The sequence below is a fragment of the Haliotis cracherodii genome, unplaced genomic scaffold (genome assembly GCF_022045235.1).
Source record: "Haliotis cracherodii isolate W230 unplaced genomic scaffold, xgHalCrac1.p SCAF_16, whole genome shotgun sequence".
In the NCBI taxonomy this organism is placed as follows: Eukaryota; Metazoa; Mollusca; class Gastropoda; order Lepetellida; family Haliotidae; genus Haliotis; species Haliotis cracherodii.
The window spans coordinates 9,375,121-9,483,024 of record NW_027266271.1 but is presented as its reverse complement, the minus strand read 5'-3'; the positions used below and the strand labels follow the sequence as shown (position 1 = coordinate 9,483,024).

The 107,904-nt window shown below is 40.9% G+C and overlaps 6 protein-coding genes across 9 annotated transcripts; 1 reads left to right on the top strand and 5 right to left on the bottom strand.

Annotated features, from left to right (window-relative positions):
* Window positions 1-6,201: 6,201 nt before the first annotated feature.
* On the bottom strand, window positions 6,202-15,700 carry LOC139463370 (serum paraoxonase/arylesterase 2-like). 4 transcript variants are annotated; one of them, XM_071244626.1, is made up of 10 exons: window positions 15,560-15,700; window positions 13,965-14,039; window positions 13,379-13,449; window positions 12,884-12,939; window positions 12,217-12,415; window positions 11,528-11,657; window positions 10,808-11,020; window positions 8,907-8,988; window positions 7,956-8,090; window positions 6,202-7,697 (listed from the first exon to the last, which is right to left on the bottom strand). In XM_071244626.1, exons 1-10 carry the CDS (start codon window positions 15,565-15,567, stop codon window positions 7,527-7,529), a joined length of 1,140 nt encoding a protein of 379 aa, XP_071100727.1. In that variant the 5' UTR covers window positions 15,568-15,700; the 3' UTR covers window positions 6,202-7,526. The 4 variants fall into 4 exon arrangements, with proteins under 4 accessions (XP_071100727.1, XP_071100728.1, XP_071100729.1 ...); XM_071244627.1 differs by having other exon boundaries at window positions 10,808-11,008; XM_071244628.1 differs by lacking the exon at window positions 15,560-15,700 and adding an exon at window positions 15,283-15,337.
* A 6,018-nt stretch (window positions 15,701-21,718) lies between these two features.
* Window positions 21,719-28,508, bottom strand: LOC139463369 (serum paraoxonase/arylesterase 1-like). The gene is made up of 9 exons (XM_071244625.1): window positions 28,441-28,508; window positions 27,604-27,674; window positions 27,133-27,188; window positions 26,225-26,420; window positions 25,454-25,583; window positions 24,377-24,577; window positions 23,672-23,753; window positions 23,263-23,397; window positions 21,719-22,526 (listed from the first exon to the last, which is right to left on the bottom strand). Exons 1-9 carry the CDS (start codon window positions 28,506-28,508, stop codon window positions 22,356-22,358), a joined length of 1,110 nt encoding a protein of 369 aa, XP_071100726.1. The 3' UTR covers window positions 21,719-22,355.
* An 8,299-nt stretch (window positions 28,509-36,807) lies between these two features.
* LOC139463799 (uncharacterized) lies at window positions 36,808-50,661 on the bottom strand. The gene is made up of 5 exons (XM_071245114.1): window positions 50,590-50,661; window positions 47,942-48,776; window positions 47,395-47,721; window positions 44,862-45,020; window positions 36,808-42,170 (listed from the first exon to the last, which is right to left on the bottom strand). The coding sequence occupies exons 2-5, from the start codon at window positions 48,741-48,743 to the stop codon at window positions 37,894-37,896; spliced, it is 5,565 nt and encodes a 1,854-aa protein (XP_071101215.1). The 5' UTR covers window positions 48,744-48,776; window positions 50,590-50,661; the 3' UTR covers window positions 36,808-37,893.
* A 3,019-nt stretch (window positions 50,662-53,680) lies between these two features.
* On the bottom strand, window positions 53,681-56,836 carry LOC139463368 (small ribosomal subunit protein eS26). The gene is made up of 4 exons (XM_071244624.1): window positions 56,760-56,836; window positions 54,843-55,020; window positions 54,340-54,473; window positions 53,681-53,782 (listed from the first exon to the last, which is right to left on the bottom strand). Exons 1-4 carry the CDS (start codon window positions 56,760-56,762, stop codon window positions 53,741-53,743), a joined length of 357 nt encoding a protein of 118 aa, XP_071100725.1. The 5' UTR covers window positions 56,763-56,836; the 3' UTR covers window positions 53,681-53,740.
* Window positions 56,837-59,537: 2,701 nt separating this feature from the next.
* LOC139463367 (cell division control protein 6 homolog) lies at window positions 59,538-74,908 on the bottom strand. Its single transcript, XM_071244623.1, has 12 exons — window positions 74,815-74,908; window positions 73,736-73,888; window positions 72,875-73,027; window positions 71,186-71,830; window positions 69,004-69,203; window positions 67,923-68,086; window positions 67,132-67,238; window positions 66,753-66,892; window positions 66,321-66,483; window positions 65,100-65,305; window positions 64,182-64,322; window positions 59,538-63,072 (listed from the first exon to the last, which is right to left on the bottom strand). Exons 2-12 carry the CDS (start codon window positions 73,878-73,880, stop codon window positions 62,980-62,982), a joined length of 2,157 nt encoding a protein of 718 aa, XP_071100724.1. The 5' UTR covers window positions 73,881-73,888; window positions 74,815-74,908; the 3' UTR covers window positions 59,538-62,979.
* Window positions 74,909-77,268: 2,360 nt separating this feature from the next.
* LOC139463798 (pre-mRNA-splicing factor CWC22 homolog) lies at window positions 77,269-107,172 on the top strand. The gene is made up of 20 exons (XM_071245113.1): window positions 77,269-77,357; window positions 78,466-79,783; window positions 81,299-81,330; window positions 82,858-84,525; window positions 84,749-84,937; window positions 85,836-85,964; window positions 86,741-86,834; window positions 87,459-87,587; window positions 88,853-88,988; window positions 89,329-89,432; window positions 90,450-90,552; window positions 91,309-91,371; window positions 91,951-92,034; window positions 94,670-94,818; window positions 95,233-95,310; window positions 95,979-96,131; window positions 97,432-97,559; window positions 98,721-98,822; window positions 99,105-99,256; window positions 100,059-107,172. The coding sequence occupies exons 1-20, from the start codon at window positions 77,347-77,349 to the stop codon at window positions 100,682-100,684; spliced, it is 5,448 nt and encodes a 1,815-aa protein (XP_071101214.1). The 5' UTR covers window positions 77,269-77,346; the 3' UTR covers window positions 100,685-107,172.
* Window positions 107,173-107,904: the final 732 nt, after the last annotated feature.

Sequence of the window (107,904 nt, the reverse complement as noted above, 5' to 3'; positions counted from 1 at the left end):
CAATTTAAGTTCATTTTAGTAAAACTTCAACTTTTAATTTGATTCATTAACAAACTATTCCACACATTTATAAGGCAAATGTTGATTCTGTTAATATGGGACATAGCACATAATACATTGTAAAAATGCATAATTTTCTGACTGAAATGTTAACTATTCCTTCTTTTTCAATACTATTACAGTTTATTATACACCAAATGAAGTTAACTCCTTCAAAATATGTCTTTTGTCGCGATTATTCACGAGTAGTACGTGAAACATGATTCAAATTTCTTTAAGTACACCATTTAGTGATATATTTCATTTCTTTCATCATTGATATCACTGTTCATCATGCACACAACAACTTACAGTATGCCGCCGTGATATTGCTGGAATATTTCTAAAATAATACTGCCCTGTGTATTTGTGTCTCATGAAGATATGAATCTGTAGGGTTTACTTCCTGTTGTGATTCTATACATATGTGTACAGAAATATTTATATTGACACCAATTTGCGTAGATATGCAAGTTTTTTTTCAGTAATAAGAATTATTTAACATATAAAATAATCATCTGTGAGCAAATGAGCTGAACTTGAAAAGACTTATTTATTGAATGTTTAACACTGTGACCATGCACTGTTTGAGTGGTCCAATACCGATGTGTGCTCATGTCTCTCACTGAATGTCCGTGTCACAGTTCTCGTTATCTGTGTCGCAAGACAATGCAGGTCTTGCACTACGATCTTTCTGTCAGATGGACAACACATAGTGAACCCTGTGGAGATTTTGCAGCATTACACTCTTGGAAGGGGAGAAGAAACATGGATCACCTCCGTTTAATTTTTTCGGAGGTCCTGATTTAGATCGAGGTGCACATTTGTCCTTAAAGAAACAAAATCAGACCTTGTTGACATCTGAAAGGACACCTAGTGCTCCATAATATTGACAACCTCAGTGAACATATACTTTCAATGACATTTTCCTTTTCTGGCCCATAGATACAACTCATGAATGCATGGAGAGATGGAAGAGCATCACAGATATCCTCACAACTAGCCTAAACTGTTGCACTAACATCAATGTTGGGTCTGGTGTTTTTACTACTATTTCCTGTGTCGATCCTTACCTGTGGACCATTCATTTCAGGTGGAACAATAGATGGACCAGCATATCAGTTTTAGATGATCTGACTGAAATCCTTGGCGATCCCAAGTCACTCCCGTTTTTGCATGTATGAAATATCAATCTTGTATCTGCCTCTTCATGGCCAGCCCGCGGCAACATACAGTTCATGTCCTGACAAATTGAATTATATGCATCTTTTGCATTCTTCTACTAGAAACCTCAGGAGCGTTTATTTGAACATTGGAGACCTAAATACTTGATGGAATTAGTTCGGTCTGGAGAGATTCTTCCGCCATGGCATCAGGCCAAGCATCTGCCTCTTAGTATCCTTAATAGATGGACTCTTGTATGTATGACACACCCAACACGTCTGGCCCTTCGACATAGTCCAATAAGCATTGTTTGAGCAATACCCTTGTTCAAAAGCGGCACATTCGTGAAATATTGAACAAAGAACATCCAATCAATGATGCATATATCAAGAGTGACAGTTTGTTCGTAATACTCGACCTTCTTTTTGAAATAGTGCGGACGCCTTGATTTGTCAGTCTTGTTGAGATGGCCAACCATGTGGACAAAGCAGATAGGTTCTGGAGTCTTGGGATATGAAAGACATCTTGCAGGTTGATATTTGAGAATCAGCAGTCTTCCCAACCGATCGCATGTGCATTTAAGCCCACTGACCTTCTTATCTTTGTCTGTGCATGAATGTTTCACAGTTACAACAGCAAAATGTTTGACTTTACATCTTGGATAGGCTTTCCAAACCGAAGAGGATCACTGAAACAAATTGTTCGACCACTCTTCTCCTTCCTGTTGCACAGAAAGAAGGTAACTGACTATTCCATCTGGTAACGTGTTTCCAGAACTGAAACACTAGAGGTTGGAGTTGAGACATGCTTCACTGAATGGATTCAAACTATTTTCTAGTGCATTGAGAGGTTTCTCAACATTCTATCAATATCCCACAACATGAGATAGCCTTTGCTCCTATGAAGTTTCATACTTCTGTCAAGACAAGCCATCTCAAGAAGACCTGACACAACTGCACTTCTTAAAGAACGAGTTATCACCCATCTTGTGTGGGCAGATATGAACGTGATTGTATGAACGAAGAAATTCCAGTCATCCTTGAAGCTGCATCGACATTAACAGTAAGCTCAAGTGCTAGTTCAGCTCGTACTCTGGATAAGGGGACACGGGTGGCCCAAGCGTCTAAGGCGCCGCGATTCGCTGTGCAGAGTTGCGTCCCTTGGGCACGCCAGAAACCTATGATTGTGGGTTCGAATCCCGGTTCGCCCCGATTATGTTTCTAGGTTTGTCAGTACCATACCCGTGCTTGTGGGTTTCACCGAAGTGGTAAACGTCTGAGACCTGCATCAGTTCGGGCTTTCCTCCCACATTAAGCTGACACGCCGCGATATAACTGTAATACTGTTAAAAGCGGCGTTAAACCCAACTCACTCACTCACTCACTCACTCTGGATAAAGAACTTGTGGTTCTCTTAATTGATAGTCCTCTATTTTCTAACATCTCTGTTGTTCCCAGGTGTGTGATATATATGTTCAGAAGATTGAAGTGACACAAGGTCGTCCACCTTGAATACTTTGGACCACTCATAGGAAAGAAAATTGGAAAGGTTCGATGTCACATGGCCTGCAGACCTTGCGAAACATCAGATACAGGTTGACATGATGATCGATATATACAAACGGAAAAAAGAAACTGAGCTTTACACTGAGTTCAATAAAACATACATATATTCTGAAACTAAATAATGCACCTTTCAACACATATTCATGAAGACATCTCCTTGACTTCAAGGTCCTGATTCATATTTTGCATGGTAATGCACAGTGCACTAATGGATGTTTGAGTGTTTGTTGGGAGCACGGTGCTCACACTCGTGGTTTTAGAATATGAACAGCACACGGTGACTGTTCAGCTATCAGGTGCTCATAAAAAACATTTTAGTCTAACAGTAAATAATGCTTACACGAATTGCTGAAAAGTATATGTGACCTGGGTATGCTGGAAATAGGAGTGGGGCAAAACAAAGTTGCCAGACATATTGATGTTCATCGGAACACAATATCATCTCTTGAGACGTTACCTACAGCACTGAAACACTCATGACTTGCCACGAACCTGTCGTCAACATGTGACGTCATGGGAACAAGACAACCATATTTGGTTGATGCATCTACGCAATCGATACCTAACTGCCACATTAACAGCTTTGGATAGTTACACCCGGACAGCTCTTATGGTTGTGCAAGGGTCTCCAGGCGAACAGAACAGTTTGGGGGTGGAAGAGTAATGGTTCAGGGTGGCATCACAACTCATGGGAGAACATAACCCATCATTGATAATGGTAACTTGAATGGCGCTACCGGGACGACATCGTTCGAGATCGTGTTCTACCCTCTGTGCAAATGCAGGGACGGAACGTCACGTTACAGCAGGAGAATAATGCCCGCCCACATGTTGCACGTGTTGTAACGTGTTGACATTTTGCGGCAGCCTAACATTGCTGTATTGCCATCGCAAGCTGTTTCTCAAGACCTCTCCCCTATAGAACATGTATTGGATGAAATGGACACTGGCCATCTGGAAACTGAGTTGTCACACTACCCTTCTGGTAACTGGGTTGTCACACCATCCTTCTGGTAACTGAGTTGTCACCCTATCCTTCTGGTAACTGAGTTGTCACACCATCCTTCTGGTAACTGAGTTGTCACCCTATCCTTCTGGTAACTGAGTTGTCACACTACCCTTCTGGTAACTGAGTTGTCACACCATCTTTCTGGTAACTGAGTTGTCACACCATCCTTCTGGTAACTGAGTTGTCACACCACCCTTCTGGTAACTGAGTTGTCACACCATCTTTCTGGTAACTGGGTTGTCACACCATCCTTCTGGTAACTGAGTTGTCACACCACCATTCTGTTAACTGAGTTGTCACACCATCCTTCTGGTAACTGAGTTGTCACACCATCCTTCTGGTAACTGAGTTGTCACACCACCATTCTGTTAACTGAGTTGTCACACCATCCTTCTGGTAACTGAGTTGTCACACCACCATTCTGTTAACTGAGTTGTCACACCATCCTTCTGGTAACTGAGTTGTCACACCATCCTTCTGGTAACTGAGTTGTCACACCACCATTCTGTTAACTGAGTTGTCACACCATCCTTCCGGTAACTGAGTTCTCACACCATCCATCTAGTAACTCAGTTGTCACACCACCAATCTGGTAACTGAGTTGTCACACTACCCTTCTGGTAACTGAGTTGTCACACCACCCTTCTGGTAACTGAGTTGTCACACCATCCGCCTGGTAACTGAGTTGTCACACCACCCTTCTGGTAACTGAGTTGTCACACCACCCTTCTGGTAACTGAGTTGTCACACCACCCTTCTGGTAACTGAGTTGTCACACCATCCTTCTTTTGTGACGTGTCGCTCTGTCTCTGTCAATGTGTTTTTTAAACAATCACATATAAGACACTGTGATGTACGAGGTGTAATATTAGAATATAGAATAAATAAATTATAATATATCGAATATGTTCACATTCACTTCTATACCAAAGTAATTTAAATCATTCTCAATTAATAGAGAGCTCTCATTTTTCCTTTATCACCCCGGCGCTGCCTGTTATGCCATACTCTGAGGAAATGGTCAAGATACAATTTGTAAGAAATTGCTTTTTAGAAAATATTACCGATCTTCTTCATGATCCAGCTTTCAAACATTTTGCACCTCTGGGGTAAATAAATTCCATGCTATCTCTAGGACTGGATTGTAGGTTTTTGCTGCACATTGAATGTGCCCCACTATATTCATGTAAAAAGGGGTGGGCACTTTTATGCATTTGGTGTGCAAGTTTGTTAAAGTCGAATCTGACTGTAAATTTTAAAATAAATGTGTTAGTGTCGACCCCTACCCTTAATGACAGTTGATTTTTTTAAACACTATCTCAAACATCGGTAAGCCACAATCAATCTTCTTTGAAGAAATGATGTGGCTACACTGTGCATGAGCCATAGAGTGAGTGAGTGAGTTGGGTTTAACGCCGCTTTTAACAGTATTCCAGTTATATCACCGCGTGTCAGCTTAATGTGGGAGGAAAGCCCGAACTGATGCAGGTCTCAGACGTTTACCACTTCGGTGAAACCCACGAGCACGGGTATGGTGCTGACAAACCTAGAAACATAATTGGGGCGAACCGGGATTCGAACCCACAATCATAGGTTTCTGGCGTGCCCAAGGGACGCGACTCTGCACAGCGAATCGCGGCGCCTTAGACGACTGGGCCACCCGTGCCCCCGCATGAGCCATAGAAGGCTGTGTTGCCGTAGCACCGTGCGGAAATACCTAAAGTCTAAATCTGTCATAATAAAGTCTTCATGGCTTGGTCATCAGCTGGTCATGAATGATTCAGTCTCAACATTGAGAAGAATTTGATGTTTCTTTCGAATACAGCTGTACCAACAGATGTGACAGACGAATCAATATAAATTACACATAACAGTCAGTAAACTAAGGCAGCGTTCTTGTGTAATACAAGATGGACATCTCTCCACTTTTTTCAGAACCAAAGAGGATGCCGGCAAGGTGACCCACTTTCACTCTACCTATTTTGGCTTGTAGCTGAGATACTAGGAATAGTGATTAGGAATAATAAAGGCATAAAAGGAATAACAATAAATGATATGGAGTATAAATTAGGTCAATATGCAGATGATACACAGTTATCTTTAGATGGATCTGAAGAGTGTCTTAAGATCTGCAAATTGATACTTTGAATAAATTTTATAAAAAATCCGGTCTTAAGGTAAATATTGACAAAACTAAAGCTATATGGATAGGTTCAATGGCAGGAAGCACCATCAAACTCTGTGAAGACATAATACTAGAGTGGCATGAGGGAAACTTTGAAATCTTGGGAATAATATTTAATCCCCAATTACATGATCTATGGGTAATAAATACGAGAAAAAGACTCTAACATATTAATAGATTACTGGGAAGCTGGAAAAAAAGATATCTAACATTAATAGTTAAAATCACATTTATTAAGACTCTGCCTCTTTCAACATTAGTATATATATTTTCAGCACAAGGACAAGTTTACAAAAACCGACTTCGTCAACATTAAAGAACTTCCAATCAAAACAGTATTATTCCTTTTGGGGGCAAATATTGATACGTTTATTACTTTGATAATATTCCAGCTATATGACGGCGGTCTGGAAATAATCGAGTCTGGACCAGACAATCCAGTGATTAATATCATGAGCATCGATCCACGCAATTGGGATCGATGACATGCATCAACCAAGTCAGCGAGCCTGACCACCCGATCCCGTTAGTCGCCTTTTACGTCAAGCATAGTCACTTTTTTACGGCAAGCATGGGTTGCTGAAGACCTATTCTACCCCGGAATCTTCACGGGTCGGGGATATATTGAATATTTGGGGTAATTACTACAGAAAACATAAAGTTGACAAACAAAGTATTGACGAAATTTTATCAGAACCATTATGGTTCAATCACCACTTTAGAAATCATTTCATTCTAAAACATTGGTTTAATAAGGGTATTCATAGTTTAAAAGATTTATGTAGCAACAAGAGATTTTTAACATTTGAAGAATTACAAAAACAATTTCAAATTAAATGGCAGATCTTCTATCACAGCTAACTTATACATAAATAACATTTTGAGAGACATGTTGATAAGAACAAAGAATATTTTATGATAAACTTATAGCTACAACTAACTTTCCTTTGATTTATGATAAATCGGAAAATGAACTTAATCAAAGCATTTTATGGAATAATGTTTTCTCTAATTGTAGATTGTGTACCAATGATGTTAAACTAACAGATTTCCAGTACAGATTCATAAATAGAGCGCTATATACCAAAGAGGAAATATGGAAAGTGAAGTTTTTTTAAATGCTCCTTTTGTGTCTCTGAATCTGAAAACTTATACTATGTGTATGTAGAATGTGTTTTTGTGAAGGAATTTTGGTTGGAATTTGAAATTTACCTAAACTCGAAACTTGCATATGATATTCAAATTACCATTCTGGATAAGTTATTTTGCTACAACAAAAACAACTACCTATTCAATCACACATTCAAAAAAATACATTCACCAGTCAAGCATTAAGAAAACTGCATTATGATTTCCTTTTTTCATAAAAATATTGAAAACCTCTTTATGTTTTAAAAAATAATCCACAAGACTGTATGACAAGAGGGGTTACATTCCAAACGCATGCTTATGATATAGTCGGAATCGTACCGAGGAAAAATTGCTTTGCTTTGCTTTGCTGTTGCTTTGACTATTACGATATGAAAACTGCAAAACTCTAAGAATGTTTAAAACCCTCTACATTTTACAGAGGTACAGTTACGTCACAATACACAAGTTTGTTCAACACGGAGCCAATCAGCATCTTCTTCTTGTACACAACTGCAACGGAGGATCCTGACAACAGGTGTCCGTCATCAACAAATAGTTCCGTCACTGAGGACACCGTGCCTTCCTTTAGTTTCACCTGCAGGATCTGAAACACACCACAGCCAAGTCCAAGCTTAAGTCCAAGTCCAATATGTAAGCGTCATAAATGTGAATGAAGGAGCAAAAACATTATTTTGGAACCACAATAAAACTATTCCACCATGTCGAGTGAACAATTGTTCTTTTACGAAAACAAACTACGTCATAATTTCTTTTTCAGCAGATATTTTTCAAAACATCCACAGCCACAGTTTGATTTCACAGAAATGAGTACGTTTATAAACACCAATGACTTCATTCATACCTGAGACGGCGATTCTAAAGATGGATCTGTCAGGTGTTGAACCATAAGGTGTCCGATTGGATGGAAGGCTACATACAAATCCCCGGATACTGGGTCCTCCATGATATTGTCAGGCATCGTGTGGAAGGCGTATGACTAGAAAAGAAGTAGTACGTAGCATATTGCTTGATACGAGACATCATTACGTTGTCTTCGTCTTAAGTTGTCACTGGGGAGCAATTATTTTCAAGACATGATCAACCGTCTTTTTTTTAAAAACAACAATTAAAATTATTTCCACTGTCAAGTATGTTTTGCGGATATGATGTTTCTTACTTTTAACATAACCCGCTAAACTAGTGACTACGTTGTAATGCATGAGAGGTGTGGCGGTGAGATTAAGGGTGTGTGTGTGTTGGGGGAGGGGGGGGGGGGGGGGGGTATAGGAATAAGGGGGACACAGGGAAGGGGGTGCTACCAAAATGTATCACACCTATAAGGCATGTGTCGGAGGGGGGGGGGGGTTGAAAGGTGGCTCAGACAAATAAAAAAAGTATACATTTGAACATTGTTTGGGGACTGATTACATCTTATTGGGGATTGGTTGTCATGAGAAAATGTTAAATGTGTATGGGGCGAGGGGCATGAATAACTGTTACATAAAATGGGGGTGGGGTGTTCCCTGATATTTCAATCCCATTGGCCCCCATTCTCCTCCTCCAGAAAGTGAGTGTGGTTTTACGCCGCTTTTAACAGTATTCCAACAATATCAAGGCGGGGACACCAGAAATGGGCTTCACACATTGTACCCATGTAGGGAATCGAACCGGGTCTTCGGCATTACGAGCGAACGCCTGAACCACTAGGCTACCCCACCGTCCCTCTTGCTCCTTTAAACAAGTGATTCCGTTGTTTTTCACGCGAGTGCTTGGCGAATATATTCAGTCACAATAAAGTCTTTCATTTGCATACCTGCTTTAAGTTCAAGGAATTATCGTTCCTTCTCTCGTATATCTTCATCTCTTGACCGAAGAAGCTCGCGACGAAGACATATCTGAAGCACAACACTTTCATGGTTACAGTGACTAGGAGCCGTCTAGTTGTATTACAGCAATATACTGACCTCAGAAAGACACACAAGACACGTTTTTGTGTATATGCTATAACGTCACCTAAGCTGGTTCCCGGCTCTCTATGCGCGTCGTTAACTTGCGCCAAGCTAGGACCCGGTATTGGCCAACATTGAAAACGCTCAGCTCGTTTATCATTCGTCACCACTCGCCCCTTTCCGTCACCTGCAAGAAGACTCGTCCCCCTATCGATGAATGTTATGTGCGAAAATACGACAAACCAATCAGGATGCGCGTATGATTTCAAGTTCTTTGTCAAAGAATCCCTCAGAAATAATTTTTGATTTTACATATGTCTTGTATCTAAAAATATACCCTAAGCACAGTTAAATGTGTTCAATCATACTGTATAATTCCGCACGTCCCGATGTGCTTTAAATTGCTTCTGAAATATATATAATATATGGGGAAAATGTGTGAACCATTTCGCAACGAGTTGACAATTGTTTTAGGTATGCCCGTTTGCGCAAAGACGGAACCTGGTCGCCAAGATGGCAACGAGAGGGGCACGAGTCGCTATTCGGCTTGTCCCGGAATAACACGAGTTGGTCACGAATGCTCGTTTATTTGACGTCACATCCGGCGCCGTTTAGCTGGACTCCGTCCCTACATTGACGTCAAGCTGAAAGAACCGGGAACTAGTCATGCAAGTCATTTCCTGATTAGATAGGTAAAAAAATATCGAATTGTTCATTACTGTACAGTCGTTACCCGTAAGGTGAATTCGAATACAGACAGAATAATCTAAAAAAATATATTCCTGAAATTCGATCATTTTGTTTGCGTTTGTATATTCCCATAAACCTAAAACAATTAGATCATGCCCTGTAAATGGATAAAATGTCAGCAAAGTTATTGTTGTTGACATATTTATTTACAAGAATTCACTTCGCTATTCTACTTCCTTCGTTTGCAAATACCTCCATATACTAAATTATTGAATTCATCCTAACGTGCGATGACGTCATGATCCAATGGATGACAACTAAATCGAAGTTGTTCTGATAAATATTTATGAAACTCAGTATTAAATTAACGCGTTATTTATTTCGTGTAGCCGAATGGAAAATGTTGGTTTGTGAAGAAAAAATACTTATGAAAAAAGTATCCATACGCCGTGAATAGTGATTTCCGGGCTTCGAATCCCATTTCACACTCGGGAACAATGGTGACAGCACAGCAGGGAACTCTGGGTAGGAGAGTGATCCCATTTATCACGGTTTTCAACAAATCAGATTGCAGTACAGTGTCAGATGTTAAAGGAAACGGTTTTGCATTGCGAGTTCTGGCGCCTGACACCAATGGGATACCGAAACTATTCATTTAGAACAAGCAGTTAATAAAACAAATATTTACCAAAAAAATATTTGACAACTATTTAGAAAAATATTCCACAGGCAAATATATTTAGAAAATCAGTACTGTTCCTTGTGTTGGTTGGTTGGTTGGTTTGTTGTTTAACGCCGCACTAAGCAATATTCCAGCTATATGACGGCGGTCTGTTAATAATCGAGTCTGGACCAGACAATCCAGTGATTAATATCATGAGCATCGATCCACGCAATTGGGATCGATGACATGCATCAACCAAGTCAGCGAGCCTGACCACCCGATCCCGTTAGTCGCCTTTTACGACAAGCAAAGTCGCCTTTTACGGCAAGCATGGGTTGCTGAAGACCTATTCTACCCCGGATCTTCACGGGTAACTGTTCCCTGTGTGTAGAGGGTAGAGGATGAGCTCACTTTCCGTCCCGGGACATCTGTATACCGTTGGCCAAGATGATTCCATCTGCTACTATGCGATATCCTTTGCCATCATAGTAGCCTACGTTGGTCCAAGCCATGAAGGACAACATTTCCAGCAAACGACCAATATAGCTGGATGATACGCAGGAGTTGCTGAAGTAGAAGCTATCATCCCCGGTGGCACTGATGTCGTTCATTCTGGAACGAAACCTTTACAGTGTTGATAATACGATCATTTCGGGGGAATATCTTTAATTTCATGAACTTTTGGGGCTACGGGTGGCCCTGTCGTCTGCGTGGCCGCCATTTGCTGTTGCGCAGTGTGTTTCTTACAAATAAATGATCATGGTTTCGAATACCAGACGAGCTCATGGGTTCCACGAGAATAGTGCGTGTCCCCACCTAGATCACTCCAGGCTTTCCTCCGACAGGAGCCTGACACGCAGTATTACTATTGAAATACTGTTCTAACCGACGATAATTCAAACTCAATCACTAACTCACGAACACATTTTCATCATGTTCGTTTTCTCCCAAATGACAGTATTTGATTCTTTTCTAGGTTATGCTTCGCGTCAGGTGGATTCTTCAGAACGTATAAAGGGGGAGATTTAACAATTGCAAGAGGGCTCTTTTGACAAAGTGAAAACAAAGAAAGACAGGTAGTTGTAAATTTAAGATTGGTTACGTCTACTGCAAGGCCCTCTTCGTGCTTACTCTATTATTGTTGGATCTCCATAGTAGGATTTCAGATGCTGAAGAGAACGCTTGTCGACGGACACCAGGAATTTCTCTATTCTCTCCTCTCCGTCTCGCTCGTGATTTATAGCATACAGGTACAATTTGCCTGAAAGCAAAATACTCTACATAAGGCGATATTCATACCTTGGCAGATCATTTCTCACAAGCCCGGCAGACCTTCACCCAATACACATTGTGTGTCTTGCATACATTGCCATATCAAAACTGGACACCTCATACGACCTAACCTTACACATGTGGACCCCATGGCCAACAGTACATCCTTCTACAATCAAATATCCCAGCTCACAAATTCCCAGCATAAAATACCCACTCCGTAAGCCACACATCAGCAGAACACACCTGACACTGGTCTCCCAAAATCTTTCTTACCCATCAAAGGACAGTAAGAAATGAGAGTTTCTCTGGAAGACAGACTCAATGAGAAATGAAAGTGTCTCTGAATGACTCTTAAGAAACGAAGATGTCTCTGAAGGGCTGGGAAGAACAAAAGGCGTCTCTGAAGAACTGATAGCAACTGAAAATGTCTCTGAAGGACACATAGAAACTTAAAGTGTCTTTGAAGAACTAATAAAAGAAGAACCGAAAGCATCACTGATGCCCTAACTACACCCAATACAGCATACTAAACCCTGTCAGCCCACCTGCTTTCTTGTCCTCCCACACACTGATACCATGGGGCTGAAACCTGTCCTTGTCGAACTCCTTGGTGGAGGTCAGGTTCATCTCCTGGACGTTCTTCTTGGGGTCGTTCATGTCGAACAGATAGATCGTGCCCTTGCCCTTGTTTTCGGAGTAGAACTTGTCATAGGCTGCTGAGTTCCCGTTCTTAATCCGAAATCCCTGGAAACAGTCACCTCGCTCATTTTAGGCATCAACAGAGCACTGCTCACTCCTTGCAACTGCCGCCTCATTCACGCCAGAACAGTATGTCACCTTCTGTAATTGTGACATCTTCCATTCCAACCCTAATCTTACTAACCTGACCATGGTCGGTATTAGACAACTGTGGAAATCGCGTAATGTTGCTGGCGTTTGACGTTCGACGTTCGACGTTTGACGTTTATCACAGATATATTACTTTTCCATAACATGACCACGTTCTGAACTGGTTGTAACGCAATACACTTTTAGTATATCGGCATATTTGTTAAAATGGAGTACTGTAGATCGCCAAAAGATACTGCAATACTTGTTTGAGTTAATGATTATCGCATAGAGGAAATAAGTAAAGGTTTAGTAATTTTAGTGAATACTTCAATATGTCTATAAAAAACCTGCTTATAAATATATAGTTTGCCTGACACTTACCGATGAAATGAAAACGATACCATTGTCCATCAAGTGCATGTCTTCAGAGCCAATACCTGATAATCATAATAATCATAAATAATCAAAACACATGGATATAAATTGAATGATGCAGTGCATGAATCGTTTCGCGTTTCAAACAACCCCGGTGTCCTGGGTATCATTAGGTGCTAGCCCTCTAGTGCTTCTTGTTAACGGTGACTATATTAGGTCGGGTGGTCGGGTTCGGTGGCTTTGTTGATTGCAACTCATCGTATCCCGACGGCGTTGGATGTTGCAAACTAGTTTGTCTGAATAATAATAAAATTTACTCCCAGCCGTGATATATCAGGAATATTGCTTATTGAAAACAAAACATGATAAACGTGTAGTTGTTTCTAATGACAAGCATTACATGAGGGGATCATTGTCGGTTCCGCAGGACGATGAACTTTGGTATGTACCACGAATTGCCGAGAGCTAGGTTTAAGGAGTGTAAGTACAAAAGCAGCTGACCCATTCCTTGCACCTGGTGGCAGGGGCCGGGGGAGTGGTTGAACATATGTTTGCTGAAACCCATCTTGAAACTGAAATAAATATGAGTTAATATCGCTTCTTTGGTCTTTGAATGGAAATATTTATTCGCAATACTCTTTAGGGAGTGATTGTGTGGGGCTTTGGGGAGTATATTTTCCACTGATATAATATACCAGTGAAACTACATGAAAGAAGCCATGCACCACTTAATGCGATCTTAACTCGGCGACTGCCGTAAATCTGTAATGACAGATGATTACGTGAAATTACAACATGTTAGATTCAAGTTCTGTGTTCGAATTTGGCGTTGAACAATGTCCTCTTGGGTCTGATTTTTGTCACGAAGTATAAATAATATCATAGTGGTAATGCTGAGATCGATTTGTGGAACGGTGCCCAGGTCGTATAAAACGTTGGTGATGCTTCAATCATGTGGACAGTTCACATGTGCCAAAATTAGCGACCATGGACAATATCATAATAGGGACATCATTAATGGACTTCACAGTTGTACCCAGGTTGGCAATCGATTTGATTTGATATGGACAGTCTGTGGATTACTTACTAGAACTTTACGGCGTATTGAAGCACCAGCAGCACCAGTACGCTGATCACTATGGTCTTTGCATACATCTTGAACCTGGACGAAAACACATTTGTGTTAAACCACATGTACAGTGCCATTGTTACCGGTGTCTCTGCCCCTTGTATACGGTCTCGTAAACGAAAACCGGAAGCGGTTTCATTGGGGTCGCCATCTTGTTTTCCAAAACCGCAACCAGTTTTATTTCGATCCAGATCGAGTTTACTTTACTTTCAAAGTGTAGAATTTCGGGATAAGAGTTTTATAACAATATGTTATTCTTTGTTGCCTTTCAGAGATATAGAAGTGCGTGGTACATTTGCAGATGTTCTACAGGGGTCGCTAATTATCCCCTTAGTTTTATCAGAGACCATATAATAGATTATTATATGGTCTCTGGTTTTATATAGAACAACTGGTACTAAATTATGAACAAACGAACGGATGCGGGAACAGAAAATGCGAGTAATCATAACAAGATGTTCAGTGAACTCTATGATGTCAGTCACTGATTCGTCTGTTGCATATTTGATCATTTACAGGCCGCCTTCATTCAGCTCGAATATTGCCGAGTGCGGCGTTAAAACTTTTTTGTTACAATAAATTTATTGTACTTTTGTATATACATGATTATTCTAACATGGCCGTTTGATAAAGGTAAAAAATAGCAAGCTGAGTTCGAAGTACATTGAACTGATTTCACTCGACACGACACGTCTATCAAATTAGATACTCGCCGCTGTGCTTGATGCATAAAATTATGAATAATTATTTTTACTTGACAACACAATTCATATAAGGCAAGAATAAACTAAGATATTTGTATTTCCATTACAGGTGAACACAGCAGAGAACAACCTTGGCTGTTGATCCCGAGTGGCACCGTCCATTACGTTACACGGGTATAGTTTAGTACATTGGACACAATTTTTAAGTTAGTTTTACGTGTAATTTTACGCGCATTAATTAGTATCAAATACTCAATGCACTGAATACCGTTCGATATTCAGTTGGAATATCATGATACTGTGCAGCAATTTTCGTGTATTAGTGACTGATATTCACAGAAGCGGATCGAGGTGCTCCGGGTCAAAATTCCAACCAACTCCGCTTTTTTAATTGAAAAAAGCCTTAGCATGAGTTACATTTTCCCGAAGTTATATTTCTTCGGGATTATATTTTAGATGGACTAACGAGTCTATGCATAGCCAGATCCAAATCATGTATCAAAAACGACATCCGGTTCGTAAAGAACATGCAGATTTCAATCGATTGCAGGATTTGAAAAAAACATGTGTACCGTCAAATCGGCGTCGACAGTTATATCCCAAATCTTTTCGCCTTCATAATCAAGATACTCATGTGATATGATGCACTTCGCGAGGTAAGGCCCGTTTTAATGCAATATAGATCTTAATTATAGATCAGATCGCCTTGACGGGGTGCCGCCATTTTGTTTCAGAAAATGCAATTGATATGAGAGGTGAAAGCTGATTGGTCACAATTACACAACAAATAGTTCCTGTCTCAAACAACTATCCGTGCAACTGCTCACACACCCCTCACACACATATTACCTGAGCATAGAACTTCCTCCCTGCTATAAATCCAAGAGACACGTGTGTATTTCGTTATGTATAAGGCGGAGGCGACGCAACCGTACCATGGGCCCTAAATATAGATTAAGTGTTCAAGGCCACACACACAACGAGTCAAAAAGAGACATCAAGCTTGGGCTGACTCGACAAAAACGCCACTGAGAAAACATCCCGCTATAGATTACGCTACAGATTACAGGTCACATCCCGTCCACTTGGTTATCTGGAGTATGGTTAGTGTTAGAACAGAAAACCATCTCGTTATTTTGTCGACCACGTGTAGTCCGGGGCTGAACTAGGCCCATGACACTCTATTGTTTGCCGTAAGCGACGATTAATTTGACCGGGTGGTCGGGCTCTCTGACTTAGTGGATTACCCTGATGTCGTCATTGGTTTACTTGAACCAGACTCGATTATTGGCAGACCTCTGAAATATGGCTCGACTATTGTGAGTGTGACGTTAAACAACATTCATTCACACCCATTTTCTCGGGTCGCTGGTTACAGAGAGGGGTTGTGGTCTATATTGGATGTATTTATTGTTGATTTAAAACAGTGTCGCAGCACCAACAGAGTATTCGCCCATGTCCAAAAGTATTTGTACAACTAAAAGTACTTGATGAGCCAAGCCTGGGAGACGTTTAGGTTCCGATCAGGGGCTTTGGAATTTGTTTGAAAATATATTTTGTTTCAGAATAAAATATAGAATTACCCTCCGCATTATGATGACCTGAAAAAAATGTACTCTGAAAATAATTTCTTAGGCTCCTCCATCCAGAGAATGATTTTGGTTTAACGCCCCTTCCAACAGTATTTCAGTTATTTGTGACTGTTTATTTCACTGTGTGTCGGCATGATGTGGGAAGAGAAATGGAAGCGTGCGTGCGTGCCTGCGTGCATGCATGCGTGCATGCGTGTGTTAGTCCGGACTAATGTCTATTAGCGCTAGCCCACCGAGATACCATACAGCAGTTTAATAAAGATATCCCATGCAGGCTCATTATACTGACTCCAAGCGTCTGATCCTTGTTTTCATGTTTTACGTCTTATGAAGGTAATCGAACCACCAGCTTTCCACTCTCCAGGCAGACGCTCTCTATCCTAGACCACGGAGGCGGTCCCATATACTCTCGGTTTATACCAATATTTGCAAACCACACGAAGTCACCTGGATGACAAATCAACTTTTACAGCACGTGTTACCCCTATATCAGCACGTCTCATTTTTGATACCCTGTTTATCTCCTAAACCCGGTATAGTCTGCGGCCTGCTCTCGTCGTAGTCCCAGTAATGCTGACTCACTACTGTACACATATCAATTGTGGTAGTTGCTTTCTGAAAGGTCGAGGTGACCGCGTTTGCTCTGAACAAACACAGAGCGGTTATACCCCATGCATATTCCTCCTACGCCGGCAAAGAGGGGATTTCGGGTTAGAGTTGGTCCCCAACAACCGTTGCTGTCCCAATCACTGTCAGTTAGTTAGGAATAATGCCCAATGATGACACAACGAGGTATTGAATCAATGTGTATATTCTGTTGTATTCAAGTACAGACATGTGCAACTTAACGTCACATTGGACTATGCACAGGCTCGTTAGTCCAACCAAAATGTAACTGCCAAATTCCGGCCTGTTTCGGCAAGGGTGGAAACTAGATTTTAATAGTCAGTTTACTCCCTTGCCTCGGGAAGATGGCAAGTGATGTGAGAGGTGGAATCTGAGTGGGCAATAGAAGGGACAAAGGGGTGAATTTCATAACTCGTAATAGCCACTGGTGGCGCTACGACCGAGCGACAAAATTGCAGCCCAGTTCGACAAGGGAGGAAACTTGACTCTTATAGCCAGTTGACTCCCTTACCCCGAGACGATGGAAATGAAAGGGCTCATACAGTCATTTGTGAACAAAACAAATAAAATAGGCGAGATGACACAACCTTGAGGGTCCCCTGTAGTGACTGTGTGTACGTGAGTGAGTATGTTTTAAGCCACTATCACCCGAGAAATGGGCTTTATAAATTGTACCCATGTGTGGAATCGAACGCTTTAACCACTAGCCTACCCATCCTGAAGAAGTACGAACAAGAGAGGGTGCCTTTAACGGTGAGGGACTGAGGCCTGTTAACAATCAAGGGTTTGTCCCATTTGTCAATATTTGAGTTAACACCCATGTTATCAAGCTTTTGCAAGTGAGGCTGTATATTATTGCAATCGGTTGAAAAATCGACGAAACAATATTCTTACAATTTACCGTTATCGAGGTGGTTATAAAGCTTATTCAGGGGAATCTGTGTTGCGTCCTCAACACCTGTTTGGTCTATATGCAAATTGCAAAGGGTCAAGAATATGCTGAAAATTAGCAATCTCTTCATAATGCGTTCAAGGCATTTCACAACTATTGAAGTTAAAGCCACATGGCGATGGTCAGTGTGTACAGTCAGGTTTTGCTTTTGGGGAACAGGTACAATGTCAGAACCTTCCCATAATATTATAGTAATGTGATGGCAATCTAATGAAGCTTGAAAATATGCTGCACAACTGCACACTGCCTTTTATAAATACTAAACCATATACTAGACTTAGTATATTATCCGGGCGCACGCCTTGTTTATTGCCCATGAAGATTTAAGCATATCATCATCAGATATGGCTACGTTATCATCATCCTGAACTTAGGGACTGAAACACATTTTTAACTCTTTGAGGAACAATCACAAGTATCAAAACGAGCATGAAAATAGTTCAACTCAATGGCGCAAGACCCACCATCCTTTGCATTTTTGCGTTTGTGGTTTTTGTTAGTCCCAATGATAGTCTTTATGCTATGCCAAGCAGAACGTAGATTTTGTACCGAAAGTGATTGGCATTTCCTTGTCGAATCCATGATGTCCTTTGAAATGGATTTTACTTTTGTCATCTCGCCTGCAAGAAAAGCTCGCTTCTTTTCGTTGAGCACAGAGCTTAGCTCTTTTGATACCCAGGGCTTCAACGCGGCTGTTCGGGTACACGTTGATTAATTTATCCGGCACAATAAAGTCTACACAGAAATTTATGAAATCAGTAATTACATCAACTAGTTCTTTTAAGTCAGCACTTGATTCCTCGAACACTTCCCAAGTGGTACAATGAAAACACTCTCTTAATTGATCCAGTGAAACTGTTGTCCACGATTTGACAGATTTTACAATAAGTTTGTCACTTCTGGGCTCTTGTCTGTATGTTGGAATAAAACTGATCACACTATCATCCGATGTTCCAATGAGGGGTTTCCTGAACATTGTAGGCGTCCTTTGCATTCCCGTAACATAGATGAATGGTTTTATCATCTCTTGTAGGGCAGTCATAATGGTAGTCATTAGGAAGAACTCTGTTCAGCTAACAGGAAATAAACTCTCCCAAAATTGTTTGGTTTGTTTGTTGTTTAATGCCACACTCAGCAATATTCCAGCTATATGACGGCGGTCTGTAAATAATCGAGTCTGGACCAGACAATCCAGTGACTGACATCATGATCATCGATCCCCTCTCCCAAAATGAACTTTCTCTTAGGTGCCTCTGTTGATAAACCTTCCAGTTGTTGATCTGAACGTGAATGATAGTATAAATTCTGTCAGTATTAGTATTGGGGGGAATGTAAAAAAAAATGTAAAACAAATAATTTTTCCAATTTCTCAAGGTAGATATTGTGGTTTCAGTGAAACACTCAACATCTCGATGTCATCTGTGCACGCTGTATCCCCCACATCCCTGAACCGTTAAGTTTACAAACATGTGATGACTCTTACCCCAGCTAGATTATCTTCTTTGTTTGTCAATTTGAATTTCTATTTCATTTTCAAGTTTCATCTGACAAGTAATTAGTTTAATGATAATGCAAAAGGGAAATTGGGTTCTTCACATTAATATAAATGTCACTAGATTTGGGGTTGGAGGGCAAATTTCAAAATTCTTGAAAGGCCGCTTCGCTTCCCCACTGGTGGGAGCAAGGACACCTGGAGTATAACGACCGCGTCACAAGCAGGGAAGGAGCTTGGGTAATGCCTGAATTCAAGAAATGTCGGCCCGAGCTGAGCCAGAGGGTTGGAATCCACTATTGCCAGCAACGCTTTATGTTTTTACTTTTGTAGGTTTTTTTTATAATGCCGGCTGATTTACGTGTGAATTATGCATTTTCTTTCATTTAGAAAGACTAACACAAATAGCAATAAATATCGCAGAGAGTTTTATTATTGCGTGTGCTTGAATTGCAATCATGACAGGCCGCTCCAGCCTGCAAATGGCAACTGATCCATGGAGTGTCTGTACTGTAGACATTTTTATTACATTAAAAATGTAACCCTTTAATGTATTTTATGTGTTCTTGGTTTGGGGCAGTCGGGTAGCCTAGTGGTTAAAGCGTTCGGTCATCAAGCCGAATACCCTGGTTCGTTTCCCGACATGGCTACAAAGTGTGAAGCCCATTTCTGGTGTCCCCCGCTGGATATTGCTGGAATATTGCTAAAAGCGGCGTAAAACCATACTCACTCGCTCTTTCGTCTTGGTTTGCCTATAGATACGTTTGTTTGTTGGTTAACACCACACTCCAACTAAATGATGGCGATCTGTAAATAATCCAAGTGATTGATATTGTGAGCAACGCCCAACGCCGTGTAAGTACGATGACAAACAATCAACTAAGTCTCCGAGCCTGGCCACCCGATCTATTAAGTGACCTCTCACGACCAGCATTGGTTGCTGGGGACCTGTCTACCCTGGAATCCCCATTTGGTCAGTTCTAGTTAGTTCGATTCAAGTCCTTCACCGCCTCCATGGTCTAGTGGATAGAGCGTTTAGTATAGCGTCTTCCCAGAGATCCGAAGGTTGTTGGTTCAACCAAGTGTCATACCAAACTGATGCCTGTTTCTCCGCCTTAAGGGGATAAAACAAGGACGGGTCGGATCAGAGTCAGAGTAGGGAAACCATGCTAAACATAAGTGCAAATTGAACGGGACATCAAACCCCATTTCAACCTACCTCTGTTGGACGACATTGGCAGCTAATGCTTTCCATATCAGATGCAATTAATGTTTGTTTGGTATTTGTTTGTTTTTTAAGGCACACTCAGTAATATGCCAGCTATATGACGGCGGTCAGTAAATAATCGAGTCTGGACCAGACAATCCACTGATTGATATCAGGAGCATAGATCCATGAAATTGGGTAGCACTCAGATGCATCAACCAAGTCAGCGAATCTGACCAACCGGTCCCGTTAGTCGCCCCCTACGACAAATAGTAGTCGTCTCTTACGACAAATATCGGGTCGATACAATTTATATCATTCTCTGGCACAGCCATATGAATAACCCTGAACACAGTGTCCAAAACCTCGATCTATGTAGCATCTATGTTGATCAATTCCTCCATAAAAACACTTAAGGATGTATTAAACAAACTTTATCTGTCTGTATGTTTTCACAAAATCTGAAAACTAAGATATTTGAATATGACATATGTTATGTTGGTGATAATGTACAGTGTATTTAAATTTTAACTCCAGTCAAGTCCCGTTAATCCGACATGGTTGGTTGCATTTGATTATTGCATTGATTAGTTCACAGCAGCGATCACATATAGGTATAATTATAGGTATGGTGTCTCTGGAAAAAGAGACCATTTGTGGGTGGTTGCTGCACAATAACTGCGAGCCGCAATATGCATATAAAAAGGAGTGGGAAATATTAAGCATTTGGTATGCACGAATATGAAAGTCGATTCACGCTGTAAAGTTTAAATAAATGTGTTAGAGTCCATACCTAACCTAAAATGAAGGTACCAACCTTTGAACTCTAAAACCACTATCTCATTAATCGGTAAACCACAACCAATTTTCTCTGAAGACATGAGTGAGTGAGTGAGTTGGGTTTAACGCCGTTTTTAACAGTATTCCAGTTATATCGCGGCGTGTCAGCTTCATGTGGGAGGAAAGCACGAAGTGATGCAGGTCTCAGACGTTTACCACTTCGGTGAAACCCACGAGCACAGGTATGGTGCTGACAAACCTAGAAACATAATCGGGGCGAACCGGGATTCGAACCCACAATCATAGGTTTCTGGCGTGCCAAAGGGACGCAACTCTGCACAGCGAATTGAGGCGCCTTAGACGACTGGGCCACCCGTGCCCCCTTGAAGAAATGATGAGGCGACAATGACACATAAAACTTACAAAGCTGTATGTCGTTGCACCGTGTGGCGCTTAACCAACAGATTGGAACGACGCTTCAATGTTGATTACACATATAATGTTAATCGATATGTCAGTACAGACGTGGCCGATACACATTGAAAAATCGTGGGTATATTTAGAAGTTACTATATGTCAGTTTTTATATTATACCCCATATCAAGCCGAGACCCCCTATCCGCCTGATTGTCTTGAGGTTTGATAGAGGGTATGATATGAAAACTGACGTATAATAACCGTTTTATCATACATCATAACATCAAATTGTAAATGTATGATTTGCATGTGAATGCAATACATTTTCACCTTGTTTGGAAGACATTGTCAGGGGAAAGCTAGCTGAGCAGACGAGACACCACCCGGCTGATATCTATCGCCGATTCCAAATGTATTGAAATGCCATATCGACCGGCAGCGGGTGTAATACAGGTCTGGTTATTACACTCCTGTGATATGACCGTCTCTATGTTGGCTCTATCGCACATGCAAAATGCCTCATATCATTAATGGATATCTGATAACACATGTTATTATGTAGATATTCCGAAGACATGCTACAGAGGTACAGTTACGTCACAATACACAAGTTTGTTAATCAAGGAGCCAATCAGCATCTTCTTCTTGTACACAACTGCAACGGAGGATCCTGACACCAGGTGTCCGTCATCAACAAATAGCTCCGTCACTGAGGACACCGTGCCTTCCTTCAGTTTCACCTGCAGGATCTGAATTTAAATTTAAAATTCAAGTCCATGTCAACGTTTATGTGCTTATTATATGTAAAGTCCAAGTCCAAGTTGTATTTAAAATCCAAGTCCAAGTCCAAGTCCATGTCCATGTCCATGTCCAAGTCCATGTCCATGTCCAAGTCCAAGTCCAAGTCCAAGTCCAAGTCCAAGTCCAAGTTTGTTAAGTCCAAGTCCATGTCCATGTCCATTAAGTCCATGTCCATGTCCATGTCCATGTCCATGTCCAAATCCAAGTCCATGCCATGTCCATGTCAAAATCAATGTACAGGGCAAAATGGTTGTATCTGAGAAAATTTATTTGTTTTATGATTTTTGTGTTTTGGTACAGGATGGAAGGAAATATACATAGCAACCGATGATGTTCAAATTTTGAACCATCCGCGCATCTTATACTAAACAGCACCCTTACATATATTGTCACATGACGTTTATCGACAGTGTTAATCTGTATTTTCTTTTGCATTCTCTTTCTAGACGTAGTCGTAACAGGTGTCAACGAAGGAGCAAAAATATTGTTTTGGGAACCACAACAAAAAACATACAAGCATGTCCAGTGAAAAACATGAGTCATAAATATGCTTACTAGCAACTTCCTGAAAAACTTCAGCCACTATCTGATCACGCCGAAACACCAATATAAAGATTGCAATATTTACAAACGACGAGTTTAGCTATCTGACAAACTCCGGCGTCTGAATGACTTCATTCATACCTGAGACGGCGCTTCTAAAGATGGATCTGTCACGTGTTGTGCCATAAGGTGTCCGATTGGATGGAAAGCTACATACAAATCCCCGGATACTGGGTCCTCCATGATATTGTCAGGAAACGTGTGGAAGGCGTATGACTGGAAAAGAAGTACGTTGCATATTGCTTGATACGAAACATCACTACAACGTTGTCTTCCTGTTTTGTTGTCATTGGAGGCAATTATTTGAAAGGCAATCAACCCTCTTTTTTCTTAAGAATGAAATTGTCTAATTGTGTCCCTTTGTGCTTGTGTTTCGTACATAAAATCTTTCTTACTTTTATCTTAACCGCTGAAGAGGTGATTCCCTTGTTATTCAAGCGAGGTGTTTGGCGAATATATCCAGTCACAATAAAGTCATTCATTTGCATACCTGCTTTAAGTTCAAGGAATTATCGTTTCTTCTTTCGTATATCTTTATCTCATGACCCATGCTGGTAGCGACAAAGACGTATCTGAAACACAACACTTTCATTAGAGTGACTAGATGTAGGCCAGATAGCAATATGATGACTCCAGAAAAAAACACAAATTCCATATTCTATGACGTCACCCTGGCATACGATGACGTCAGGATAACGGAACCCGAGTGGTTAGCAGAACTTAGGGGTGTGTCGGGGGTGGGGTGAAATTGTTCTGATATATAGTGATCAAACTTAATATTTATTTAACTTGGTATCCATTTCGCCAAGTCGAATGGCACGTTTTTTTCAAATTTGGAATGAGAAATTAAAAGATAAAACATGTTTTTTTGTAGTACCAGTAAGACTAGGTAGAATAGGTCTTCAGCTTTCCATGCGACTATGCTTGTCGTAAGAGGCGACTAACGGGATCGGTTGGTCAGGCTCGCTGACTTGGTTGATGTAAGTCATCGTAACCCAATTTAGTGGATCGATGCTCATGAGGTCAATGACTGAATTGTCTGGTCCAGACTCGATTATTTACAGACCGCCGTCATATAGCTGGAATATTGCTGAGTGCGGCGTTAAATGACAAACAAACAAACTAAAATATATAACAACTATTTAAATATATGTGGAATTAGAAAAAATCAGTACTGTGTAGAATATGATCTCACTTTCCATCCCGGGACATCTGTATACCGTTAGCCATGATGATTCCATCGGCTACTGTGCGATATCCTTTGCCATCATAGTAGCCTACGTTGGTCCAAGCCATGAAGGACATCATCTCCAGCATACGCCCAATATAACTGGACGACGAGAAGAAGTTGCTGTAGTAGAAGCTGTCGTCGCCGGTGGCAATGACGTCGTTCAGTCTGGAAATGAACCCTGACAGCGTTGATAAGTAAGTTCCGTGTGGGCAGTGTCATTGATTTCATGAACGTTTGGGGGTCAGGGTGGCCCAAACCGTTGTGCAGAGCTACGTCCCTTGGGTACGCCAGAAACCTCCGATGTTGTTTCGAATCCCGGTTCGACCCGATTATGTTTCTAGATTTCACCAAAGAGGAAAACATCTGAGACCTGCATTACTTCGGACTTTCCCCATCATTAAGCTGACACGCCGTGATATAACTGGAACTCACTGTTCACAATGGCGTAACACCCCACTCAATCAATAACTCATGAACCGTTTGTTACGGGTTCATTTTTCTAAACTGGCAATAGAAGAGTTTTTAATTCGATTCTCGCATTGGTTCAACCCACGCGTCGACCGCCTCCGTGTCTAGTGAATAGAGCGTCCCCCGGGAGCGGAAGGTCGGGAATTGGATGGTACTTGTTTTCTCGGAGTCAACATACTGTGTCTGGGTTGGGTATTCATGTTAAACTGCAGCATGGTATCTCTCCCTCTCTCTCTCTCTCTCTCTCTCTCTCTCTCTCTAGCTCTCTCTCTCTCTCTCTCATTCTCTCTCTCTCACACAAACACACGTACGTATATAAGTGCAATAATCTTGGACGTGACGTAATCCCTGTTTCACTTTCCCTCACCCCAGACAATATTGCTACTATTTGCACTCCGCACCCAATTTTATCCTGTAAGCTTTCAGCGTTGTATTTTGACTATTTCACATCCCTTAAACGAAGAAAGAAAGTTTGGACAGGATTAATGGTGGACGGCAAGTTACTCCAATATTTCAAACGCGACTTAAATAGAAGATTGCGTGCGTCCACAGCAAACCTCACTTCGCGCTTACTGTTTAATAGTTGGATCTCCGTAGTAGGATTTCAGGTGCTGAAGAGAACGCTTGGCGACAGACACCAGGAATTTCTCTATTCTCTCCTCTCCATCTCGCTCGTGATTAGTAGCATACAGGTACAATTTACCTGAAAGCAAAATACTTTACATAAGAAGATATCCATACCTTTGCAGATCATTCTTCACACATTCGAGCATACATTCACCTAACACACATTGTGTGTCATGCATAGCACTGTCACATCTAAACTGGACACCTCACCTGTAGGACTGATAACAGCAAGAAGTGTCCCTGAAGCACTGAGTACACATTCTAAGTGTCCCTGAAAAACTGATAACAGATCTAAGTGTCTCTGGAGGACTGATAACACCAATAAGTGTCTCTGAAGGACTGATGACAGCTCTACATGTTCCGTAAATAAATTATAACAGCTCTCAGAGTCACTGAAAGACTGATAACAGCTCCGAGTGTCTCTGAAGGAATGGTAACAGCTCAAAATGTTCCATGAATAAAGGATAACAACTTTCAGTGTCCCTGAAAGACTGATGACATCTTTAAGTGTCCCCGAAGGACTGATAATAGCTCTAAGTGTGCCTGGAGAACTTATAACAGCTCTCAGTGTCTCTCAAGGACTGATGACAGCTCTTAGTGTCCCCGAAGGACACATGGAAACTTAAGTGTCTTTGAAGAACTAATAAAACAGTAACTGAAAGCATCACTGATACCCCCGCTACACCCAATACAGCATACTAAACCCTGTCAGCCCACCTGCTTTCTTGTCCTCCCACACGCTGATACCATGGGGCTGAAACCTGTCCTTGTCGAACTCCTTGGTGGAGGTCAGACTCATCTCTTGGACGTTCTTCTTGGGGTCGTTCATGTCGAACAGATAGATCGTGCCCTTGCCCTTGTTCTCTGAGTAGAACTTGTCAAAGGCTGCTGAGTTTGCTTTCATCCTAAACCCCTGGAAGCAATCAGCTCGCTTTTATTACGCATCAGCAGAGCTATGCTCGCACATTCCTACTGCCTCCTCATTCCTACGAGGTCAACTTTATTGGATTGAGTTCATTCGCTCCACACTAATTTGCTTCATGACTGGTTATTTAATCAAAATTAATTAATTTGATTGTTAATAAAGAATATATTTTCCTTTGGAAATAATCAAAATTTGTTCCATAATCAAACTGCAATCATAACGACATCTCCTGTTATTGTGGCATATTCCCTTCAAACCCTAATCTTAGTAAAGTAAACTACGGTTATAACGAACTCAAAGGGACCACAAATTTTAGTTCGTAATAACCATAGTGCGTTATAAGCATATATACAGCATTAAGTATATTAAGTTCGTTATCTCGGTCAGTTCGTTATAATCGTGTTCGTTATAAACGTAGTGTACTGTAACCAGACAATCGTGGGTATTTGTGGACATGGTGATGATGTTGATGGCTTTGGCGTATATCACTGGTATCTTACATCTCCATATCGGGACCACGTTCTGAATTGTTTGTAAAGCAATTCAATTTCAGTTTATTGGTATGAATGTTACATGGAGTGCTGACGTTCGCCAAAAGATATCATAATATGTGTTTAAGAAAAGGATAATCCCATAGGCAATATGAAAAGGTTACTTCTTTAAAAACTTGCTTATAATATATAGTTTGCCTGACACTTACCGATGAAATGAAAACGATACCATTGTCCATCAAGTGCATGTCTTCAGAGCCAATACCTGATAATCATAATAATCATAAATAATCAAAACACATGGACATAAAATGAATGATGCAGTGCATGAATCGTTTCGCGTTTCACACAACCCCGGTGACCTGGGGTTGCTAGCCCTCTAGTGCTTCTTGTTAACGGTGACTATATTAGGTCGGGTGGTCAGGTTCGGTGGCTTTGTTGATTGCAACTCATCGTATCCCGACGGCGTTGGATGTTGCTCATAATATCAACCACTAGTTTGTCTGACCCAGGCTCGACTATTTACGAGCAGCAGTGATATTGTGCGAATACTGCTGATTGCAAACAAAACAAGCATCATGTAAAGGGGCATTAGCTGCTCCGCATGACGATGAACTTTTGTATGTACCACAAATTGCCGAGAGCTAGGTTTAAGGAGAGTAAGTACAAAAGCAGCTGACCCATTCCTTGCACCTGGTGGCACGGGCCGGGGTAATGGTTGAAGATATGTTTGCTGTAACCCATCTTGAAACTGAAATAATATAAAAAGACAAAAAGTTATAAAACATATTGCTCAAGTTTTCTTTAGTATTCGAATGGGACTGTTTATTCGGCATTGTCGGTGGGGAGTGATTGTGTGTGGGTTCGTCATTTTTGGCTGTTACTGATTGTCAGATTTATGTGCCAAGAAAACTTCGTTTTAACGGGGCCAATCAACACTTTCTGTGATCTTAGCTCTCACACCGTCATAACTCCCATTCTTTATCATCGACACTTAATTCATGCACATTGTGTGGTGGTGGGGGCTACCGGTAGAACAGGACAATCAGCATGCTTACCCTTTACGCGAACACCTGGTGTCATCACTGATTTCCAGTGACCAATTTATATAATATCTACCACAGGTTCGGCAAGGGTAGAATCTGGACGTTTCAAATCAGTTAACTCCCTTGCCTCGGAGTGAGTAGGGGACGTCATTAATGGGCTTCACCTCTGTACCCAGGTTGGCCATCGGCCCGAGATGTGATTGACTAAAACCCCAAAGGCAACACGAGTATGACCCTAATCTAAATGTTCTGAGGATGTGTTTGCGTTTTGTAGGATATGTGAGTGCATTGTTAACTACGGGTTTAACCCTCATGCCTATGATTATGTTATAAGGTAAAACTGCAGCCCTTGATGTCTCAGACACGTAAAGGCAATACGCATTGATCGCTTCTAGCGGATCTCGTTGGGAACCCCCAATCCAACGATAACGTGGAGGAAGATTTGGTATGGACAGACTGAGGAATACTTACTAGAACTTGACGGCGTATTGAAGCACCAACAGCACCAGTACACTTATCACTATGGTCTTTGCGTACATCTTGAACCTGGACGAAAATACAGTTGTGTTAAACCATGTATACACTGCCATTAATACCAGTGTCCATGTAAACGGTTTCGTAAACGGTTTCGCTGGGACCTCCATCTCGTTTTCCAAAACGCAACCAGTTTTCATTTTGGATACAGATACATTTATTTAACATTTGTGTATTTAACATTACATCTATTTAACTGAATTTATTGCGGTTATATCTACAGGCAACCTAGCTCTACATTGAAAACCTCCTAAATGAACAAACAAGGGGATACCGAAACAGCAGTAATCATAACACGATGTTGTTCAGCAAACCTTATGCTATCAATCATTGATTGGTGATGCATGTTATTGTATGCCAATTGCGTAGATTGATGCTCATGATATCAATCACTGGATTGTCTTGTCCAGACTCGATTATTTACAGACCGCCGTCATATAGCAGGAATACTGCTGAGTGTGTCCGTAAATCATTTTTGTTTCACACAATAGTTTTTTTCTTCTTTTTTTTTAAGATTATTTTTACAGGCTCCGTTGATAAAAGTGAGTCGGGCGTTAATCATTTTTGTTGCATACAATAATATTATTTGTTATACATATGATATTAAATTGAAATTCCTTCAATCTGCCACAACACATCGTCCAAATTAAATCCAGCATAAAGTAAGTCATTGTTATGCTTATAGTATGACATTATAAACAATATTTTCACTTGACAAGAACATTCAAATAAGGAAAGTTTAAACTATAAAATAAACATTTATATACAAGTTAGTTTACGTAAAAGTTGACGCGCATTAATTAGTATGAAACACTCTCGGGTATGAGTAACTGACATTCATGCGCAGACGTGGATGATGTTGTTGCGTGATCTGCGTGCATACTCCAACTGACTCCACATTCTGAACTCCGAGTTACAAGTTAAAATTCGTTAAACCCGTGTTCACAGGCGTCTGTGCTGTCAGTGGTAAATACAGTTAAAAAGCACTGAACAGAACCAAGCTACTGCCAGTTTTAAAAAGCTACATGAAGAAGCAAGTCCGCCTACAGATGCGAAAAAGGCGTAAGGATGTAGGGGTTGGGTTGGGTTGGGTTGGGTTGGGTGTGGGGGTGGATTGTAGGGAGGAGGGAGTTTGAGATCACTGAGGTTTTGTCAAATTGAAATTGCGTTTGGTAGATTTTAGTCTAACTTCTAGCCTCTGAAATGATACAATTTACAGAAAAAACTGTTGTTCAATACTAGTTATAAAATATAATTAAAGGGAGCAATGAGACTTTCTTCATTTTCAGATACTGCAGTAATCTGGGCTTGGCAATTATTATAGACTTGTATGGGCTATATGACAGACTAGGCAGATACGTTTATGCTTTGTGGACAATAATTTAGTTTTTTGAGTGATGTAACAATATTTGATTGCGGTGGTTACAATATCATTGACATGGCATATTTCGGGGAACAGTTACATACGATGAAGAATAACGAATGTCAAAACATCCTTGATATCAATTGATGCATGTTCATGGTATTCTTAAGAGACTACTTGTGTCTCTCCAAAATATGACTGCCTTTTTCACGAGTCTTGCACTGTCAACAGTACATCAGCCATCTTCCCGAGGCAAGTGAGTTAACTGACTGTAAAAGTCCAGTTTCCACCCTTGCGAACTAGGCTGGTATTGTGGAGAAATCCGGTTCGTAAACTGTCATGCATAGCTCGGTCGACTGCAGGATTTGCAAAGCTTGTGCACCGCAAACTCGTTGTTAACTAAATATTTTCTATATCTTTTCATGTTTTTAATCAAGGTGCTCACGTGATTTGATGCACTTCGCGATGTAAGACTCGTTTGATCACAATATAGATCTTGATTATCGATCAGATCGTCTTGACTGGGCGCCACCGTTTTGTTTGAAGCAAATGCTAGTGATTGGTCAATCGGAGAGGCATAGGAAGGACATTATTCGTAATAGCCACTGGTGGCGCTACGATCGAGCCAAGGAATTCCAGCCTAGTTCGGCAAGGGTGGAAACTGGACTTTTAAAGTCAGTTAACTCTCTTGCCTCGGGGAGATCTACATCAGCGGACTTAACATTTTGATGCTGTTAATGATGATTGTTTGGTTTCCTCGAGTAGATGGACACAAAATGGAGACGTGGAGCTCCGTCTCGAACTGCATGATATACAAGCAAACCCACCACCCCCGAACATTAAATGGTTTGTCCCTAGTGCCTGTCTCCCAAATAACTCACACACATGCACATGCACATACACACACGCGCGCACACTCATGGACACACAGACGCACACACACACACACACACACAAAGACACATGCACATACACACGCGCACACACACACACACATAGACACACAGACGCACACACACACCTCCCTAACTACTATAAGTACTTGAAGCACCTACCAGTGGGAGAAGGGTCCTCCTTGCTATAAATCAAAGAGACAAATGCGGTTTTCTTTATATAGCCCTACAAACAGCAAATCACCAAGCGACATCAAGTCCCTTGCTCTGACTCGACAAAAAACACTTTGGAAACACCCCCTGACATTGCGTGAACAGATTAACCCACGCTACAGGTTACAAACACGACCCTTTCATTGGTGTTATCTACGTTTTGGGTAGTGGCGCAGTAAACACAACCCTCTCCTCTATTTGTCGACCACGTATAGTCCCGTGCTGAACTAGATCCATGACACTCTATTGCTTGCAGTAAGAGACGATGGACAGATGGGTGGTCGGGCCTCCCTGATGACGTGAATCGTTGCTCATAGTTTCAGCCACTGGTTTAATTGATCCACATTGGAGGACCCCTCCCCCTTTTGAAAACTTAATGTAGTATGTTATAGGCGATAAAATTGACTGAGAGAGGAGTTCGATATTTTGGACCCCTTTCTTTTCAAAATGCTGGATCCATTCTTGATCCAGATTCTGTTACTGACTATTGCGAGTTTGACGTTAAGTATTCACTTACTCACATTTCTTTAGACCATATAGTGTTCCCGGTTACATGGTTGGTTTGTGATGACTGACCCTGCCCCCTTGCCATCCAGATCTGCACTACCACACTTAATCCTATCCCCACCCTGCTCAAATACCCCACCCCAAAACGAGAGTACAAACCATGGTTTCAAACGCTCGAATTTCGAATGATCATGCGCTATCAGTGAGGAAAAAAAAGGAGCTTAACGTCGCGTTGAAGATCATGGCACTTATATACATCGATTCGTGCTTGTGTGTGCCTGCTTGCTAGACCGAACTAGTTGGTTTTATCGTGGTAGCCCACTGATATACCATACGGTAGTTTAACATGAATACCCTACACATTATGTCGACTCCGAGGTACTAATCCTTGTTTTATTCCTTAATGCAGTGCGCCAGGCAGGGTAAGCTTCTTTTGTTATGACGCGGCCGGGGCATTTTGGCATCGGACCCCTGATCTTCCGCTCTCCAAGCCTGGACAACGGAAACGTCCCACGCACTGTCGGTTTATACTAATATTTGCAGACCACACGAAGTCACATGGATGACAAATCAAATTTGACATCAACGTTTACCCAAATATCAGCACATGTTTTCATGTTTTCGATAACCTGTTTATCTCCTATTCCCGGTACAGTCTTCGACCTGTCTTCGTGGTAGTCCCAGTCATTCCGATTCACTTCTGTATACACAGCAATTATCTGACTTGCTTTTGAACGGGTGGGGTTGGCCGAGTTTGCTCTAAACAAACAAAGAGCAACTATACACTCCATGTTCTTCCTACGCAGGCAAAGAGGGGATTCCGTTTTAGAATGGGTCCCCAACAATCTGTGCTGTGCTATGGGAGGCCTCCTGCTTGTACACATGGGCCTCACTTGTGTCATCTTCCCGAGGCAAGGGAATTAACTGACTGTAAAAGTTCAGTTTCAACCCTTGCCGAACTAGGGTGGAGTTTAGGAGTTATGCTTTGACTGGACTAACGAGTCTGTGCATAGTCCAATCAAAATCGGTTAACGAAATCGATTTCCGGTTCTTTAAATGTTGTACTGAATTTGTACCGTCAATTTAGCGTCAACATATATAGTCCAATATTTTCATGTTTTTAATCAAGGTGCGCATGTGATTTGATGCACTTCGCGAAGTAAGACCCGTTTTATTTCAATATAGATCGTGATTTTGTTTGAAGCAAGCGATGAGAAGTCGAATCTGATTGGTCAATAGGAGGTACGTAGAAGGGACATAATCGTTATAGCCACTGGTGGCGCTTCGATCGACCGCCAGCTGGAGTTATTGCTCTTATCCAAGGGAGCTACACACCAACCCATGCAGCGATACAAAGCAAGGTAGGAATGCAGTTTTCTGGACACCTTTCGCCATTTTGGACTCGTCTAGGTAAGGGATGTGATGTAAATTTGAGCGTTAATTAATTTTCAAAACTTCAGTCCCGGTTCATGTTATCGTTCGTTCCGCTTTTATGTGCTTCAACTTATTGCATCTGGCCTCTTTTGCATCTGTCTTAGATTTAACAGTGATTTTTGAAACCCACTGTAAGCTTATACATAATTGTGCATTATGCTGTGCACCCTCTCATAGAGCGGCAAAACACAGGTCACCTTTGGGACAAAGTGAAATTTGCCCAGTCAAAGGTCATAGGACACAAGAGTAGTCCCCTGACCTTTAATGCATGGACAAATACTGTGATAGAGTTTCTTTTACATGGCGTTATGTAGATAGCTTTTCTATGATGTGAGGACACTAGTCATAAAAAACATCGTTCTACATGCGAGTGTCTGGACACGGTGGAAAAGCAATTGTGGGAGGAGATCCTGCACGGCGGTACATTTGCAAAAGGCCTGTTAAGCCCTTGACTTCAGGCATTTTTGACTTTTATTTTGACAATTTAATGCGTTTATTTATTTATTTTCTTATTTTGTGTGTGTGCGTGTGTTTGCGTGTGCTCGTGCGCGTGTGTGTGTGTGTGTGTGCATTTACATCAACAGGAATGAATACCTGGTTAATAAAAGCAGAAACGTTTACTTTCGACAATAGGAGCAACATGTATTATATGCTTGGTTCCTTGGATCAGCTTAAAGTATCACAAAGGGATAAAAAGTTTGTAATGTCCTTGAATGCTGTTTATGAAAGAACTAAATAAACAAAATACAGCCCAAACAGTATCTTCTTTGTGCTGACTTAAAACTGTTGTCATGAATGTTTGTGTTGTGCGAGTGAAGAACGGGGCATGTATTAAACATTATTATACCACCAACCCCTGTCATTCCAGCTCTGTGAATGAAATGACCAGGTTTGTTTCTCCAGACAGTCATTTAACATGGAGAGCCAACCCGCTCAAACTTTGCACGGTCCACGGTGAGGTTTCCTGGTTACTTGCATGTGCGAATTACAACCACGTTTTTCATTGATCGGGTACAACGAAGGAAAATGCTTCCCAAAGTGTACAAAACAGAAAATGAAAGAAATCGCGCAACAGACCTGATTGAAGCTGGACAATCACAGATGTTTTTGCCAGATACTTTGGTAATCTGAAAAAGTGTCATACCCTGACTAATGGAACGATATCGGCACAATTAGGGTGGGTAGGGGAATGCCTAGAGTGAGTGAGTATGGTTTTACGCCGCTTTTAGCAATATTCCAGCAATATCACTGCATGGGACACCAGAAATGGGCTTCACACATTGTACCCATGTCGGGTCTTCGGCGTGACGAGCGAACGCTTTAATCACAAGGCTACGCGACCGCCCCGGGAATGCCTAGAAAGACTACTCTTGGGCAGGATCGATATGCACGCACCGCAGCCTTGATGAACATATTCATTCCTGCACCAGAACTGTGGGACAACTTCGGGGTTGCCAAAGGAACCCGACTTTCGACGTCAACAATACGATACAGGTTGAAAACGTCGGGTCTGAAATCAAGACGTACTTTCAAAGGAATGCGTCTGACTGTGGCACATGGGCGCCTCAGAAGACAATGGTCACTACAGTTTGGGGGTCGTGAACAGCGCCATTGGAGATACACTATGTCTTCTGATGAATCCAGGTTCTGTTTACCCTTTACAGATGATAGACAATGTGTTTGAAGACGGTGTGGAGAGAGGTACTGTCCGGCAGCAGTCCAAGAGCAGGATGTGTATGGTGGTAGTAGCATTATGGTCTGGATTGGTATCACATACGACAGCAGGACGGGAACATGACCAATCAACGTTATGTGCACCAAATTTTACGTCCAGTGGTCTTTTAATTTGCCCAGTGCGTAGGTCAGAACTTTGAGTTCCAGGATGACAACGCACGTCCTCCGAGCTCGTTTTTGCAAGGTGTCGCAACATTGCCCTGACCAGCCAAATTTCCAGACATGTCGCCGATTGAACATCTTTGGGATGTTCTGGCCCGAGGGGTTCACAATCGGTCTCAGCAGACGATGTATCTGTCTTAAAACAATCCAAATAGAGGTAAAATTAATAAGGTCTAATAGTCTAGACTTTTTGTTAAACATTACTGAGACACCGAGACACAACGAGTGTTTTCCGTGTAAATTACAACTTAGTTTTGCAAAGTTCTTTATCATAAAATAAATAAAACATGTATTATACAACCCTCAGATCATATTCACAATACAAAATGGAAAACAACCGTCTGGTACTGCATTATTACATATAGTTCTGAAACAAACAAAATGTGACACGCTCTCATTAACCTTTATTAACTGAAAATGGGGGTATTCATACAGCAGTTTAAAGAGGGACTTCAGTGGAAGTGTTCATTCAGAATATTTGAGCACTAATGACTCGCCTGGAGAAGGGAATATCGAGTTTAGGGCTTTTCTAAGCATAACTAGATGACTGGGCAGTACTCATTCGTCTGATGAGGGCCTCTGGTGTTAATGACCACATCTCCCCCAGGGAGGAATAACCCCGCCCCCTCTCGATAAGTGTTCAAAAATTGAGCATGAAAGTCAAGGGGTCCTTGTCAAAACCCTAACATTTAAAATAAGAGATTGATGGGGTCCCCAGATTGAAGTACTGATGGAGCAAAACTCCTTGAGATTCGCGCTTTCCCCCAACTTCACAGCACCCACACAATACGATGCTTGCAGGACAGAAAAATGTAACTCCCAGGACTCAGAATGTCGGCGTAAGAGCCCTTTCAACGTGACCATTGTTGTTGATTTATCTCTGCGAGCCTGTTCCCGCGAGATGATTCAACGAGATTGTAGGAGCGCCTCGGTGTAACACCTCGACCAGTGACGGGTGTTTGCGAGCCATCGGTGCTACTCAAAGCATGATTATAAGTTCATAATTCTTCACATTTATGTAGGATATATTTGCATGATGATGTTATGAATGAAGGTGACTGACATAAATCGTGAAAGTGTCACCTTATAGTGTTGACCTACAGCATAGGGGTACGGGTGGCCCAGTCGTCTGAGGCGCCGCGATTCGCTGTGCAGAGTTGCGTCCCTTGGGCACGCCAGAAACCTATGATTTTGGGTTCGAATCCCGGTTCGCCTCGATTATGTTTCTAGGTTTGTCAGCACCAGACCCGCGCTCGTGGGTTCACCAAAGTGGTAAACGTCTGAGACCTGCATCACTTGGGGCTTTTCTCCCACATTAAGCTGGCACGCTATGATATAACTGGAATAATGTTAAAAGCAGCGTTAAACCCAACTCACTCACTCCTACAGACTCACCATAGTGATATCCAACAGTGATGTCCTACAGTATCAGATTACCATGATGTCCTACAATTATGTTGTTAGCTTACTGTGACTTCCTACTGTGCTTTCGCGCGTCACGCCGAAGACCCGGGTTCGATTCCCGACATGGGTACAATGTGTGAAGCCCATTTCTGGTGTTCCCCGCCGTGATATTGCTGGGATATTGCTAAAAGCGGCGTAAAACCATACTCACTCACTCACTCCTACAGTGCTGACATACAGTGTTAACTTAATGTAATAATTTGTAGCTGCTCTATGAAGTGGTGTGTCACTAGCGTTATTTTGTATATTCACATCAGCTCCAAGCTTCACAAACTCATTCACACACCCTTTTGACAAATTTTAGCTGCTCCATGAAGTGGTGTGACACCATTCACATCAGCTCCAAGCTTCACCAACTCATCCATACACCCTTTTGACAAATTTGTAGCTGCTCTATGAAGTGGTGTGACACCATTCACATCAGCTCCAAGCTTCAAAAACACAACAATCTGTTTCAACTCTATTTCTACTGCTCCATGAAGTGGTGTGTCACTGTTTCTATTCTGTACATTCACATCTACTCCAGCCTTCAGGAACACATCACCATTCCTTAGACAAGCTTGTTGCTTCTGTGTCATCTGTCTTGTTGTAGGAGGCGACTAACAGGATCGGGTGGTCAGGCTTACTGACTTGGTTGATGCATGTCATTGTACCCCAATTGTGTAGATCATTGCTCATGATGTCAATCACTGCATTGTCTGGTCCAGACTCAAGTTTTTACAGACCGCCGTCATATAGCTGGAATATTACTGAGTGCGACAAACAAACTCATTCTGCCACTTTTTTTAAATTTTACAATATATTGTATCTTTATAATACTATCCTATCTCATACTATGCATTTCTCTTCCTAAATGGAAACCTGTCCAGGAAAAAGGTTTCCAACTTCTTAAAAGACAATTTACTCAAACACTCCCACCATCACCATGGCCACCCCCCAGCAATCTCGGTCATGCAAGCTTTTCTTGTCAGTTGAAGCATGCGCGCTGAACACATTTCCCAAACAAACTCATTCACTTTCTTATCAGCATGTTTCCATTTAAGAATAAAAGAAGAAAAGGAAATGCATAGTGTGAAAAAGGATAAAAATAATTATTTTGATGTTTCATTACATCTTTGCATATTGAACTGAGAACAATTCTTTTTCTGAACACTAAATCAGTTCAAGCTTTCAACAACACATCAAAACATTTCTTCTTATTCCCCCTCATTTCTGCTCTATGGAAAGGTGTGTTGTAGTCATGTCACCACTATTCAATATAGTGGACTGTGGACTGTGGATTGGTCGAACACAATAGATCATACAACACTGTACCTTATTAGTTAGACAAAATAAACCTTCTGCAACTTGGTTTACATGGTAAATGTATTCATTGTCCTGATGGAGTGACCTGAACATTCAAGGTCGTTTGATATTGTCTTGTTCTAGACATTGGTAGATCAAAGTAATATATCACCTGTATAACTGATACATTGCATTTAAAATTAAATATTATTCAAGAAATCCAAGTAGTATATGTTGAACTAGACAAAATAAGGAGTAATATAACAATAAGAATTTGCAACCTGACAAGTCATGAGGTGGTTGGTTGATGAAAACAGTTATTGTCAATGTAATATCTTACATGACAACACATTTTTGTTTTCTTCTTCTTCTTCTAAAGAGCAAATCAGCCTGAGCCTTCACCAACTCATCATCCCACTCTTCAGGCCAACATGTTGCTCCTGAAGGAAGTGGTGTGTCACCGGCGTCATTCTGCACATTCACATCAGCTCCAGCCTTCACCAACTCTTCCACACACCCTTTTGACCGACTTGCAGCTGCTGTATGAAGTGGTGTGTCACCGGCATTATTCTGCACATTCACATCAGCTCCAGCCTTGACCAACTGATCCACACGCCCTTTTGACCGACTTGTTGCTGCTCTATGAAGTGGTGTGTCCCCTGTTGTATTTTGTGCATTTACATCAGCTCCAGTCTTCACCAACACCTCGACCCCCTCTGCAGACAAATGTGCTGCTGATATGTGAAGTGGTGTGTCACCTGCATTATTCTGTACATTTACATCACCACCAGCCTTCAGCAAGTCACCAACACACTTAATAGACTGATGTAGCATTGCTATGTGAAGTGGTGTGTTACCTGCATTATTCTGTACTTTCACATCAGCTCCAGCCTTCATCAACACTTCAAAACACTCTTTAGACTGACTTATGATTGCTCCTCGAAGTGGTGTGTCACCTGTTTTATTCTGTACATTCACATCAGCTCCAGCCTTCACCAACACATCAACACTCTCTTTTGACCGACTTGCAGCTGCCATATGAAGTGGTGTGTCACCTGTAGCATTCTGAATATTCACATCAGCTCCACTATTCAACAGCACATCAACACATTCTTTGATCTGACTAATGATTGCTCTTTGAAGTGGTGTGTCACCTTCTATATTCTGTGCATTCACATCTGCACCAGCTTTCACCAACATATCAACACACTTATAAGAAGGACGTAGGGTTGCTATGTGAAGTGGTGTATCACCTTCTTTATTCTGTACAGTTACATCACCACCAGCCTTCAGCAACACACCAACACACTTAATAGACCGATGCAGTGTTGCTATGTGAAGTGGTGTGTCACCTGTTTCATTCTGTGCATTCACATCAGCTCCAGCCTTCACCAACACATCAACACTCTCATCTGACAAATGTGCTGCTGCTCTGTGTAGTGGTGTGTCACCTGTAGTATTCTGAATATTCACATCAGCTCCAGTATTCAACAGCACATCCACACTTTCTTTAGACTGACTAATGATTGCTTCATGAAGTGGTGTGTCACCTTCTTTATTCTGTGCATTCACATCAGCTCCAGCCTTCACCAACACATCAACACTCTCATCTGACAAATGTGCTGCTGCTCTGTGTAGTGGTGTGTCACCTGTAGTATTCTGAATATTCACATCAGCTCCAGTATTCAACAGCACATCCACACTTTCTTTAGACTGACTAATGATTGCTTCATGAAGTGGTGTGTCACCTTCTTTATTCTGTGCATTCACATCAGCTCCAGCCTTCACCAACACATCAACACACTCTTTAGGCCAATGTGCTGAGGCTGTATGAAGTGGTGTGTCACCTGTTTCATTCAGTTTATTCACATCAGCTCTGACCTCTCGTAACATGCAATCACACACCTTAGACATAGGTTTAGCTACTAAATGAAGTGATGTGTTACCTGCAGTATTCTTTGCATTCACATCAGCTCCAGCCTTCAGCAACACATTAATACACTTAGTAGAGCAACGTAATGTTGCTGTGTGAAGTGGTGTGTCACCTTCTTTATTCTGTGCATTCACATCAGCTCCAGCCTTCACCAACACATCAACACACTTAATAGAAGGAGGTAGGGTTGCTATGTGAAGTGGTGTGTCACCTTTTTCATTCTGTGCATTCACATCAGCTCCAGCCTTCACCAACACATCAACACTCTCATCTGACAAATGTGCTGCTGCTCTGTGTAGTGGTGTGTCACCTGTAGTATTCTGAATATTCACATCAGCTCCAGTATTCAACAGCACATCAACACTTTCTTTAGACTGACTAATGATTGCTTCATGAAGTGGTGTGTTACCTTCTTTATTCTGTGCATTCACATCAGCTCCAGCCTTTAGCAACTCATCAACAAACTGTTTAAACTGACTTATCACTGCTCTATGAAGTGGTGTGTCACCTGCAGTATTCTGAACATTCACATCAGCTCCAGCTGTTAGAAGAACATCAGCACACTCAAAGAATCCTAAATTTGCTGCTGTATGAAGTGGTTTGTCACCTGCCTGGTTCTGTACGTTTGCATCAACTCCTGCCTTCAGCAACACATCAACACGTTGCTTGTATCCCCATTCTACTGCCTTATGAAGAAATGTGTGTCTATCAAATGATTTCTTGTTCCTTGTTGCACTCTTTTCAAACAACTTCTTGACAACGTCAGGGTTTCCCCTTTCACATGCTACAAAAATATCATTTCTTTCAACATGAGCACCTCTGTCTAAGAACAATGTCACCATGTCAATCATGTCGCTTCCAATTGCACAAAGCAGGCCCTTCTGATTGTCACTGTCACATCCTCTTTTCAAGAGAAGTTTCACTACCTCCGTGTGTCCATTTTGTATTGCCAAATACAGGGGCATTTGCTGAAATGCCATCTGCACATTCAATTCAACACCCTTGTCAATGACATACTCTACAGCAGATGTTAGGCCATTTTCACAAATATAATGAAGGACAGACTTATCCCGTCTGTCTGCAGCATTTAGATCAGGATTCAAAGACAGAATCTGCTCAACAAAACTGCTGTTTTTTGTTCCTGCTGCAATCATTATTGGTGTTTGATGATCTAACCCATACCGAGTGTCTATATCACAGTGCATGTGTTCATTCATATATGTCAACACCTTGCCAGCAGCATTCCTGCACACCCCAAGTAAAATTTCTTTAATTCCATTCTCAGTAAATTGTATGTTTTCTTTCATCATAATGTATTTGAGAAAATGTTGTGACTTGTTGCTGGAAAGTAGTTCACAAAATGACTGTTGAGACGATTTATCAGTTAGACTCAACATATCGGGAACAGAAGCATGACAGTGTGTCTTTAGGATGGCCATTAGTTTATCAATGAACTCGGCATCACAACATGCCTGGTGTGATAGGACATGCAACAGATTCCTTCTTTCAATTTCAGCAGCAAATCTCACAGCTAGTTGTACGGCAAAGGACTGTGGAATATATGCCACAAGGTCTGTGTCAACAGAAGCATCATTAGCTGATCTTGTGGAAGGAGTCAGACGAAGACGCTGGTGGATAAATGACAAAGTGCAGTTTTCAATGACAAAGCATGTGTGGTTTCTGATGAGAATAAGAGCAACACTGTCATAGATAGATGGATGGTCAAATGTGTATATATCATCTTCCTTCTTGAGATAAGATCCAACTAAATCATTGGCAGCTGACTTGCAGTCATAACCTGGATTACCTTCTTCCATCTCCTGCTCACTAATCTGTCCATCTCTTTGAGCCATAGCTTTGAACAAGTCACACTTAATGCTATCTGCCAGAAATTTGTGCAAAGTTTGGTTGAGAAACCCAAGAGGTTTATTGAAGAAAGACTCAACTGGAATCAGATTCTTTTCCTTTTCATATTCTGTCACAAACATTTTACACACATGAGGAAACCCATGCGGGCAGTCAGCCTGCAATATTTTAGAGACAATTGTTTCATTAAAGTCTATTTTCTTCCTTTGGGCATTAACATTCCAAATCTTTCTCTTTTCTTCTGTGTTTCTTTGAGTAGAAATTTCAACCACGTGTCGTGTATTAGTGATATAATCTGCCATTCTTCCCAAGTCTGTCAATGAGGATTTCAGAACATAATCACGGCCTACAAGTATAATAATAGGTCCCTTTTTGGGGGGTCCAGTTTTCTTAGGTTGTTTTGGCTCACCTCTTATCCCCTCTGATGTTCCTGCAACTTCAAGGACATTGACTGTTGAATGTAGGTTATCCATGTCTTTCACATCCAGAATAGGCCGTAGACTTGGTCTCCATTTCGCCCATTCTGCTCCATCAAATTCCAGATCACCAAATATGTCGTCCAACATGATGACAGGGTGGGGGCAGGCCATGATAACCTCATTGAACTCGTCTGGTGACACCACCTGAAATACTTGTCTCCCTTTGCTGTGCAGATCTTTGAGGGCCATGTAGGCTACTGTAGACTTCCCCTCGCCTGGTCTTCCCTTTACGGTCACCCATGTTGCTCCTCTCTGAATCCGATCAATCACCTGCTGCAAACCTTCTGTCTCCACCATGTTCTGAGTCCATGACTGTATCCTCGATGATGTTCTTTCTGTAGGAACAATGAACTCTTCATGAAACCACACATTCTTTCAGATTGGGCTCAACCAAAGTGTATAGAGATATTTGCAGCATTTGAAATTAGAAACTTTCAAGCAGAAAGTCACAGCTTCTTCAAATGAAAGTTCTAGAATAATGGCCCTGGACCTCAATTTCAGCCAACCACACAATTTATTATTTCTTGTTGAAAATATGGTATAAACTTTTACCAACAAGTCACCAGTGGCTATTACGAGTTACGTCCCTTCTAAACCTCTCCTATGGACAAATCAGATTCAACCTCTCGTATCACTTGCATTTGCTTCAAACATAATGGCGGTGCCCAGTCAAGGCAATCTGATCGATTATCATGATCTTTATTGTGATAAAACAGGTCTTACATCATGAAGCGCATAAGATTTAAAACATCTATTTCCCAACACAACCTTAAGTACCAGGACCAAAACATCATGTGGGAAGCCATCCAAATCCTGTCTACCAACAACAACTGGTTACAATGAAAACTACAAGAAGCCATTGACATCAGGAGACACCAGCCAGCCATGAACCGTGACCAGGGAACCTATCTGCCCAATGCTTTGGACTAACTGTTTGAATATCGTCTGTGCTAATTATCCAGCTGGTCCATTGTCTATTGCTAATCAGTGATAATGTCAGTCCTGGCTTCCAGTTGTCCATGGCTATCACCTACAAGTGCTAATTAACTGTTTAGTGTCGGCTTCCAGATGTCCATGGCTATCACCTACAAGTGCTAATTAACAGTTTAGTGTCGGCTTCCAATTGTCCATGGCTATCACCTACAAGTGCTAATTAACTGTTAAGTGTGGACTTCCAGTTGTCCATGGCTATCACCTACAAGTGCTAATTAACTGTTAAGTGTCTGCTTCCAGTTGTCCATGGCTATCACCTACAAGTGCTAATTAACTGTTTAGTGTCAGCTTCCAATTGTCCATGGCTATCACCTACAAGTGCTAATTAACTGTTAAGTGTGGACTTCCAGTTGTCCATGGCTATCACCTACAAGTGCTAATTAGCTGTTAAGTGTCGACTTCCAATTGTCCATGGCTATCACCTGCAAGTGCTAATTAACTGTTAAGTGTCGGCTTCCAGTTGTCCATGGCTATCACCTACAAGTGCTAATTAGCTGTTAAGTGTCGACTTCCAATTGTCCATGGCTATCACCTGCAAGTGCTAATTAACTGTTAAGTGTCGGCTTCCAGTTGTCCATGGCTATCACCTACAAGTGCTAATTAACAGTTTAGTGTCGGCTTCCATTTGTCCATGGCTATCACCTACAAGTGCTAATTAACAGTTTAGTGTCGGCTTCCATTTGTCAATGGCTATCACCTGCAAGTGCTAATTAACAGTTTAGTGTCGGCTTCCAGTTGTCCATGGCTATCACCTACAAGTGCTAATTAGCTGTTAAGTGTGGACTTCCAATTGTCCATGGCTATCACCTACAAGTGCTAATTAGCTGTTAAGTGTCGGCTTCCAGTTGTCCATGGCTATCATCTACAAGTGCTAATTAACTGTTAAGTGTCGGCTTCCATTTGTCCATGGCTATCATCTACAAGTGCTAATTAACTGTTAAGTGTCGGCTTCCATTTGTCCATGGCTATCATCTACAAGTGCTAATTAGCTGTTAAGTGTGGACTTCCAATTGTCCATGGCTATCATCTACAAGTGCTAATTAGCTGTTAAGTGTGGACTTCCAATTGTCCATGGCTAGTCACCTATCAGCGCCAATTAACTGTTGGCTTCCCTTGGCAAGTTTCCACCTTTGTTATCTCATTACTTTTGTTGTTCTACAAGGTACATATATGTTCTCTGCTTCATAGCCAATGGCTGAAGCGGTCGTAAAATCCCTAACTATCTATCATATCATTTATTCACCTGATGAAGGAGTAAGTACATACTCTGAAATGTTGTGTTCCACATAACAAAGAAGTTGACATCCATATTCTCTTCATTATGTGTATCACTTCTAAATGCCTTTCAAAGACTTGAAATTAAAGTAGCTTATCAATACAAATACAGAAATTATATCGATTCTAAATACCATTATTGATATATGTACCCTACTGACACTTGATTCTCAATGAGAGGCAGGTCAGCTGAAATTGCTTAGGCAGAAGGGGACCTCTTAAAGCTCTAAATACTACAAAACAGCTTTCCAAATTTCAAAACTGTAAGTAGTTTATGTACCTCAAAAAAAAAATACCGTACCTTTCGGTTTAATTAGTTTTAAACAAAATCAATCTGAACCGTTCTATCATCGTATGGATGAAACAGACACGATCATGGCAACAGCGGTAGACACAACACGCATTGTGATCCTGAAAAAACTATTACAATCCTTTTGTTGTATTGAACTTGATTTTCTAGAATTATTTACATAGATAACATAAATGATTTTAAATTTTAGTTATGATAATAAACACATTTAAATTGTATATACTGGAGATGTTAATATAAAAATCTTATGGTTTATGAAAAAGTTATTCTGTTTTAATCATTCAGTGTTTTTGTATTTGTATGTTGTAAGACTAGTCCACTTTGGGATAAAGGGAAGAGGCAGGGGATTAGCTGCTGTAGTGATTTTGGCATGTAGTTATTTTGGGAAGATACCAGATTCCTCAGTCCAACAATCAGAATGCTAAGAATAGTGGAGCATTTGACTCACTCCTGATCTTCTGGACTGTGCTCAGAGGTTTCTCCTCCTCTTCCTCCTGACCAGTCCTAGGAGTACCCAGGTTCTGAGTCCCTCCAATACTCAGGTTCTTGGCTCCCTTCACTGTTACCTCCCCGAACTGTTGCTGTACTTGGATAAAGTACTGAGTGCCTGTTAGTGACAAAATGGGAAAGAAGATTCGGGGATGTGGGAATACAAAAAGAGCCCATTTTAACTAGTTCATCTACTTGTGTGGACTTTAAGGCTACTTTAAATAAGGACAGTATTTCCTTTGTACACACACCCTCTTTTCCCGGCGCCCATCCTTCATGCACCACTCTTTTCCCGGCGCCCATCCTCCATGCACCAGTCTTCCTGGCACCCATACCCTATGCAACCTTCTTCCACACACACTTCTTCTCTACACCCCTCCTCTTCCTGGCACCCATCCTCCATGCACCTCTCTTCCTGGCACCCATCCTTCATGCACCCCTCTCCCTGGCACCCATCCTCTAGGCATCCCTCTCCCTGGCACCCATCCTCCATGCACCCCTCTTCCTGGCACCCATCCTTCAAGCACCTCTCTTCCTGGCACCTATCCTTCATGCACCTCTCTTCCTGGCACCCATCCTTCATGCACCTCTCTTCCTGGCACCTATCCTTCATACACCCCTCTCCCTGGCACCCATCCTCCATGCACCCCTCTTCCTGGCACCCATCCTTCAAGCACCTCTCTTCCTGGCACCCATCCTCCATGCACCTCTCTTCCTGGCACCCATCCTTCATACACCTCTCTTCCTGGCACCCATCATCCATACACCTCTCTTCCTGGCACCCATCCTCCATGCACCCCTCTTCCTGGCACCCATCCTCCATGCACCTCTCTTCCTGGCACCCATCATCCATACACCTCTCTTCCTGGCACCCATCCTCCAAGCACCTCTCTTCCTGGCACCCATCCTCCATGCACCTCTCTTCCTGGCACCCATCCTTCATGCACCTCTCTTCCTGGCACCTATCCTTCATACACCCCTCTCCCTGGCACCCATCATCCATACACCTCTCTTCCTGGCACCCATCCTTCATACACCCCTCTCCCTGGCACCCATCCTCCATGCACCCCTCTCCCTGGCACCCATCCTCCATACACCTCTCTTCCTGGCATCCATCCTCCATGCACCCCTCTTCCTGGCACCCATCCTTCATGCACCTCTCTTCCTGGCACCCATGCTTCACGCACCCCTCTTCCTGGCATCCATCCTTCATGCACCTCTCTTCCTGGCACCCATCATCCATGCACCTCTCTTCCTGGCACCCATCCTTCATGCACCTCTCTTCCTGGCACCCATCCTCCAAGCACCTCTCTTCCTGGCACCCATCCTCCATGCACCCCTCTCCCTGGCACCCATCCTTCATGCACCCCTCTTCCTGGCACCCATCCTTCATGCACCTCTCTTCCTGGCACCCATCCTCCAAGCACCTCTCTTCCTGGCACCCATCCTTCACGCACCCCTCTTCCTGGCATCCATCCTCCAAGCACCTCTCTTCCTGGCACCCATCCTCCAAGCACCCGTCTTCCTGGCACCCATCCTCCAAGCACCTCTCTTCCTGGCACCCATCCTTCATGCACCTCTCTTCCTGGCACCCATCCTTCATGCACCTCTCTTCCTTGCACCCATCCTTCATGCACCAGTCTTCCTGGCACCCATCCTTCACGCACCCCTCTCCCTGGCACCCATCCTTCATGCACCCCTCTTCCTGGCACCCATCCTTCATGCACCTCTCTTCCTGGCACCCATCCTTCATGCACCTCTCTTCCTGGCACCCATCCTTCATGCACCCCTCTTCCTGGCACCCATCCTTCATGCATCTCTCTTCCTGGCACCCATCCTCCAAGCACCTCTCTTCCTGGCACCCATCCTCCAAGCACCTCTCTTCCTGGCACCCATCCTTCACGCACCCCTCTTCCTGGCATCCATCCTCCAAGCACCTCTCTTCCTGGCACCCATCCTCCAAGCACCCCTCTTCCTGGCACCCATCCTTCATGCACCTCTCTTCCTGGCACCCATCCTTCACGCACCTCTCTTCCTGGCACCCATCCTTCATGCACCTCTCTTCCTGGCACCCATCCTCCATGCACCCCTCTCCCTGGCACCCATCCTCCATGCACCCCTCTCCCTGGCACCCATCCTTCATGCACCTCTCTTCCTGGCACCCATCCTCCAAGCACCTCTCTTCCTGGCACCCATCCTCCATGCACCTCTCTTCCTGGCACCCATCCTCCAAGCACCCCTCTTCCCTCATAGGCTGCCACAAGTAAAAGGCGACTGTGAGGATGACTAGACACATCAACAGAGGTCCTACATGAGGAACTACCCACAAACTGAAGTTTAACCAACACACAATACGTGGATGCCTCCTTGAAAATATATAACATGCTTGTATAAGTAATACACATGTAGAGGTAAAGTCACCGGACATTGTTCCATAGTGTTTGTTAGTTATCTAAATGACAGGTATCTCCCCTATCTCAAGTACCACTCACCTACAGGAGATGCATCAGTCAATGGTACTCCAAGTGACTGAATCTCTGATACAACTGATTCTTGTATGCTAGGCATGTTAGGTAGAAGGGGAGATGTTGACAACTGTGTCTTAGTTCTTCTTGGGCTTGTTTGAGGTTCTGCAAAAGTTGCAGCTGCATATGATGATGTCTGCTGCGGATCTACATGGAGTTGTGTCCCTTTGTGTTGCTGTGGTTGTACCTTTGTTGAATGGAGTTGTGTCCCTTGGGGCAGATGCAGCTGAGACGCTGTTTCTTCTTGTGGCTTCTGGTAACATCCCACTACATGTTTTGCTAGTTTTGTAGTGTCTGCAAAACATAAGAACACAATCTAAATTCCATTATTATTAATTACTAACAGCGTCACAACTGGATATAATGAATGTTATTTTATGTAGACAAAACAACCACAGTAGAAATATAAAGGCCCAATTATTGTCTGTTATGTTCAGAGTTAGTGGTTTGTGACATGACTCATTGATAAACCTTATCATCATTAACTTATCTTTAATCCTTTCAGCCAACATACCGTTATCCACAAGCTTGTATGAATGTTGTTTTACAGTCTGGAACTTGACTTTGGCAGTGCATGCTCCAAGTTGTGACATATTTTCTATTCCATCTCCATCCCCCTCCTCTCCCTCCCCCCCATCTGTGTAGTCACCAAGCAAACATTCTTCAACATCAGCAGTTTCTGCCTCCTGTGAGACAACTCCTTTGGGGTTCTCTGGTGTCAGGTCTGTTGCACCATCTGCACATTCCCTGTTTTCAATTTCTTTGTTTTTTCTCCTCCTCTTTGCTTTCGTACATCCTCCACTCTCAGTGTCACTTTTATCAGTCAATGGAACCTCCGGTTCCCCAAAGGAAAGAGGAGATGTCGGCGAGTGTGCCCGAGGTATCCTCCGGAGCTGGTTAGGTTCTGCATAAGATGTGGATGTTGATGTTTGTGTCTGATCTGCATCACCAGCTGAATGGAGTTGTGTCCTTTTGGGTAGCTGTGGCCTTGACAATTTTACAGCCCCTCTACCCAGTTGTGACATATATTCTATTCCTTCTCCATCCTCCACCTCCTCCCCATCTGTAAAGTCAGGCAAATATTCTTCAACATCCTTCTTGCTGACATCAGCAGTACCTGCCTCCTGTGAGTCGACACCTTCCTCTTTAGACATTCTCTTGGGGTAGACTGGCCTATCTGTAGCACTACCTCCAACTCCCCTGTTTTCCATGTCTTTGTTTTTTCTCTTCTTTGCTTTCGTACATCCTCCACTATCTGTCTCACTTTCATACGTCTGCTCTTGACATTTCTCCACCCTCCTGTCCTTCCTATACATACTTACATCTATAGATCCCTCCTAGTGTATGTCCTTGAAAAGGAAAGAATTCATGTCAGAAAAAAAAGAATTCCTGTCAGAAAAGAAGCCAGTTCACTTGTGTCAAAACATTATATTTTTCAACTATACACTATCCACCAACCACCACACCACTATCCTACACGACAAACTTAAGGAAAAGTTCATAACTTGTTCCATAGGGCATTAGTCATTAAAACACATCTGTGACATCATTCTATTGTTTGAACACTCCATTATTTTTCAGGAATGGAGAGTTGTTTGTCAACTATACATTATCTTGAATCATCATTTGAATTAATTTCCACTTGGAATAGACGGAACTATTTTTGACATTTACTGACAAGTGAATAATTTCTTTTTTTTCCTGAAAACATGTGTCGTCAGTGGGGTTCGAACCTGCATCGTTTGATTTGAGGACTTGTAATTGTCAACCTCAGCTACAGTGGCACATGAAGTTATGGTGTGAAATTAGATATCAAATATATTATATAATTTTGCATAATGCTTAAAAGCTAGTATATATTCGTATTAGAGCAGGTTACCTACAACAATGTTTATATTTATAGCATTTGATTGTGATGTCATGGTAACCAGTGACGTCACAAAGGTCTGCAAAGCATTGTGATGTAATTTCATTGCAGCGATATCAACAGTGTAGATATCGCATGATCTCATCCAAGTGATATCTCCTGTGGGAGCCAGTTTTGATGATAAAAAATAAAATCTCACCCTCATGTCTTTTGAAATCAAATATATCAACATTCGTTGATAAAAATGGAAAAACCCTCGGCAAGCCTCGGAGTTTTCCCACTTTTATCAACTCTTGTTGATATATATTTGATATTTAAATACACTCGGGTGAGATTCTCTATGTCCATGTTAAACTGTGGCATGGTATCTCAGTGGGCTGGTACTACAAAACCAGCATGTAGCCATGAGTGTAGGGACTGGTATAACACCCAGCCACACTAACATTCGTGCATGTCACTGTATTCATGGAATAATCATGTGGTCATACAAACTGATGTTAAAAGATGGTATTTGTTGTTTCCATGCCTGGCACAGGGATTAAGGGGCTAAAACAAGGACTTGTCGTCTCGGAGTCAGCTAGGATACTGTGTCTGAGTGGGGCATTCATGTTAAACTGTGGCATGGTATCTTAGTGGGCTGGCACTGGCATTGGCATTAGTCCGGACTAGTACAGACAGACACGGGGCATCAAGCATGATCCTGTACATATATCTGCAACTTGATGTTTCTGTTTCTGACTTTGGATTGTATCACAGTGTAAAGTTCATTTATCTTAAACACATATTTATAGTTGTTATTTAAACAAAACACTCTAGAAATCTCCACAGTAATCAAATCTTGCTTATACACCTTGCTCTTCCCTTCCTTATTGTGTACAAAAACAGGCTCTATATTAACAAAACTGATATAGCCCAGTTAGCTGCAACCTAGCTACAGTTGAAACTAGGGGTTTTAGGCCCTATAATTCTAAGGCTTTGCATGTCCAGTCATGTTGTAATAGAATCTTTTTATAGAAATTATCATTCGTCCAAAGTTTACTGCTAATTATTTTTGTATAAACGTAATCAAAGGACCATATTTTATACCAACAATTTGCTGGTATTAAATATGGTCCTTTGAACAAACACGCAGACGAGTATTCTGAACCTAGCTTCGATTTCATTTCCGACGGTCGTCCTGTTGTTGTAAACTTATACAATACAGTAACGTATGTCAGGAATTTGGACGAGATCACATATGAGATACCGAAAGACGACATTACACTGTTAACAATCACAACTCCGGCAACACTTACCTAATCATTGTAATAATGTTAGAAATTGCCTTCTTCAAGGCAAGTGTTGCTTCTCAAATCGGGTAAAACCAGTGCTAAAAATAGAGTTAAGCAAGCTCCCCACCCTCGTAGTACTCGGAAGATACAAGCTGTGCAGAGGAGCATTATGTCAGCGTCACAAGATCACAGAGAACAGCTAAGGAGTTTTGATTGGAGCAGCCCCCATTTTATTGAAATAAAATGTACATGATATCTCACGTTACATGAAAATAAACAAAGAATTTTCAACAGTGACATAATAAATAGTTGTTTTTTTAAGGTTTTTATATGTACTTGAGAGGAACACACCAGGGATGAGGAAAGAATTTTTCAATTTTTCTGGGAGCTTTCATATTCAGATTGGTAACAGGGACTGCTTCCAGGCCAACAAGGAGCTCTGAATTGGTTGAAATCAGGTACAGCATCACCTTACAGTGTTGTCATAGTGCCATCTTACAGTGTTGTCCTACAGTGTCACCTTAGTGTTGTCCTAGTGTCACCTTCGTGTTGTCCTACAGTGTAATCTTAGTTTTGTCCTACAGCATCACCTCAGTGTTGTCCTAGTGCCACCTCACAGACTTGTCCTACAGCATCCCCTTACAGTGTTGTCATAGTGCCACCTTACATTGTTGTTCTACAGTGTCAACTTAGTGTTGTCCTACAGTGTAACCTTAGTGTTGTCCTACAGCATCACCTCAGTGTTGTCCTACAGCATCACCTTTCAGTTGTCCTACAGCATCACCTTACAGTGTTGCCCAACAGCATCACCTCAGTGTTGTCCTACAGCATCACCTTACAGTGTTGTCCTACAGCATCACCTTACAGTGTTGTCCTACAGCATCACCTTACAGTGTTGTCCTACAGCATCACCCTACAGTGTTGTCCTACAGCATCACCTGTGTTGTCCTACATCATCACCTTACAGTGTTGACCTACAGCATCATCCTTACAGTGTTGTCCTACAGCATCACCTTACAGTGTTGTCCTACAGCATCACCTTACAGTGTTGTCCTACAGCATCACCTTACAGTGTTGTCCTACAGCATCACCTTCCAATGTTGCCCTAGTGTCACCTTACAGTGTTGTCCTACATTGTCACCTTCCAATGTTGTCCTAGTGTCACCTTACAGTGATGTCCTAGCATCACCTTACAGTGATGTCCTAGCATCACCTTACAGTGATGTCCTAGCATCACCTTACAGTGTTGTCCTACAGCATCACCTTCCAATGTTGTCCTAGTGTCACCTTACAGTGTTGTCCTACAGTGCCACTTTACACTGTTGTCCTTCAGTGTAACCTCAGTGTTGTCCTAGTGTCACTTCACAATGCTGTTCTACAGCATCACCTTACAGTGTTGTCCTATGGTGTTGATTAACAGGAACACCTTACAGTGTTGTCCAACGGTTCCTTATGATGCCTTGCCAATCTTCTAAAAATTCCTCCTTGGTGATGATGGTGAAGATCTTGGGTAGAATAGGTCTTCAGCAACCCATGCTTGCCGTTAAAGGTGACTAACGGGATCGGGTGGTCAGACTCGCTGTCTTGGTTGATGCATGTCGTCAATCCCAATTGCGTGGATCTATGCTCATGATATTAATCACTGGATTGTCTGGTCCAGACTCGATTATTTATAGACCGCCATCATATAGCTGGAATATTGCTGAGTGCGGCGTTAAACAACAAACCAACCAACCAACTGTAAAGGCAACTTTGCTTGTGGAAAAAGGCAACTTAGTTGATGCATGTCATTGAATCCCTTTTATGGATGCTTGTCATGACTGGATTGTCTTGTCCAGACTTATCTACAGACCTCCGCCATACACCTGGCAATATTGCTGTGTGCTGCGTTAAACAACAAACCAAAGGTGCATCCTTTTGAGTCTTGTCCTACAGTAACGTTTCCTGGTAATTCTGTGAAAGAGAAGGCCCCCAGTAACCAATGCTCATGTTACAATGCACTACCTTGTGCAACAAGTGGCATGGGTCATGACATTTGGTTAGGCTGCCTTTAAAACTAAGAGGCTGCCATGCCATGGAGGGAATGTTAAAGAGTGTGGCATCAAGCGACATCCACTCACTTACCCGAGTCTCGCATCCCTAAACAAAACTCATCCATTGCAAAGCACAGAGAACGCAACCTCCAAAAATAACAATTATGGTTTCCCATGTCAAGAACTGAGAATTTTGTCTCACTAGATCAAAGTGGAACATTTATATCTCAATAAACTTGATCCAGACTAATGAAAAAAACTACAAAGGCCTGTTTACAATCAGTTCTTTAGGAAAGGAGGAAGGTAAGGTGGTAAAACAAATAACATGCACCCATTACAATCACGCTAAAATAGCACACACAACCTTCAAGAGTGCTTATTGTCAACAAATATGTGCTTGAAAACATCTAGGCAGCATGCAGGCGACGTTTCCTACAGTTTGGTAAACACTCAACACATTAGGCAAGCACTGTTTTCGAAGATTACTTCCATTACCGTCCTTGGATGAAGAAGTTTCAAACAGTCCACTATCAATACATCATACGAAGCAGACATGAACTCCAGAAAAATGGAAGAACATACAGATCCAGATAATTGTCATTATTACGACAAGTGAGAGATCTATTGTCCCCAAATCCCAAATAATGTGTACATATCCACTCCATTCCTAAACATTTCTATTTAAGGTCCATATACATTTTATTCATACTTTGTTTCGTAAACAAATATACCTTGCAAAAGAGCAAAAGATCTACAAAGTGATGTACTGGCAATCTGTAACAATTTCTTCTCTGCAGATACAATGATCAGTTCCTCAGAACTAGATAGGTAATAGTTGTATTCCAGAGGTTTTCCCACACAAATACTTATCGAAATATTTTGTTCAAGACATGATCACTTCCCAATACAGTTTAGATTTTCCACCATAGCACAACTTACACCGAATTTTGTCCCATTAATGTTAGTAACAGATACAGATTGACGTACATGTATACCTTTTAACTTGTGAAACTGGTGAATTGTTTCAGCCTCGTTAATTTAATACAGTCCTCCATACCAGTAAAATAAAACATTATAGTAAATGGTACATAAAGCATGTTTATTTACGTATTTTTGTACATTTTTTGTTGTTGTAAACAGCCTTATGACCGTGCACCAGTTCCAACCCTGGGGCCAGCTCCTTCCTGCAACACAAAACAGATCATTCAATATCAGTTTTACAGATGTTTTGCAATCCCAGATAAGACTCATTAAAAATAGTCAACTCATACAACTGTTTTAAGACAAACCTGCACAAAGTATTTTAAGATGAAAAATTTACAACTATCCAAAATCTACCTAAAACAAGGGCAAAAGTGAGCGTGGCTCACTAATACCCCCAACCCCTCCATATGACACAGATTATAGGTACTAAGTTTGAGATGAATCCACTGACAGTTTTCGCACAGACGGACGGACAGAGCCTTGGTATAAGTTACCATCAACTACAATAAATAACATTCCTCCACATAACAAAGTTTCACAGCCACTTTCTGTGTAAAGTGACATCTTTAATAAACTACCTGTAGCTAATCTATAACTGACGAGGTGAGAAAAAGACAATGGGGGATAGCAATCTGACCAATCAAATTTCAGGCCGTGATTATAATTATTTCAGCTTTTTTGGATCTGCCCAATCAGCCAACAACTCCACCACAAATCAAGGTAAGGAGTCATAACAAAGCCTGCTCGTGTTACTTACCCTCATGGGTCTGAAGCGGAGTGGGGGGCTGCGGTCCTTCCTAGCCTCTCGGGACCTGTTCCTCACCACCTTTGAGTGGATAGCGCAGGAGACGCAGTACAATAGCTTTGCATATAGCTTGGGAAGGGCATAAACTGAAATCAAAAGTTAACTTTGATACAGACTATCCATGCATTTCAGAGTCCTGATAAAGATGAACTAGCCTTATATTTTTTTGGTAGATGGAAAACAATTTTTTGCTATTGGAAGCAAAACATTAACAATAGCATGCAATGTATACAGAGTGATATGAATCAGAAAAGTAATAACTTACAGAAATTAAATCAGAAACTGGAGTTTCATTCAGGAGTTAACCATTTTCTTTATAACTCAGCAACCCAGGTAGCTATAAGCCAAAACTTGTCTTTGAAAATTTTCGGTAAAGATTTTAGTTTTAATAAAACAGCTGTTAGCTGAGCATGTCTAAAGTGTACTCTACTTTCCCATTTAACAGTCTTCCATACCTTCATAAACGCTGGCATCAGAGATGTCCCTGACAGCAGCAGCCTCTACAATGTTCCTGATCACAAACTTCTTAATGGCCTTGTCCTTGGGCACACATCGGGCACAGTTAGTGCACCTGATGAACTTCACGTGACCACGGCCCTTCTTGCTGCGTCCGTTGTTCCTTCTTTTCGAAGTCTGCAAATGGGAATAATACAAATCATGTTACATATTCATATGTATGTGTGTGCACGCACAATAACAAGAAATGCGAACCATGGAAACATATAGAGAAGTGTGTTCATTGTTTCCAATGTGTCACTTAATGACAAAGCTAACAATCAGTCAAGTATTACGACAGAGGTCTTTTCTTAACATGATATGCTGCATATGATTTCCAAACTTTAATCACTAATCCTGCACGAGACAAATCGTGTATCTCGAGACATGGATCTATGACACGATCGATGCATTCATGAGCGTCGGTTCACAAACCATTACAGTATGTTCGTTTGTGCATTGAACCAGTCTAACATCTCTTGAATAGGAGTAATTCTTCATATCTTAACCAACATTTGTGTGTGCGCGAGCGGAATATGGAGTACTTGCTATCCCATACTGACTAACAACGTCTGCACCATCTTTTAATGTCTTTTGGTATTACAGTGTCTAATAAAATGATGTTCGGTCTAGTACATTCAGCTAATAATACTCCATCTGATAACTCAAAATGTACAAAACATGCTCAGAGCCAAAACCAGGCTTGTGCACTCTTTGGTTTGGGCTACGGCTATTTGTTAACTTAATGGGGTTTAACATTTTTCAGATTCCATAACACTATATTGCTATATCACATTTAGAGCGTAAGTTTTCAGTCAGTCTTCTCCCCATGAGATTTGCGGCAATTCCACATGATTTGAGTGAGTATGCTCATAATGGGCTTGCTTTTAGCAATATTTCAGCAATATCATGGATGACCACACGATTTGAAAAAAAAGATTATTGAAGTAAATTTCATTTTAGTTTCCAAACTTATGAAACTGTGTTTGATAAATGTTGTCCCTAATGGATGTCACCAATGCAGTTGCCATCTGCCATTATGGACCAACAGTTTTATGTTTTTTGTCCGATTTTCAATGCTTTAAATTTGCTTTTGACATTCAATATTGAGGTTTAATGATATTATACCCTATAAAAGTTCGCACATTTTTACTGCTAATTTTAGGCTGTATCACTCATTTAGCACTAAGTCATGTGAAACCATAAAAATACTAAGAGCATCAAACAAACATTGTGCAAAGGTATCTGGTTGAAGAACGCATGTACCCATTTTTCTTACACAAGCCTAAAGACCATAAGCATAATATTGTGGTGAGAGTGAAGATGGAAGAAAATAAGTCATTAATTTGTAACCAAGCTTTCAAGCAAAAACTCCCTGAAATTTCAAGATGAACATTTCAAACAAAAGAGCAGGGAAACATACCACAGAATGCAAAAATGAAAATTCCGAAAGCCACCATTATTTTTAATGTTGCCCCCTCAACCTAATGGCTAGTAAACGGAAGCTCTTCTGCAACAAACAGGCTAATATTGCTTTGCGATCGTTTACTGATCATCGACGTTTCGCCAAAGATCCTAACGCAGTTATTGTTTGGTAACTACCTATCAGTATAATAAACGTCGGGGCCTAAAAGTCCACACGTTTCCCGCGGTGAGTATCTGCTGGAAAATAAGACTCGATTTTGTCCGAACACGTGAGTGGCAGGTCGGATCACAAACTCTCATTATGACCCCATATGCGGAATATTAAGCTAGGTAATCCTTTCATTGAGTTATTCTTGATTAGGGATATCAACAAAATGCACAGAACGATCTTTAATTGCGGTTATTTTGTCCATATCGTAACATTAATCTAAGAGCATGGCACATGTACCCACCATCTTGGCATGGCCAACGTGCGAGAAAGGCTGAGTACGATTAATGCGCGCTGGACTTTTTCTATATGGGTGGCAATAAAATAATGAGCAGAAACAATTTCAATCCATTTGAACCTGGAAACAATCAGCATATGTTTTGTTGATGTAGTCATTTTTATGTTTAACATTATAATAATGATGAAAACAGAGTATATGAAATGGAACTATTTGGCATCATTACGCTTCAAATGGGAGGTAATTCATTTTATGATAAAGCATACCACTAAGAAAACTTCCAACCCACCACACTCTCTATATGTGACAAGTTCCACTGTTCGCATGTGCAGCTAATTAATTAAGTAAGGGGGGTTAATGGCAGACAGGAACCTAGTCATTTTTGTTTGTTGTGGATGCCCAGATTCAATTATGTTACAGCTAGATTGTGAAACTAGTAATTTTGTGAAATCCTTGAATATGGCAGTCAATTCATGAAAACCCCGTTTTGGTCACGGATTTAATGTAATTCCAAAAATATTCAGGAATTTCATGAAGCCCTAAGCTGAGTTGCTAGGAATTTTCATTAATTAACTCGTGAGTCGCTGTTAAAGGGATATTATAAAGTATTACAAATAAATGCGACAAAACCCATTTCATAAGAAGTAATTAAATTTGCCAGTGAGGTAATCATGCTTTGATAAATAGTCCAAGTCGTAGAAAGAAACCTACACTCAAAGTTTGAGAGATCGTTGTGTGGAGGTGTTGAGAAACGTAAAAGCTTAAATCATTAAGCGCAACCGCAGTGTTACCAAGCGTTGCAAGACAACTCGCTGCAAGTGATTCAAGACAAATTAAATGTTATATCTAGATGCCACCACAGCCTCAACTGTTCAGTAATATCATGTATTTTCTGTCTTTCCCTGTACATGGACACTTTGGCGAGAGATAATTGAAGTGTGATAGCTTCAACTGTTGCAATGAATAGTTGATAAGAGCTGCTTCATGCATAATAAGGAATGTGACATAAATTTTCTTTTGTTATCAATTATTTGTTTAATCGTGGTAAAGAATTTATGTTGTGAACTGCACAAAACGTCATTGACTATGTAAAAAGTAATTCAGGGTTTTCATGAAATCACTAGGCATTAATGATATACCCTAAACCCATGTTATTTTTTAACACTACAAATGCCTAAATGTATCGGACCACCAGTTATTAATGACATATCCCCAGCCTATAATGTTATTTTACACGTTCAGAAATGTAGCGGAACACTAGTTATTAATGACATGTCTCCAAACTATGTTATTTTACACACGCATAAATGTAGCGGATCTCTAGCTATTAATGACGTAACCCCAAACTAGGTTATTTTACACACGCATAAATGTAGCGGAACACTAGCTATTACTGACGTATCCCCAAACTATGTTATTTTACACACGCATAAATGTAGCGGAACACTAGCTATTACTGACGTATCCCAGAGCGATATGGTAGATTTTAAGCACTATACACATGCATACATGTAACGGATCCCGACACACACATATATATATGAATATTGCTGCGTTAAACAACAAACAAAACCAACTATTTAGTATGATGGGACCACGAATGGCCAAGTCGTCTACAGCACCGTAAAGTCCGAAGTGATGCAGTTTACAGAAGTTTGCCACGTGACGCCCACGTCCAGGGAATGGTGCTGCCAAATCTCCAGTAACAACCAGGGGGGATCTGGGGCCGTCCATAAGACCACGACCGATCTTTATCGGGTCGTGAAAAAATATATACTTCTAAGAAGAATAGTGTTTTGTTGTGCTTAGGTGTAGGATTTGCTCCTTAATTAAGACTCGAGAGTTCTAGCCGCCGCCAACGGGTTTATTTTACCATAATCGTTGCTCGCACACTCATACATGTAGAACTACTGGTTTGTCCTGTCATTGATGTAAGCAACGAGTCCAATCTTTGAAGACTGGTATCTTATGGTTGGTATCCTGATAGTCAAACATCGTTGAGTCGAAGCTGAAGGGACATACGTAAATACCTAAACGAAGTTCGACACAACCGAAAAATGAAAAATGAAGAAGTAATATGCAATGTGAAGACATCAAATCCTGGCACTGCTGATGGATGCAACTCTGCACAGCAAATTCCTTCCTCACTGACAAAGAGGTTTCATGTAGAATTCTTAATATTTGCTATACTGATAGATTAATAATTGTGAAGGTCTAGGGGTGGTCTGGTTTGGTGACTTGGTTGATTACACATGTCCTTTTCCATTTGTGGGACCCATGAAGATCCTGGGTAGAACAGGTCTTCAGCTTGCATAAAAGGCAACATACAGGATTGGGTGGTCAGGCTTGCTGACTTGGTTCAAGCATGCCATTGATCCCAATTGCGTGTATCAATGCTCATGATATCAATCACTGGATTGTCTGGTCCAGACTGTTATTATTTACAGCCTGCCATCATATAGCGTGAATATTGCTGAGTGTGGCGTTAACAGCAAACCAACTATCATTTGTGTGGACTGATGCTCATGTCAATCACTGAAATATCTGGCCCCGACTCAATTATTTACAATTATTGACTGCAATCATATAACCAATATTGCCATGTGCTGAGTTAACCGAGAAACAAATCACTGTCAATTAAAAGGATTCTTAAACAATGAGGTCAGGAATATGTAATTAAAAATACAACAAATATAAATATCTCATGCATTATAAAAAAGACACCACAGGTAAGGTTCAACTTTATTCATAAATCAAAATAAACAGTTTGTACAATTTGTCGTTATGCTAATATGTAAATGTACCTCACATTGTACATGAAAAGGAATATCTCATTTCACGTGACGCCATTAGCAAACGAAATACTGCCACTGCATCAACATAAAACTTGACTTGATCTTAATACATGTATTTCATAACCTCGGAGTTCATGCCCAGAGATACCATTGAGTTCCAGATATAGCACTAGTTTCAATATTCAGAAAAAATCATGCAAAAAATAATCTTAATTTTTTTTGCAGTGCAAGGATATTACAGCTGAAATAATGCATCATATGGTCACATACTTAATGTTTAAGAACCAACTGGACATAAAATCCATTAGTTCCCTGAAGATAATTTCTGTTTGAAAATCACCTACAAGAAACTTTTTTTTTCCTTTTTCCTTTTTTTCACTCCACTACTCTCAAAGCAACTGATTAAAGATGACTATCAAAATGTGTCAAGTGAGAAAAGCAAGATGTTCTATAAGTTGTTTTGTAGGTTTGCATTCCCATAATTGTCAGAGTTCTTCCTTTTCCCAACCCAATTTCTTAAATTTCACAAATTAAAAAATAAAAAACTATCCAAAGATATGGGATAAAGATAAAATTAACACTTGAACCAGCACTCCTATCACTTTATACATATTTACATTTATATGAATCTAACATATTATTTTTAGGAAATGATATTTTTATTTCACTTTCTTTTGATCTGTAAACCAAGTAACATTGCTTCAACCTCAGGTAGACAAAGAACATGCTACTTCAAAATATAGGAAACTTGCCAAACCTTACCACAAATCTGTTCCCCACATCAATAAAACATGACTATTACTAAACATATACATAACTCAGTATTTTACAGAGAATACAGAATGTGATAACAATATAGGGATACAAAATTAAATAGAAAATTTGTAATGTGAACATTTATCTTAAAACTCAGGGGGTTAAAAATTCTTAAATATGTGATAAAAATTAAATTAGGTGGTGAAGGTTAGGATCATGCAGTTGATCCATCACGACTTCACATATATCACAATCATCTCAGCTGAAAAGTACTCCTAGTCTGAGTAAAATAGTCCATTCAACAGTCACTCATTCCATCACTCGACATTACACAGGCTGATATTAAAGCTCAATTCGTATCTGAACACCGGTCAAATAAAACATCTTGATACAATTGGAAATGATTTACACTTTCTATGATGCATACTTTCAACACCCAGGGGAAAAAAGATGCATTTGCCCACAAAACAATCCGACCTATTGTTAGAGGTATGACTTAGACAAGTAAAACAGCAACCCTTAGGCCCAAGGCAAGCAAAATTAGCAAAGGGCCAGTTATTTCAATATCATTATGTAAATTGATACAAATAAACATGGTTAATTGTTTATTAGGCCTCCCTAAGGCTAGATTGTTTTATTTCTTGGTCTATGGATTTCTGTGTAAATAATCCGGAAAGTTGGGAAGGAAAAATAACACACACACACACACAAAATCACTATCTGGTTGGTTCTTTAAAAAGATATCTGAATATGTTGCCATGTGAGCAGTTTCAGTTTCGTTATTTCATGGTCAGTGGAATCTGTAAACCATCTTTAAAAAGAAGTCAGGCCTAATGGTTAGTAAGGCTTTTTCAGGTAGGAAAGTGTTAACAAGACCAACATGTATTGCTGTTCTTTTTCTTAAATCTATTCTTGTAGAAATATTTCATTATCATTTGGGGGGTAAGGGCTGAGGAAATGATGTTGCATGATCAGATATGTATTTTCCTTTTCATAGTCTGATAGAGAAATATTTAACAAAAAATCCTTCAACAAGTAAATCACAAAATCTTTTCATTTGCAAAATACATATTATGCGAAAAAACCTGGCTATCTCACAACAGTCTTCACAGACATTTCAGTGACATTGGCTATGACTAAAACGTGTTTGCAGTATTAGAGATTTGGAAACTGAAGAAACTAGAGCACTAATAGTCCACATCTGTTACAAGAACTCACCATTACCTTTCACATTAGAATATCAACACCATATACAAACATGCTTCCTTTCTTATCCCTGGATCCGCACAAGTGTACACCACAATACCACATCAAATCAGGATAGCATTCCTTATAATCATGGGACATGCCACACATTTCTCATCAAAGTAAGATCTTGACTCAAATACGATACTTCCCAGCGAGAAGAGTTAAGGACACATCCATAGGTTTGTCAAGGCAACTTTCTACTCTGGCAAACAGCGTCTATGTTAATAAATTCTCTGTGTGAGTGAGAGAAGCATTCAGACCAGTGTATCTGATTTCTGTATCTCAAACACAAACTTCAATGACCTTTTCCAAACTTCACACATTGTATCCACATCGAGTATTGAACCAGGGTCTTCAGTCTGACGACCAAAGGCTTTAATAAACCACTAGGCTAACCGACCAGTCTGTTAAAATGATTGGCTCAAGAACCATTTAGAATGGTGGTGTCGTCAAATCGTTACGCAGAGAGTAAAAGATCCGATTTTATGAGATTGCAGGCCATCCATTCCATTTCATTATGTCAAACTGGTAGATTTCATATTTCATATTTTATAAATTTTGGGGTTCAGATTTAAATCAAAAGAGCCAAAAGCCATGAGAAATGAATAAAAAAAAAATATATAAATCAAAAAATGATTTTTTTTTTAAAGTGTAATAAAATTAATTTCATTTACTGGCTACTGAAAACCAATCAATATAGTGTGACACTATGAGTGAGTGACTATGGTTTGACCCCACTTTTAGCAATATTCCAGCAATATCATGGCAGGAGACACCAGAAATGGGCTTCACACACTGTACCCATGGCGGGAATCAAACACAGATCTTGGGCGTGATGAGAAAACGCTTTAACCACTAGGCAGGCTAGCCGACCGCCCCCCTTATCAATATAGAAAGTATATAGAAAACCTTCTCAGATCAAGCTAGTGAGTTTAATACATAGTCATATATGTTACTGTAAAATCTATCTTTTCCCACTTAACTACAGTAAACTATGGTTATAAAAATCTCAAAGGGACCACTAATTTTAGTTTGTTATAACTGTTGTTCGTTATATGCTTAAACGCAGCAAATAGCCGGGACAAATACCAGTTTTTTATATCTGCCAGTTCGTTATAAACTTAGTTTACTGTATCGTCATTTGACCAAATCCATCGACTTTATGCCAAATGGGACAAAAACAAATTGGGCTAAATTCAATTTTCCCCTTTCCAAATTCAAAGTTCAAACAATATTTCTTCCATTTAACTAAAACATTGTGAACATTACATCAACAACTATTACATCGCTCAGCACTTTCACAATCATACATGTAACAGATACCATTTAACAAGAACTGCCAACTATACAATTGGAATTAGGCACAGTGCCTAATATTTGGTAATGTATATGGTGAGATCAACATGGTTGCCGGACAAAGAAAGCCCTTATTTGGGGATCCCTTCCTGCAGGATGGAGGACATGAGGACACGGTCCTGCAGGGTGTGCTCCAGCTCCTTCTCATCCAGCTTTAAAGTCACCTGAAACAAGGACATGTTTAATGTCAGAAATGGGAAAGTGGGTGGGAGTGTATGGGCTGCATTGAGTGAGTGAGTAGGGTTTAACGCCGCTTTTAACATTATTCCAGTTATATCACTGCCTGTCAGCTTAATGTGGGAGGAAAGCCCGAAGTGATGCAGGTCTCAGACGTTTACCACTTCCGTGAAACCCATGAGCACGGGTATGGTGCTGACAAACCTAGAAACATAATTGGGGCGAACCAGGATTCGAACCCACAATCATAGGTTTCTGGCGTGCCCAAGGGACGCAACTCTGCACAGCGAATCACGGCGCCTTAGACGACTGGGCCACTCGCGCCCCCTGGGCTGCATTGAACAGTAGTCAGCCAAATACCTGTGTATCAGTTGAATGTGGGTGGAAAGCTTGAAGTGATGTAGATCTTAAACAGTTTATTTTGGTGAAACCCATGGGTATGGTGCTGACAGACTGCCGATCTGGGATTCCAAGCAATTATCATCAGATTCTTGCAACACAACTGCTACTAACTGTGACTTTCAACCACTGAGCACACCAACTTGCGAGAATTGTTTCTGTTTGAGAGTGAGTGAGTATGGTTTTAAGGAACTTTTAGCAATATTCCAACAATATCACTGAGGGGGACACCAGAAATGGGCTTAACACATTGTACCAATGTGGGGAATCGAACCCGGGTCTTCGTCATGATGAACGAATGCTTTAACAACAATGTTATCCCCCGCCCATTTCTTTTCTGTATTATTCTCAAAGAAGACAGTTGCACTCACACGTACACAAAAGCTTTGTTTGTTTGTTTCTTGTTTATCGCCGCACTCAGTATTATTCCAGCTATATGACGGCGGTCTGTAAATAACCAAGTCTGGACCAGACAATCCAGCGCCCCAATCCAGTGATTGACATCATGAGCAAAAAACTTGTGTCAATACAATATGTTTTAGTGAGTGACCTTTCTATCGCAGTAGCAACAGTCCAACAAAGCAGGCTGTAAATAATGGAGTGTGGACCAATTGACATGCATGGTGGGTTTCACTGTCACACAACCGTGGGGAATGTGCAACCTAGGCCATTGCTAGCATAATTCACACTTTTCTACCTTGGCAAGTCTGGATTCCTTGGCTTTCTTCACTCCCAGAATTCCCCTTGATTCCAGCAGCAAGCACAGACTGAAGAACTCTGATTGGTCAACTTTGGCCACATGACGTTTGGTGCACACCCTGCAGTATGTCTCATGCAGCTGCAACATCAAATATCCTCCTGTTATTGTCATGTCAGGAAACACTGCATCACATGCATACTGTATGTAAGCAGGAACATCAAGAGTCCTTACTCTGATGTCAAGGAAGAAAGACTTAAGTACTGTAGCAGCAAATCTCAAGGTCCCAAGAATCTCTTTACGTTTTAGTGCACAAACAGAAATTGGCACCAGTCCTAAAGGGCTTGGCAAACTGCTCAACAGTTAAGATATCATATGGTCTAGCAGAAATTTGCCATATTTAAGGGTTTTGATATATGTTATCATTATAAGGACTAGTGGACAAAAAATGTTAGTTGTGAGTTGTTCCCTGTAGATGTAGCTGGGCATAACAGAAAAACGCCATGGCCAAATGATCACATTCGTAAGTGGGCGAGATATGGCAATCTGTATTAGGCAAAAAGTTACATATAATTGCCATGAAAATTGTGAGAATATCCGTGAAAAAACAAACTTAGCCCCCCAGATTCTTTAAATGGACTTGTCCCGACTTTGCCAAGGTCGAATTGTATTCAGGAAGTCAAATACTTAAATACAGTCAAATATTTTAAAGCATGTATTTTTACTAACATCATTAAAGAGACTGTACATAATTCTGCCCTTTTTTCTTGAATAACTATTGATATGAATGCTGAAGATAAGATGATGCTCTTGAGACATTCCTGCACACCAGCACGTTTGTGTCATGACTAAATCGTAGTTTCTTGATTCCTGCTGGCTGTCATTGAAACAAAAATGAAGGGACTAGGACATACTAACCTTCCCCATTGCCACCTCCTTGAACTTTCCCTCCCTCAGCATCACCAGCAGGGTGCACACCACCAGCTTCTGCTGCAGAGGAACAGTCTCCTCCTGGCCCGCAGACTTCACACTTGACCCGTACACGTCAGACATTATACGCGAGATGTGCATCACCGTTATCTTCTTCGGAACAGGGGGCTGAGACTTCCGGGGACTCTTGCTACCTGAAATGACAAGATCATCAATCGTTATCAAAAACATTTTCAACACATTTTCAACATTAATGAAGTCAAAGTAGCCACCCAATCCACAAAAGTCCACCTTATGACACATGTGGGGGTCTTTGGATCTTAAGTTTTGGGTGTTATGACAAGCAAGGGATCTTATGACAAGTGTGGGGTCTAGGGATCTTATGACAAGTGTTGGATCTCATGACAGGTGTAGGATCTAGGGATCTTACTACAAGTGTGGGGTGTTATGACAAGCTTTTGGTTTGGTTTGGTTTGTTAAACGCAGCACTCAGCAATATTCCAGCTATATGATGGCGGTCTGTAAATAATCAAGTCTGGACCAGACAATCCAGTGAATAATATCATGAGCATCGATCCACGCAATTGGGATCGATGACATGCATCAACCAAGTCAGCGAGCCTGACCACCTGATCCCGATAGTCGCCTCTTACGACAAGCATAGTCACCTTTTACGGCAAGCATGGGTTGCTGAAGACCTATTCTTCCCCGGAATCTTCACGGGTCTTATGACAAGCAAGGTATCTTATGACAAGTGTTGGATCTTAGGGTCTTCAGACCTTACAACAAGCATGGGGATCGTAGAATCTAAATGTGAGATCTACGGATCTTATGACAAATGTGAGATCTTGGGATCTTATGACAAGTGTGGGATCTCGGGATCTTATGACAAGCGTGGGGATCTCAGAACCAATTCTCTTCCAGAATCTCAATAAGGAAAAGAAATACCAAAACAATCTAATGTCAGTCTATTGGCAACATTTTAAATAGCTTCTCATGTTATATATGGCCTATTATTAACTGTGGTATTTTAGACTCGGGCCTAGGGCTTAGTGCCTGAAGTGACAGAAAGAGCAAATATGTATCAGTAATATGAACCCATTATGCTCCAGACGAATTGGGTTTTCTTTCTTCCAGTTGCTAAGACAACAATTAGGTAAAATCTGCTTCCATGTTTACAGCTACTTGAGACTACACTGATGAACTGACCTGCTGCAAGCAATGGCTGACTCCGAATCTCATGCTCCACCATCTCCACTGCCCTCCGACACACGTCCAGGGCCTTCCTCATGTCGCCCGCCACTGCGGACACTTTCCGGGCACAGAACTGAATGGCGCTCGGCTCTATCACTGCCAGACCGTCCTCCTCCATCTACAATACATTTACACAACTGCACATGGGATTTTCCACAAACCTTTATTTGATGCAAAACAATTGGGAAAATAATGAATTAAGTATTTCTCTTCGAAAAACATGCACAGTTAATAAATAAACACAAGGGTTTTTGTAAGGGGTTCGGACATTCAAGAAAGTTTCTTCTGTATAACTGCCAATTTTAAAAGAATTTTAAGTACATTTTGGATGACAACTGTCCTAGAATATGATAAACAGTGTTTGTCAGCCGAATATTTTAAACCAACCTTGCGCAATCTGCCCTTAATTATACTGGCAATCTGTTCTTTACTGTAAGGAGCAAAGTTGAGCAACTGGGGACGACATTTGGGTCTGGCTTGAAGGCGTGGCAGGATTCGATCAGTCAGATCAAGGGCGTTGGCAATACCTGAAAGTATTGAGTATTGGATGGTTAAACAAGGTCTCAGGAAATGACTTTTACAAAATTGAAAGACATTTTAACAGATCAGAATTCAAATTTGTTTGCAATACTGAGACTACCTTTCATCACCTCTCATATCAGTCAGGTATGTGATTCTGCCATGAAGTCTTACAAAAACATGTCATGTTCGTCAGCTGTATTGCACGTTTCATACATTTATCCACAAAGAAGTTCAAGCTACTCACCGACTAGAATAAGTTTTGACTGGGTGAGAGACGGCCACTCAAATATTGTGTAAAGGACTTCCTGGTGTTTGCTGTCAAGTTGATCGATTTCATCTAAAACCATGATTCTGAAAAAATAAAACATATTTCATTGTGGTTAAATACTATAACATTTTGCCTGTCAAATATATATTAAATGACCAAATCTTCTCAAGAACACATTGAATTTAAAAAACTGCAGTTAGAAATGTAAAGGGATTCTTGAGGTTTTCTTTGGTGTTTGATACAAAGGAGTCTTTGAGTTCTAACATGAGTGCTTAACAATGAACCTTGACTTTCTGACTTCATTTCCAACCCTGATGGTGGTTACCATATAGGAGGAACCTGGAATCCCCTAAGTTTATCCTTACAGTATAGGAATCGATAGGGCCCCCTTTAACATACATAAGTAAGTGAAAAGGGCTCATGCTGGTTGAATAATATTTCCGCTGTCACACACCGTGCTCAGGTTTGTCCTCACGAGGTAACCCACCACCCCAAGGACCCCTGGAGTCTGGACACTGCAAAGATACACAGTGCCTACAAACCCACCATAACCAGGGCTAGAAATATATAATATGTTCACTAGTCGGCAAAATGATCAGCTACAAACTTGTCAGCTGCCTAATGGTGAAAGTGCTAGTCCTGAAGGAAAGGTCACTGGTCCTGCTACAGAGTTGCCGTCAAATAATGGTAAAAATGGTAGTCCACACGGAAAAGTCAATCATCTTTTACTGGTGGACTAATGTAATTTTCAATCTCTGATAACATACATGCTTTGTTTGGCGGAGGTGACACATTTCTCCATGTACTTCATGGTATCCCTGTTCCCCGGCATCTTGCGTCCGGTCAACTCTTCGTGAAGCTTCCGGAACACAGCAGTTGAGTCTTTCAGCATCATGCAGTTGAGGTAGGCAATCTTGCAGGCATGCTGATTCTGCAAAAGGGAGGATCAGACATGTTAAAGGGCAAAATGTTCACTTTTGGAGATATAAATAGTAGAACAGTGTGTATTGATACAAGGGCTGGGACAAGTCCAAATTTACTATCCAAGTACCCATCCTCCTATTACCAAACCCTACCCGGGTACCGTCTGTAGGGAGGTACAAAATGTCTGATTGAGAACAGCTTGACCGTAGCCCTGGACAAAATGTATTTAGATACACATTTTCCCGCTGTAGGTCTTATCTCAAGAGATGGGTACAAAATGTCCGATTATGAATAGTTTGGCGGTAGCCCTGGACAAAATGTATTTTAGACGTATAAAATGATCTGGTCGTGCATACACTGAAGTTGGCTGAAATTTTTATCTTTTTTTTTCAAAAATATAAGTCAGAAGGAATGGCGAATAGACAAAAAGAAATGCGAACATTAGCGACATGTAGTTCTAGATTATTTTTGTCATTAAACAATATATCATATGACTAACAATGGGTCTGGATAGTCCCGTGGGTACCCGTTTCCTTCTCAAATCTCAGTACCCACCCAAATACTAGAGTTACCCATCTAACCCTAATTGATATTCTACTTAGTTTGTGTTGTCAAGCAGTATCGTTGTTTGTACATGTTGTATGCCAAACATGTCCCACAACTTTCAGAAATAAGCTTTGGGTCCATCAGATATAATCCATCATGTTAATTCTGAATACTGGATTTGGTAACAAGAGCCCAACATATTGTACAGTACCAGCTTTCGTTTAGAAAATTATGAAAACAAACATATAAGGATATTTACTCAAGTCTCATAATGTTTCGCAATCAATCATAATGTTTCGTGATCAATGCACTCTTAACTTTGATAAAACCAAAAAAAGGGTTGTCAGTTATGCCCAATTTAACAAGATGATGACTTACCTTCAAGTCATCAATGATGTGTAAGAGTGACGCAGTCTTGCCTGTGCCTGGGGCGCCGGAGATGTAGAGGCTGCCTGCAGACATGGCCTGCAGGTGGCGCTCCAGGAACTCTGTAATGACCCCAACCTCTCGGTCCCGGCAGTCAAGTTTTTCAGGCTTGGCTGTGTGCAGCGACTGTTTGGCTATATGGTAGGCCGGGCCTGATACAAGGGATAGGTGTGTTAATACATAAACCATTTTCATTCATTTAACAGGCATTACCAAGATAAATAAAGAATCACACCTCATGTAAAATTCACAGGTACACAGGACCCATATAAGACAATATTATCAGACTTTTCAATAATTATTGGTCATGTGACCCATGACCATTATCACAGATCAGTATGGGCCAGATTTGCAAAATATGACCAGGGGATGCAGATCTGCAGATTGCTCCGAAATGAAGGATCAAGGGATATATGCACATACTGCTCTAATACATATCTGCATTATTTCAGGCATTTGTTAGGATTGACTCTATTTTATTAGGTCCACCGAATAAAAAATCATGTGCAAACTGTATTAATCCACACATTTAATACTGAGAGTCACCAGGACTCGCACATCCATAGTCCGAATGTAGGTTGTGGGCAACTTATTCTAGACAGGATTCACAATATGTCGTATGAAGCCAATTAGCGAAAGAAGCCGTTACAATCAAGAAAAGATTATTGTCATGGTTATCAAACCACTTAAAATATTTCATGCACACAGCTGCTACCTTTCCCAAATCAAAATTAGTACTATGTTACAATCTTCTAGTTGGGACACCAAAGCAACTGCATGAAATTTTCCTCCACGTGCCCGACTGTCTGGCAGATAATTTTAAGACTACTTACCTACTCAGTTTATTGTGAAGTAACCCTGCGTATATGATTACCAAATCAGCAAGTTATTTTGAAATTATAAATGGGCATTTTGTCAACCTTGCCAAACTCCACAATGACTGTTACATCATGATCATTTGCCTTTCTTGTGGAAGTGTCGTGGTATTTTTGAGTCCTATAAAGCTACTGAACCCACATGACACCAGTTTGCAGGGACTAGATGAATAGTGTTTTTAAATATTTAACTTAAATACCCACATGTGTAAAAACTTGTGGGTAACAGAAATTTGAATACCCAGATGGAATTACTGATACCCAATGATTTTAAAATGCATGGGTAAAATACCCACAACACCAAGAGCTTATCTTGAGCTCTGATAATAGTCTTCATCTGGTCTGTTCATGCATCATATTTAACACTGCACCAGAGCCAGATGATGAATCGTCTACAGTAAAATAGAGCAATGCGATTTCAAAACTCGCATCATAATTTCTTAACTTATACTTCGACTACAGAAGCTTCCAATAATCCGACTTGAGGGTCTCGATTGGACAGATGCAATGCTATGCACAGATTTCACACCATGAACAAGGCGCATCTACAGCAGGCAGTGTAATGCTACATAATTACTGGTGTCTATCAAATTTTAATCCTTGTGCTTTATTTCTGGAGACTGACATATTATTCATATGAAATAAGGAGTGAGTGAGTTAGGTTTAATGCTGCTTTTAACAGTATTCCAGTTATATCAGTTATGTCAGGTTAATGTGGGAGCAAAGATCAGAGTGATCAGTAGAGGATGTAACGTGTACGCGAGGCGGCTCTCCCGTCTCGCGTACAAGTGACCACCTGAGAGGGGGTCACTCGTATGCGTGACGGCCTGTCAGTGGACCATGGATTTCTGCATGGTGATGCAGATCTTAGACGTTTACCAGTTCGGTGAAAGCTACGAGCACGGGTATGGTGCTGACAAACAATCGGGGAGAACCAGAATTCAAACCTACGACCATAGGTTTCTTGCATGACCAAGGGACGCAACTCTGCACCACGAATCGCTGCACCTCAGACAACTGGGCCACCCGTGCCCCCTTAAGGAAGAAGTCGTATTTTCATATTGCAAACTTGTAACAAATATGAAAAATTCTGGACAGTTAGTAGTCATGCATGTATTTTCATACTTGTCACATCCATGATGCAGTCCTATCAACATGAGATGCAATGTGGAAGAGGAATAGCAAGGGAATAGACTACCGGGTACCCACCATGACCCTTGCTACGAAGTAAAAAATATGCTGTTAAAGTCACAACTCACTGTCAACTTTCTGTAGCTTCAACATGGCCAATGACTTTTTCACTGGTGTCCTCTGTTGCTTCACTGGAGATCTGAGCTGTTTGACGGGGGAGTTCTCCTTGCATGACCGAAACTTGGAAGGTGATTCCAGAAGGCCAAACCTTCTAGCCTTAACAGGGGATGATAATCCTTCCCTGCGAAGCATTTTTGAGGGTGAAGAAAGTAAAGAATCACTAGGGGCAAACAACTGCCTCTTACTGGGAGAGTCTGTCGGCCGGATTGGTGACTTTTTAACTTTGACTGGTGAGGCATTGTTTTGACTAAAAAGTTTTGATGGGGAGAGGGGAAGTCTACCATTGATTTCCTTAACTGGAGAAGAAAATGGTGACTTGGCAAAACGGACATGCTTTTTGGGTGAATGGAGAACAGGCTCCACATTTTCACTGTCCGGTTTTCTGTAGAATTTGGGTGAGGTGAGACACAATTTGTCAAAGTCTGTTGATTTCAGAGGCGAGAAAAGAGAAACCTTCACACATTTGTCCCCTTTGCTGGGTGACTGGAATATTGGTTTAACACTAGGGATAGATTGGTTCCTGGTTGGAGAACTTAATTCTTGTCTCTTTGTTGGCGAACACAGTATTGGTTTTACTGATACACAAACATCATCTGAAAACAAAACATGGAAAATATATAGATCTAGCTGCTATTTAAAGGTTGAAGAAGACAATAAACAGTTTCATTACACTATGACAAGAGTTATCTTTCTAACATTTGATTTATTCCTTCAATTGATATCTAAATAACAGTGGGCAGCAAATGAATTAGTAATCTCATTAAAATCAAATCTTAGCTCTCGCTACAGCTAAACAAAGATCTGAGGACATCCCATTATGGGTCACGTCAGACCGACCTTGCGCATACTTTGACCGACCAATGGAATGACCAATCAGAAGGCAGCTTTCTCGTGCTTTACGTCACTAATTTCAAATTGGCGACTACGCTTTGAAACATATTTTGACAAATTCTCGATAACAAATTTGAAACCTGAACAAAAGAACATTCTGGAATGGCTAATAGATGGTCTAGATTGTATGGATTCAGTCGTTAAACCCATAACTATCGTTTGGAGTTTAAGTTTTCAAGGTTGCATGATTAGAAATCACATTCCGACTGTCACTTTCATAATCTTGTAAGCGATGCTCTGATTGATCGAATAAAAGGTCGTTCTGACATGACCCCTAATGGGATGTCCTCTGATCTTTGTTTAGTGGTAGCGAGAACTGAGGTCTGATTTTAATGAGATTGATGAAATAGTTGTATATATGTTAAATGCATTATATCAAATACAATTTCATCATCTTAACATTCAATAATATATTTCTCAACTATCAGCTGATCATGTTTATCAGACCCTTTATTACTTCTCAGTTGGTCTACCATGTTTACAACATATAAGGCCCAAAATTCAGAGTAGGTCGTTGAAAAATAGAAAAAATGATTCAATTTTTCAACTTACGACTGAATTTGTTGACACTTGCAATTGTTTATTGCATCGGAAAAGGGGAATAAATCAGTGGTTGTTACAAGTGCTTTATTCCAATTTTACATGTTTGATATATGCAAAGAGATTTATGCACTGGCTGGCCCTTTATGAACAGGGGCCTAACTTGAATACTGTAAACACAGGTTAAGTTTTTAAAAACATATTACCAATGTGCTGTTCCTTCTCAGTGTCTTTGCCAAACTTAGAGATGAGAGACGACTTGACAGGAGTTTCACGTCTGCGGGATCTGGTCACTCGAACTAACTCTTTCTTTTTCTTCGTTGGCGAGCAGGACATTGGTACTTTCTCATCTGGCACAGCTGAAGACAAAATAGCACACACAGGCTATAAAACACAACATTTCTACTAGCTCCAAGCATACCATTACCATAATCAAGTTAACTGAACTTCAAACAAGTATGTTATGTTTCTCATGTGTTAGATCATGTTGATTTGTTTGTTTGTTGTTAAATGTCGCACTCAGCAATATTCAAGCTATTTGATGGCGGTTTGTAAATTATCGATTCTGGACCAGACATTCCAACAATGGACATCATGAGCACTGATCTTTGCATCTGGGATAAAATGACATGCATCAACCAAGTCAGCGTGTCTGACCACCCTATCTCATAAGTCGCCACTTTACGACGAAAAATAGTCACCTCTCACATCAAGCATAGATCAAGTATTTACCTTCACCAACCATGAACACTTTCCAATGAATAGATCATGTTGATATTCGGTGGTGAATGATCATGGCTGGTGAAGTCAAATGCTAGCCATGACAGTGACAACTCTGTACGAAGATCAGATTTATTAGTCCAACTGAAAGATATAACACATTAATCGTACTATTAAAACATACAAGTAATTAAGTATGTACCATGGCATAACCACGACAATATCATGAAATCTCTGCAAAGCATAACTATAAATTTGAACATAACAACAAAGGAATTTTTTTTCATGCAATCAAGATATCAGTGAAGGCAAAATCTATTTTGTAAAATCTTCCAAGTTTTCACTACCTCTGCCAGATCTTTTTCTTGGGGACAGGACAAGGTCAGAATCCTGTTCGTTTTCATTTTGTAAGGCAGCTGACTTGGAGCGTAGTCTTGTGTTTTTGCGGACAGGAAAGTTCATGTCCAGACGTCTTTGAACTTGAGATGCCATTGTGATAACTGCAACAAAACAGATTTTGAATATGCTGTAGGCCATCATGTTTAGTATAGCTATGATCTGGTCAATTTTGGTCCTGACCATCGTCCATAGTTTTGTAAATTGTAAACTATGTTACCGGTTATTGCCTTTCATGTCACTATTATTTAATGTAGAGATCTGAAACAGTGAAACATATTATATTTCACAAATTATTGGTCTGAATGACAAGATGAATCCATTAATTAGCCCTGTTTAGCCTTTTCAATCAGTTGGTTAATTACTCCACCACTAGGCCTAGTTAAAACATTAACCAAATGTTGATGACGGGTTGTTCCATTATTGACTTGTCTGGCTCTTCCTGTATTTTCGTATAGAAGGCATCGTGTCTGAGCAATTTCTAACTTCATCAAAATCGCGAATGGTCAACGCACGTAAAGAGTAGAGGAACGTGAATGTTGCGGTTTTCGATCTTACTAATTCCATTGAAACACACACTTAAACAAATACGCTAATAATTATTTGACTCACACAAACACTTTTAGCCTACTACTGATGGGAACCCAGTGGCTCATAGCATTAAAATAGACCAAGAAGCTCGCGATAGATGAATCAAACATGATTCAAACCCATCAAGCTAAATCGCTGTAGGCCTCAAGGCTAAGACTAATTAAGTAATTTATACAAAGAGAACAGAAAATCCACGGATGTATTGCTCATGTTGTTTAACAGTATTGCATTTGTACACATTTACCTGATGTAACATAAATGGCCAAGACTGAACTCCAAACACCATAGAGTCTGAATAGGGACAGGTGTTATGGCCAAGCCGATTCAATGAATGATCAGATGATGGCTTCTGTGGCAGAAGTCCTCAAAAGAAAAATTCAGATCGCGTAACGCAATCAATGAAAAGTTGCAGGTCTTAGGTCAATGTAGTCACTCCTACCTTAATGTATCTCACACAAGCCGGGAATGTACACTCATCAACTTTAACGAAGTTAATCTGTGTTTTGTGCCAGCCGTATGAACATAAGACTGACTGTAAACACACTGATCTGGCGGGAAAGCCCTGGGTACCGTACTGCTGATTGGTCGAAATCAGAGTCGGTTCATACTAAAATCAGTATTGTGACTTTGTTTACGAATTAAGAATGAGACTGAAATCTTAATTGTTTTAAAATCTTTTCTAAATATCATCACGTTGTTTTCCAAATGGACACTTGTTTAACTTTCCGCAATTGTGAAGACAATATAAGAATTGCCTCTGTATTACAAACAATATTTCAAGCATAAAAACATATAAATATGATACAAGTATGTATAGAGCTCTACCTGTATGTTTCTTTTCAAACCATAAATTTAGAAATACATAGACAAAGAGACGGACACTTTTTAAAAATATTTTAAGTAGACTTATCTTGGCTGTGTTATTGTTGTTTATTTATTCACAACTGTAATTAATATTTTCCAGTATATATGCGGGCCAATCACCAATAAATATCACCATATATATTATTTATTTCGTTGTTTTTGCTATTGCCTACATCGACGAGACTTAAAAACGTCAAAGAGAAGCGTCGGCAATCGTGGAGAGATTAATAGGGAGAGTCCATTCTTCCATAGGTCAACCCGAAAGCCTCCATCCCTTTCCTAAGGTCATGGCGGTGAAGTACACACACGCGCGCGCGCGCTCTTACACCACACACACACACACACACACACACACACACACACACACACACAATATATATAACATGGATAGAAATATAGACCAATATGATTTATAATGGTTTACATAATTGATGCAAATTTATTATATCTTATATACACGCGCGCGCACGCGTACACGCACACATACATGATAAATTTGAGATGACATATTATAATATATGTTCTTTTCCAAGCTCATCTTTTTATAGGTTTCATTCATTTACTCTACCCCTTTTGTCCGAATGATGGATTTATCAGAGGCGGAGCCAGAGGGAGGGTTCTGGGGGTGCCCCCACCCTCTCTTCTGGGGAGTGGACACCCGGCCCCACCCTTCTTTTTTTAACATATGATGACATTGTGTATGTGCATTACCTACCGCGATAGCATGCTGGTTGGTTGTTAAAGTAAAATTAATCACGGTTTACATATCGTGTTTACGAGGCCGTTGGGTGGACTCCCCGCCCTCCTCTGAAGGTACAAATGGCCCAAGTGGACCTCCGCCTCACCCCGACCCTTTTTTGAAATCATGGATCCGTCACTGTTTATTACATGCTATTTTATCATTGTCAGCAGATTTATCTCGATTCTATTATAAAACTCCAAATATGTACAAATTGCAATCCTTTATTAAAAACCATCAGACATAAATTCTGCGCAAAGTCAAAAACGAAGGATGTTTGTCAGCCTTGCTTAAGCACTGGATCAATGTTTTGAGAGCTCTAGCTGTACTTGGGACAAAATAGAAACAATCCGTACACACTGTTTATACAGATACAATCGCTCATGCATGAAAGAACAATATTGTTCACCATTCATGTTGTTTTCGATGAAAGCGCATATGATTTGTTTTGTTTGTTGTTTAACGCTGCACTCAGCAATATTCCAGCTATATGACGGCGGTCTGTAAATAATCGAGTCTGGACCAGACAATCCAGTGATTGACATCATGAGCATAGATCCACGCGATTGGGATACGATTACATGCATCAACAATGTCATCGAACCTGACCACCCGACCCCGTTAGTCGCCTCTTACGACAAGCATAGTCGCTTTTTACGACAAGCATGGGTTGCTGAAGACCAATGCTACCCCAAAAGCGCAAATGAAAATTGTTTGGAGGCATATACATGTATATATAGTAGTATATAAGCTACTATGATACCAATCCGTCGAATACGCGAGGAGTTGAATAATGCTTGATTAGAGTTCTGTGACACAGTGACAGTGACACTGGTGAACCGTACAATGTGTATTTATCTATAAGTAATGGGGGCCAAGAGGCTTGAGTAAGTAAAATATGGTCTTTATAAAGTTGATCAAGGCGTGTAAAACAGGCAGGGGTTGCGGGGTGCGATGATTTGATTCAGGATAGAGGTGGTTTAGCCTTGCGGTTAAAGCGTTCTCTCGTCACGCCGAAGGCCCAGGTTTGATTCCCCACATGCGTACAATGTGTGAAGCCCATTTCTGGTGCCCCCCTTCACGATATTGCTGGACTATTGCAAAAAGCGGCGTAAAAATTGGTTAAGACGCCGTTAAAAGAAGCGTGTGCAGAGGTGCTTCCCTTTGAGAGAAGGAAGGGGAATGACTCACTTGAGCTGTTACATACAATCAAATCCAGATACATCTAACTCATTATTCGTGTTAAAGCAAATCCAGTTTTGAAACACCCCGCTCATTCGGCGTGAAGAAACGAGACTTCCGGTTAACCTGAAATAGGAACTCAACGCAAAGAAATCGTACAATTTGGAAAGAGAATTGTTACTTATTATGCCGAAAAGGTAAACTAGTTTGTTTTTGAATGGCGGTTTTAACAGTCACAGGTCGATCGTAGCCAGTGTCGCTTGATGTTTCTTTCTTTAATCCCCGAAACCATGTGCGTGCCAGTTTTCCAATAAAAGATGAAGTTGTGTAAAACATGGGAAATGTTTAGACTTTCTGATCTGTCGATTATTTCGAATGATAATGACAGTACTCTACTTATGGTAAAAAGGTTGAAGAAATAAACTCTCGTTATCAGTATTGGCAGTATTTTCTACAATGTGTGGAGCCCTCAACAAAGTCATACTTTTGTAAAATACATTAATTGCCCCTGATCCAGATGTTCAGCATGTTCAGAAGTGGGGCTACATCGAGAATAACCTGTAATATTTCTTGTAAATGTCATGGTATGAATAGGCTAGCTGGTATGACGTTAGCATTATTATAGATTTGAACAGATCGTATACTGATATGATTGAATTGAAAACAACATCTAATGAAGCTCGTCAAAAGTCCACATATTGCATATACACATTGGTACCAAATGTTTGTGGTGAGAGCGTACTAATCAGGATCAGGTTGTTGCAACTTGTGAACTTGCTGATTGTACCAGGACAACATGTATTGTTGCTCATACTGTCAACCACTGTTTTCCTGGCCTTGATGCGGTTTTTCGATGGACCTTTGTGATGTAGCTGGAATATTACTGACTGTCGTGTGAAGACCTAATAACTGATATTGTTATATCTCGATTAGGAAACTAGCAATTCTATGTTATGAAACAGTACATTTCAATGTAGGCCCCCAAATCATGTGACGGACACTGACCTTGAATATTTACTCATCACATAATAGCTATTGAGGTGTAACATGATAAATGTTGACACTTGACTGTTAAAAAATAAGATGGTGTCTGCTAGTAACATTTTATGGTTCACAGGTTACTGTAATAAAACATGAAAGTGTAAGGACTTCATAAACTTTTAAGAGAATTTGGGTATGACAAAACAGATGATTGGAACACTCTTGGAATGGAAAATTGAGTCATTGAGAGTGAAGACACCTTATCTTGTAAGGACAACACAAAAGAGACAATTTTCATACTGATATCATATGTAATGTTTTCAGACGGGATGATTCAGAAAGTGACAATTCCTCAGATGAGGAAACTGAGAAAGCCAAATCTGCTGCATCTGCAACAGAAGATAGTTCTGATGACTCCGAATCTGATTCCAACAGCAGCTCCTCTGACTCTGATGAAGAATCCAGCACAGATTCCTCTCCTCGGGTTAAATCCTCTAAAAACAGAGATGTAAGAGCAGAATTTCCTGAAAAGAAGAAATCCCAAAAGAGTTCTGATGATAGCCATGCTGAAAATAGCTCTAGAAGATCTACAGGCTCCCATGATCGTCAAAATAGATCAAGCAGAAATACGAGTGACAGGTCTGTAAGTAGCAGAAGTCCAGATCCAAGCAGAAGGCAAAAAAATGTCTCTCGAAGTCCAGCTGCTTCTCAGGAAAGACTCTCCGACAGGTCATCCTCAGATCGTAGACCTGACAGACCATCCTCTGATCGTAGGCCCGATCGATCATCTTCAGATCGAAGATCTGACAGACCATCCTCAGACCGAAGACCAGACAGACCGTCCTCAGACCACAGATCTGATAGACCATCCTCAGATCGCAGACCTGACAGACCATCCTCAGACCGCAGACCTGAAAGAGATAGACAAGGGTATAGAGAAGAGAAAATGCCAAGTCCGGTCTCTGATTTACGTCCAAGGACAAGTAAAAGGGAAAAGAACAGAAGTCCAGGTTCGGATGGACAAAAGAGGGACCTTTCACCATGTCAGTCAAGGGAGAAACTGTCTGAAAGATCAAGGTCAAAGATAGGAGATAATATGGAGAGTCCAAGGAGTAGTCGTCAGCAGAGCAGTGTTTCACCCAAACCAAGAAAATCTCCAAGGAAATCTCCTCAGAGGTCGTCCCATTCAGAGCAGAAGCCTGATCGAGGTAGAAGACATGATAGTTCCAGTGATGATAGATCCAGTCCAAGAGCAGAGCGTGAACAGCTTAAATCCACAAAGTCAAAGGAATCTTTTGAAAAAAACAGGGGTTCCCATTCTCGCAAGAAACGACATCACAGTAGTTCTAGTGAGGAGGAGAAAAGCACAAGTGAAGGAAAGAAGCATCCTGAAGAGAAGGGCAAACGGGTTAAGCGACCAAGGGAAGACAGTAAAGAGAAGAAGGATAAGGAGGAGTCTTCATCTTCATCCTCCTCTTCCTCTGATGACTCTGATTCCAGTAGCAGTGATGAGTCAGGGAAGGATAGCTCCCCCAGCAAGACTCACCCTCACGAGAGTGACCGAGAGAGTGGCGAAGTCCGCACAACAGATGAGGACAGCGATGTAGGAAAGAGTGGCAAGAGATCCAAGACGTCTGTGCAGGTAAGATCAGTTAATCCGATTAAGCTATTTTTGCCACCATGTCATTGTGGTGTCAGAGTTTATGCAGGTAGCACAAAAACATACAAGTCTACAAGTGTTATATTTATTGAAATAATAGAACAAAACTAAATACAGTTATTGATAGTTATGCTAGTTATAGATTGACATGGTTGTAATTGCAGACCAACCATAGCATAAGGGGCCACATTTCTTTTATAAATTTCCACACATTGCCAACCAGCCAGTTGCGTGATTAAATAAACAATCCCTCGCATTTTCCTTGCTTAATTACACATTGTCTCTCAGTGTCAAAAGTCTAATCATGAAAGTTCACTAACTTGCCACATCCCGTCAAGTTGCTCACTGAGTAGCGCAGACATAAGCCAGCCAGTCAATTCTGTTAGATAAACATGCTACTACAACCTCCATTGTCATCTACAATAACACATGCATCTATATTTTAGAAACTAATGACTGACACCAAGTTACCATTTCATCATGTCGATTTCTACTTACAACACATGAGAAAGTAACATTGATCTTTGGTTATCTCATCAACATTGTGTCACAAAACTTTCCAGATTTACATTATGGGATAGGCCCAGGGAACCCTTTTTGCTTTGACATAGTGTTATATGTCTCTTGCACATCATGTGATAAATGTCGACGGTAACTTGGATAGCCGGTTTACGCCTTGTTGCCAACCTTTTCAATCTTTACTCAGTGTTCAAAATGAAGGGAGGGTGGTCCTTGGATGTTTGATCCTGTACTGGCCGGCAACCAGTTATTGCTGATGACCAGTTACCGCCAATTACCCATTATAACAGCGCACACGTGGTCACATCTTGTCTCACTTTTGCTCGTTTTCATTAGAAGAGAGAAATATTAATCCAAAAATGATGAACAAAACTGACTTGTGAGGAACTGTTTAAAAACACACCATATAATCACCTTGCTAAAATACAACTTTAGAAAAGACACAGGTGGTGTCACGTGACTAATTAATGCGTAAACAAAAATCCAACAACACGACGATGCACATTCAGTTCTGTCCTAGCTTACTATGTGTCTATCATTTCTTCCCCAAAATACCATTCTAAAACCTATTTGAACTATTTTTTCAAAAATGCGTAACCCTGTATATATCGCGAAATCCATAGTACATGGTGTTGAGGATAAGCATGTGTAAATCGAATTTGGGGAATATTGGTTTACCTCGGTTTGCAGACAATGAATTGATAATAGCATTTCTTTTTAATTGTAATAATATAAAATTGAGTGCGATACCAGAGAAAATGTAAAATGTATAACTGAAGTGGCGTTTTTGATCACATGGCAGGTGCTGTTTAGATGATGGCAATAACCGGTTGGTCAAGGAAAGATTTCCATTTTTTACTGTGTTTATTCCCTACCTTAGCATTATAACAATAATGCACTGTAAAAAATGTCCTAAATGATCAGTCGTATCCTTCATTTTTTTATGTTTCATAACAGTTTACTTTTTAAAATTTACAGAAATCAGATGGTAATGAAAAGGATGAGGAGAGGTAAGTGTATCCTAGAGATGTGATGTATCAGTCCCCGCTGTATTCCTCGATTCCATGGTTGCAGAATATTTTGCAGAATTTACCTCTTGATTTGTACCTGTCTTGCGGAACTGATGCAGAATGTTGCATTTTTCTGCAGCAGAACTGGCTAATTATGATGCAGAAATTAACAATGCAAATCTGAAGATGGTCCTCAATATATGAAAGTTGCAGTTCAGTGTGTGCATTAATTGTTTTCGTCCAAAATTTTGGTAAATTCTGTAACCACATTTTAATAATTGTTAAGCACCAAATGTGATTTTCTGCAAGAGAGGTACATTTCTGCACTGAGTGGGCATTTCTGCCAAATATTCCGCGATGTCGGAATCAAGGAAGCAAGCAGGGACTGGCTTGTTTACTAAATGGGCGACGTCTGAGGGACACTGACATAGTAAGGGAGTGCTGACTCCCTTGCCTCAGGAAGATGGGTAGAATGAGGATCAGGAAGTCAGCCTCTGTAATTTGACTGATTGAGTGTCATTGTACACCCACAGTGTGGATTGTTGATTGACCACTGGTCGTCTGGCCCAGGTAGCTATGATGTTTCCACTGGCTTTTAAACCTGCCACTCCCTGTGGACTGGCAACACTAAAAGAAATTAAAAAAACCATATGAAAATTACCTGGTTTTCATTCTTTCAACATAGTGTTAATGCAGTGTACTTTTGTGACTGACAAATTCAATGACACCATCACTGAAGTCACTGTGTTCTACACATCGTTTAAGTTCTGTCACAATTTTCTCTTTTTTTTCCGGAATATTTAACTTTGGTTCAAGACTAAGTAGCTACAAATCGATATTTAACCTTGAAGCGAAGTGAAATGTTATTTCCTTGCACTAAAAATAGACAGAACCCTGATGATAAATGACAAGCTGACTTTGAACTTTATACTGTATTGATTATCATCGATATTTCATTCAACAACAAAGATATAAAAAGTACTTTATTAGCCAGTCAACAGGGGGGTGACGGTGATTTGAATTACCAGTCCAAGACTATTTTTTTCCGTAACAAAGTGGTAATTACTGGTAAACGGGAACACTGATAAAGCTGGAATATTGCTGACTGCAGTGTTAAAGAAAACATAACCATGGTAGCTCTCTCTTACCTGGGGCGGTCGGGTAGCCTAGTGGTTAAAGCTTTCGCTCATCACGACAAAGACCCGGGTTCGGTTCCCGACATGGGTACAATGTGTGAAGCCCATTTCTGGTGTCCCTTGCCGTGATATTGCTGGAATATTGCTAAAAGCGGCGTAAAACCATACTCACTCACTCACTCACTCTCTCTTACCTTGCTGGTTCAGTGTATCTTGCTTAGCTCACATTGATATTAATTCCTATTCAGTCACAGGTTGGTTGACCAGTGACATTGTTAACCCTCGAACACCTACTTGCAACATCCTTTGGTCAAAGAAATGTGAAAATGGTGTTTGTGATAGCTTTTGTGTGAATGCCAAAGATTCACCTGAAAAGTGTTTTTTATTGCAGAGTGACCTTGGTGCAGCTGGAGGATGACAATGATGATGAGTTTGAGAGGGAGGAAGAAGCTCAGCGCCGGGAGGAAGAGGAGAGAAGAAAGGAGAAGGAGAGAAGAGAGCGGGAAAAGGCTGAAGCCAGGGAAAAGAAGGAGAGAGAGAAGAAGGAGCTGGTGGCAAGGGAGAGGAAGGAACAGGAAGAAAGAGATGAGGAGAAGAAAAGGAAGGAACAGACAGAGGAAGAACCTCGGAAGAGAAAACAAAGAGATGAAGACAGTGATGAAGGGAGTAGGGAAAAGGAACGAAGGTCAGAGAAGAAGAGGAGCAAAGATGAGAAAGACAGGAGTCACAGGAAGAGTGAGAAGAGTTTGGATGATAGAAATGGCAGTTCAGAGCGAGAAAGACGAGGGGAGAGGAATCGTGATAGGAGTCGGAGTACTGAGAAAGAAAGAGTGGAGAAGATGAAAAATGACAGAAGTGGAAGCAGGGAGAATGAAAGGAGAGAAGAGAAGACCAGAACTTCTAGAAGCAGAAGTAATGAGAAAGAAACAAGAGCAGAGAAAAAGAGGAATGACAAAGAGATTGAAAGAAAAGTTGAGAAAACTAGAGGAGACATAAGGGGAAGCCCTGACAGGGAAAGAAATTCTGAAAAATCTACAGGTGACAAGAGCAACAGCAAAGACAGGGAAAGAAAAGTGGAGAAAAGAAAAGGTGATAGAAGTGGGAGCAGTGAGATAGAAAGAAGAGAGGAGAAAAGAAGAGGAGATAGAAGTGGGAGCAGTGAGATAGAAAGAAGAGAAGAGAAAAGAGGAGATGGAAATGGAAGCAGTGAGATAGAAAGAAGAGAGGAGAAAAGAAAAGGTGGTAAAGGTGGCAGCATTGAAATAGAAAGGAGAGAGGAGAAAAAAAGAGATAGAAGTCGGAGCAGTGAGATAGAAAGAAGAGTGGAGAAAGGAAGGGTTGAAAAGGAGTCTGATGAAAGCAGAGCCCATCATGACAGGGCAGACCGAAGAGACGACAGAGAGAAGAGACAGGAAGATAAGAGGGAGAAAGAGGAAGAAATGAGTGAGAGTTCAGATGATAGTTCTGATAGTTCCAGCAGTGACAGCAGCGACAGCGATGACAGTGAGGAAGATATGCCAAAGAGAAGGAGTGAAATTGCTGTCAGGGCTGTTAACAGGGACAACAGTCGAGATGAAGATAGAAGAATGGAACAACAGAAGACTGAATCCGAGGACGAAGAAAGAGAATCCGAGAGGAGGGATAAACATCGGAGGAGACAGGACAGAAGGCCTGACCGAAACGAGAATGGGGATATTAGACGTGGTGGCAGTCGTGAGAATGACAGAAGGAATGAGAGGAAATATGATAGGGGAGAGAGAGATGGTAGTGGGGACAGGGATCGGAGAGATCAAAGAGGTGGGAAGATGAGGAGAGATGACAGGAGGGATGACAGGCGAGATGGTAGGTGGAATGACAGAAGAGATGACCGTGGCTGGAGGAACGAAGAAAGGGATGAACGACAGATGGACAGACGGAGGGGTGATGGAGAGGTGGATCGTTGGAGAAGGAACGACCGTGATGGGGATCGATGGAATGATGATCGAGGTGATAGACGAGGGATGAACGACAGAAGAATGGAGAGGAGGGATAGAAATGGCGAGGATAAAGAAAACGATAGGTACGTCAGTCTTCGTGTATTTGTTTTTTTAGAATTTTTGCAGTTTAGTAGGACTGCATACATGGAAAAAGCACCATACAAATGGCTGCTTATTATTATTATTATTATTATTATTATTATTATTATTATTATTATTACAATTAAAATAAGACAAAATATTGTTTGGGATAAAGTTTGTAAAAGAACCTGTGAATTAAGTTTTGTTAATATTTGTTATTGACAGCGACTCTCGCAAGAGGAGAGTAGGGGAAGCAGACCCCATGGCTGCTGGTGGCGGTGATGGGGAGCCAGTCGCTAAGAAGGCCAAGGCTGCTGCTACTGGCAAGGCTGTGTTGACAGGGAGAACAGGCGGTGCCTACATCCCACCTGCCAAACTACGCATGATGCAAGCACAGATAACTGACAAGAGCAGGTGGGTGGTATTATGTTATTGTATTTAGGATTCTGTGATTGTAGAGAGTCTCAGTGAAGATCAGGTTGAGACATGGTTTTCAGCAACCCATGCTTGTAAGAAGTGACTTATTGGATCGGGTGATTAGACTTTCTGCCTTAGTGCATGTCATTGTATTCCAATTGCATAGATTGATGCTCATGATGTCAATCAATGGATTGTCTTGTCCAGCTTTAATTATTCACAGACCGCCATCATATAGCTGGAATATTGCAGAGTGCTGTTTCAGTGTATAGTACCATGTGTGAATCCATCACATAGTCCCAACATGGCCCTAAACATGTAGACTGCTGTTTCAGTGTGGAGTACCATGTGTGAATCCATCACATAGTCCCAAGATGGCCCTAAACATGTAGACTGCTGTTTCAGTGTGGAGTACCATGTGTGAATCCATCAGATAGTCCCAACATGGCCCTAAACATGTAGACTGCTGTTTCAGTGTATAGTACCATGTGTGAATCCATCACATAGTCCCAACATGGCCCTAAACATGTAGACTGCTGTTTCAGTGTGGAGTACCATGTGTGAATCCATCAGATAGTCCCAACATGGCCCTAAACATGTAGACTGCTGTTTCAGTGTATAGTACCATGTGTGAATCCATCACATAGTCCCAACATGGCCCTAAACATGTAGACTGCTGTTGCAGTGTGGAGTACCATGTGTAAATCCATCACATAGTCCCAACATGGCCCTAAACATGTAGACTGCTGTTTCAGTGTGGAGTACCATGTGTGAATCCATCAGATAGTCCCAACATGGCCCTAAACATGTAGACTGCTGTTTCAGTGTATAGTACCATGTGTGAATCCATCACATAGTCCCAACATGGCCCTAAACATGTCGACTGCTGTTTCAGTGTGGAGTACCAGCGTATATCCTGGGAGGCTCTGAAGAAGAGCATCAACGGTCTCATCAACAAAGTCAACGTCTCAAACATCATCTTGATCGTCAAGGAGCTATTTCAGGAGAATATTGTCAGAGGAAGGTGAGAATATTGTCAAATTCAATTCCACATTCAGTTGGTGACGTTTGAGTCGATTATGATCATGGTAAACAGTGTGACTTATGCTAAACATCGACACTAAATATAACTGAATGTCACCCAATAATCTATGCTTGTTTTAAGAGCCCACTAAGGAGGATAGGGTGGGTTCAACTTGTAATCTGTCATTGTGTCCTTATTTTGTGGATCATTATGTTTTGTAATTTTCAAATGATCAATTGATCAGTTAGAGCAAATTGATTTTAACAAATGATTGATGACAAAATCCCAATGAATTCCCATCATTGATTTTGGCTGTCACCAACTTACGAATATTTTGCTTTAGTGTTAATTGGCCACTCATGCCCTGATTGTCGTAGGCATTGCAATCTGCTGAGCATAGTGGTGTCCTTCAGGCAAATCGTGATGCCATGAACATTGGTTAGAATCCCAGATTTGCGCTGATTCTTGGTTTATCAGCACCATGTCTATTATGCAGGCATGTGATATTTTCTGAGTTGGAATTCCATCTTTTTGAGCATCCTTACCAGGTCTCTGTCATGACCCTGGTTGGCAGCTTGCGGCCCCCAAACCTCATCTTCAGTATTTTTTGTCATCCTTCAATGACATGCCTGATCATGTATTTGCTTGGAGGTTTCACCTATTTTGCCAAAGTGGTAACACTTGTACAATTTGCGTTCTCCTCCCTCACTAGCTTGACACCGCCTGATCTGTTTAGAATATGTTTTTAAGGCTCACTCACACACTCACTATTACAGAGGTCTCCTGGCCAGATCAGTCATTCAAGCACAGACGCTGTCGCCAACCTTCACCCACGTCTACGCTGCTCTAGTCGCCATCATCAACACTAAAGTAAGTATTGGTCCTCTTTGAATTGAGAGCGTGTGCCTTGAGAGCATGTGCCTGGAGAGTGTCTGTCTGGAGAGTGTCTGCCTGAAGAGCGTTGGTCTGGAGAGTGTCTGCCTGGGGAATGTTGGCCTGGAGAGTGTTGGCCTGGAGAGCTTCTGCCTGGAGAGCATCTGCCTGTAGAGCGTCTGCCTGGAGAGCATCTGCCTGGAGAATGTCTGGCTGGGGAGCGTCTGCCTGGAGTGAGGATGGTTGGGGGTTCGATGATTTTTGACTGACTTTAGACTTCCTGTATATGTGAATTCTACTGCAGGGAATGATGCACAGATGTGCAACATCTCACTTTCTGTAACTCAGACATGTGTCACTGTTGAGAGACTAAGCCAAATGTGACTCGCTTGGTGAACACATGCTCATTAGAAGTTATCTGAGACAACATAGAAATAGAATCATGATTTGTACCCAAAATGCGTAGGATGTTTCTCGTGATATCAATCACTGGTTGTCGGGTCCAGACCGCCTTCATAATAACTGGAATCTCTGAGTGTGGCGGTAAGTAAACAAATACACTAACCTGCAGCAGCTGGATCTGTATGTGGTAATTTTCATTATTTCTTGCCTTCACTTTAGTTTCCTCAAAATGGTGAGCTGATTCTGCGCAGGCTGATTCTGCTGTTTAAGAAGGGATTCCGGAGAAATGACAAGACTGTGTGCCTGTCTTCTACACGCTTCATAGCTCACCTGGTCAATCAGCAAGTGGTAGGTTTTGTGTGATGTATTGTCTCAAGTTGAGTGTCACATGTCACTTATTGTAACTTAAACATTATCACTGTTGAGAGTTTATGCAAAATGTGACCCTCTTGAAATTAAATCATGATCTGGGTGTCATTGTACCCAAAATGCATATAGAATTCCGGGCAGAATAGGTCCCCACCACCTACCTTTATGAGTGTCCTCCTAGGCAGGCATGTTTGGGCAGTGAGCTGGTACAGTAAAACCCTGTTTATCCAGACCCTGATGTACCCAGTGAAATCATTCTGATTAACAAATAATCAGTTTCCGGATTAATAAACTGTGGTGTGAAGTTATGTCCAATCGGTAATATGTGCTCATACTCTTAACCTCTGGTTTGCCTGTTTGAGACCTAGTACTCCCATAGCGATTCTTTGTAGAATAGATTCCATGTAGAATAGATCCAAGTGTTTAAGGTTCTTTATGAATACTTTGACATTTGGAGTCTGGTTCAACTAAAGTGACACTTTAGTTGATGTGTAACTAGTTAACGGTGTTCTTTCACGATTGAAACAAGCTGTGAATGACCACAGCTTGACTCAGCTTTTGCATGTCATCTCTAATACTGGTGATGGCAGACAGTAGTAGAATCAAGGATTCTTATATCATAGTAACATCGCTCCCTTGTCTTGATAATGGACCTGTGAAGATCCGGGGTAGAATAGGTCGTCAGCAACATATGCTTGCCGTAAATGCTTGTTGTAAGACTAATGGGATCGGGTGGTAAGGCTCGCTGACTTGGTTTGAAGCATGTCATCGGTCCCAATTGCGTGGAGCAATGGTCATGATATCAATCACTGGAATGTCTGGTCCAGACTTGATTATTTACAGACTGCCGTCATATAGCTGGAATATTGCTGAGTGAGGCGTAAAACAACAAACCAAACAACCATTCTTATTATTGTTAATACTGAGGGAAACAAATTTTCCAGCTCAGACTTTTCTTTGATTTTGGTCTTGAATGTAGATCTATGCTGTGCTCAGAAGAGGCAATTTGACTGGCTGTTGATTTCATGTCCATGAGTGAGAGAAATACTGTGCTTTATAAGTGAAAGTCACAAATGGGTTCAAGGTGTATATCATAATGTAATGAAGATATGGTTCTTCATGGATGCAGGTTTGACATTCATACATATGGGCTGTTAAAACTGATGGGTTTCTAGGTCCCACTAGAATATTATGGGGACTTCTGTGTGGTACATGCTGCATATTGTTTGCCCTTTATGTGTCAGGCCCATGAAGTGATAGCCCTGGAGATCCTCACCCTGCTCATGGAGAACCCTACAGACGACTCTGTGGAAGTGGCCATTGGCTTCCTCAAAGAGTGTGGACAGAAGCTGACGGAGGTCTCTCCCCGAGGAATCAACGGTAAGTTGGAATGGAAACAGCTTCATCCAGGTGATGTGGTGGTCTCATTGTACAATCGGGGTGGTTGGGTAGCTTAGTGGTTAAGGCGTTCACTTGTCACTCGAAGACCCAGGTTCGATTCATATTGGTACAATGTGTGAAGCTCATTTCTGGTGTCCCCTGCCGTGATATTGCTGGAATATTGCTGATATATTGCTAAAAGTGGCGTAAAACCACACTCACTCACTCACTCACTTTATTTATTGATTCATTTGGATCAGAAGAGATCCGAAGGAATACTTACTTGGTTACTTGGTCTTTGATAAGTGAAAATACTAGCTCGTCATGTTTTTCATTTCAGCAATATTTGAGCGGCTGCGTAACATTTTGCACGAAGGCATGATTGACACTCGGGTCCAGTACATGGTGGAGGTCATGTTTGCCATCAGGAAAGATGGCTTCAAGGTATGAGTTTATTTTAAACTAATAGTGAGTAATTGCTGAATTAAAACAGTTAAAGCCTCGTTTTAATGATTTATAGACATACACAGTTCAAAAGCTTGTTTTTATGAATAATTGACATATGCAGTTCTAAAGCATGTTTTAATGAATTATTGACATATACAGTTCAAAAGCTTGTTTTTATGAATTTTTTACTTGGACATTTCATAAACTTATTTTGATGAATTATTGACTTACATTGTATATAATCCTGAAAATGTGAAGAAAATTTTTTGGTGGTTATTAGGATGTACATGTATATAAGCATATTTCCAAGTGATGTTATCACCTTCTGTTATAAGGATTCCAAATTTTCTTGTTTTATGAATACCATTGGTACAGTTAAAATTGTAAGGGTAAACCTAATATTAGTTCCTTGAGCATGAAAAGCACATTTAGAAGTCTGTTCTTTTAGAATGCCTACTCATGATTGTAAAGGGCAGTCGGGTAGCCTAGTGGTTAAATCCTCGCTCGTCATGCCAAAGACATAAGTTCAGTTCCCAACATGGGTACAATGTGTGAAGCCCATTTCTAGTGTCCCCCGCCCTGATATTGCTGGAATTTTGCAAAAAGCGGCGTATCACTCACTCATGATAATACATAGCCAGTGATAAATGTTCTTTCACAAAAGTAATTGGGATAAACATGTGTCACATGCTTAATGGAGAGTATGATTCATAAAATAAACCTGGGAATTCAGAATTATCAATCTAAGTTAAAAGGGAGGAAGCAAACTTTTTAGATTTCCGCTCCTTATTATCAAGATCATTCACGATGTCCTGCCTTGTTTTAGCATGGTTTGACATTAGCTGGGTTTGAGGAATAAGCATGAGAGGAGACCTTGTCATAGGCCTCATATAACTGTTAAAGATATAGGGCGTCCTAAGATCCAAATGCCATTGGAGCAAACATCAAATATTCCTGGACAGACACCCCACCTTTATTTTCGGAGACTGCATATAAACCATCTCTGACTTCTAGGATCATGTTGCTGTGGTGGATGACCTTGACCTCGTGGAGGAGGTGGATCAGTTCACACATCTCATCACCCTGGAAGATGCTGTCCAGTCAGAGGACCTCCTGAGTAATTATCACTATTTATTGTCCTCCACTTCCTTCATACAGCTTTACAAGGAAAAAAATATTTGGTTATTGCTGAATTTGAGTACTTCCCAAGGTGCTCATAATGGCTGGGGACGGTTGGGTAGCCGAGTGTTTTAAGCGTTTGCCTGTCACTCTTAAGGCCCGGGTTCGATTGCCCTCATGGGTATAAGCCCCAATGTGTCAAGCCACAATGACTAGGTTTGACTAGAACTTTATTTTGGATCAGTAGCGATGACTGGAACTTGATTTGGGATTAGATGACTTCAGTGGCTAAGTGTGACTGGAACTTGATTGTGGATTAGATGGCCTCAGTGGCTAAGTGTGACTGGAACTTAATTGTGGATTAGATGGCCTCAGTGGCTAAGTGTGACTGGAACTTGCTTGTGGATTAGATGGCCTCGGTGGCTAAGAGTTAGATGGCCACAAAGTCTGAATGTGTATTGAACTAGTAGCAGAAATTGTTTTGGTATGTTAGTGTATTTCCAATCTTGAGATGTCTGTAGCATAAAGCTATGGAATAGTCCCAACTTGCCAAGACTGTTTTTAGCAAGAGCTAGAAAACCAAATGCCACTGCAATATTTTTATTGGGACTGTCAAGTTGTTTTATGAAGTTGGTCATGAAAGTTATTATAGATTATTTTGAAAATGTCTTTCATTATCATTGAATATGGTTAATATTGTATGTATACATTTAGCAAGATATTTTTACTAACAGCAACTCTGCAATTGTTTCAGATGTGTTCCGAGCCGATCCAGACTATTTGGAAAATGAAGACAAGTACAAGTCTCTTAAGAGAGGTGGGGAGGAGAAACTAATGTAGTGATGCACCTATATAGCTGCCATATCAGCAGTTAAAATCTGCATCCAATGGTTAAGGAGGGCTTGGATGGCATGTAGTGAGGTTTTAAAATGGACTGGCATTTCAAATATCACACTAGACAGTTTCCGATATACTCCATGCTTGTTTTTAGAGGATGGGGTGGTTACGGTGTGTGACCTGTTCGATTGTGGGTGATTGTGCCCCGACAGCATGGCTGGTGCTCATGCAGTCAACCAATAGATTGCCTGTTCCTGCCAACATTTGCTGTCAACATTTACACTCCCATTTATTATGACTTAATACACAATAATCTGCATTTTCAAAATATTGAACAGGTAAAAATTCATTTCTTGAATATTTTGTAAAATGAATATCCAACATATGTGCAAGTTGGCTAAGCATAGGATCTCAGACTATAAATGATAGTTTGCCCTCTGCTATTTCTGATAGCCACAGGCTGAAGGACCAGCTGGAGGAGGGCTGCCACCTGTAGAAATGCTCTCAGTGCGATAGGGCAGGTGTACTGGTTATTAAACCTCTCACCCTTTCCTTGCAGAGATCCTTGAAGAGTGCAGCTCTGATGAAGGGGAGAGTGGATCTGGGTCCAGCAGTGAGGAGGACAGTGAGGAAGATGAGGAAGGTGGGTACAGTGTAAAGTGGCTGTATAGCATGGTTGTTTCAGTAATTGCAGTAGAAATGTCTGCTTTCTTGCCTTTTCCCGGGAAACACTATAAAGAGTCAGGAAACAATGTAAAGAGTCAGGAAACACTAGGGTCAGGAAACACTGTAAAGAGTCAGGAAACAATGTAACGAGTCAGGAAACAATGTAAAGAGTCAGGAAACAATGTAACGAGTCAGGAAACAATGTAAAGAGTCAGGAAACACTATAAAGAGTCAGGAAACACCGTAACGAGTCAGGAAACAATGTAACGAGTCAGGAAACAATGTAAAGAGTCAGGAAACACTGTACACAGTCAGGAAACACTGTACACAGTCAGGAAACAATGTAACGAGTCAGGAAACACTGTACACAGTCAGGAAACACTGTAAAGAGTCAGGAAACAATGTAAAGAGTCAGGAAACACTGTACACAGTCAGGAAACAATGTAAAGAGTCAGGAAAGACCATAACGAGTCACGAAACACTGTAAAGAGTCAGGAAACAATGTAAAGAGTCAGGAAACAATGCAAAGAGTCAGGAAACAATGTAAAGAGTCAGAAAACACTAGGGTCAGGAAACACTGTAACGAGCCAGGAAACACTGTAACGAGTCAGGAAACACTGTAAAGAGTCAGGAAACACTGGAAAGAGTCAGGAAACAATGTAAAGAGTTTGGAAACAATGTAAAGTGTCAGGAAACACCGTAACGAGTCAGGAAACAATGTAAAGAGTCAGGAAACAATGCAAAGAGTCTGGAAACAATGTAAAGAGTGGGGAAACTGTAAAGAGTCAGGAAACACCGTAATGAGTCAGGAAACGCTGTAAGTTGTCAGGAAACACTGTAAGTTGTCAGGAAACACTGTAAAGAGTTTGGAAACAATGTAAAGTGTCAGGAAACACCGTAACGAGTCAGGAAACAATGTAAAGAGTCAGAAAACACCGTAACGAGTCAGGAAACAATGTAAAGAGTTTGGAAACAATGTAAAGTGTCAGGAAACACCGTAACGAGTCAGGAAACACTGTACGCAGTCAGGAAACACCGTAACGAGTCAGGAAACACTAAGTTGTCAGGAAACACTGTAAAGAGTTTGGAAACAATGTAAAGTGTCAGGAAACACCGTAACAAGTCAGGAAACACTGTAAAGAGTCAGGAAACACCGTAACAAGTCAGGAAACAATGTAGAGAGTTTGGAAACAATGTAAAGTGTCAGGAAACACCGTAATGAGTCAGGAAACACTGTACGCAGTCAGGAAGCACTGTAAGTTGTCAGGAAACACTGTGAGTTGTCAGGAAACACTGTAAAGAGTTTGGAAACAATGTAAAGTGTCAGGAAACACCGTGACGAGTCAGGAAACACTGTAAGTTGTCAGGAAACAATGTAAAGAGTCAGGAAACACTGTAAAGAGTCAGGAAACACTGTACGCAGTCAGGAAACACCGTAACAAGTCAGGAAACACTAAGTTGTCAGGAAACACTATAAAGTGTCAGGAAACACAGTAAAACGAGTCAGGAAACACTGTAAGTTGTCAGGAAACACTGTAAAGAGTCAGGAAACACTGTAAAGAGTCAGGAAACACTGTAAAGAGTCAGGAAACACCGTAACGAGTCAGGAAACAATGTAAAGAGTCAGGAAACACTGTAAAGAGTCAGGAAACACTAAGGTCAGGAAACACTGTACGCAGTCAGGAAACACTGTACACAGTCAGGAAACAATGTAAAGAGTCAGGAAACACTGTACACAGTCAGGAAACACTGTAAAGAGTCAGGAAACACTGTAAAGAGTCAGGAAACACCGTAACGAGTCAGGAAACACCGTAACGAGTCAGGAAACAATGTAAAGAGTCAGGAAACACTAAGGTCAGGAAACAATGTAAAGAGTCTGGAAACAATGTAAAGAGTCAGGAAACACTAAGGTCAGGAAACACTGTAAAGAGTCTGGAAACAATGTAAAGAGTCAGGAAACACTGTACGCAGTCAGGAAACACTGTACACAGTCAGGAAACACTGTAAGTAGTCAGGAAACACTGTACACAGTCAGGAAACAATGTAAACAGTCAGGAAACACTGTAAAGAGTCAGGAAACACCGTAACGAGTCAGAAAACACTAAGTTGTCAGGAAACAATGTAAAGAGTCAGGAAACACTAAAGAATCAGGAAACACTGTAAAGAGTCAGGAAACACTGTAAGTTCAGGAAACACCGTAAAGAGTCAGGAAACAAAGTAAGTTCAGGAAACAATGTAAAGAGTCAGGAAACACTGTAAAGAGTCAGGAAACACTGTAAAGAGTTTGGAAACAATGTAAAGTGTCAGGAAACACCGTAACGAGTCAAGAAACACTGTAAGTTGTCAGGAAACAATGTAAAGAGTCAGGAAACACCGTAAAGAGTCAGGAAACACTGTAAGTTCAGGAAACACTGTAAAGAGTTTGAAAACAATGTAAAGCGTCAGGAAACATCGTAACGAGTCAAGAAACACTGTAAGTTGTCAGGAAACAATGTAAAGAGTCAGGAAACACTACGCTGTCAGGAAACACTGTAACGAGTCAGGAAACACTGTAAGTTGGCAGGAAACACTGTAAAGAGTTTGGAAACAATGTAAAGTGTCACTATTTCCAGATGAGGAAGCCAAACAGATAATCATTGACAACACTGAGACCAACCTGGTGGCCTTGCGCCGGACAATCTACCTGACCATCCAGTCAAGTCTGGACTTCGAGGAGTGTGCCCACAAGTTGCTCCGCATGGAGATGAAGCCAGGACAAGAAGTAAATAGTTTCCTTCCAGCTACTGTAGTTAATGTGTAGCTCTGTGTGGATTCAGGGGACATGGGTAACTCAGTCATCTATGAGGCTGCAGTTGCTGTGCATCTCGTAGGTGTCCCGGAATCCAGTGAATCTCGGCTTGCCCTGATGATCAGCACTGTGGCCATTCTCTTGCCTTTCACAAAGATGCTAAAACCTGGCCTGCATCACTTTGGGTTTCCCCCCAACTGTAACTATTAAGCTGATGGGTGATAGAACTGATATGTTATTCAAAGAAGCAGTAAACTCAAACTTTCACTACAGATTCACTTCTATATTTTGGAATTCTTTTTTATTATAATTGAATCCTGAGGGGAAAATTATTCAGCCTGTTTCCTGTATGAAATTCCCCTTTTTAACGTTTGTCTCATTTGTCAGGTGGAACTGTGCAACATGATTCTGGATTGCTGCGCCCAGCTGAGAACATATGAAAAGTTCTTTGGTCTGCTAGCACAGGTATTTTAACAGTGTGACAGGGTTCCTACAGATTACTACCATTGTATACTATCTTGTATCTGCGGGATGGAGTAGCCTGGTGGTTAAAGTGTTCACTTGTCACGCATAAGGCTGATTCCCAAAATGGGAACAATGTGTCAAGCCCGTTTCTGGTGTCCCCTGTCATGATATTGCTGGAATATTGCTAAAAGCTGCATAAAACCATTCTCAGTCACTCCTTGCATCTGCCAAAGTTGATTTGGTCAGTGCATGGAATAGATGTCAAAGCTTGAATGTCATCAATACTGAGGCCACGAGTGGTCCAGTTACGTAGATCACTGCAATCAACTGTCCAGAATTACTTCCGGTATGCGTGCCACAATCCTACGATAATTGGTTGGATTCCCAAGTTGACCCTAATTATGGTTCTTTGTTTGACAGCACCATACCTGTGTGTGTGTGTCCTCTTTATTTGTAAAGAATTGAGACCCGCATGACTTCAGGCTTTCCTTACACATTTAGCTCATAAATCTTGGTAGAACTGAAATTCGATTCAGTGTGGTGTTAAATCCAACTAACATTCTTAATTACATGATGCCACTGAAATATGTTATCTTTAAAAATATGTTCATGAATTGGCTTCTCTGTGAATTTTTTGTAAAAAATTGACACCTGTTTTATTCTCTCAGCGTTTCTGTCAACTGGACAAGAAGTATGTTGAGCCATTCCAGACTACGTTTATAGAACAGTACGAGACCATTCACCGGCTGGAGACAAACAAACTGAGGAATGTTGCCAAATTCTTTGGCCATCTCCTATACAGTGACGCCATCAGCTGGGGGGTGAGTTGTCTTGTTTATGTTGTTAGATGATGGTTTTTTTCCAGATGTTTGTATGTTTAATATCAACCTTGACAAGCACCATCCTCTACCTCTCCAGGGCCCACATATCGGTACACCTACACCACCCCCTGGATCCATTCGCGAGGTTTTCGTGATGTCAAGTTTTCTGTCCTTGATGTTCATTAATATTTTACTGACCAATCAAACACTGAGATTAGGAAAAAAATAATGGGTAAGGGAGGTAACTCGTACTGCCCAAAACCAAAGCCACTGCCAGTTTAAATTGACTTTGGGACATCCTTTCCCTCAAAAAGATTTTTCAGGGCTTTTTTGCGTGTCAGTAATTTTTTCAATGTTTAATTTCTTGCAAACTCTATCATAATCAATGGGACTGGCCGTTGTTGATATTGCCAGACCACCATTAGGCAGGTTTGTAGTCACATTCTGATAGGTACGTTAGACTGTGTAGCAAAGCAAATTAAGTTGGATGAAAAAAATCAAGGGCAGGTAATTTAAGAACGCGAAAACCTCACAAATGTATCTTTAGATTAATGAAAATACTGCAGACATCTACACTTGAATTCTGGAGGGAGATAACTCCTGTGTTTAAGCTTTATATTCATCATAAGTGGTAATCTCATCTCCTGAAGACTTGCACAGCTGTTAAAGTAGAACATCAAATAAGTTCTCAACATGTTATGTTTTTGACAGAATATCTGATAGTTCTTCTTTCAGCTGAGCTGCTGTGAGTCAGAAATTTCTTGAATTCTCTCAAAATGAAAGAGTTTATATCTTGATCTATAAGTGACATAGAATTGACATAACATCCAGTTATGGATCATTGAAATATTTATGTGTGCAGAGTTGTGTCCCTTGGCTGTGTAGGAGCCATTTAATCCCAGGTGATGATCACCAGCTTAGCTCTATCAACTTGTCGCGTGGAGTTGTTTCCCTTAGCTGTGACAGGAGCACCTGAATGTTCGATTGAGTCCCAGATTTGTGCCAGTTATAAACCATTTACCTTGCTTTCAGGTTTTGCAACACAGTGTCACTTTCGAACTTCTTCCCTCATTAAACTGACACAACCTGTGATCTATGTGATATGAAGTTCAAAGCAGCTTTAGTCCACACTTGCTCAAACACTTCTGTCAGTAGTTTTTTTGTTTCCAATAATTGTCATACACTGATGAGGTTTATTATTTTCTGGATCTGACCATCAGTTCTGTCATAAGAAGTAACATATTTCACTTGAAGTTTGTTGTGTCTGGAGTTCGGCTTGATCTTGAATATTTATGTGTAGGTGTTGGTGTGTGTGAAGCTGAATGAGGATGACACGACATCAGCCAGCAGGATCTTCATCAAGATCTTGTTCCAGGAATTATCGGAATACATGGGCTTGCCAAGGCTCAATGATCGTCTGAAAGATGTGTAAGTAAATTAGTTCCATGTTATTACATACTCCTTCTTTTGAGTTGACTTTGTTGAACTGATGCCATTTTTTGTGCTGCTAGAGAAATCTTAGTTATTGTGACTTCTTCTATTTTTGTCTGAAAATTCCTGTGTCTGATGTAAACTCAGCAAATAAAAGCCGTGGGATTAAAGGGATTCCTTTTCCTGGGCAGTGGGATAAGCCCACATGTGAGATTCAGGATTTGATTCCTGACACTGTTCAGTTAATGGAAGCTGTTTTTCTATGTCTGATGGTACGGCAGTTAAACCAAGAACGTTGAAAGGAGCACTCATCTGTAGTACAACATGCTTCATGTATGACTTCACTGAAGATGTTTTGAAACAGCTTGAAGGCCATGTACCAGCTGGTGTGGAAGGATATGTTGAAATATCAATGATGGCTTGCTAGCCAAGGTTTGAGAGCAGTGTTTCACTCTGGGCTTCACTGTGGGTTTGTGTCATGGGTTGATTGTGTATTGTTATAGGCTGTGATTAAGTAACTCCTGAGAATGCCGTTTGTAGAGGTATGAATATATTTGGGGGTCATATGAATTGAAATATAGGTCCCAGGGTGACTACTGTACCAAGAGCCAATAAAATACTAAACATTGTGATGCCTTATGCTTGTTATAGGTGGGATGTCTGTGTGATGGGATTATAATCAGAAAGTAGTGATTAAGGGAAGAAAATCTAAACATGGATCGTCTCAACATTGATTATGTTTCTCAAAAGAACAGAAATATCAGATAACCTGAAATATGTGCTTCAATTTAATTTGATCATTTCAACACTTGTTCTACTTTACATCCCAAAGGGACTTGTCACAGAATAATATTTGCATCTATTCTCATAGTTTATGCGTTTTGAATGCAATTTGTTAGCATTCTGTATATCCCTGGAAGAGTGTGATTGAGTGTATGGCAGTTTATTTCAGCAACATTTGTACTGTAAACATCACTGTATGACAATATCATTATACTTAGAAAATAACTGGTGCATTTGTTTGCACCTGTTTAACCAAGTAGTGTATAGGATGAAAGACTGAAGACAGTTTAACCCATATATCTATGGCCCATTGTAAGTTTTGATATTATTTGTCAGTTTCTGCTGTCAATATCATACATTTGTTTCTGGTTTCAGAACACTTCAAGAATATTTCGAAGGAATCATGCCGCGGGATAATCCCAAGAACACGCGTTTTGCTATAAACTTTTTTACAACAATCGGTCTTGGAGGACTAACGTAAGTATTTCTCAACTAAAACTTCTTATTTTCCACCGATGACTAATAATTCAATTCAGCCATTTAAACATGCTTTAAGTTTAAGACTGTTAGTAAAATATAAAATATATTTGAAATTAATTTTGTATGTAACAACACAATATTGAGACCTATTTCTTGTCGAGACATTTATGTAGTTTAGAGACTAATCTAGAGGTTCTACAGGCTATGTTTGTAAGCATGTATCCAGTCACTAAGTGTATCTGGTTTGACATTGTGATTTGAACATCATCTTCATCACAGGGATGACCTTCGTGACCACCTGAAGACAATGACCAAACAGCTGATGCAGCAGCAACAGCAACAGCAGCAGGAGGCAGAGTCATCATCTGACTCATCAGATAGTGATAGCTCTGACAGTGACAGCTCCTCTTCCAGCAACAGCTCTGACTCAGGTAATGCAGCAGGATAGGTCGGTGTTCATCATGTGTAGATGGTGGGTGCGTGATAATGCAGCAGGATAGGTCGGTGTTCATCACGTGTAGATGGTGGATGTGTGATACTGCTGCAGGATAGGTCGGTGTTCATCACGTGTAGATGGTGGGTGTGTGATAATGCAGCAGGATAGGTCGGTGTTCATCATGTGTAGATGGTGGGTGTGTGATAATGCAGCAGGATAGGTCGGTGTTCATCACGTGTAGATGGTGGGTGTGTGATAATGCAGCAGGATAGGTCGGTGTTCATCACATGTAGATGGTGGGGGTGTGATAATGCAGCAGGATAGGTCGGTGTTCATCATGTGTAGATGGTGGGGGTGTGATAATGCAGCAGGATAGGTTGGTGTTCATCACATGTGTAGACGATGGGTGTTTGATAATGCAGCAGGATAGGCCGGTATTCCTCATATGTGTAGATGGGTGTGTGATAATGCATCAGGATAATTCAGCATTCCTCACATGTGTAGATGTTGGGTGTGTGATAATGCTGCAGGATAGGTCGGTGTTCATCACGTGTAGATGGTGTGTGTGTGATAATGCTGCAGGAAAGGTCGTTGTTCATCACGTGGAGCTCTGTGATTGGCAGATTCCTTGGTTGAAGAGCTCTGTTTGCTAAGTTCCTTTGGTTGAAGGAACTCTATGATTTGTAGAATACTTGGTCAGAAGAGCTTTCTTGTTTGTTAATATGGAGCTTTTCTTCAGGACTAGTATTTGTCTTTGTTAAATCCAAATGTCTAAACAATGTTTCCATCTGTTTCAGACTCAGAGAGCAGCTCGTCTGAGTCAGAGCCAGAGACAAAGAGGAAGAAGAAGAGCAAACCAGCAGCCAAGGCCAAGCGCAGCAGCAAAGAGGAAAACTCTGACCAAGACAACGGAAGACACAGACAAGAATATGCCAATGGAGACTACAGTCGTTACAGCAATAGAGAGAACAGGAAGAAGAAAAGGAAGAATGAAGAGGAGGAAGAAGACATGGACTACGACAGAACCGAGAAGGGAAGACTCCGAAATGACAATTACCGACAAGTGCGTGATGACGAAATGTACACCGATTCCTGGGATAGACGGACTCGTGATAATCGAGTGTCTGACAGTAGACGTGATACTGAAAACAGACGAGATAGAAATCGAGAACCTATCGATCGAAATCATCGTCCTGACAATCAGTTTGACGAAAGGACAGACCGTAGAAATGATAAAAGACTTAGGTCGCCTGTTAAGGAAATGCGCCGAGACAGACAGAATGACGGACGCTTTGATGGACAGGAGGACAGGCGCAAGTTGAAACAAAAACAACGAACATCTGATCGCGATAGAAGTGATCGTGAGTTTGATAAAGATGTTGGTAGGGACCGTGATCATGAAAGAAATAGGCGAAGGCACTGAGTTTGATTTTCCTTGATTATCACGACTATGGTGTGTTCACAGGCTGTCTTGACATGTGCCCCAGCTGTCATTCCATGTTGCATGCAGCTGGTACAAGGTACAAGTGCTTTGTTGATTGCTTGAAATAAATCATTCTATGTGTATGTAGGAATATATATGAAAGTGATTTCTTACCGTGAGGGAGGGAAGATTGACCACCAAGGCATCTTGTTTGATTTCTTCCGATTGTGCCGATCACGGATGATAATGTGTGATTTTAATTTTGCTGAGGTAAATCTCAGCTTGTATTAAGGAAGTGCTCAAGTCTGCGATCGTGGGTTGCAGGAGAGCGAATGTTGACAATGTCCTGAAGCCACATGGGTAGGGATGGAAGGGCTGGTATCCCCATCATGTGCTTACACCAAAAAATAATCAGGTTTCCCCCCTGAAATGTTCCCTTGGAATCATGAACAATAAAAATACCATCCATCAGACAAAAGTGATGATTGTTTGTGCACTTTGTTGAACATTTAGAATATATTTACTCCTGGATGTTTTTCTTTTTAGTATTTTGCATTTTATTTTACGTATATGAACCATCCGGGTGCATTTGTTACTCATTTTCATCTCATGCAATGGAGTTTGTACACATCATGTACAAAAGTCAGATTCATTCAGGGGTTTATACTTTTGAAAACTCAGCTGTGATTTTGGGTCCAACCATTAGATATTGTTGGGGTTTGGGTCTTGGGATTTCAAAAAAAGAAAATTTATAAAAAAAATTAAATAATTGTGCACTGGACATGCTAGATGTTCTTCAAAAATAGTTTGGCTTCTCCTTTCTGAGTTCCCAGTGAAGAAGTGACCAACACGATACTCTGTCTTTACCAAGCCACCCCCCCACCCCAAAATATTAAGTGGTTGGTCCCATTAATATGTCTGGAAATATATAGTTAGTCCGATTAATTGTCATCTGAGGAGTTTCTCTACATGGTTGATACTGTGCAGTAAGACAGTTGAGAACCTCAGTAATGTTGGAACATGTTACCATCTACTGTACCGCTTGTCATTCATTAAATTAGACATGTTGATATTTTTGAGATCATGAAATTGTTCATTGACATACAACAAAAGTGGTGTGACTTATCCATACCATAAACACTTAGATTATATCAGTTTGTTAGACTGAAAAATGATTTTTCAACCCCAGGCTTTTAAAAAAGATTTAATCACTCTTGGGTTTTGATCACATTTTGGTTCCTGGCAGGATGCACTATTGTTGCAGTCTGAACAGACTTAAAGTTTATATATCCAAGGATGACAGTTCAAGTTTTCCTTAGTTATGGTGTATTTTTTTAGTACTGCCAGACCAGTGGTCCCAGTATGGCGTTCCAAACACACAAAGACAGGTGCTCCTGGTGTGGTGTACACAGACCAGTGGTCCCAGTATGGCGTTCCAAACACACAAAGACAGGTGCTCCTGGTGTGATGTACACAGACCAGTGGTCCCAGTATGGCGTTCCAAACACACAAAGACAGGTGCTCCTGGTGTGGTGTACACAGACTGGTGTTCCCAGGATGGTGTTCCCAGAATAATGTTTCTACTAGAATGGTGTTCACAGCTTGGTGTACACAGAATGGCGTTCCCAACATGGTGTTCCCAGACTAGTGTTCCCAGCATAGGGTATGCAGAATGGTGTTCCCGGCATGGTGTTCCCAACATGGTGTTCCCGGCATGGTGTACACAGAATGGTGTTCCCAACATGGTGTTCCCAGCATGGTGTTCCCAGCATGGTTTTTCCAGAATGGTGTTTCCAGACTTGTGTTCCCAGCTTGGTGTTCCCAGCATGGTGAACACAGAATGGTGTCCACAGAGTGGTGTTCACAGCTTCTCAGAACACCTAAGACTAACCAAGTCAGCTTTTCTAATGAATTCAGTGTAGACGATTACTACTCAGTGAAAGTAATTAAGTTGAAATGAAACAGTCCCAAATTCTGCATTAAACCCGAGTCACTCACAAACGAACAAACAAATTTATTTCACATGTCAAGCCTCCTATCTCCAACCGGGGGCACTGGTGGCCCAGTCGTCTAAGGAATCATGATTGGCTCTGCAGAGTTGCGTCCCTTGGGCACGCCAGAAACCTATCATTGTGGGTTCGAATCCCAGTTCGCCCCGATTATGTTTCTAGGTTTGTCAGCACCATAACCGCGCTTGTAGGTTTCACCAAAGTGGTAAACGTCTGAGACCTGCATCACTTCGAGCTTTCCTCCCATATTAAGCTGACAGGCCGTGATATAACTGGAATAATGTTAAAAGCGGCGTTAAACCCAACTCACTCACTCACTCACTCCTCTCTCCATCCACCTGAAGGGATTCCAGGTTAGATAGATCTGGTCCCCAGCAAGCTATTCTGGTCTCAGAGGCGACTTGATGGATTGGATTGTTTGTGGACGGTATGGATTATTGCACATAATATCAATCACTGGATTGTCTGGTCATATAGCTGGAATATTGCTGAGTGCAGCATTAAATAACAAACACACACACACTCATACCTTAATCGTTCAGTAGATTTCTAGGCAGTTCTGAATGCATTCTCAATCGATAAGAAGACGCCACTTAATTTTAAAGATTATTTTCGGATAACAAATTGTATTCATTAAAATTTGTAATCAGTACTGGTAGTTATGGTTACTAAATTGAAGCAATGTTGTGCTGCGTCATGGACAGTGTATTGTTTGTTGAATCAGTTGTTAGATGTGCACTGTATGAAACAAGCCTGTGTCCTGTGGATATCAGTGCGGTATTTAGGTATAACATTCACTTGTACCTCAACATTATACTGAAGCAGGGTTTGTACAGGCTTGCAAAAGGCCTTGAATTTTAACATCCCTCATGAAATTCCCTGATTTTTTGTGTCAAACTTGTAAAGCCTGAAAATCACCAAAATAGCTTAAAGCACCTTGAATTTGTAAAATGGCATACTTTATTTATAAAAGTATTAAAACACACGAAAATAATAGTTATGTACCAAGGTTGTTTAAGTGTAATAAGATTTGACACTGTGCCTAAGACCTTAAAGAATTCATGACAGACTTAATTTATTTATTTCCTAATAGTGAAAATCAATCTTGTTTGAAATTTGTGATGTTCACACTGCTTTTAAGTTTAACGATGAATATATGGTATGCTGGATTTAACAACAATATTGACAGACTAAGGCTAATAACCTAACTAGAAAAGCCTTGAAAATGTCAGTTGAAACCCAGAAACCTATGATTGTGGGTACGAATCCTGGTTCACCCCGATTATGTTTCTAGGTTTGTCAGTACCATACCCCTGCTCGTGGGTTTCACCGAAGTGGTAAACGTCTGAGACCTGCATCACTTCGGACTTTCCTCTCACATTAAGTTGACACGCCGCAATATAACTGGAATACTGTTAAAAGCAGCGTTAAACTCAACTCACTCACTCACTCACTCACTCACTCACTGATCAGTGGCATGGTGTATGTGATAATAAATTGTACGCAGATCCAGAAGGGACGCATGGGTCGCACTCATCTCTTTGAAGCATGGTAACATTTATACAATCAGGGAGTTAAAAGATGATCGTGTTTACTAAAGGTAAGCTTACAGAAACATTGTGACAAACAGGCTTGCTGACTTGGTTGATGCATGTCATTGTATCCTATTAGCGTAGATTTATGCTCATGGTGTCTGTCACTGGATTGTCTGGTCCTGTATGGTTACAGATCACTGTAGTATACCTGGAATATTGTTGAATGTGGGATTAAACAATATACTTACATTTGGTGATTTTTTACATCAACATTACACAAGAATGCAAATTGCAATGTCCCAAAATAGCACCTCTTTTAAGAAAAAGCTGTATCAGCTCTTGTAAATAAGCAAGTTGTAGAGGTGCTGACAACCATGAGATGTATATTCTTGAAAATGTGATTTTTAGGCAATAATTAACAACTTTTCTCGGCATGTCTTAGTGACTAATGATCATTCTGACTATATTCATGTCAGTGCTATGAAGTTTCTTTGAAGTTAGGTAATTTTATTTTAAGATAATGGTGTGATGACAATTGAAAACAAGTAAGGACATTGTTAATCATGACCGTGATATTTTGTAAAGCAATTCTTTATTCTTTATATCCCTTATTTCAGACAGTTTGGTGTAATTTACTATCACAATTACTGGGCTTTGTCAGAGTGAGTGAGGGAATAGAACTTTGCAAATGTTCAGCAACATTTCAGCAATATCTTGGTGTAAGTTATCTAAGCTAGACAAGTCAATGATGTGTGGGGGCACTGTTGTGTGTGCCCTTACTGTGCCCCTTCACTGATGCACCTGTAGGGGTTCTGGGGGAAAATTAGTTAATAACAGCAAGCTTAGAGAAAGTTACAGAATGGCGTTTGCCCCGAGACTAAAGTGCCCCTTCACTGATGCACCTGTAGGGGTTCTGGGGGAAAATTAGATAATAACAGCAAGCTTAGAGAAAGTTACAGAATGGTGTTTGCCCCGAGACTTTGGCAAGAGACATGACATTCATTCACGAGGGTCTGATGATCTGGAATTCAGAGTAGGTTATTTTATACATTGCTCATTGACATTCTAAGGTAGAAATGTTGAAAAACATGAATTTCAACCCAACAGAAACTTTACTTAAGTTAAGGATGTTTTCAGTCTGTAACCTCATGAACAATGGATGATGTCATAGTGCATTGTTTACTGAAACAATGAGACTATCACTTCAACTGACCAATCAGCATTGAGACAGACTTTAAATATATCCAAAAGTTATTGTCCTCTGTTATGAGTAGTATTAGGCTGATTGTATGTCTTTGTACCAGACTGTGGCATTGTTTGGTTACTACCTATTGTCTACTGATATGGTGTACATCTATTGCTCAAAAATTGTTAATTCGGATGTGATATGTTATATGTCACAGTACATGGGTAATCAAACAATATGTTTCATGATACATGGGTTACAGTACAATTCCCCACATGGCTTTGGTTAGAAGGTATGGATGACCAGTAGTTGGTGTCTGTGCAGAGTTGAGGCCCTTGTTCATACGGGAATCCTATCATCTTGGGTTGGAATTCCATCAGTGACAAATATTTTCTAGGTTTGTGAGTGCTTTTCCCATGCTTGTGGGTTTCACTAGATTGCCAAACCTGGAAAACCTGCATCTGGCTCTCAATTGTCAAACGGACATGCCATGATAAGACTGAAGTACTGTTCAAAGTTAAACTCACTCACTCATCCTGCCTAGGTCTTCAGCAACCCATGCTTGAAGTAAGAGGCGACTATGCTTGTCGTAAAAGGCTACTAACGGGATCCGTTGGTCAGGCTTGCTGACTTGGTTGATGCATGTCATCATATCCCAATTGCGTGGATTGATGCTCATGATGTCAATCACTGGATTGTCTGGTCCAGACTCAATAATTACGGAATATTGCGGAGTGGAGCACTAAACAACAAACAAATAAACAAACACTCATCATGGTCCTGATCAAATTCCTTTAACACCCAAAGTGAAATTGCTGTCATTTTTCTGACTAAAGTATGAGATACCAATCTGTTCTATGTTTGTCATGAAATTATGTTAGACATGAAGTAAATAGTCACTATTTTGACCCCTGATGAACTCATGATTGACTTGTTTGTGTTCAAACTGAAAAGAATCAGTGTTAAACTTGCAGACACTATGAGGACGTGACTGTGAATCTTATTAGTGCTATAGATGTTGATATAATGGGGACTATCACCATCATTACCATGTCAATAGTGTCTTATGTGAATTGAAACTTTGTTTCCATGTATTTAGAGTACAAACATGGCAATTTTTGAAATGCACCAAACAACCTGGCTGGGACTGCAGATAGGTCCAAGAGTAGTGTCCCTTTATTGTAGTTATTTATGTTTTTTTCATTTGTTGTAAACATTTGTCTGGCAAATTATTTTTACTATGAACTGGTATTTTCTATTTCATAAAAAAACTTGGAGAACATGATGTATATTTTTCATATTTTTTTTTTAAGAGAAATTTTTTTGTTCAGTCTTTGAAAATATATATACATATATATAATATTTTGGGAGGACTGTATGCATAATGTAATTTCAGTTGTATACTTTTCTGCTGATTTTCATATTATTCATATTTAGGGCCCCAAATGTGTCTTGTACATTTCACCCATATCATCTTTTGTTCACTTTTCTTAAAATCATTTGCACTCCTGAAGTGTTTGAATTAACAAAGGCCCAGGTTGAAAATATGACATCATGTGAATATTGATTTTTGAATATATTTTGATTTGATGACCTTGTATTGACAGCCTGTGAACACTTACATTTCTGTGAGTATTTGTTTGAAATGAATGAGACAATTATTCAGTGGGAATGTGAGGGATTTGATCATTTTGTATGTAACCTGCGCCTTTACTCAAAGCATTCTGTGAGTGTTGACAATAAATTGTCAGATTTGTACTCCGACTTTGCTGTCATTGTTTTTAAAACTTAAAGACTTTAACCCTGTCCTCCCGGTGATATAGCTGACATATTGTTAAAAGTGGCATAAAACCCATCCTCGCTTGTCAAGTGTATTGTATCTCTACTAGCAGCGGGACTAAGCATAAGGATCGTGATTCGATCCCCAGGCAGTGTCATACCAAAAGACGGTAGATGATACTCAGCCTTACATGGACTGGCACCGGTGAAAATCCATGTTAAAATTGATCTTCAGCAACCTATGCTTGTAATAAGAGGCGACTAACCGATCTGGTCAGACTTGTTGACCTGGGTGATGCATGTCATCGTGCCCCAGTTGCACGAATCGATACTCATGGTGTCAATCATTGGATTGTCTGGTCCAGACTCCATGATTCACAGACTGCCGTCATATAGCTGGAATATTGCTGAGTGCGGCAGTAATCAACAAGCAAACAAATACAAGGACTTGCTGGATCGGAGTCGGTAGACTGTATCAGAGGGCACTTTCAGAGCGATGTCCACTTCTCGATCGCTCCTTCACTCACACCATCATGAGGGTAGTTTGAGTCGACGGCTATTTTAAGCATCGTGCCATTCGAAATGGGGCTCACAGCGAAGAGTAAACGAAACTATGGCAGCAAATGGTTAGCACCATAAAATCGCAGGGGTTCGCACAGATTTGAAAAGTAATTGAATTTTACCATGTCCGATGATTCTGCCATGGAAGTG

Excerpts from the sequence above, each read along its gene's own strand:
- LOC139463798 (XM_071245113.1), top strand. Across the intron at positions 90,553-91,308 it reads CCAGTCAGAGGACCTCCTGA|ATGTGTTCCGAGCCGATCCA; the intron begins GTAATTATCACT and ends CAATTGTTTCAG. Across the intron at positions 99,257-100,058 it reads CAGCAACAGCTCTGACTCAG|ACTCAGAGAGCAGCTCGTCT; the intron begins GTAATGCAGCAG and ends CATCTGTTTCAG.
- LOC139463370 (XM_071244626.1), bottom strand. Across the intron at positions 12,940-13,378 it reads CCACCAGGTGCAAGGAATGG|GTATTGGCTCTGAAGACATG; the intron begins GTCAGCTGCTTT and ends TATGATTATCAG. Across the intron at positions 12,416-12,883 it reads GTATCGTTTTCATTTCATCG|GGATTTCGGATTAAGAACGG; the intron begins GTAAGTGTCAGG and ends GACTGTTTCCAG.
- LOC139463369 (XM_071244625.1), bottom strand. The coding sequence starts at position 28,508 with ATGTACGCAAAGACCATAGTGATAAGTGTACTGGTGCTGTTGGTGCTT. Across the intron at positions 26,421-27,132 it reads GTATCGTTTTCATTTCATCG|GGGTTTAGGATGAAAGCAAA; the intron begins GTAAGTGTCAGG and ends GATTGCTTCCAG. Across the intron at positions 24,578-25,453 it reads GGAGATCCAACTATTAAACA|ACTGAACGACGTCATTGCCA; the intron begins GTAAGCGCGAAG and ends GTTCATTTCCAG.
- LOC139463368 (XM_071244624.1), bottom strand. Across the intron at positions 54,474-54,842 it reads TGATGCCAGCGTTTATGAAG|TTTATGCCCTTCCCAAGCTA; the intron begins GTATGGAAGACT and ends TTTTGATTTCAG. Across the intron at positions 53,783-54,339 it reads TCCGCTTCAGACCCATGAGG|GAAGGAGCTGGCCCCAGGGT; the intron begins GTAAGTAACACG and ends TTTGTGTTGCAG.
- LOC139463367 (XM_071244623.1), bottom strand. The coding sequence starts at position 73,880 with ATGGCATCTCAAGTTCAAAGACGTCTGGACATGAACTTTCCTGTCCGC. Across the intron at positions 71,831-72,874 it reads TGAGAAGGAACAGCACATTG|ATGATGTTTGTGTATCAGTA; the intron begins GTAATATGTTTT and ends TTTTGTTTTCAG. Across the intron at positions 68,087-69,003 it reads ACATCATTGATGACTTGAAG|AATCAGCATGCCTGCAAGAT; the intron begins GTAAGTCATCAT and ends TCCCTTTTGCAG.
- LOC139463799 (XM_071245114.1), bottom strand. The coding sequence starts at position 48,743 with ATGTATAGGAAGGACAGGAGGGTGGAGAAATGTCAAGAGCAGACGTAT. Across the intron at positions 47,722-47,941 it reads ATACAAGCTTGTGGATAACG|ACACTACAAAACTAGCAAAA; the intron begins GTATGTTGGCTG and ends TATGTTTTGCAG. Across the intron at positions 42,171-44,861 it reads CACAGTCCAGAAGATCAGGA|AAAGAACATCATCGAGGATA; the intron begins GTGAGTCAAATG and ends TTGTTCCTACAG.